This window comes from Rhinolophus ferrumequinum (genome assembly GCF_004115265.2).
Source record: "Rhinolophus ferrumequinum isolate MPI-CBG mRhiFer1 chromosome 15 unlocalized genomic scaffold, mRhiFer1_v1.p scaffold_54_arrow_ctg1_1, whole genome shotgun sequence".
In the NCBI taxonomy this organism is placed as follows: Eukaryota; Metazoa; Chordata; class Mammalia; order Chiroptera; family Rhinolophidae; genus Rhinolophus; species Rhinolophus ferrumequinum.
Genome location: NW_022680357.1, coordinates 16,901,183 through 17,045,361, shown reverse-complemented (window position 1 = coordinate 17,045,361; position 144,179 = coordinate 16,901,183). Strand labels below are relative to the sequence as shown.

The following is a 144,179-nucleotide window of genomic DNA, read 5'->3' as shown; positions in this document are numbered from 1 at the left end:
TTAAAACGTGGGTCGGGGGTGCCGCTGACTTGACTGTGGGAAAGCAACCCTGCGGGTTTGGACCTGACCCAGAAGAAGCCTCAGAAATCCTCGGATATCTGCTGTTTCAATTCCCTAGGCCAGACGTGTCCATTCGTCCCTCCAGACCCCCGCTCCGCTCCGCTCCACCTGCCTCTGCCGCAGAGGCTGAGCTGTGTGTGTTACACGCATCAGCTCCCATGCTCTCCCTTCCGGTTGGCTTTGGCCCATGGGAAGCACCAAGAGCAGGAGGGAAGGAGGAGGCCTGGACATTTCTTTGGGGTTCCCTGTCTGAGGTCAGCGCGGGCTGGCACAGCCCTCAGCACAAGGAACCTCTCCAAGAGGCTTGCTCTGTACAACTCTCCTCCTGTCCCTCTGGGGTGCAGGCGGTGACAGTTCCACCGCAGCCATCCCCACTTCTGGCACTATTCCTGAGGCTCCCGTTATCCTGCCCACACTTCTGTAACCCATTTTTCTTAATAAATCCTTCTCAAATTGTCCTGACTTGAATGCATTATCTGCTTTCTGCGTGGACCCTGACTGGGACCCTCGCCCTCCACTCTGGCTCCTCAGACACTCTCCGTGACGACGCTTCGGCCAAAATTGCAAGCTCAGTTCCTCAGGCCACCCCTGGTGCACAGATGTGTTTTCTTGGGCCTGCATCCTGTTGACCCTTGTGGGCTTTTATATTTGGAAGAATAGGTGGCCATGATAAAAGAAAAACAAAAACAACAACAACAAAAAACACAAAAAAAACCCCACAAGATATTTCACATAAAAACCAAAATGTTCCGCGCTGCTTGAAAAGTTAGAATTTCTGGCAGCAGTTGGCCTGGGCCCTTCACGGCCTTGATGGTCTAGAGCTCAGTGTTGGTTCCCGCTGAGCAGAGAACGTGGAGCAGGACACAGTTTCCCATTCCTCACCGTCCTCACCCCTCCCTATGCTCTCTTTGGTCGTGACACTGCACTTCAGCTGCCATTTATTGTACTTGTCTGGTTGTTCTTACAGTTCAGAGGAAAAGAAAATCTTTTCTGTTCCCACATTTAGGAAAAATTGGTAAAATGACAGCTAAACTGGGGGTGGGAGGTGGGAGGGGGCACGAGCAAATGTCTTTGTAGAAAAAAAAAGACTCCTTATTTTTGCACAGCGAACCCCCTGCCTACCTCACTCATTTTTGTTACCTTTCAAAATCCAGTAAGCATTTGAATCTTGGGGCCTTGAAACACAGCATTAGCTAAATCTGTTTTCAAAGCATCAAATGGGAGCTCAGAATAATAGAGAGTAAATGGATATCGGAACTCTACTAGGCAACAAGGGCTCAGTGGGATTTAGAATGAGTCCATCCAGGCCCACCTCTTCTCGTCCGCTCACCCGAGCGGTAGCCTCCCTGAAACACAGATTCCAAGAAAAAAGGCCAGGCCCGTTCCAGAAAAGGTCGAGCTTACATTGCGTAAGTAAGACTGCTAAGGAGTTGCTCTAGTCTGGCTTTACATACAGACCTTCATTTACGTCACCTCATTTTTACCTTTGGGAAATGGGAACTAACATTTACCTAGTGTGAAGACATTATCTCTTTTAAATAGCATGAGAATTCCAGGCTTTATGACTCCCATTTGAAATAGAAAGACACTGAAGTCCACAGGAGTTGTGTCACTTGGCCAAAATCATATGGCTCATAAGTGAGACTCAAGTCTTTGCTGTTACCTCTTCATTTCTTATTACCTCAGAACAAACGTTAAGAAAAGTGATAGGCAATCCATCCAGGTATTCCTCATTATTTCATTAATACAAGCTTTGCTTTCTCTAGTTAATGATGTGGGTGAATGATTTTTACCCCAGTACGTACACCTCAGTCTCATGAACAGCTGCAGAGTACCGGGATAAATCATGCATGACTTAAGTGTTCCCCTATTGGTGGACACTTAGGTTGTTGCCCGATGTTTCACTATTATGAAAAGTGCTACAATAAATACCTCTATATCTGTGTCCACATAGATACAGAGATAGATATAGATAGATAGATAGATAGATAGATAGATCTTTGCATACTTTTGTGACTAGCTGTATAAAGTAAATTGCTAGAACTGGAATCCCATCTCTAACTTTGGAACTGGAAACTTCTCTTCCCTCCACCCCTTCCTTTTTCCGAGCACGCCCACACCCACCTCCTTTCACCTCCAGTTTCAAAACAAGCTTCTGTGGGTGTGAATGGATAGAGACACATGAGGGCATGGTGGAGGGGGGCGGTTAAGGAGAGACTGGGGGTTTTCTTTACTAGCATCCGCACACGCGTACAAATGCCCTCGTACAAGTATAAGCTTATTGTTTTTCCAGTGCCGGGTATTTGCTTTTCCTAAATAGAGCTGCGTTCCACAACAAGTGCCCGGGTGACAACCCTGCAGGTTGCTGCCCACCTTCCGGGAGCTGCTGCCAAGCGATCACGGTGTGTAGGGCTGACCGGGGGAAGTCAGGACGTGGCCGAGGGCCGGCGGGAGGCACCTGTGGCCAGTCAGGGAGGCCAACTCACACGGGCATGGGGTCGGGGGTCACAGCCATGGCTTCACACTGCTCACCCCTTATTCTTTCGCCTCATACGTAATCGCTTTATTTGTTCTCAGTAAACACCCAGCAACGCCCAGGGCAATCGCTTTGGCCCCACGACATGCACCCCTCAGAAAGCTGTAAATACCAAGTTTAGGCAAACTACATGCACAACTGAGACCAGACTGACAGAAGCAGCTTCATTTTCTGGGGGCAGGAGCCGGGCCCCTGGCATTGCCTGGGGAAGCGCTGGCTCCGCCCACACTCCTTTGCTCCCCAGGGGAGCAGGGCCGATAGCAACACAAACAGGGCTCCTTACATCATAGGCTAAAGCACATCCATGAGGATTAGGCCTTTGTACCAGGTAAGCCACCCTCCCAGCACAGGATCCTACCTGACTGCCTTCCCCACTTCCTCTGCTTCACGTGTTTGATGCCTTTCCCATTTCCCCTCTGGGGGGAAAGGGGGCTTGGATCCCCAGGCTCTTTCTTATCTTTTATTTCTTCTGCCTCAGGCAAATATACATGCCTTTTCCTTGCTTCCTCAGTAAACTTACCTGCAGGTAGACGGGTCCCAGAAGCCTGCAGACTCCGCCCCCTTCCCCGCCCCCAGACTTGGGTGGCCATGTGGAATTAGCTTCATTCAGAAGAATGAGGGGTCCCCAAGTCCCGGGGTGTCCCTCGGGCAGCAAGCACTGGTCCATGATCCTAAACCTCCTTCCACACCCTCTAGCTTCCCAGTTGTTACCCCCCAATGGCCAGGAGGCTTCTCCCCCAAAGTAGAAGGTGCACAAGGTTTCACAGGTAGACTTTATCTGCCAAGTGTATCTGCAAAGGCCTATGTTTTAGAAAATGAATTCTCTGCCAAGATTCTTGACAGTAAAGAAAAAGCTTGCAAGAGATGGGCTGGCCAAAGCAATCAGCCCGGGTGAACGTCCACCTCTGAACTCTCAGGTTTACACACTACAATAGGAGACTGGCTCGCCCTAGTTGGGTCACTGCCGGCTGAGAATTCCTGCCCTTACACCATCTGTGTCCCTATAACCAGTCGAGCTGTCCCTGTAGCCCAGGACCGACCACGCTCCACCAGGAGACATCTGAAGGTGGACGGCTGTGTCTTCAAGAACCAATCCCCTAGGAGGCGGTCATACCGATCTATCAACTAACAGCCACTTCTCCCACTGATAGAATTGAATGTAGTGCGAACAAATCTCGGATGAGTGTTATCTGTGTGACTTAGGGACAGGTAGTCCCTATGTTGGTTAATACTTAACCCCTCATGGCTTTCTCCCCTACGCGCGATAAACCAGTAAGAATTCACCCTCCCTTTCCCAGCCCCTATGACCCAATGAGCTGCCAACAGCTCTCGCCAAACCGGTTTTTACTGAGGAAGGGACTAGTAATCTGTTTTCCCTTGATTTCATTACCTCATAGGAAGTAAAACTACCTTTTCCCGCCAGAATGACTGAAAACGTTCCAAACTGTTTACATCGGTTAACCAGGCGGAAGTTTAGCTGAGCCCACCACTGAAAGGGATGAAAAGAGTGATTCATTATTTTGCAGGACACTGGCTCAAAATGTTTGCTCTCTTTACACCTAGTACGTGTCAGACTCGGGTCTTCTAGCCCGATAGCTTACCTTAGAGACCGCGAGGGTGGAGGGTACCGTCTCTTCTACTGAGCACCGTCACACGTTCTGTCACCTAAAGGAAACACACACAGCTATGGTCCTCGTTTCCAGGAGGAGGAAGGGGGCTGCAGAACATGCGAGCCTCACGTCTGTCACTCATCAACAGGCTTTCCTGTGGAGGCGGGCACAGCGCCAGGGGCCGGGGCTGCGGTGTCCTCACACGGCCTTTCCTCTGCGCGCCCAATGGCCCCTTCTCATAAGGACACCACCACCCAGCCTGGATCAAGGCCCAGCCAAGGCCTCGTTTTTGCTTCGTTACCTCTTTGAAGGCCCAGCTCCAAAGACAGCCACTTTCTGAGATCCTGGGGGTTAGGACTTGACCATAGGAATTTGTGGGACACAACTTATTTCTGTGGCAATAAATACCTGATCTACGCCATCAAAAGCAAAGTCGGAGAACCGGACCCAGCAGGATATGAAAAGGTAGCCCTAAAGATCCACAGATTAGGAGCTAGTGGGCAGTCTCTTCAAAGAGCAGTTCTGACTATTTGTTTCTGTCTTGTTTTACCCCCTTGGGTAGAGAAAGTTCTTTGTGTCACTTTTCTCAATAGTTTGCTTCCAGAGGAAAAATCTGATTGGCCCATCTTGGGACCTGTACCCTCCTCCTGGACTTTGACTGACAGCCCCACCAAAACTTCCTGCCATGGGAGAGGGTGGTGTTCCCTAAAAGAATATGAAATGCAGAATTCTGGGTCAGCAGGAGCGACCTGCCCACTACATGCCCTGGCTCTTCCTCCTGGTGTTAGAACACCCACTTTGTCCATGAGCCAGGAGGGGAGGCACCCGCTGGCCAGTGCTGGATGACAGACTGAGCCCCCAAAAGATTCCTGAACAATCACACTCGCAGCACAAAGCTAGCAGGATGGAATTAAACAGGGATTGACCTGAAGGCCTGTACTCGAGTCCCGAGGAAACAGCAGCTGGTCGAGGAGACAATAAGAGTCTTCACGCTTAATGGGACCTCGTGTGGAAAATACCATCAGCTCCGAATGAGTCAGCAGTGGGAGGAGATGGCCCAGGTCGGAGGACTGAGGCCGCTATAGGAGTTAGGGGATCGCACCCCCGTCCCGAGGACTGCCTGTCGATCTATGCGCCTCTCGCTTAGAAGAGGGACAGCCTGAGACTGTAGACAGAGTCTGCTGCATACCAGGCACTGTTCTAGGCACTTTACCTGGATCATCTCAGTTACTCAGCACACGCATAGTGCTGCTGTTCCCATTTCACAGGTGAGGTAAGTGAGGCAAGGAGAGGTTAAGGAACTTGCCCAAGGTCACACGGCATTGAGGGAGCCAGTTTCGGACCCAGGCCATCTGATTCCAGAACCGATTCTCATGCCACTAGCAAGGCTGGCTCCCAGAAAGCAGGACAATGACACTCTGCTCTCATGGGGGACAGGACGAAAGAGCACCTACTATGTGCTATAAACATGCTAGAGCTTTAATATACGGTAACTTTTCCCTCCTAGAAGATGAGTGTTATCGTCACCATTTGAAACATGAGACTTGGGTGAACAGCTGGAGGACTTGGCACATTTTCACCCGAAAGAAACATGACAGGGTGCATGTGGGAGTGGGGCAACCGTCTGAGTGTTGTCAGGATGAAATAGTTCTGTTTAGCCTCAAGAGATTGGAGTTAGGGAAGTAGGGAGAAGTGACTTCGTCTCAGGCTTGTCAAGGTCCTTCTGACATAGCTCATTAATACTTAGAATCATACTAAATATAAGATTATAGCTATTATACCATTTACTAAGCATTTATTATATGCTGATAACATCACAGTCATTATATATGATTCCATTTTAACAATAAAATCGCAGTAACAGTTGTTAGTGAGCCCTTACCCTATGCCACACACTGTACCACAACTTCAAATAGTAGGTGCTATTAATAGTCCCCCTTTATAAATGATCAAATGAGGAACAGAGAGGTTCAGTAAACATACCAAGGTCACACAGCCAGGGAGAGGTACATGAGTCCAACAGCACGACTCCAAGCCAGAGTCCTACTAATCATGCTGCACTGTCCCTGGGAACAGCAGTGAGAAACCGCGGACTCACTGCTAGGAAACACTAGGAGTCCAGCACCCAGGGTGGCACTGTCCCGGCTGGAATGGACGGTCCTCGCACCTCGAGAATCTGGAGACCAGGCACACAGACATGAGCGCCTAAGAGCAGACAAGCCCCACACAGACACAGACAGGCTGTGCAGCGACACCGCCCTCTGCCGCGGCATCCAAGGCCAGGGTGCTGGGTTTACCCGGCCTCCTCCTAGCAGGGCCGCGGAGGTGGCAGTTTATCAGGCCTTCATTTGGAGCGTAAATTGTTGCTGGTGTATAAAAAGGCTCTGCAGAGCAGCTCCGCTGGGATGGCCCCAAGCTGCAGCACGGGGCACTGATTTCCCTGCGGAAAGAGCAGCCCAGGGACCAGCCGCTCACTGCGCGGGTGAGCTGCAGTCTTCGCGCATCTGGAAGGCAGAAGTAACAAGACCCTGTCCTGCCTTCTTCATCTCTACGTGCATGCATGCACACACACACACACACACACACACACATGCGCGCGCGCCACTAACTTATGTGGGTACCTCTATAATTCTGGTGCAGTGGCCCTGGAGGGCTAGCAAGGTCTGAAGGGTATTTCTAAAATCAGACAGCTTTGGGGCCTAATGCTGCCTGACCTTGCGCTTGGGTTGTCAGATTTAGCAAATAAAAACACAGCACACACGGTTCAGTTTGAATTTCAGATAAACAATGAATAACTTCTGGGGGGTATAAGCGTGGGACATGCGTCTCTGAAGTTCAAGTTTAACTGGGTGCCCTGCATTCTATCTGGTAACACTCCCTTGGGCAGGGGACTGGCCTTCTCTAGGCCTCAGTTTCCTCATCTGTACAATCTCACGATTCCTAACGAGACGCACGCAAGACAACACCTATAAAGTGCTTAGCACAATGGCGGGCATACTGTTGGTGCTCCCTAAATGTTCTCTGCTATGTTATGAGTATTAATACTCCATGTGAGGTGCTCCAATCGGCAGGATCACAGTCACTTGCTTACGTCACCCCCTCAAGTTTCACTAGAGGACGGGTCCATCCATATTTTTGTAACCCCAGTGCCTAGAAAGTTCCTGGAACAGAGTCGGTGCTAGCAACGTATGCTAAATAATTTAACCAATTATCAGTTTTACGGTTGCAAAACACAAAAACAAAAACACCACCACCAAAAATCAATACCCAGCGAGTGAAAACTTGATCCTGGGACTATTTATTCCAAAAGCAAGATTCCCAACTTTTAAGCACACGATCGCCTGTCCGTTGACAGATACATTAATAGTGTGGCAGGTAAGATATGAAGGACACCTGAGCCCACCTGCAGTGGCTCTAATTCTGATTCCTCCTCTGTCTCCATTGTTTTGTCCTCTGTAAAACGGAGATAACAGTACCTACTTCAAGAGGGTTCATGCATGTTCATACGTGTAAAACACTTATCACGGCACCAGGTACATAGAATTAGATGCTCAATGCGTGGTAGCTATTATGGATGCCAGCCCCTGCCCTGTGTCACCGGGGAGAGATCGACAGGAGGACAGCAGGGCACACAGGAAGAGGAGGGCCAGGGGGAAGATGGGCCGGCACAGGACGTCCTTGCCCACAAGCTTGCGACAGCCTCCAGGAGGCCTGGACGGGGAGCATGGCAGGCAGAGGGCTGGGCCCGACACGTGCGCGCATCTCACACACGGTTTACTGTCCGTCTCCTACCAGAATGCAACTCTGCGAGGCAGACATTTTTCAATGTTGTGTTTAGTGGAAGATCCTAGAAGAACGTCTTGCGCAGAGTATGTGCCTTGGTCAGTCGTGAGGAAGCAAAGCAGAGAGAGAGTGTGTATTTCACCTTTCCTTCTTTTCCTCCCTTCCTTTTCTCCTTCCCTTGAGGTGAGGGGAGGTGAGCGCGTGTACAGAGGTGAGAGGGAGGAGGAGAGAAAACAATGAAGAGAAATGTCCTCCCGATGCACTCGTCCCCCACCTCTGAAGCAAGCTCACTGGGCCGACAAATACTTCTTGTACATCCACTGTGAGAACAAGAAGAATCCTCCACTCTCACCCACCTCCCTCTGGGTAGGGCGAGTGCCTGAGGCTACTTAGGTGCTAAAAGGATGCAGTTGATCTGTGTGCTGTGATTTAGAAAGTTCTCCAAGATGTAGTCCCTGTGGGGTAGTGTGTAGAGCCTGCTTTCGCATGTGTGTGTGTACGTGTTTGTATCACATAGGACATTCCTACAAGAATGTAAAACAAATTGCTCATAGTGGTCGCCTCTTAGGGAGAGAACTGGGGGAGAGAGAGGTGTCTGGAGAGACGTAATTGTTCGTTGTATACCATTTTGTTTTATTGACTATTTTGCCGTATACATTAATTACAGTTTTTATTTTGTTTTGTATCTGAGTGCAACTTAATTAATTGCTCATAATAGCTTATCTAATTGTGTTTAGTTTGATTTCTTTTTTTTTAAATTTATTGGGGTGACGATTGTTAGTAAACTTACATAGATTTCAGGTGTACAATTCTGTATTACGTCATCTATAAATCCCATTGTGTGTTCACCACCCAGAGTCAGTTCTCCTTCCATCACCAGATATTTGATCCCCCTTACCCTCATCTCCCACCCCAGTTTCAATTTTTAAAGTAATGTTTAAAATAATTGGGGACCAACCAAGAATATTTAAAATGCTTTCTTTCTAATTATAAAATAATACATCCTGGAAAAAAAAAAGGAATGAAACAATAATGCTAAAAATAAAGAGAAAAGAAAGGCAGCTGTGATTCCATCACTCAGCTATAACCATTGGTAACATTTTGGTGAATATTCAAACTGTTTTTGCCCAAAGTACATATACTTTTTTTGGCCACCAAATGCTAGTGTTTTATATCCTTAAAAAGGAAAACGTTAATCATATATTGGGCACAGTTTCTCACATTATTAAAATAAACTTCTGTTTACAACAGCCACGGTAGAGATACAGTATAACATATTTAAGCATTAAATACGTTATTTAAGTTGTTCTGGATTTTTTTTAACCTTTATAAGTAATACTGCAATAAACATCTTGTGTGTACATCTCCGATTATTTCCTTAATGAAAATTCTTTGATATGAAACACTGGGTAAGATGTGTCTATTTTAATCTGTATTAACACAGAGAAAAGGTTATGCTACGGTCAGAAAAAAGCAAGACATAAAATAGTATGAGTCATTTTTGCACATATATGTGTGGGTGTGTCTGTGTGTGTATCACACACACGACACACATTTCGTTATACATACACGTATCTGTATGATATAATAGATTGAGATATAATACATCAAAACGTTAACAACGCTCTTCTCAGGTTCGTGGGTCCTGGGGTAATGTCTCTTTCCACCTTTTTGCTTGTCTTTTCTAAAATGTCTACTGGGGTGCCACCCAGACCCCTGCTCCAGGACTCAGGCCCTCCTGCCTCCAGCCTCTGGGAGTGGTGGCCATCGTCACCTCTCTGCTGACACTTGCTCTAGGAATGGCCTCACGCAGGGTGTTGCACGCACACTTCCTGGGACAACTGCCGCCAATGAGTGGCCCATGTCGGCATACAAGGGCCTGGTCCCCCCTTCACCCCAGCTCCAGGGTTCCCACGGGATCAGCTGAGCCTTTCTTGAGTGGCATCATAGCCCAGTTTCTCCCTCTGCCCCGGCCTGCTTTCCAGATACGCCGACCTACAGCAACTAACATGAACACTTACTCATTTGGCAATGAGGAAAACTCTTAATTAAAAACAAAAAGCATTCCTTATAAAATGCCCCTACGTTTTTGTTCCAGAAGATCTTCCACTACAAAAAAAAGTTTGTCTGCGTTCCATAGTGACCAATGAAATACACTATGACATCTGCTCCCACGTCAGCAGGGAAAGGCACTGGAGGCCGTTAATCCATTAGTCTCTGCCTTCCAATAAATCCCCTCCCAGGGGTGCCTGTCTCTCACCAGCTGGCATTTCCACAACCCGCTTGCCCCCTTACATGTGTTAAGTGACTTATTGCCCCAAACTTGGAGGTTTTAATCTCATCTATTAAGCCAGTAGGCCCAGTAATTCCCTGGATGCATTTTTATTGACTTTGTAAATCAGACTTGCCCACATCAGGCACAGTGACCGGGCGAGAGGTGTTTGTCTGTGAAATTGGCTGGACACAGACCATTGACCGTGATGATAACCGGTGATTTGTGGGGCCAGACAGAGAAGCCACGTTCACTAAGCAGATTAAAATATAACAAAACAAAAAGGTTCCATTACCAGGAATACTGGCAAAGGGCAGCAGGATGTTCGTGATAAAAGACAGAAAACAAATGAATTCCAGGGCTGGAACGAAGCCCCCACCGGCGCTTTGATCCCCCTCCCGTGAGCCAAAGAGGAGAGTGGGGGCCGCTAAGCACAGCTGAGGGAGCCGATTCCGCGCTGGTTAGTGGGTGTCAGAGGGAGCTGGGTGCTGGCTCTGCTGGGAACACCGCTCTGCCTCCCGTGGCAGGTACAGCTTACAAAACGTGCGGTGACCACGTTACACCGCGTCCAAGAACACTCTCCTGGTGGCCACCTGCCTGCCGAGGGGGATACCTCCTAAAAGCCTGTCCACTGCTCTGACGTCACCCTTGGTCCGTCCTCCTACCCACCACTCTCCAGACACACTGCCCTCCTGCTGTTACTCCAGGAACACCGGCACCTTCCGGTGTCAGGCGGTCCTCCTGCCCGGCGCACTCTCCACCAGACAGGTCCCCGTCTAGCTCAGAGGCTTCGTCAGGTCTCTGGACAGATGTCAGGTCCTCACAGACGACTTCCCTGGTCACCCCATCTGCCGTGTGCCCCGCTCCCCCCGCCCCATCCTTCTCAGGCGCTCCGTCCACGTATGTTTGTATTCTGGCTCCTCATCTGAACGGACGACGTCCTAGCCTTTATCACACGCTTCTTTCTTATCTGAAGCCCAGCTCCTCCGGACAACAGGAGCTTTGGTCCGTTTTGTTCACTGCCGTGTTCCCAGGGCTCAGGATGGAAGCGCTCAAGGACTTGCGGGACGAGTGAGTTATATATGCTACCGCCTGTTCCAGCTTCATCTAAACAGCCGGGTTTATTCATCGGTTCATTCAGCAAGTGTCTGTTGAGGACCTCCAATAAGCCCGGCCTTGGGGGCTGGGGGCTAGTCTGCCCTCTCTCTCTCTCACAGGGGATCCATTCCTTCCTGCCTCATCTGGAAGACATGTCTCTTCATTATTTTCTATCTCTAGTTCTTCCTCAACCCTTCCCCAGGGGGTGGGGGGAGAGAGAGAGAGAGAGAGAGAGCTACATATATATCCTATGGGTTCTGTTTCTCAGGAGAACCCTGACTAATACAACCCCTCTCTGTGCCTCAGTTTCCCGATCTGTAAAATGGGGGAAATGATAACCCTCTACTAGATATCAGTGATGAGTATCATTTTATTATTATAACACAAGGACTGCCGAGCATTACCAGGGGAAAAAATAAACCATGCCAGCGTGTACGGGGGACGCTTCAACGTCTCCAGCTCTGGTTGCCCCTCGGGGCAGCCCTTTTACAGGTCCTGGCCCTCTCCTTCCCCGGCCCACTCGGCAGCGGTGCACTTCAAGCCCACATTACCACCTCCTCTCGCCTCTGAACTTAGCCGGGTCCCCTTGGATTAGACCCTGGCTTCTCTTTCCGAGAGAAACTGATGGCTTTCAGGCATGAACTTGTTAATTAATTTTGTTTCATCCACTCATGCTTTTGATCTTGTGCCTGCTGCCTCCTTAGGGACATTCTCTCCACGTTAACTTCTCTCTCTCCTAGATTCACAGCCTCTCCCGTTCCTTCTACTTTAACTGAAAACCGGTCCTGGGGCCATCTGACTGGTCAAAGCTCCCCTGCGTCCTGCATTTTCCTGGTACTGTCTTCTCTCCTTACGGGCCAGACGCCTCAAAAAATGGTCTGCCCCTGGCGTTCCATACTTACTGCCACTCCCTCCAGAGCTCAGGAAAGGGAGTGAGCCGTGCAGATTGCTGGGGGAAGAATATTCCAGACAGAGGATCCCTGCACGGGCCCTGAGCTGGGAGTGTAGTGGGACTGGCTGAGGAACATCAAAGGAGGCGTGGAACTCAGTGGGAAAGGGTGAAATCAGGGGAGAGGGAAGCGGCGGTCCAAGGGCAGTAGAAGGCTTTTGAGCAGCGACTACACCTGCAAAGGCCTTTTTGCAGAGCAGCAAGAGCGGAAAATGGGGACCCATCAGAAGGCAACTTCAACGATCTGGGGAGAGAAGATGGGCCCAACCACACTGGAAGCTTCGGAGGCAGTGGGAGACGCCATCAAACTCTGGGGACGTTTTGCAGGCAGAGCCCAGAGAATTTGCTGGTGCTTTGGAGGAAGAGGGAGGGGCTAGAAGGGTGCCCCAAAGCTTTGTCCTTCCTCACCTGCTGTCACTCCTCCCACGGCCACCTGATTTCTTCCCCCCGTTGCCAGGGGCCTCACATTTAAAACTGTGGCCTAAATTTGTTCCCAACATTGCAAAGGTAAGTACCAATAGTAAGATAATTAGTTATAGCGGGAAGGTGGTTGAGAGAAGAAGGGACGCAGTGACAAATGAGTTGAATTCCTGTCCATCACCGCTGGCAGCCGACAGATGGTGTCCACAGTGGATAAACTGTAGTGTCTGCATGTTATTTAGAGCTATGGGTGTGACCGCTAGAAGAAACCGCTGCAGGAGTTAAAATCGGTGATCTCTGAGTGACACCACTACTCAGAGGTGGGCAGGGGTATGGCCAGAACACTGGTTTTCATTACAAGCTGGTTTTGTACTGTCGGGTTTCTTTCTTTGTCGCTTTGGCTTTCTGTTTCAAATAATGAGCATGTATTGCTTTCATGAAACAATTTTAAGAGGCTCTTCTTCCACATTAATAAATCTGTAGCACAAGGCTTGTATCCTCCTGCGTTCAACAGGAAAACGACACAGGGTTACTTTTCTCTATTTGTTTGGGTTTTTAAAACTTCCCTTTATTGGCTTTATTATGTTGATCTCGCTATAAATTTTTTAAAGAGCTTCAGCAAAACAGAAACGCGTTAGCTCCCAACTGGCACAGCCTGTAAACACCGTTTATAAGCTGGTTTCCCAAACATATTTTGGATGAAACAGCTTAGTACTACTTCAGATCCAATGAGCTGTTTGCGTCTGTTGGGTTTTCTCTGACATCGATCACCGCACGTCTGTGTGTACTGAATTTACAGCTGGCAGCTACAACAGAGAGCTAATTGGCATTGTTTCCAATTATTAAGCCTCTTGTTGAATATCCATGCGAAAAGCAGAGCAGTCTTGGCTAGCTGGCTCCATGTCGCCTAAAGTCCAAAGTGGGGGCTAAATGGCTTTGCCGTCGGGACCTAAAATCTTTTCCTCGTGTCCCTTCCTCCAACTCCCATTTGCCCCCATCACGCCCTCCTCCCACTCCTGCTCACTCCAGGGCCTTGCCCCTCTGGACGCCAAACACTTCCCAGCCCATGGGCCTTTGCCTATGCAGGTTCCTCTTCATTCAAGGACTAACGAAAACCTTACCTGGTCAGGGATCACTCTTTCTACTGCTAAGCCTAGTGCCACTGTCCCCAGCCCAGGCTGGCGCTCTGAGCTTTTCCTCTATCAGCCGTTAGACCCTTGGCAACCTCTGTAACTGTGCCCCACCCACTGGGTCTCTGAAGGCTGCCTGGAGGACGGCAAGCTCGGCTGTCCCTTTCTGAGCTGCCCCCGACAGTCGGTAAGCCCCTCCTCTCCCGTGGACCCCAATGTCCGCACGCAGCACCTCAGGCTTCGCAGGTGCTGTGCTAAGGAGAGGAGCCGCCGTGAGGGAAGGCCGGGCTCCTGGGAGCGTGGGCAGCGAAACCAGAACTGACAAGGTGTCGTGGCCACTTCACTAGAAGATGCACAACGTAGTGACAGAACATCTAAAGAAGAAGGACTAAACGGGAGCAGAGAGAGGTGAAAGGAAGCGACGTTTCAGCTGGGAGCTTGTGAGGCAACGGGAGGGCAGGAGCAGGAGGAAGTGTGTCCCCACCCAGGGGACAGCACAGGCAGGAGTCCAGGACGGCCGTGGAGAGACTGGGCGGGTGACAGGAGTGGAGCAGGGACAGCCGAGGACAGAGAGGAAGGCAAAGCCAGCTGTCCAAGGCCCGTTAGTCTGTTTGGGGAGTTTGGACTTCAAAGCCACCGGGAGCTGTGGAGGGACCTGGTCAAAACAATGCTTCCTCATCATGGTTGTTTTTTAAGGATTTTTTTCCCTATAATTACCACATAAAATAGGAAACAAAAGAAAGATAACAACGATGAAGATTTCAAAGTTGTGAAAATCTGACACAATGTTTACAGACACGTTTCCTAAACTATATGCTTTTTCAGACACCTTTGGGGGAATTTATGTTTACCAGTAATTTTAAGTACAAATGGACATGTAGCTATTATAATAGAAATTTTAATTAATTTTTAAAATTTAATTACTTGAATTATAGTTATTCTAACCAAAAATACGGAAAAGAAAAATATAAAACTCAGCCCTTAGCTCACCGGCTGGAGAGTCCCCCCCTTTCTCTGTACGCAGACACGTCAGTGACAACCAGCATGACATCATCGCACGCACACCACACTTTACTTTTTTCACTAAATATCATCATTTCCCGTATTAGTAAGCATGTTATTAAAAAAAACTTCCTATAGCGATGTTCATGTTGAGTTATATTTATTCTGTGGCTTTTTTTTTTATTCCTCAAGTAATAATTCTTAATGCAGAAACCCAAGAAAAAAAGATAAGTACAAAACACAAAAATTCAATTGTCACCAAGTAAACATTTCAGTGAATGCCCTTGCAATCTTTCATTTTCTATCCACCAATTTGTTTCTACCAAAAAACTTTTTTTTTTTAAGAAGGGGAAGAAAAGCCCATTTTTCTTAGAAATGCACATGTACAGATCATTTTGGAAGCTGCTTTTCATTTAGCAGTACGGTGTGAACATGTTTCCACGTTCGATAACTATTTCCATGGGGAGCTGGAAGCCCCGTGGGGCATCTGCCCACCACTGTCACTTTCATTGAGGGGTAGGCTCACCAAGCCTCTCTCGTTGCTCTGCCTTAGCTCAAGGGCTCTTACTGCTAAGAAGGGAACGCTGCCCGGTGCTTAGGCCTGAAATAGGTAAGAGGGAAAAGTGCTTTGGTTTTCAGTGGCATCCTCGGAACTCCAAAATGGCCCAATGGGAGGGCTCCGAAAAGCCTCCAGCAGGCGTCTCCCAGGAAGAAGGAGCTTGGCTACCCGCTGTGCGTCCATTTAGATTTGTGCATTTCTCAATTCTACACGTGCTATATTGTACGAAAATTCGTTTTCTCCATTTCCTTGGTTATCGCTAGGAAACGTTTTTGTCTTAACACCCTACTATACACCACAACTCAGATTACTGGGCGGTCGGATGGAAAAGTCGTCAGGTCCTGGCCTCAGCACTCGTGCAGCTTACAGACAGGGGCAGACAAATGCATGCTGGGTAATATGCATCTCATTAAGTACTGAAGACGGGGCAGGACACGAGAAGAGCATCAGCTCTACTGGGCGTGAGCGGAGCAGGGGAGTCGTGGAGAGCCTTCTGGAAGGAAGGACAGCTAAGGTCATTCTTGTGACCCGTTCAAGTCAGGTATCTGTCCCCGTCACTCTGTTGAGACTGCTACTGCCCCAAAGTACAGACAACTCTATAATGGCCTGTCTTCAACCTTCATGCTACACGATTTCTGTGCAGGAGTTGGCCCCGCCCACTCATTCATTCATTCATTCATTCATTCACCAAATATGCACGGAGCGTATTTATCCTGCGCCGGCGACGGGAGGCGCCGGTGGTCCGCCCTCCGTGACATGTCCCGCCTCTGATCTTTCCTCCCCCATCTCCGTCCTGAAGTCGCTGTCCCTTTGTCTCTCAGCCCAGGTCCCTCTCTCATTCGTTTATCGACCTCAGTGACTCCAACGACTTGGAGAAGTCGCTGAGGACTCACAAAGCCCTCCCTGTAAGTCTGACTTTTCTCCATCAGCAAGCGTCCAGTTTGACACAGAAAAGAACGACCACTGTGCTTCCACGGCGCGCCCAGCACGGCGCTCATCACTGTACCCGCAAGGATGAGCCAGGCAAACGCTTTCCGCTCAAGCGGAGCACAGTGGATGGAACATGAGACCCGAGTGTCTTCAGGCAGACAAAGCACACGGCCACACCTGTACATCAGTGTCATTCTGGGCGATGTGACAACCGGTCTCCAACCGGGCTTGTGTGGTAACACTGCCCGACCCCACGGGGCGCTAGTCACAGAGTCGGCACCAGGAATAAGACCCTCTGCCATTGAACTGCACACAACCCACCCCACCTTAGATGGCAGCTTCTGCTGGACTCCAGGCAGGGCTGAGAAAGCGACCGGCTGGAGCGGAGTGTCGCCTGCGGGCTCAGCCGGTGTTTTCCCTGCTGGTCATTCTCTGCGGGGTGGGTGGGGTGGACGCGCATTACGTGTCCCCACTTGGACCAGAGAGTCACTGAGGAACAGAGTCCTCCCAACAAATAAAGAGAAACAGAAGCCCACGATCATGGGGCCCCGTGCTTCACCTTCCCGTTTTTTGTGAGCGTCCTGAGTGGGTGTAAATCACCGAGAGAACAGAATGTCTCTCCTTCACAGTGTAGACTCGCGGCTGCAAAACGGGGGGGGGGGGGGGCTTTGTCTCGTGTGACGTGTGACGTGCAGAAGTATTCTGAATCAAGCCGCCAACTAAGTCCATGCAAAACTCCAGATGTTCAGCTTGTTTTGAAAAACACTGGAAAACGGGGCAGGCCCGAGCCCACCTCCCCACGCGGCACCAGTCACCTGGAGACCGGACCTTGCTTTCCCATCCTCTTCAGCCCCACCCCTGCCTGTCACCTCCCTCTGTCACCTGCCTGACCCCTGTGGTCAGCGGCACTCACTTCCACGTAAAGAATTCTTCTCACCCAGAAATGACCTACTAATTATTTCATTGATTTGCAGAGTCCACTAATGTATTGAAGTTTCCAGGGATAATGAGCCTCAGCTACAGAATGAGAAATAAAAACTTAAAGAGAACACATGCCAAGCGCTATGTTTCTCATTGCTCACAACCAACCAATTAGTCCTCTGGAGGGACCCTCCCCTCTCTCACTTCCCCTGCAAAAGCCACCCAGCTGTGAATACATTTTCCAAACTCATCTCTGATCTACCTTGAAATGAGCCCAGAGATCCCCCACCGCTGAATAATTAGTCGTATCCCCAAGGCAGGGCTCCCCTGCAGGGGGCCAGGCCACTTGAAATTACCCCTTTGTCCCTAAACAGATGCGGATGACAGAGGACATGCAATGCCTAACCGAGCTCAGGAACTACACACCTGAACAAGACACTGTTTTCTTCCCCAAAAGTATCAGATGTTTCAAAAACTACCCCGTAGAGGGACAGAGCAGGCACTGTTGTTTCTTGTTTTGATCAGCATAAGCCGGTGTACCTTTCAAGAAAGGCTATTTAGAGGGATGTTTCCAGAGAAGTATTTTTATGTCCCTAATTCTCCGCGTCGTAAGCTCAGCTTTCTAGCCATCTCCACGTACCCACAGCTCATAGCGGATGCAGACGGGGACAGGGGACATGTCAGGAGCATGGAGGACTTTCTGTCCATAGGAAAGGAGTGCTTTGAGGTCTGACATGGGACTCCCTTTCTGGGAGAGGTTGTGTGTTGGGGAAGTGACAGGGAGAATGTGCTAGAACCTCCCCCACCCCACGCCCCCTAAGTCAGAGGGGTGTGGGCTCCAGGCACCAGTAGGGTGAGAGGCTAGGCTCCTCTTCCCTTCCTGGGGGCCTGGGGAGGTCATCCTCCCACAGCCTGAAGAAGGGGCAGATCAACCCACCCAAATAAGTATCTGATTTCCTCCATCTGCCCCCACCCTATGTCAGTACCTGGTTGCACGCAGGAAAACCAAAACCAAAAACACCACCACTCCGTTGGAGAGTAGGCAGGCCCACCCTCAGTGGGGCAGTGGGACCATCTCTCCGGTCCTGGGGCTCCCCCTTAATTCCCTCTTCCTCCCACGCTGCTCATCCCCCAACACCAGCCTGGAGACTTTGCTTCTACGGGTCCTTCTCCCAGGGGCAATCTCATTGTGTCATCTCTCCTTCCAGCTCCACCCTCAGAGAAACCCTTCCCAGCCTCCCACTGCTCTCAGGGTGAAGCCTGGGCCCTTAGCTATGGCCCAGCCACGCCTTCTGACGTCATCTGGTCACCCCCCAGCCTCCCACCCCACCCGCTCCCACTCCCAATCCAACCACGGGGGTGGTGCTTATTCACATTCCTCAAATAGTTCACTTCCTCCCAACGCAGAGGTTTGCACCTGCCCCCATGCTCTTCCACTCACACCCACACCCACACCCACGCCGCTTGCTTCGTCCCTATTCATCCTTCAGATCACAGCTCAAATACCACTTCCTCCAGGAAGCATCCCTGACCACCCTTCCACTCCCGGTTATACACTCTGTGATTCCTCTTTGTTTGTGTGTATTACTGTCATTATCAGCCTGCTATCCGACTACTAACGTTCGGATGATACATCCCATGAGAGCAAAGACCATGTCTGGTTTGCTCCCCATGGCAGCCCCAGCACCCAGGACAGTGTAACTGGACGTACTTTCAAAGTACAATTCGGGGAAGACGAAGCTTAGAACGCAGCCGCCCTAGCTGAGACAGAGGTCAGGGGAAGGGTGGGTTGAAAAACCCAAACCCAGAACTTCTGAGCCGAACCCACTCTCCCCTGCTGACTGACTGAGCACAACCTTCCATTTGTAGACGCTGCCAAGTAAGGTCTTTCATATCGGTGGGAAACCTCCGCCTTCTCTCGCACCTGTGCCACGTGCATTGTACGTCTGGGTCCTAGGTGTGCCACAGAGACACCCTGGGTTTTGTTTCTAGTGTCTGTGACAAAGCTCCCTGCAGAGGCCCCCAGAGACACTGCTCCTTCCGTTACCCCCACGACACACACACACACACACACACACACACACGCACACGTGTGTGCTTCTGGGTCCCTAACCTTGGCCATTTATAGGCACCTTTTGGTTTTGTTCCCCTTTTCTCGTTCAGTGTGGACCTTGAGGTCCCTCTTATAAAATCTGGGCCAACGTGAGAGGCAGCAGGAGGCACACCCAAATAGGCTGCAGCTCCAAGGAAGGGAGCCTCTCTCTTCACAGTGGGAGACATTAACTTACAACCAACCAAAGATGAAGAAGAGGAGGAAGAGGGAAAGGAGGAAGGTGGGAGCGAGGGAGGAAGGAGAAAAACACTGTGAAAATATCTGATCTGTGATCTTAACAAGATCCAAGGCGGCTTTTAAATCTAGGAAATGGGGACGCCTGGTCACAATGAGAAACTAATGGTGAGTTAGGAAGAACCCATCTAAAGATGAAAAACAGTCATCAAATTAGAGGCCACTCGGGAGTGGCACATAGTTGATAAGACCAATGGGTAAGAATCTGCACACTGGAAGATAAACTTGAGAAGACTCACTCCCTTCTCCCTCGAACTCCAAGGGAGCGGTGAAATGATAAAAATCATGAGAGAAAACAGGAATAAATAGTACAAATCCCAAAGGAGCGCTGAATAACAGGAGAAAAACTTTGGATCTAAACAGAGATAATAGTTTTTAAATGGAGACTGGACTTTGGTTTAGGCAAATAAGATCCACATTGGGGCAAAAAAAAAGATTTAATTCCTATAAATATCCAGGGGAGGGGCGGCCGGTTGGCTCAGTGGTTAGAGCGCAATGCTCACAACACCAACGTCGCCGGTTCGATTCCCACAGGGGCCAGTGAGCTGCGCCCTCCACAAATAGATTGAAACAACTACTTGACTTGGAGCTGATGGGTCCTAGAAAAACACACTGTTCTCTCAATTAAAAAGAATTTTTTTAAATTAAAAATAAATATCCAGAGGAAATATTATGTTGGCTTCAGACTTGTAACTTAACTAAATGGCAGAAAACACTGGAACATCATTTACAAGGCACTCAAATAAAGAGTGTGACCAAAGGATTCTGTATCCAGCCAAGTTGTCATTTGGGGAGAAGTCACCGGAAGGATCTTCTCAAACATGCAAAGACCCATTCTGAATAAAAGACTTAAAAAGACCTGAGCCAGAAAAACAAAACAACCATCAGAGGTAAATGCACAAGAACAAGAAAACTGTGGCTAGGAGAACATGCGGTGTCTACCGAAGCCAGTCCCATGCAAATAATGACTCTAAAATATTGTTTTACTATGGATACAAGGTTGATTCCCCCCACCCCCTGCAAGTTTTTTTAAAAGTCACAAAGTTGGGGCAGGGAAAATTCTAAAATGAAATTTCCCATCTTCCCCCTCAAAAAGGAGGCCCTCAAAACTGCCGTTTTGTTTTCCATTTGGATAGCTTAGTGTAGATTTAAGGACTTCTTTAAAAAATCTTTAAGGTCGTTACCTTCAAGGGGCAGGTCTTCCAAGTTTTTCCAAAAGGTAACAGAAATTAACACAGTTCAGAGAGGGAAAAAGAAAAAGAAAGGAAACATTGTAAGCAAGATGACAAAACCCAAGCAGAGTCGCCAGCTGGAAAACGGCTGCTGTGACAATCACAGATCTGCAAGGGCACGAGGTTGGGGACCGTGGGAGTGGAAGCAGGGCCGTGACGGAGGACGATTTAAGAAACAGCACCTGATGATTTGATGGCCGGTTGGACATGAGGGCGGGGACTGAAAGAGAGGGAAGAAATGGAGGCTCCCAGGTGCACAGCCTGGATGACCAAAAGAATGGCAGTGCCACCAACTGACAAAAAAGACTCAGAAGAAGCCTCCGTCCCGCTTTACACGTTTTAACCTGATGTGACAGACGGCTCACTCAGTGGGTCTGTGAAGGTGGCTGTTTAGATATGGGGCCCAGGACACAGGACTTCCCTCGTGGTAGGAGAATAGAGCCCACCCAGGAGAGATTTTCCAACTCAAGATTTTATGAAGACCACAAAGAGATGCACCTAGAATTATACAGCCCCCGAGCCCCCACCCCAAGGAATGGGAACCATGTACTTTTCACTCCATATGGAGGACTCACTAGAAACAGCAAAGTTGGAATGATTTCACCTGCAGCTCTGCTTTCAGCATCTGAAAGTCAGGACTACGGACAGCACACGCAGTCCCTGGGCTTATTTTCAATCCTGGATCCACCACTTCACCAGTCGCTGTGCCTGGGTCTCCTCGTTGATACAATGGGGGGACACTGTATCATTGGGTTGCTATGAGCGTTAATTCACGGGAAAGGCTCAGAGTACCTGGCGCTCAACGTGACCCACTGCTGTTATTACTGGGGTCCAACCTAGAGGCTGGTTGTTGCATTAACCAAGTTCCCTGCACCCACAACTTGACGGTTTAACGTAGGTGCCCCTTTTGTTTCAAGTTCAGACCTTACAGCTTTTTGCAACAAATTCTCGTTCACTGGCTTTTCCAGTGACCAGTCCCGTCCAGGGGCTCTCCGGGGGCCCCAACCTAAGTCACCTCATTAGTATGAACTCAGGTCTGATAAAAGGGCACCGATTAATGACAAAAGACAGCTCTGTCGCTCAGAAAATTCCAAGTTTTAGGAACTCTGTGGCAGGAGCCAGGGACAAAGACCAAATATATTTGTTATTCCCCAGCTGTGCAAACTAAATACTTTTTACATACATATATTATTTATCCTAATGCATTTCCCTCTTCCAATAGTACCGATTTCCTTCTGATCAATATTACCCACAAGGGCAGTCAGGAGACTTAGGATACTGCAAGACACTGTTATCACCCCCCAGGCTTTCCTATTCCATCACCACCCAGCAGCCTTGTTCCAACCGGCTCCATCTTCCCAGGTTGAAAATAAGATCCTGGATTCCTCTCTGCTGGTTTTCTTTCTTTTTCCTTTTTTTCTTTTTTTAGCTAAAATTCATTGAGCATTAACACACTGCCAGGCACCTGCCCTGCTAATGATCTCATCTTCCTGAGAACCCAAAAGCTAGACACTATTATTAATCTCCATTTTCAAGCTGATGAAACTAAAGCACAGAGAGGTTCGGTAACTTGCCTAAGGTCACACAGCTGGTGATCAGTGGAGCCAGAACTTGAAGCCAGCTGGTCTGCTCTATCATCAATACCAGTATACTTACCCTCCTGTTCTCCCTGCATCACGTCTGTAAACGCACCTCTACTTTCCAAAAAGCCTTCCTCCACCTTGTTAAATGAGATACACACCCCATACCCAAGAATGCTTAAGGAACCCCAATACTATATACTGCCTGAGCTACATGGGCTTCCGCTGACATCCTGACTGGTTGCAGTTTATGTGGGTTTGTCTTATGCACGTTTGGAATAGTGGGGACCTTCTATTCAGGGTCCTTCTGATTCTGAACCCCATGTTCTGAATAATTTGCCTGATACTGGCGGTGAGGATGAATTCCAGACAGGCTTGGTGTGAAGTCTGGGTTGGATGCCGTGGTACATGCGCTCGGAACGCACATGGGGGTACCTGGCAGTGTCACCAGGGCTGGTAGGGTCACAGAAGCAGAGTTGGCAGGGACGATACAGGCAGTACGGAATGCGTCTCCTCCTTGCCATGTCCTCTTTGGGGAGCCTAGTTCTTTACCACTCACTGAGCCGGAGCCCATTCCTGTGGCCCAGCTGCCCCCTCCCGTGACAAGCGGCCACCAGAGTGGGGTGTTTGCCAAACAACAGTGTGGTCCCGCAGTCCCCTCACACAGGACAGGCGTCCCCAGGCATCAGAATGAAAGCAGCGCTGTTCTTCGTGTGTGTTCTTGGCCCTAAGTGGGCACTGCATGACAGGGGCCCCGAGTGGCATCTTTAACAGATGACTCAAGTGCTCCGTTTCAGTCTGTTCCGAACTCTGCAGTGACAGTCGAGTTTTCAAGCTTTGTCATCCTTCAGACCCGTTTAGTCAGCAGGCACAGTTGTCTGGCACCGAGACACAGCTATGGCTGCACAAGGTTTAGCAGACAATCCATAAATGGCATTTCTCTGCACTTTGCACCCGCCCACCTCCCACCCCCGTGGCTTCATATACACGACGAGAAAAAACCGGTATTGCCACCCAAAAATAAGTAAACAAAAAATACGCCTTGAATGCGATACAAAGACTCTGCAGAGACACCCAGTTATGTTTAGGGTTTGAATTCAAAGGAGTCAGGTGACGGTTCAGCTCTGGGCTCTGGCGTCCAATTGCCTGGGTCCGAGTCCCAACCGAGCCTCTACTAAGCGATGGAATCTCAGAAAGCTCCTGGGCTTCTGTGAGCCTCAGTTTCCTCATCTGTGACATTCATGATAGCAACAGTCCTTCCCTCCATACATTTTCCATTAAATGAGATGAGGAGTGGAACGTGCCTGGCACAGGGCAAAGGCACAGTCGACATTAGCTGTTGTTGGGAAAACGCAGAGAGATTCACGAGATGGAAAGCATCAGCAAAAATGTAAACTCGCAGAGGGAAGGAAATGGAGTCAGGGTAAGTTTCTGGGATCGCATACAGGCGCAGCTTCTGACAGCTGGCTTCCCCAAGCTTGCTGGGAAAACTCTGGGGTGATTCCTTGCATGTTTAAAAAAATAAAAATGAAAAGGGAGTGGGTTTCCTGCCTCCTTCAGAGCAAGGTGAGAAGATCAAACTGCTTGCTGTCGACTGCAGTGAGTTCTCTGGAGAAAGCCATTACCTAAACAAAAGTTATTTTTTAATCTTTTTACAGGCAGCGAAGGTAAATGACTTTTCTTTGAAATTAATTACAGAGTCAGAACTGGCCCTGTTTCCAAGTGCCTCTCTGGCCTTATAAAAATGGAAGTCGGATTTCCCAGCGGGGCAGGACAAAGAAATGTTTCCTTTAGCAGGGGACCGCGGGCCATTTCTCATTCAGCCTCCTTGGGCAAGAATCCCAGGCCCTCCGACCTCCATTTAGAAAGCCTCAATGGGGAAATAATAATAATGTGTTCCTGTTCCTCCAAGATTTTCGAGTGTCGTGCTGATATTAACTAATTAATTCTCCGAAGTCAGCAGAGAAAATTGCTTCCAAAGGCTTCCGAGCACTCGTGAAATGTAAATGAAATCTGACCCAGACCGCCGCTCCCCTGCTCAGAGCTTCCCACTGTTACCTGTGCACCTGGAATAAATGCAAATCTGCCTCCAAGACGGTTCATGATCTGGATGCTGCTTGCTCCCTTCTCATCAAGTGGGTTGGCTCCCAGCTCATTCCTCCTTGAGGCTTTTGCATTTGCTGTTCCCTCTGCCTGGAACGCCCTTCCCGTAACCTTGTGCCTGACTCGCCTGAGCCTTTAGGTCTTGTCTGAGACGTTATTATCAGACTCCTCACCGGCCTCTCTCTCTGTCAAGCACCCTTGTCCCATCTCTGTCTCTCCTTTTCCAGGTAACATCGATCACCAAGTTCAACTGCCTTCTGTGTGTTTACTCGTTTGTCACCTGCCCCGAGCCAGAATGTGAGGTCCTGGATGACGTCTGTTCGCTGCTGTGTTTCCAGCACCTTTTGCTGTGCGTGGCACATAATAGCTACTCAGGAATTTTTCTGATGAGCAAAGAAACGAAGGTGAGAGCGACTCGATTCATTTACCCACGCCGGTTATTCAGAGCGATAATCTGACCTTTCATTAACAGAATGCTCATCTGAGATGCTAACAACGCTTACGGACACGCTCGCAGTGCTGTGCCTGCCCCCACACCTTCTTCCCTTGCCTGGAGTAGACGCAGAATGTCCTCAGGAGGTCAAATCCATGCCCTCTAAGGACCAAATGTTGCCCTCAAAGACCACATGGTCTCCCGGTACTCAGCCTGCTTGCGAGGTTGATGTTACGGCTCCATTAGACAGCATGGAAAGTTGGGGACACGAGAGCACGGGCTGTAGGTTTTAGGAGCTGGAGCCCTGGAGAGTCTCCTCCTCTTGGAGGTCTCCTCCTTGATGATGAGGAACCAAGGTCAAGAGTAGAAGGGATTCACCGAAAGACAAGTCCACAGTGAGGCAGGATGCGAGCCAATGTTCCCCTTGTTTTATTGGACCAAGAGATTCCCGGGGAAAGGAGACCACCTACTACTGACCACCTACTATGTGCAATGCAGATGAGGTATTATTGTGCCCATGTTACAAGTGAATAAACCAAGGTTCAGAGAGTTTAATTAAGTTCATTTGTTCCAGGTCACCGAAACGTCAACGTAAGACCATATTTGAATCCAAGTCTATCAATCTTCAAATACTCTGTTATTTCGACGCTCATACCTCCTCCCTCTCTCAGTGATAGGTTGACATTATCTTAAAGGTTGTGTGGTTCTAAGTTTCTCACAAAGGCTAACATAGTTCCAACAATGATACTAAGCCAAAATCTGACTGCTTTATGCCAGACGCTGTGCTAGGTTACCTTGGTTAATTCTCACAACAGGTCTAGGAGGTTGGGGCAGGTGAACAAGGCTGCTGAGAGTCACACCGTAGCGCTTACAAGCTAGGTGAGCTCAGGCAGGCGACATCTTCCTGTGCCTCAGTTTCCTCATCAGTAAAATGGGGGTAACAATAGTTTCATCAGGATTAAATTAGCTATTATACATAAAGTGCTCAGAGCTATGCCTGGCACATAGTGAGCATCAATAAATGCTATTTATTGTTAGTCATCATTCTTGAACAGAGAACGAAACTGAAGCTCCGAAGGGGGACACAAGGTCCCCACGTGGGTGACCTGCAGGAAGCTCAAACTGAGAGCCCCGAAAGGGGGTCCTTCACTGTCACCCCCCCGCTCCCTGCCTGGATTCTTCACAGCTGCCCAAGCTGGGCACCCCCAACATCCTGGCCCCCTCATCCCTCGCACCCCCTGCCTTCAAGTGGTCGCCTGGACAGGCATGTCCTCTGACCCCGCCCCTCCTCCCCGTCTCCACTAGTTCAGAGTCTCACCACGGACCCTTCAGAAGGCTGTGGTGATTTCCATGGCCTCCCTAACACCAGCCTGCCCTTCCTCCACACGGCCGCGACTGCAGTCTCCCTAGAAAACAGAACTGGTCCTGTGGGCAGCCATGTCCTGTGTGCCCACAGATCCATCCTTGCCCTTTTCCGGCAAGCTGTGCTCCTCAGGCTTCCTGGTCAATGGGAGGCATTGGTGGGAAAGAGAGAAGTTAGAGCATTTCTCTTCCAGGCTCTCTGCCTCGGGCAGTGACTCTGGCTGCTCTGCATTTCTCCTGTGGCTTGAGCTCGGCTGGACAGCTCCCACCACAGCTCTACTTCCTACTGGACAGTCTTAGCTTCTGGATTCTGGTTAACGCCACCTTCTTCCCATGTCCCCCCAGCCCAAGAGTGGTACTGTCATCCTGCTGTTGATAACCTGTGAGCTGCTATGCCATGCCTCAGTTGGTTTCTCAGCTCTTCCCTGTGTTAAATTACTTCTGTTCAAAATACCTTGAAACGTTTATGTTTTTCTGGTCGGACTTTGACCACTTGGTACTTGCTATCAATCCCCCGAGTAAATGACTTTCCGGAATCTTTTCTCCATGACAACGTCCAGTTTGGAATGTCCTTCAGGCCGTCAAACGCAACCACTGAGACCAAGTCCCGTTTTCAGATGCATCTTCTTACACACACACTAGTTCCCACCACCCTGAAATTTTTCTGTTCCTCCAAACAAGCTCAGAACCCTCTCTCCTGGCATATTCTGTTCACGTTTCCAATCTTGTCCCTACAGCTCATTCTCCATACAGAGGTAAGAGTGTCCCTTTTAGGTATTTATTTTTATTGAGACGTAACTGACATGTAACATTATTAGTTTCAGGTGTACAACATGATGATTTGATATATGTATGTGGTATGAAATGATCACCACAATAAGTCTAGTTCACAGCCATCACCACAGTTACAAAGTTCTTTTTTCTTGTAAAGTGAACTTTCATGATCTATTCTCTTAGCAACTTTCAAATATACCATACAGTATTACTAACCGAGGTCACTGTGCTGTATATTTGATCTCCACGACTTGTTTGTCTTGTAACTCAAAGGTGGTACCTTTTGACCACCTTCCCCCATTTCGTCCACACTCTCACTCCCCACCTCTGGCCACCACCAACCTGTTCTCTGTATCTATGAGTCTGTTTCTGTTTTGTTTATTCATTTATTCTGTTTTTAGATTCCACATGTAAGTGAAATCATATGGTATGTGTCTCTCTCTGTCTGACTTATTTCACTTAGCATAATGCCCTCTAGGTCCATCCATAATATAAGTTATATAATTTACGGGGTAGTTGTCACAAATGGCAGGATTTCCTTCTTTTTATGGCTTAATAGTATTCGTGTGTGTGTGTGTGTGACATTTTCTTTCATTCATCCAGTCATCCGTCAACGGACACTTACGTTGCTTCTATGTCTTGGCTATTGTAACTAATGCTGCAATGAACATGGGGGCGCTTATATCTTTTCGAGATAGGGCTTTTGTTGTTTTGGATAAATACCCAGAAACTGAATTGCTGGGTCATATGGCAGTTCTGCTTTTGTTTTTCTGAGGACACCCCAAACTGTTTTCCATAGAGCGGCCCTTTGAAAATCAGATCCTGTTTGGCCTCTTCTTAAATCCCTCCAATCCCTCCAAATAAGGTCCAGACTCCTTGCCATGGCTGAAAGGACGCCGGATGCTGACCCCTCACCTACCACTGTCCTTCTCACTCAGTCTGCTCCCGACACACTGGCCTCCCTGCCGTTCCTTGAGCAAACCAAACTCGACTCCGCCTTAAGGCCACTGCCGCCCGCCCCACGCCCGCCCCACCCTCTCGGCGTGGGGGGCTCCTCCCCAAGGTCTTCCCAGGATCCTTTCTCCTTGCCATTCAGGTCTCAGCCCAAACGTCCTCTCCTCGGGGCTGCCTGCCCCCTCCAGCGTCACTGATCTGTTCATGAAGCCGCCCAGACCCAGTTCAGTATGACTCAATGGCTCCTTCCTCCAAGTTTCCACAGGACACGATGCTTTTGTCACCACTGCCACCATCACCGCTAAGAGGTAGTGATCACTGCACTTACTATGCATGAGACACTTTCCAAGAGCTTTACACGTCTGATTTCATTTAATTCTACAACTCTATGACCAGTACTGTTATTGACTCCATCTCACAGAAGGGGAAACTGAGGCACAGAGAGGCAGGTGAAGTGGCCCTGGCCACTCGGCTGGTGACAGGCTAACCCACAGGACTGAGAACACCCCAAGGGGGGGAGCATGACCTCATTCCCTCCACCCGCGTGTTTCACGAGCACCAGTGGGTCCTCTGCTAAGCACGTGGGATACAGCGGGCTCTCAGCAATGGTGTGTGTTGTTGTCGCTACTGTTTGAAACGAGCAAATGAGTGAATGGAAGAACAAAGAAGGGGTTCAGAGTTCTGGCTGCCAGCAGCGGCTCTGACTCCCCGTTTTCTAAGTCCAACATATTTAAAAAGAGAAAAAGACAGTTACCTTTAGACTTGGTAAGGAACAATCCCACCGGGAAGAAACTGGATTTTGAAACAAAAGAGACGGGTGTCTGTGAACTGGGACGCGGTTTTACTTTCATTATTGCTGTTTGGACAAGGGTTAGTGAAACCATAGGAAAAGGCCAAGGTGGATCTATAGCTACGGTTTCGTGTTTTGTTTTGGTTTGTTTTTTTCACTTTTTACTGAACCAACCTGAGCTCAAGAGATTGATGCTCCTTCCAAGCAGAAGTCTAGGGTTTGGGGGAATCTTTTATTGATAGTTACCTGGTATTTGAAGTAGGTTATGTAATTTATGGGGTAGTTGTTTAAGGCCATAACTCCAGGGGCCCTGGAGAGCAGCCAAGTGTGTGCAGTTTGGGGTCCCAGAAACGGGGGGGGGGCCTAAGTGGGACACCGTGACCTCCTGTAGAGGGGAAGCCTGATCCCTGGGTTGGAGAGGCAGGACAGAAGCGCAGGTAGCCATCGGACTCTCCTCCCCGCCCCGACACACCCCCAGGAGGAACAGGAAACCTCTACACCAGCTACAGGTCAGCTCCCTGTGGCCTCCCATCTGGCCCGTCCCCATCCTCTTCCGAGCGAAGCTACTGTAAGCAGTGCATGCGAGTATGGAAAGGAGAAGGACGGCACGTGCAAAGACGCCGCCGATACAAACATAAGAACGGCTAACACGTGTGATGGGCACCAGGGACCTCATGCCGCCTAAGCGCTAGCATCTCCACAAGTGCCCCGTAGGCAACCGCTCGTTACCGCCCGTTTCAGATAGATGAGGAGCCTGGGTGGCATGGCGCTGAGCCTCTTGCCCAAGAACACAGAACCGGTAAATGTAAGATGTGACTCCAGACTCGTGCTTTTCACCAGGAGTCACCCGACAAAAGAAGAAAACGTACATGAAAAGGAGGACACATCGAGGCGTTGCCAGCGCCATCTGGCAGGAGTTCCAGAAGGGAGCAGAGAGAGAAATGAATGGAGGCAACAATCAAACCTGGAAGAATAAAACGTCCCAGACGTGGAGTCAGGCCTTTGTCTTCAGATCGAAAGGGTCCCCTGAATGACAAGCAGCGGACACGGGAAAGGTGAGTTTTCAGAATGTCTGACTACCCAGGGGAAAGGCCAAAGGGCTGGGGGGATGGTGGATAGAAGAATGCCCCCCCCTTACAAAGATGTCCCCATGTGAAGCCCCGGAACCTATGGGTACGTTATGCTTCGTGGCAAAGGGGCATGAAGGCCGCTAATGAGCTCACCCTGGACCACCCCGGTAGACCCAATGTCATCACAGGCATTGTTTGAAGAGGCAGAAGGAGATCTGACCGGAACAACGGAGGCTGGAGTGATGCACTGTCAGGAGACGCACGCTGCCGGCGTTGGGAATGAAGGATGAGGGTCAGGAGCCAAGAAGCCTGGCTGCCTCTAGAAGTTGTGACAAATAAGTGAATTTATGCGTAAAAGTGCTCCGAACAGCAGCTGGTCCCTAACAGGCCCGCGTGTGCACAGGTTTGGTATTAACCGGAATCACCTTAGGATTTTCTTACCAACAAAATAGAAAAATGAACGTGGTGCACATGTTCACTTAGAAATACTGATACACAATTTAAAATGAAGTCTTAGAAAATAAAATCTATCAGTTCATCAAAGAATCACGCGCCTGCATTAGGAACTTAAGGATGGCTTCATATCAAATATCTATCACTGTAATCCATTAGATTAAAGGGGAATTAGCCAAGTAAAGCGGAAATTTCATCGGTCGTGTGGTTATGAGGAAAATCTACAAAAATCAAGAGTATTTTGTTTTTAGGTTTTTCACTATGCTAATAATGCCTAAGTGTGTATTCCTTTTCATAACACTTAAATAAACTAGAAAGTAGGTTTGGGCAAGAGAAGATCCTGGAATACTAGTCCAATAAATCTGGTATTCATGAACTGTGCAGTGGGGAAAGAAAGTTCAAGCTGGAAAGTACCTCAAAAGCGTCTGTTTGTGAGGGTCAGCAGTGGAGAGACTGAAGACAGAGGGACTTGTAGAAAATCACTGCAATAGTCCGGTCCACAGGTCCTGAGAAACCGAGCTAGGACAGGCGTCTTTCCAGAGAAGGATTATTGGTAACATTCTGGAGAAATCAACAGAATTTGCTAACGACAGTCCAGGCTGGGGGGATGGTTCCCCTGCGAGGACAGGCCATGAAAGGGGTACGGCAGGAAAGACGAGACTCAGTTTCTTGAAGCTGATTCTGAAATACCCCCCAGACCACTCTGTGCGGGGAATACGCATCAGGAGCTTCAAACGAAACGTAGGGATTAAAACGGGAACAGGGAAATCATTCATGGAGAGGTGATGGTGGGTGCTACACGGGAAAGTGACATCGCCCAGGCAGAATGTGTCCATACAAGGATGGCCAAGCTGGAACTTTGGAAACTGCAAGCATTTAAGGGAAGGACCGAGGAGAAGTCAGTGAGAAGCTCAGTAGTCGTAGGGGAGTCCGCTGCGTGCACAGCCACGTGGCCAGGGAAGGGTTCCAAAAAGGGTGAGAGAGCCAGCGGGCCGGATGCCACAGGACGGCCAAGTGGCAGGAGCATCCAGTAACATGGTCCCCAGGTCCTTGGGGACACGAGCCCAGGGAAGCACTGGGGTGAGAGGGTGTATCTTGCTGTCTCACCAGTTAAGCAGGAATAAGAAGCAGGTAGGTGTACTGAAGAATCTACTTTTCCTAAAAGTGTGTAAGGGCTTAAACCTGGGCTCAGACGAACATGGATTCAAATTCCAGCTCTCTGAGCATCCTTTTCCTTATATGGAAAATCGGGTAATACCAGCTCGGACTCCACAGGTGTGACTGTGAAACTTCAGGTCATTCATTTCAGGGGCTAACCTAGCGCCTACCCCACAGGAGGTGGCCGATAATTTGGGGTATTACTGTTATATCAATAAAATAGATGATGCGACCATCTGCTGAGAGAGGGCAGGAAGCCGGAGGAAAAAAGCAGAGACAGCTGCTATATATACTTAAATAGACAACCTCTCATAGCTTTAAAGGAGAGAGAGAGAGAGGACCAGGAGGCATTAAGGGGTCAGGAGAAGCAGATGGAGATGAACTTGTAATGACCCAGCCAAGCCCGCGTTCAACCACTGAACGGTGGGTTGTGGGGGGAGGGGGAACGAGTGCAACGCTGGGAGCATTCTGGTGGGAGGACTGGTGAGGGTGCAAACAATCAGGGGTGGAAAAGGGACAGGATCTGAGCAACGTCCCAGACCTCCAGGGTGGGGCACAGCTGTGGGAGTGAGCATCAGAAGAGGTCCAAGTTCTTTCCTGAAAAGTCTGGAAGGAGGGACTTGAGTCAGAGGGAGGGAGTCGGAGACCTGGGCGGCTCACCAGCCGTTTTCCTTCTATGTTGTCTATTCTATTTCCCCTGCGTTCACTTCCTGACCTATGTACCTGGATGCTCAAAACTTAGAAGACTGACTATACTGAGTGTTGGTGAGGATGTCGAGAAAACAGAACTCTCATTACTGCTGCTGGGAACGTAAAATTGTACGATCTCATCGGAAAACAGTTTGTCAGTCTCTTTGAAAGTTAAAAATGTACCTACACTATGAACGAACCATTCCGTGCCTAGGGATTTACCTAAGAACACGTGAAAGTATATATCTATGCAAAAGTATGCAGATGGATGTTCACGGCAGCTTTATTTGTAACAGCCGCAAACTGTGAACAACCCAAATACATCCATCAGCAGGTGAATGAAACTGTGTTGTGCCCAAATAGTGGATACTACTTAGCAGCAAGAAAGAATGAAATATTGACACATGCTACAACAGGAATAAATCTCAAAAGAATTATGCCGAGGGAAAGAAACCAGACCAAAAATAAGTACGTGCTGTAGCATTTCATTTTTGTAAAACTGTAGGAAATGCAAACTAATGTACATGGACAGAAGGCAGATCAGTGGTTGTCTGGGAAGGTTTGGAAGGAAGACCTACAAAGGGGCACAGAAAACTGTCGAGGGTGAGCAACATGTTCCCTGTCTCAACTGCGGGGATGGTTTCACTGGTGTACACACAGGTCAAAACTTATCAAGCTGAACATTTAAATATGTGCAGTTTATTGTATGTCGATTGAAATTAATACATTTAAAAATACCTTTAAAAGGCTATTAAGTATAATAAAAATTTTTAATTGGATGGATGATGGATGGATGATGGATGGATGGATGATGGATGATGATGGATGGATGATGGATGGATGATGGATGGATGGATGATGGATGGATGATGGATGGATGATGGATGGATGGATGATGGATGATGGATGGATGATGGATGGATGATGGATGGATGGATGATGGATGGATGGATGGATGGATGGATGATGGATGGATGATGGATAGAGGAAGAGAAGGAAGGTAGAAGAAGTCATCTTTCCTTCACCTGTGACCTAAGAAACAGGACTTTTCCCCCACTGGATTTTTTCAATAAGCTTTCCCTGTCACCTTGGGGCTCATTTGTCTCCGTGTTCCTACTGCATTTACTGTCTACCCCAACTCCTGCTACCCTAAGAAACAAGCCCTTGGTCAGCGTTGCACTGTCAGTCGATCGGCCTCCCTCTGGGAGAGCACGACCTTTCTTAGTTTAGAGGTTTTCATTTTCTTATCTTACTACATTACCAGCACTTAAGTACAGCCTTAGCACACCAAAAAAAGGCACTCAATAAAAACTTTTTGGTTAACTGATTTACTAATTGATTAACTGGAAAAGCTATACATTCTATAAGGTGTTAATTGCTTTCAAAATCCAACGGGACTTCGGCAACTGGGTTTTTACTAAACCGCTTTCCTTCAAAAATATATATATGGGATCTCAGACTTCCAGAGTTTTCCATAATTGCCACATAATGCTTTTATAATCAGAAAACCATCTCTAAAAATAAGTAAATAAGTACTTAAATTTTAAAAACAACAGCACTGTCAGATTCATTGGCAACTCTGGCCAAACTAGACTGGGTCTTTTCACTGTCTGTGCCATGCCAGACAGAGGTCTCTCTGTAAGCTTTCAAGTGGTTCTGGAAGATTCTAGTAGAAACCACAGAGTGAACTGGAACAATGGATTTATGGAACAGGGCAATCGGGAAAGGAAGCCAACACCAATCAAAGTTGTCTGCATAGGCAAAAGCCCTGAGCCCGTATATTTCTCAGAAAGTGCCATTTACATTTATAGTCTGGAAAGCTTTGGGGAACAAGGAACACTGAGGTTGGAATCCTGGCTCTGAGAGGTACTTGGGAACAAAGAGTTCCCTCCTGGCGTAGACAGCAAGAGAGCTGAGTGTTGGGTTTCTGAGTCCTTCCTGACCTCAGAGGGGACATTCGGCCTCTCGGTGCCTCCATTTCCTGCTTTGTTTAGTGGGATTTCTTTTGTCCTACTTGACCAGCGGAGCATACGATAACAACAGCCGCCATTTCCTTCGTTAGTACGTATGATGAGGGAGGCACTGGCCTAAGAGGCATTTCATTTTCACAAACGGCACTATTTTGTAATGCACATTCTAAGGAAGGTGTGACTGAGTACGCAGAGATTCAGTCACTTGCCCAAGGTTCACACTGCCCAGGACGGGTTGGAGCAAGGATTTGAACTTGGGTCTACCTGGCTCTAGAGCCCTAAATCTTTACCTCTTAACTGCTGTGGGCTCAGATTAAATGAGATAAAGTATAAACAGAACACATTGGAACAACCATCTATTGAGCCTCTGTTATGAACCAAGCACCTTACACGAGTCACAAATATCAACGGCTCTCAAATTGAAAGGTGAAAGTCATAGCATGTTTCTTTACTTGTTTGTATCAAATATAATCCAGGTTCAGCCCCATTCCACCCACCAAGAGGGTTATCGAGAAGTTGGGTTAGCAGTCACTGGTTTGGCCCTCCCCTCCGTCGTTTTTCAAGACCCCCTTATTCTTTCTGGGGTCCTGGAAAGCCCAAGTCACGTCAGTGGCTGGCCTCCTGCTCAGCACCCAGTGGTTCCATCTGCTCTGCTTCCTGGGGGAGGGGCCCACTGGCCACGGCCCCCACTGCGGAGCCTGGCTTCTGGGCACCCTCCCCACGAGTCCCCAGGCCCCAGCCCAGAGTGCCTGCTTCAGAGACCACCCGCCAGGCACTGCTTTTGAGCAAAGCTCTCTGAGAACGCACATCCTTTCTTCCTTCCCAGACTCCTGAGATCCAACAGCCGAGGGAAACGTCTGTTCGCTCTTGCCCCCAGAGGGAGTACAAACTCAACCTCTAAGGACACAAGGGTGGACTTATCCTCCCAGGGAAGAGAAGAAAAAGAACACCCCATCCTTTTCTGATGTACCTCCAACCGAGACAACAGGACACAAGTTATTCTTCAACCGGTCATTCTGCCATATTAAACTCCTAAGGACGTGCTCTTTCTTCTCCACGTGTATCACCTCATTTCATCCTCACACTGCTCCTGGAGGTTTGAGCAGGGGCCCCCTGCTTGGCTGCGCTCTATCCAAGAGGGCTCGCCCTCAGTGTGGGGAGGTCATCAGCCAAGGGCAGATTACTGGAGAAGATACTTGCAAGAGAGAAGGAAGGAAGGAGACTCTTCCCCAGCCAGCCAGCCAGGTCAGCCTACACCCCCGAGGTTATCAGGGTGTGTAGAGGTCTCATTTCCAGGTAGAAGCGATGGTCGCTGTTAATATTTATTAAGCACCTACTATATCCAGATAATATGCTACCTGCTACACCCTTGAAGGACACGATTCTGTTTCTTCTCACAACAACCAAAAAAACAGAAGTGTCATTACTGCAGTTTTGCTGATGAGAAAACGAAGGCTTATAGAAATTATGGCTTATCCTGGAGGTCTCAGGGCCAGTAAGTGGGATGGGAACCCCGGCGAACGGACTCCAGAGATTCTATCAGCTCTTTCATACCAGCACCTCTGCCACCCAAACCCGTGAGGCAGCTGTTGCTACCCTCCTTTTACAGCTGAGCCAGTAAAGGGTAGGAGAGGCGAAAGAACGCATTCAGATTAGTAGGGAACAGAAGCAGAACCCCACGCGTCCCCAAGACTTGGCCTTCTAGAATCCTTGTGCACGCAGAAGGAAAGTACTTCAGAAAGCTGAGGAGAACGTGCAAACCTCAGCCTGATTTTTCTCCCAAATTTGAGTGTGTCCTCATCCTTAGGGAAGCCGACAGGTCTTCCCTTCGGCTGTTGGATCATGGGGGCCTAATTCCCTGGGAGGGAAGAAAAGCTTGTGATTCCTCAGGGGGCTCCACTCAGACAAGTGGACATTTGATCTGGGCTAGAAGCCATTTATAAAGACCAATGAAAAAAATAATCGCAAACTTTTATACGGTGCTTACTAGGTGCCGGGCCCTGTTCTACCAATTGATAAACACAGTAACTACTAAATCTTCTGCTAGGTCAGTGCCGGTGCTGAGCTCTTAGAGGTTTTCCAACCAGCTCTCGGGGGGGGGGGGGGGGGGGGGGGGGGGGAAGCGCTGATCGGTGGCATTTGCCAGCGCCCCTGGTGGGAATACTGGCAGCACAGCCCATTTCAAGCTCCCGTGTGACGTCCTGGATGCAGAGTTGGGAAGATAAGCACAGAAGCACACCAGCATATCACTGTCGCCATGCAGACGCAACGACACACAAGCCTCCAGAGCATAAATAATAGCAAAATGGCATAAAATTGTTAGGAATTGAGGAGTTTCGAGGACTTGGGACTTTTGGTTTTAATATAAACAACTACAAGTTTATAAAATTCAATTTTTAATAATGGCTGTTTTGAACAACCAGCTGACAAATTTCCTAACGATTCCACCGCTGGTTTTCAGGAGCTTGCTAGGGCTTCAGCACAGCACTGCCATTTTAAGGAGGAGGAAACGGAGGCACAGAAAGGCTCGGTAATTCCGAGAAGGTCACACAGCTTAGAAAGGGCAAAGCCAGAACTGAAACCCAGGCAGTTCCGCTCCAGGACCTGGGCCCTCAACCACGTCACCTACTGTTTCTCTGGCAAAACTGTGTCCTTCTGTCCAGACTGTCCCCATATGTTGTCTCTTGTGCTGTTCTCTATACATCCGCTGCATTTGACGGGCGACTCACCAAAGGGCTTGGGTTTTAGTGCAGCCCCTTTGCAGGATCTTGGGGGACAGCTGAGGCCTCCACCTGCCTCTTTTCCGGGGGGGCGGGGGAGGGCCGGGGCCCTGTGACTGGCAGCGGACGACCACACCTGGCCAGGCCCCAGCTGGCCCGACTGCGCCCGCATTCCACCGCACATCCGTTGTGGAAGGGAGGGTCCCTTAAATGTAGCGCAGATTGTAGCTGGAACAGAAGCAAACGGCCGGCTTTTACTAGCACATAAACTGAGCGGAACTTCTGAGATAGATCCGCATTAGCCTAAACGGCATCCATAATTCATATCTGCAGCAGCCACGCTTCCCGCTGCGGGGGCTGCAGTCCATCCATTATTGATGGGCCCCTCGGAAGGCCGCGACACAGCCCTTCTCATGCTCCAGCCATCTGCCAGTGTGGTCAATTCCTCAGGCAGCCGCCACACGTGGACCATCAGAATCGACTCCCAATTAGTTTCCTAGCAGGACCCGGGGAGGAATCAAAGCGAGGGTTTCTACAACATTCCCCCATTCCCACCCCTGGGAGGCTGATCAATACACACAGAACTGGCGAGACGCGGGCAGCGCTGCTCAGAAATGCGGCTGCCGTCGGAAATCACAGGGCGCGCAAGCCCCCCGGCCCCGCAGAGCGGCTGGGGCTTCTCGCTGTCTGTGGAAAAGTCACTGCATTGTCAGAGCATGGGCGTCTGGGAGCTTTTTCCATCACCCAGACTAATCCAGTGCCAATTATATCCTAGGCTCTTTGCACCGGGCCTTATAACAACTCTGTGAGGTGGGTATTTATTATTCTCTCCCATTTTATAGATGGGGAAAGTGAGGCTAGGTAACTTGCCCAGGTCACCCCGCTAGTAAGTGGCAGAGCCAGGGTTTGAGCCCAGAAAATCCGATTCCAAAATCCAGGGGTTAACCGCTACTCTATACTGCCACCTGGAGGAAGGGAAGGGAGCAGCCGTTTCCAGTGAAGCACAACGCCCTAACGAAACTTGGACGGTTACCTACAGCACCACCGCAACAGGCTGACAAAAACGCCAACAGCCTGGTTGAGTAAGGAGGGAAATGCTGGGCTTTGAATGCTGCTGCTATTTCAAGTTGTGATTTGTTGTTCTGTTGAATGCCTGACTGATTTTCAAACGGCTGAATGAATTAATGGCTATTAATACACAGAGGTTTAGAAAGACTAAACCTTCTCAAGTGAGGATTTGGGGGACGTGGAAAAGGGTACCCAGAATTTAAAAGGTTGAGAGGCACTGGACAGAGACAAAACCATCAGCGTTTAGAGCTGAAAGGAAATAGTCATCGAACACTCATGCCTGTTAAACCCCTTCCGCGGACAAGGCTCTGTGCCTGGCTCCAGGGACACAAGAGTCAGTGAGACGAAGAGTCTAACACAGACTAGTCAGGTAGAGAGACAGGTAAGTAACTAACCGTGTGGCACAACAACACTGGATATAAACAGCCGTGTCGTCTTCCCACCCCAGGGGGCGCGGAGGCTCTGGGCAGAGCGAATGGCAGCAGCGCCGGCTGGGGAGACGCCACAGGCAAGCCCTGCGCCCTCTGCGGGGCTCCCACCTGCTCGGCCAGCCTCTGAAGTGTCCCTGTTCCACATCTTCAAGGCCCGTTTCTAAAACCGCATGTCCCCCTTCTAGAAAACTGTGGTCAACAGTAGGAGGAGCTTAAAGCTCCCGCCCTTCCACCTGCCAGCTTCTCTGCCTCTCTATCTCTCAACACGTGCGTCTCCTCTTCATCCCTCCCCCAGGGGGCAACACTGCAAAGACGGCCCAGGTGGTGTGAGGTCCACGAGGGGCCCAGGGCCATGGGGCCGGCGATGACTAGAAAGCAAGACGGCAGGCAGAACTGAGAGAGGCACACGGAAACGGAGGCTGGGGAGCCACGGGGAAGGTTTTCAGAACGAAGGAAGGGCAACTGCAAGGTCCAAACGGTGAGGCACGTCGGCATACGGAACCAGGGAAGGAAACCCCAAAGACAGGCAGGCAGGAGTGAGTCAAGCAGGCAAGTGGCTGTTTACAATAGTGCAGTGCCCCCACCCCCATGACCTCCAGGAGAAAGTCCAAAATGTGGAAGGGTGTGATGAGGGTGGGGACTGAGAGAACGTTGCACATGTCCTGAGAGCCCTAAAGAATGTCCTGCCTTTCTACCGCAGACAGCGTACGAAGAGCAGCGACAACAGATGGGTGAGAGGTGCTGCGCGTGACGCTGCCATGTTGACGGTATCTGGCCAGCCTGCCGAGAGGCCAGCACCCCATTACTCCCCAATAAATCAGGAGGTCATTTTTCACTGAACTGAAGCTCAATATTCCCATCGTTTTCTCCCCTAACCAGCCCTGAGATTGCTCTGTGCTCTTTATTACCTTTCAATGACTTAAGCCCCTGAACTGAATAACTTCATCAAGGTGTCAACCTAAACAGATTTTCCCCATAATGGTCCGACTCTCACAGGTTCTTAATGAAAAATATTGATTCCCAAGGATTAGTTGCAGATTTATGTGTCGGGATGCTGATCTCTCTGTCACCTGGCACCTTATCGGTGGATGAAAGGACCTCGTTTCCCTTCATGGTTTTAAAAAAGCAATCACTGGCAGCTTAGGTCCAGAAAAACAAATAAAATCCTGCTGGGACCCCACACAATACGTAACAGATGGGGGTGGGGGCGCAGACACCTGTCTGTCTTTCCTCATTAGCATCTTGGCTGGTTGGGTTCTGGGGAGACCAAACACGGAGAAGCTGGGAGCAAGTGTGACAAGCAGCCCTCCTGGTCTGACTGATTTCTGGAACAGTCTGGAGAAAACCCGCGCTGTGTGCGCCCTGTCTGGGGCTGGAGACACCGGCTGGAAGGAATTCAGCAGCTGCCGTCTCAGAGTGGCATTCAATCAACCCAGCTCGGCGGGCTCTGCCAGCTCGCTCTGTTAAACGTGGGCTGAATCTCCAGGGACGGGGTTGAGAGGCTGGCACCCTGCAGAGCGCATCTCGCCCATCACCCAGAGGTGGCTGCAAAGGAGCAGGGGCATCCTTTCGCTACTTGATAAATACCTGTTGAGGGTCGTCCGTGAGCCAGCCACTGGCGTCAGCACGGACAACAAAGTCAGGGGTGGGTTTCCACTCTCGTGGAAAAGGCAGACAAAAATAACATGGAAAAGCCATACATACATGTAGAATGGCAGCTGTGACACGACAAGATGCTGGGGGTGGGGACACAGGGCTGCAGGAGCCCGGGGTGAGGGGCTCCTCATCCTTTACCTAGTGAGAGGTCAAGAGAGATTGGACCAGAAAACGATGGTAAAGGTGACCCCTGAAGGATGAGCCAGAGTTCGCTGGCAAAGCGGGAGGGTGACGAACATTCGGGCAGAGGACGCAGTCTGTGCCAAAGCCCTGTTCTGGAGGGAGCAGGGCCCTGCGTGTGCGGCCAGAGCACAGAGGGAGGTGAGCCGCAGGGCCCCAGAAGGCTCCCCCGGCGAGGCAGCGGGGCCAGACTGTGGCTTGGGGCCACCATTCTAAAGAAAACAGGAAACCACGGACGGGTTTCCAGCAGGAGGCTGGCCTGATCTCATCTTCACTGTGCAGAGATGGCTTGGGCTCTGTGAAGAAAAGATGGAAACCACCATAGAGTGAAAGCAGGAAGAAGAAGAAGGCTTGGGGCGGGGGCTACCGTGGTCCCGGCGAGCGAGGAAGCTGCTGGGGATGGAGATGTTGGGGCAGAATCAAGGACTATCTGGGAGGAAACACTGAACGTGGGTGGGGGTAGGATGAGGGAAAGCGGGGACAGGGTGGCTCTGCCTTTCCAAGCCTGGACGTCTTGGACCTTCCCAGAGAAATGAAGTTGAGCATTGAGGACTCTGGGGGGCCCGGGGCCCCACAAAAGACCTAGGGTCAGTGGGAGAACTCCAGAGCTGGAGCTGGGCTGATAAAATAGACCCAATTTCCCCAGGTCTCCTCGGGGCCCCAACGCCTTCCAGAAAGGAAACCCAGGGTAAGGGTTTCGTACACATATTCATCTGTATTTGAAGCAGAATTAAAAAACAGAAACAGCAGAAGAGCACACGGGAACTGAGGGTGCTTCTCTACAGGCCTGGGGCTGGGTACGAGATTCCCACATGTATACATTTTTACATCATTTTGGTTTTTGAACCATAGGACTATATTACTCAAGCATTATCTACTCAAAAAATTCGTAAACATATTTCTTCAAAAGACACACTCTGTCTATACAGACAGAATACTCATGTATCTTGTTATCAACCATCAGATTCTGTTAACTAAAAGACCTACATTCATCCCGCAAATCACAACCAAAAATTAGACACTGGGCAGGTTTTAAGCACAGCTGCATTGCACACGGAGCTGCAGATCGGCTGGTGACAACGTAACAAAAGCATCCTTTTCTGGTCTGATTCTCAGGTCTGCTCTCCCAGTGACTACACGTCGGCTTCCAGCATCTCCTCTTGTGTTTTCAACAACTCCCTATCTTCAGGGAACAGCATCCACTTTTACTCTGGGGAACCTCCCTTCCAGCTCTGTGGATAGTCTGGTGGGACTGTCAATCAAGAGGTTCCGCCCTCCTAGGTTTTGGTCATGTGACCTAGTCTAGACCAATCAGATTATCTCTCCCTGGAAGGACTCTGGATAGGATACCACCATTAAAGCCAAATCTAACTCCACCCATCATCTGTCACTTTGTATCATCATTGCTCAAGATTCAAATCCTTCATAGAAAGCATCAGAATACCCGAACTGTGGGCCTGTGCCCACCCTTTGTCTAGGAGACAGTGGGGTCTCCAGTTACCACCCCACTAAGTGAGAGACAGGTTGAAAGAAAAGAAAACTAAGAGCGTCTAGAAATAAACCCACATGTAAATGGTCAAATGATTTTCAACAAGGGGCCAAGGCAGTTCAATGAGGAGACTCTTTTAACAAATGATGCTAGAAAAATTGGATAGCCTTGTGTTAGAAAATGGATTTAGACCCTTACCTCACACCACACACAAAAATTAACTCAAAATGGATCTAAATACAAGAGGTGAAAGTTCTAGAAGAAAACATAAGAGAAAACTTTTGTGACCATGGGCGAGGCAAACGTTTCTTAGATGTGACATTAAAAGTACAATTTACAAGAGAAAAAGTTGACAAGTTGGACTCCATTCAAAATTTCAAACTTTTGCCCTTTAAAAGACACCACTAAGAACAAGCCACAGACTAGAACAAAATATTTGCAAAATAGTATCTCATAAAAACTTGTCTCCTGAAAACAAATACATACAACTCAATAGTAAGTCACACGACCCAATTTTTTTAAATGGGCATAAGATGTGAATAAACACTTCACCAAAGATATATCCATGGGTAGTAAGTGTATGAAAAGCTGCTCTAAAAATGTTAAATAACAACTGTACACCTCAAACTAATGTAATATTGTACGTTAGCTATATTTCAATAAAAAAAACTTTTAAAAATACAAAAAAGAAAAAGTGCTCAACACCATTAGCCATCCCAGAAATGCAAAACCACACATAAAAACGGTTCCATAAAAAGTGACAAAGCCAGCGGTAGCAAGGAGACAGAGTACAAGTGAGTGAAAAATGGTACAGTCACTTCGGAAAACAATTTGGCAGTTCCTTAAAAAATTACTTACCATACAGCCCAGGAATTCCACTCCTATATATCTACTCAAGAGAAATGAAAATGTGTCCACACAAAGATATCTATGCAACTGTTCACAGCCATTTGTAACAGCCCAAAATGGAACAGCTATCCACCAACTGGTGAAAGGGTAAAATGTATTTCCATGCCAGCAATAAAAGGGGACAACTACTGATACAGGCAGTGACAGAGGTAATTCTCGGAAACCTCACACTACGTGAAAGAAGCCAGTCACATAGACTCCCTATTGTATGATTCCATTGACACGAAATATCTACAAAAGGCAAAGCGTAGGGATGGAAAACACAGAGGTGGTTGGCTTCAGCTGGCGTTGGGAGCAGGGACCAATCACGAAGGGAGGAGGAAACTTGGGGAGCGGTGGAAGTGCTCTAAAAGTGGGTTGTGGAGTTAAGTGCACAATTGTACACATTTGCTAAAAACTCATCAAAGTGAACATTTAAATTGGGTGGATTTTAACGCATGTAAATTGTACCTCAATAAAAGCTTTTTAAAAATAAACGATACACAATGAAGAAGAAAGAAAAAAAATCAGTGTTGTCAGGTAGGACGAAAGGATGCCGGGCTGGGAGAGAAGACAAACACATCATCCCATTTTGTGCGTTAGGAAAACGGGCAGCAGTGATTTGCCTGATGGCACACAGCTGGTAAGTGGCAGGACCCAGATGCAGACCTCAGCTCTGTGACCCCGAACCCATGCTCTTGACCGTCCAGCTCCCCTGTCACACAAGCTGTCACCAGTCAGCGCTGAGTCAGTGTACAGGGCACCTGGGAGGGACTCCGTTCACATGTCCACGTGACAGAGCGACGGCTCATCCGAATGACATGTAAGCGAGTGGCACTCTGAGGCCGGATGTCCTCGGACAGTCAGTCCACTTAAGGCGGGGCTGTCCCTCTTCCCTGAGCACACTGTGCTGGGTGGACGTGGTGCTTTCTGTGTAGTGTTCATCTGGCAGAGAATTATTCCTCTGCTCCACAAGTCCCCACAGATGGCTTTATTTTCCATTGCTATTAAATTGGTTTTGAACAAGACATAATTCTTCAAGTGCTGGTGAGCTCTCTGGGTTTGCTCAGGCAAGATTCCATAAAAATGTAAATAATCGGAACACTTCTGGGATTATTTATCACAACTGACTTGCGGCTGTAAATTTCTGTATTAATTTCAGCTATAAGCTTCAGTGGGGGAAAGATGAACAGGCAAAAATAGACTCTCCCACCGAACAGCTTCCCCTATGTTCCCTTTTCCCCTTGGCTTCCAGGGAACATACTATAGAACGGCCCACAGATCTGGGTCTGAAAGACACTGGACAGGATCGAAAAGAAATCAGGTGGCAAGCAGTACAGACTTGTCCCTGAGCAAGCCATCGGCTGCTGTCTGACCTCTCTCCCCCTTGCTCCTGGAACTCCAGCCACACCACCCTTCCGCTCCGCCTGCTCACTCCTGCCTCAGGACCCTTGCACCTGCTCCCTTGGCTTACAGCGTTCTTCCCTCCCTCGTTTGCCTGGTTGCCTTCCTCATATTTCAGCTCTTGGCTTAGCACTTGTTCAGAAAAGCCTTGCATGCCCACCAGACCACGTCCACTCTGGTGGTGGCGTGTCCTTCTCATCCACAGCGCTGAAGACAATTGTAACTCATGGTCGTAGGTTTTGTCAAACTTAATGTCTGTCTCCTCTACTCAACGGTAAGCACCATGAGGGCTGAGATTGTGTCTTTGTCCCCTCCCAGAATCTGGCACAGGGTCAAAGACGGAGGCTGAATGAACTCCTGGGTGCACTTTCGTGGGAGCTCTGCCCACATGCACGTGGACCCTTCACGTGGCCTGCACACAAGCACAGGTGCAGAGCCTCAGGTCAGGCTCCACTCAGCCAGCACCTGCATCTCACTACCCTGGGACTGCTCTCCCTTTGCCTGGGTGTGGCGAGAGCCCGGAGGGCCTAGGGATTTACGTGCCCTGGGGGGGGGGGGCCTTTAACCACAGTGGCTCGTGACAGGTACAGGCGTATAAACTCGCCAGGTCTCTTATCTTGATGGAACAACTTTGAGGGGTGACCCGATGGCCCCTGGAGCTGCCCTGTGGGACCGAGCCACACTGACCCTCCACGGGACCCCCGGTCCCCACCCATTCCCTGCCAGTGATCCCTGAGAACTCCCCCTAACACCTCACTTTCCACAGTCTGCACCTCAGGGTCTCTCACTGCACTGCAATTCACGTCCTCAGTGTGACTACATGCGACCTCTCCGACCAGACCGACCCTTTGCAGGTTCCGACGAGGACAGGTCCTGCGCGTCCCTCTCCCACTGGTGAGGGAGAGTCACGCCTGTAAAGCGGGAAGAGAACTAACCCCTGCACTTTTGAACCTTCGAGCCCTGCCCGAGGGCCCTACTGGAAAGGGGTCAGGGGGCCGTGCCCCTGGCCTCCCGACGCCGCTGGACATGGGAGTCCGGTGACAAGACTGCCCGGGGGGTAAGCCCGTCGACCTGCGCTTCTCCAGGACTGCAGCTCAGGCCAGGCCAGGCCAGGGTCCGGCTCACGGGTGGGGAGAAGGCACCCCTCTGGCTAGAGGATATTAGCGGGATGCAGTGCAGGCCGTTGAGGTCTGTGCAGGGAGGGTGCCATCAGCGTTAGGGGTGGACGGCACAATGAACAGATGGTTAACGGTAGGGACCTACTTACTGAGGGATGTGCCGTAAAGACAAATATCAGGGTGTCATGAGAGAAAATCAGGGGGTACCCGCAGACACGGGGCTGGCAGAAAGGCCTGTCTGAGCAGAGCCACCGAAGTCAAAACCAGAAAGGGACAGGAATCAGCCCATCAGGAAGGGCTCTGCGCCCCCCACTCCAAGGAAGGCCACACCCCGCCCCCCAGAACCTTCCGGGGCAGAAGGCGCTTGGCGGATGTGATGATATTCAGGATCCTGAGGTGAGGACATCACCTAGGCCCACTCTACACACAGGGCCCTTGTAAGGGACAAAAGGGGGCAGGAGAACCAGAGGACAGGTGACGACGGAAGCAGAGGCCAGTGATGCAGCCACGAGCACGGAATAGAGGCGGCCTCTCCTTCTGGAAGAGGCCGAGAGGACCGTCCCCTTGAGCGCCGTGAGACCCGTTTTGGACTCGTGACCTCCAGAACTGTTAGATGAGAAATGTGTGCTGTCTTCTGCCACCAAGTTCACTGTATTGTTTCACCGCAGCAAGAAGAGACACATTCAAGTGTCGTCACAGCGGGAACAGCACGTGCCAACTCCTGAGGCCGGACGGCCTCGCGTGTAGGTACCTGAGAAACACGAAGGTGATGTGTGCCTGGCACGGTGGGCAAGGCCCTATGACAATGGAAGACGTGGGCAGGGGCCAGGTCAGGTGGGACCTCAAGGGCCCCAGAAGAAGTTTGGATTTTAGTCTAAGGTTGATGGGAAGCCATTAAAATGTTTATACAGTCTAATTGCGTTTTTCTAAGCTCACAGGGGCTGCTGCACAGAGCAATGGGGGCAGGGGCTGCACTGAGGACCGGGGAGAGCCAAAGCGTGGAAACCAGTCAGGAAGCCAGTGCAGTGAGCCAGGAGTGAGACGCGGGGTCCCATCAAGGCAGGCAGGGAGGGTGCAGACTGGAGATCGCTGTACAATGCACGTCAGACACTGATGTATCGGTTCTCAAAAAATCCAATCAAATCACTTGGATAACTAACGCCAGAGGCCCTTTGGTCAAACAAGAGCCAGCTTTTCAGAGGCCACATGTTGGCTCCTGACAGTGACAAAACAGTGTCACCCCAGGAGGAGTGCCCAGAGCGGGGACTTGGGGCTGCTCTGGGAGAGCAGAGAGGGGCAGAAGGAAAATGGATGTCCCTTCCTAAATGTCCAGCAACAAATGATTGATTGTCCGGCGAGAAAGAAACGCAGCCAAAGTCCAGCAGGACGGTCTGGTTACACGGTGGAGGCTTGAGAAGTCCGAGTGTGATTTATGGGGACAGTGACTTATTCTCCTAAAGCTACGACCCATCACAGCTCCATGAAAACCTCTAACTTCAAGTTCAACCTCCAACTTGAAGTTACAAAAATGAGCATGGATCCTTCAGGAATTCAGAGTTGCTGTGAAGAACAGCCAAAGGGTTGCCGACAGATGTTACCGAGTTCTGGAAATGTCACAGCCTCGTGCTTACAGACAGAATAAGGAGAAACAGTGTTCTGATTTCATTAAGCCAGGAAGGGGGGATGGTGTTTGTCCTGGGGTGACCTTCCTGAGTACCTGCTGTTCCTCCCAAGACACAATAACCATAATGACACTAACAACAAAGCCGCCGCAAAGCTCCTATTCCTGAGCGCTTAGTATGTCCAACAATCCTGTAGACCTACTATTACCCCCACGTTAGACATGAGGAAACTGAATCTCTAAAACAGTCTGTGAACGCAATACAAGGAAGATTTGGAGGTGGGGTCTAACCGCAACACGAAGTTCTAAGCCAGGGATCTGCCAACCATGGACCACGGGCGAAACCCCACCTGCCACTTGTTTGTGTCAATAAAGTTTTATTGGAACACAGCGACACCCACTTGTGTCCCTACCGCCTATGGCTGCTTTTGCACTCCAGGGGCAGAGCTGAGGGGTTGCATCAGGGACCCTATGGCCTACAGAACCTGAAATATTTACTATCTGGCCCTTTACAAAAAAAGTTTGCCAGTTCCTGTTCTAGACCACACGTTACACTGGGAGCATTTCCTCGCAACCCATCTTCCTCCTCTTCATGCCACCTCCACACCACCCACCCCATTCACAAGTGGGGGGTGAGGGCTGGACTGCAGCAAGTAGGACCCCGGGTGCTTTGTGCCTCCAACATCAGTTCTACACCCGAGAGAAGGAGCCAGAGACTCGGGGAACATCAGGCATGATTTCTTGACAAGTATGAATGTTATTTATGAGACAATGTACTTTTCCAGCCCACCGTGAAGTCCTGACCTGTGTGACTTCCCTGAAACTCGCACCCCACGCATGAGTTCTATGATATGAAGCCTTTCCTTGGGGAGGCCTCACAGAAACTACACAGCCAGAGGGAGCGGAAAGGAGGAGGGATGGCTGGGTGACCGTGGCCAGCTCGCAGCCCTGCCCCAAAGCCGACGGTAGACGCAAAGGGCAGGTGGGGGAGACTGGGGGCCTGGAGTCCCTCTCACTGCCCACAGCCTACTGTGGCCTCACCCGCCTGCTCTGCCCCAGGCCCTCACTCGAGCATCCACTCTTCGAGTTTTCAAAAGTCACCTTCACGTCGTTTGTTTCCCACTCACCGTCGCTGCCGACTGCTAAAGTGACGCGTGGTTACATCCCGGTTCCATTTGCCTGGTTCTGAGCTCTCCAGCCATGCCACCGCATTTCAGTTGTTCAAGTTTTGTAAGAAGTTCCTGTAGCTGGTGTTTTAGGTCCCCTGTTGTGACTCCTTTCTCATTTTGTCCTAATTGAGCCACGGAATTATTTTATTAAGTTACTAAAAATTGTAACTTGCATGTGTTAAGTCTGGCAGCTAATTTTGGAAGAATTTAAATCTCTAAACTCTTCAGGTTCCCATTGAGGGGATTGATGCATTTCTTTATTTATTTAAGCCATCTGTGTTGCTCTGTAATTTTTATCATTTTCTTTATGCATGTCTCCTGTTACAACAGCCTGGTTATTTTATTTTTGTTGCTGTTGCAAAGAAGCCATTTAATATTTTAATAACAATAAACCTCTTATTGTTTATTTATCTTTAGATGTTTCTCTGATTTCAGCCACATTCCTGAACTGTCCTACGGAGGTTGTTACAGCTCTCATCACTTATCACTTATAAGTGATACACTGGTCTCCTTTTCTCCTAGTTGTATCTCGTTTCTCTGTTATGCCATATGGTCACTGGTCAAAAATTTCACCACACACATACATTGGTAAAGGTGAGTGTGTTAATTTGCTAGGGCTGTCGTCGCAGAGTACTACAGACCAGTGGCTTAAACAACAGAAATTTCTTTTCTCACAGCTCTGGAGGCTGGCAGTCCACGAGCAAGGTGTCAGCGGGGTTGGTTTCTTCTGAGGACCACAAAGGAAGTGTCTGTTTCCAGGCCTTTGACCTTGGCTTACGCAGACCAGACGGCCGTCTTCTCCCTGCCTCTCCGGTGGTTTTCCCTCTGCACGTCTGGGTCCTAATTTCCTCTTCTTATAAGGGCCTTCAGTCACTTTGGATTAGAGCCCATCCTGGGGACCTCATTGTGACTTAATCACCTCCGAGAAGGTCTTATCTGCAAATACAGTCACCTTCTGAGGGCCAAGGAGTTAGGACTTCAACATATGAACTGTTTTGAGGCGGGGACGATTCAGATAAGCATCCTTGTCTGGAATGGGAATGCAGCTCAGGCTTCATCAGCAAGTCTGATGTGCACCTTCTTTAAAAGAGGTACGTTTATCACGCTTCTATTTCTCAATTTTCAAAGAGTGTTTTATCAGGCGTGAATTTCAAGCTCTACTAAATGCCTTTTTGGTTACCTACCAACATATCAGATGGGTATTTTTTTGACCTACTTCTGTGATGTAATATGTTGATAGATAGTTCTGGACTGTTATTAAATAGTTCTAGACCAGCACTCAGAATATAGAAAGAAATCCTACAAATCAGTAGGAAAAGGACTTTTTAAATCTAGTATAAATTAGACAGAGGATAGAGACTGACGGTTCCGAGAACAGGATACTCCCCTGGTCACTGGATACACCGCTGGAAACACAGGGAAAACCACCTCGCTAGTAATCAGGGAGATGCAAATTAAAACAGGAAAGCAACCTCATCCCACAGGAGTCAGTGAGGGTACGGATGACAGAACTGCTTGTGGGAGGGTAAACAGCAACGACCCCACTCATGCCGGGGGGAATTTACACGTTTGTTGTAACGTTGTTTATAACAGCCTCCAAAGGACAGCAAACAACTGCAATGTCCAGGTGTACAAAACAAAAGGTACATAAAATATGCCTTCGCACAATGAATAAGCTAGATCTAATTGTACCAACACGGAGAAATCTCAAGACCGTGATGCTGAGAAAACAAAAGCAAATTCCAGAGGGGCACATATAGAATAAAACCAGTTATGAAATTTTAAGAACAAAGCAATATGTAGCTAAATATTTATGGACACTTACGAAAGTTGTAGAGACACAAAACATAAGATTAGAAGCATAAATACTAACTTTGAAAGAGTCCTTATCTCTGGTTTTTACAAGGGGTGGGGTTTGGAAGGAGGGTGGGAGACAGGGAAGAAGAGAACGGGTTCAAAACGGGTCCAGAAAGGGTGCCCCAGCTAATCTATAAAATTTTATTTTATTTCTTTTTTAATAAAATGATCTGAAAACCAAAACTCTTTGTATTCCTGGGCTAAATCCTACTTGGTCATGGTGAATGTTTCTATTAATGTATTATTGAATTGTTTGCTACAATTTTATTTATAGTTTTTCATCTAGTGCCTCGGTTTTCTGTTTTTGGTGTTTTTTTCCCCTACTATATTCTTCAAGATTGGATTTCAGGGTTGTACTGTCCTCATAAAATGGATTAGAGAGTTTTCCATACTTTTCTGTAATGTGGAACGGTCATCAAGGGTAGGAGTAATTGGGTACTGGAAAATCTGGGGGAGAAAAAACAACACAATAGAAAAATCTCTGTTTTTGAGGGTATTTTAGAGCTTCCATTTAGTAGTACTTTAACTTGTTAATTGTATATGATGGTTTTCCTCTTCAGACATTTTCATGGGTCAATGTTTATCGCATTTCACAAAAGAATCTGCATCATTCAAACTGGTTTCATTCTTTTACAGAGTTGTGCAGAGAATGGCTTGTTTCTTAATCTCTCACGTGTCTTTTAGAGTTCCTCGTCATTTCTCATTTTTTTTGTCTTGTGTTTCCCCTCTTCAGTCAATATACCAGAGGTTTATCTATATTATTGGTGTTCTCCCCAAAGCCAATGCTTGGCTGTATTTACCATATCTTAAGCTTTTGTTTTCGAATCCACAGGTTTCTGCTTTGTTCTTAAAGGGTTTATTTTTCTTGACTTCCTTCAAAACTTTTGCTAATTTCTGTTCTTCTTGATTTTAAGGCTAACTTCATTTTTTATTTTCAACAATAAAAAGCAATTTAAGGGCTGTGGCTCTACCCTATAAATTTTTATATGTATTATTCACATTCTCATTATCTCTAAACGGTCTTTGATTGTATATTTTATTTCTCCTTGGACTCAATAATTAGGAGATTGCTCCTTTTTCCTCATTTCCATATAGTAATAGCTGTTAGTATTAATGTGAGAAACACAGACGACGAGAGTGAGGCCACGATGTGCCCAGCAGAGCTCAGCACGCCACACACACATGTGACACGGAGGTCCTGACCGATTGTGACACACACGTAAAGGCCCGGTGACCCTAAAGAACAACGTCAACTCCCTAGGTAGGTCTCAAAAGGTGAAAGAACAACAAGAATGAAATGAAAAGTGAAATAAGCAATCAAACGCGCCTGCCCTTTAGCACACAGTTTGAATATTAGGCTCCCGAATAGAAGCTATCAGTAACATTAATCAACGCTAGGAGCCTTCACACAACAAATGGAACCTCATGACTCACTGGTTTCACTGGCAACCGGCGCCCCACTTCCCTCCTCTCCCCATCTGCAAGACAACCTACATATGTCACATTTGCTAAAATGTAAGATGCACGTGCCCTCCACCCCCCAGGCACCCAGCGTGCCCATACTTCAGGTGGAAGGTCCAGCATGACCAGTCAATGGGTGGTGCCAACCCTCGTGGCAGAGCATGGCACCACAAACATCACAGCTCTTCCCAACTGTCCTTCAACGAGACCGCTGACAACACATGCAGGTGCCTGAATGCTTACCCTAAGATTTAGGATCTCGCCCTGTATCTGTCCGTGGTTGTAGCTGGTTTCAGGGTCACGGGTCCACTTTGTTCTCTTTCATACGTGCTTTAGTGAATCTTCCTTTCAAACAACAATAGCAAGAAATGCTCATCTGACCTCTCCCCTTCAGAGCAACTAACGTCGACTATTTGGTATGCGCTGCTCCATGTTTCCCCTGGGCTCAAGCAAACACTCATACATAAAAAAGTCACGTAAATAGATTTCCTTCTTTAAAACAAAAATGGGATCGTGCTATAGAAATTTGTTTTTCTTTTGTTTTGTTTTTACTTACAAGACATTATAGGTATATCTCCATATACACTGTTTCTTTAATAGCTGCATAAAACTCCAAAATGTGAAGTAACTGAATTTCTTCAATAATTCCCTATTTTGGGATATGTGGATTGTTTCCAGATTTTTGCAAGTATCAAATATGTCATAACAAACATTTTTATATTGATCTGGTATTATTTCTATCTTCCCAAAGTGAAATGGCTGGATCAAAGAGTATGTATTATTTTTAATTTCAGTAGCTATTTCCAGATTTTTTTTTTTAAGTTAAAACAATTTTTACTCATTCCAGCAAAGTATTAGGGTCCTTATTTACCGCCCCCACCCCCCCACACACACACACAATCACAAACCATGGATTATGAATCCTTTCAATTTTGGCCAAACGGATAAATTTCTCCCATGATCTTAATGTCATTTTTATTTACATTTTTCCTTCCCCCATAAGAATGAGCATAATTTACTTTGCTCATTGCCCATTTGCATTTTCTCTTCTGAAAACTGCTTACTCCTATCCTTTGCCTATTTCTTTATTAGTTTTTTTTTTTAATCTTCTCAATTTGTAGAAATTCTTTGTAGATTTGAAAAATTAACCCTGGAGCCCTCCCCAGTACTTTTCCTGGAACTTCCAGAAAAGAGGCACGGTCTTTCTGCTGAGATCGTTGGTCTAAGAGCAATGGATGTCTAGCGGCACTGATGGCACCTTCACCACCATGTTCAAAAAGTGATGAGAAGAAAATCACTACAGAGGAAGGAAGTCAGAGCGGGCAAGAGAATGAGCTAAAGATATCGTTGGAATACCCAGGTACAGCCACACTTGAGCTGAAAGGATCTAGCTATTGAATTTCCCAGTTGGGAGAGCTAATAAATTTCCCGTGGGGTTTGGGCTGGGTTTCTGTCCCTTGCACTCCTGACGACTCTGGGACCACATCCTGATTCTGGAATGAGACCTTGCCATCCAAAAGGACTGGACAGTCTAAATCCTGGGTCCAGGTTATACTTGCACTGATCTCATGGTTATTCCTAAATGGCCTTCAGGTCTCCTACTACATGGCAACTACGAAAGGTTTTCTGGCACGACAGCACACCAAGCCCGTGGGAAGAGTTCACGGTGCGTGCCCGTTCCACTGGCCACCGAGAGAATTTGAGTCTCTACAAATCAATCGGTTCCCCCCCCCACCCCCCCGCCCCATACAGGTACAGTGGCTGGCCGCACGCAAATGAGACCCAAAGGAGAAAATGTGCAGCCGCCCATGTTAAGCAGATCACGGGTTACTCTTATACCTCGAAAAAGGAGTTCTGGAATCCACAGGTGTGTCAGAAGGCCCATACAGGTAGGTTTCCAAATGGTCATTGAAAACACAGTGCCTCCCTCCATGAGCTGTTATCGTGGGTTGGTCTTTGTACTTTCTTAAACCATCTCTAATACTACAGGAGTATCGGGCAGTGCCGTAAGGGAAAGGAAGCAGTAAATACGGCAGCACTGTAAGGCTCTGTCTGTTCTGGAAGCTCTTTAACAGAGAGGAGCCGAAGGTGCCTGAGGTGAGGCTTCCGACTAGGTGGGAGGGCAAGATATTGACATGCTAAGAGTTTACATCCACTTTGAACCTTCTGTCACAATATCACAAATGGGGTCGCTCAGGCGTAATATACAGGCTTCCCCAACCAGAATACTAGCCAGCAGGAACATTTATGAAGTACGTGCTGGGTGCCAGACATTGCAGGAAACACTGGTCGTGAATTATTTCAGCTTTTTCCATCCGTGGCAACCGAGTGAGTTGGGTACCAAAGCTCAGAAGACATCGAGGCTGAGAGAGGTTCTATCAGGCAGGACACACCATGTCACGCTGAAGTAACGAATCCCTCAACCTCTCAACGGCTAACACAACCAAAGCTTACTTCTTCTTATGCTACATGACCCACTGGGAGAGGTGGCAAAATGGATTATCTTTTAGGCTGTATGCCATCTGAAGGATTCCTGGAGGTAGAGCCAAATGTCTGCCGGTGACAAGACGCTGCAATCCATATGGCCACGTGTCCACATATTTGCTAACAGTGTTAAACCAGAAAATGCAAGCTTCTTGAAACTCCTCCCAGATACCTACTTTTATTCAAAATGTGGGCTACCTCTCCTTTCCCTAACTACCCAGTTTTCTGTCTATATCACCTTTCTACAGGAATTCTCATCCTTCCACGTTAACAGAATTTTCGGCCTCCTGGGCACGAAGCTCTTAAACGTGTACATCTGGTTCAGAGGGATTGTGGGGGTTTTCTTTTTTCCAAAGGAAGTGTAAAACCCTTCATTTTGTATTCAGGAATAAATGAGAAGTGGTGTTATTTATAATTGGTTCCCTCTAATTCAGAATAAATGTAGATTAATCCTAATTGATAACACATAAAATTTAATTAAACCTTAATAAAGAAGCGGGGAAAGAGTTCTCGAAAGATGCCATCAGTGGTACTGCTGGATGCCGCGCGCTGCCGTCCTTGAGATAAAATGCAATTTGTAGAAGTATTTTCAGGCCTTTGTGCAAATCCAGATACAGGTCATTATCTCAGACACGCCATTCATTAGAATTGTGCGGAAATGTGAGAGGTGGTGTTCTCCATCCAGCTCCCCAAGAAGGAGGTGGGGCCACACGAGCTTTCAAAAGCCTCTTCCTCCGTCCTTCCTCTGCCCAGCGGGTGGGTCAGACGGCTGCCCGGTTCCCTCACCAGGGAGGCACCCTGAGTCACTGGCAAGAGCTCCTGTCACAGCCCGCGTTTCATCAGATAAACCCCAACCCACTGCACCTCTCATTGCAGAAATCCAATTAACAATGCGACATAAACATCAGCGTTCTGATCAATGTTCCCGACACTGTAACATTCTTATTTCATGTCGTTGTGAATATTTTTATGTGTTCAGGAGTAATTGAGGACTGATCTTCTGTGGTCAATCACCCCAGTGTCTAATTACTGAAAACATGAATAGAGAATCCAGGAAGGCAGGGGAGAGGGCTGGCCCACAGGAACTCGGGCCCTAGAGATGGGCACATGCACTGCAGCTGCCAGCCAAGTTTACAGAGGCCTCCAGGAGCCAGGAAGGCAGCCTAACTGGGGAAAGTGGCTTGGGTTGGTACCACGGCCAACTCGAGAGGGTCTGCCTGGTCTCAAGGGGGCATAGTTTCCACTAGGGAACGTAGGTCTGTGTGGTGAGATCATTCTACTCTTCAATTGAATTTTAAAATTTGGATTGTGATCTGTAAAATAAAACGGGATTTTTTAAGTTGGCGGCCAATATTTTTAAATATTGACTATTTCGCAGGCCTTGGGATTTCTCATTCATAAGATGTCTCTGGATCTTCAAAGTTCTTCCTTCCTTTTGGGTCACTTTTTCCTTTAAGAAACTTAATGAACGACCACTATGTGCCAGGTTCTGTTCTAGGCACTGGCGATGGAACCGTGAGCTCCCTCTCCTTCTGAAGTTCGTATTCTAGCAGGAGACTGACAGTAGGCACTAAATATACTAAATAAGTACATGGTGGGTTGGGTGGGGTAAGCGCTCGGAAAAGACAGAAAAGGCAGAGCAGGGTAAAGGGGCTGCCTATTGATACCTAAACAGGTGGGCAAGGAAGGGCTCGTGGAAGAGGCCGCATTCGAGCAGAGACTTTAATGAGGGAAGAGAATGAGCCATGAGAATATCTAGGAGGAGAACCTTCCAGGAAGAAGGAACAACCAATGCAAAGAGCTTCAAACAGGAATATGCCTGTGTTCGAGAAACAGCCAATAAGCTAGTGTGGTGGGAATGGAATGAGGGAGGCAGAGAGTGGTAGCAGGTGAGGAGAGTGGAACGGGGGAGAGCCTGGGGGCCTTGAGGGACACTGGAATGACTTGTGTGTACTTGGGGGAAGCAGAGCCATTGGCAGCTTTCGAGCAGAGAAAAAGCATGGACTGACTTGTGTTTTTACCAGGAACCCTCTGGCTGCTGTGTTGAGACTACAGGGGACAACACAGAAGCAGGGGGACCCGCTAGGAGGCTGCAGTAGTACCCGGGAGTGAGACGATCAGCGATCACACAAAAGTGGGAGCAATGGCTGTGGTGAGAAGTAGCGAGATTCTAGCTACATTTTGAACGTAGAGCCAACAGGAACACTGGTTGCGGGGAGTGAGAATCACAGAAGATTCAAGGACCGTCGCAAGCTTTTTAACTTGACCGACTAGAAGTGTCCACATGTACCCCTTCTCCGATCCCAAATGTTCTCTGGTAACGTCAAACAGCCAGGCTATCCCATTTGTCACAGCAGGTCCCCCAGTAATGACGGTGTGAACGAGTACTGTCTTTTTATTGAGCACTTACTACATGGCCAGGCATTTTCTCTGCATCATCGCACTGAACCCTACACCACCTCTGTGAGCGACACACTAGTATTTACTGCTATTTTCCCCAGGAGGACACTGAGGTTCAGAAAAGTTAAATAAACTGTCAGGTTCACAATGCCAGCAAGTGACAGAGTCAAGACGGAAGTCCAGGGCTCTACGGCTGCAACAACATGACCAAAAGCCCCAGAATATCCTGCCTCTTCCAATCTATAGGTTTAGGATGACCTCCCGTGCGTCAGGCACGGGCTGGGCCGTTTACGTATGTGATTTTTCTTCATCTTTACATTCACCTTATTTCAAGCAAAGTTAACAGAAATACCTACCCAAGCCCTAGTCCCCTTATTCAGAAATGTCTGTTCTCCAGGAAAATATGATATGGTCGGTGGCATCTATCCACCTGCCCCAACGCTGGCTTGGGTAGAACAAGAAACTGAATCAAGTGGGGGTATAAAGAAGCGCCGGACCCCGTCTCTCCATGTAGGGGAAGGGACTCTCCCTGGGAAGATCAGCCGCCCAGGGCCAGCTGGATGGCATTATGTGCCACACGTGCATTTCCTAGGCAGGCAGCCCACCCAGCGTGGAGGGCTAACACCATGCCACACTATGTAGTAGGCGCTAAGGACAGAAATATGGACAAGCAGCAGCTTGTACAAAATCCACGGGCAATTAAGACTTTTGGAGGCATACGCGTTTCTGTACACGATTTGCAAGGCTTATTTAAATGCATCCTAACTGCTGCTGAGCCGGGTCTATTCCCACTTCTTTTCCTTAAATGTTAAAGACTAACGGCAGCCCTTCCCCCCTGCTGTGGCTTGAGATCTGCTCCCCCCTCAAGGGTGCCCGACATGGCAGGCCCTGGCTGGCAGCCACATCTGACACACACCACCAGGAGCATCGAGGAGCCGTTAGAACATCTGCTGACCCTTCCCCTGCCACATGCAGCTGTTGTGGACTTGTCACCCATGCCTCTCAGGTCACTTCAGCCTGTGGGCCATTGGGAACTTGGGTCCTAGCACTGAGCACCACCTATAACGTGTGGTTCTAGATGGGACCAAGAAAAAGGCAGGTCCTTCCGTCCCGGAAAAAAATACCCAGAAGGGAAACAAACTTTGAATACATTCAAAGGCTACTGGGTTCTTCAGGAGCCTATCTGCTCCCCTCACTTACAGCTGGGAACCCAAACAACACAGCCTTGAATGGAGTCTTCAGCATCTGACTCCTGACGTGAGATGCCACAAGACTGGCCAGCAAGAAGCGAGGACAGGAGACCAATGAGGGTCCTTGTGGCATCTGACGGGGTGCAGAGGAAAGGACCCTCGGCCAGGGGAAGCACGACGGAGAGAGGTGCAAGAGCACTGAGAAACTCATGGTGCACGTGCGGCGCTCCCTGAGGAGGTCAAGACCACAGCAAGCCCTGCAGGCTGCGGAATGAGGGAGATTGCCCAACAGCCAGGAGAGATCCTGAGAGGAAGAGTGGCTGCAGGAGACGAGTTCTGACACGGCTTTCAGCAACACCAAAGACCAGCATGCACTTAGCAAGCTGCATGTGTGCAAGGCTGCAGCTTGGGAGGGCATAAGACACCTCAATAATGGTATTGATTTAAGTCCACAACTTCTAATTAGGACATAAAAGGAAGAGCATACGCAATTCTCTGTGGGTCCCCACAGCATACGGTTCACAGTACACTCTTTTTTGAGAGGGGAGAAAAGGGCAGCTTGTGTACAGAATGCATGGTATGATCCAGTTTGTGTCTGCACAGAATACTTTGTCAAGTACGGAAAGACACGACCTAAAGGGTTAGCAGGAGCCATCTCTGAGAGATGGAATCATCGTGCAATCCCACTGTGACGGGAGTGTTTTCATTTTTTCACAGTGATTCTGTGCTGGGTTGACGAGTGGCCAGTAGGCCTAGGTGTAGCTGTGTGAATTGTTAAAAGAATGAAGTATTTCTGTTTGGGTTGGAAAAAGCCATGCACCCAAAACCCCCTCCCCGCCGGAACTTTCCTCAAGCTACCCATGATGCAGCAGACGAAGGGTTAGCGCCAAGTACAGCTGGAAGCTCCCAGGTCCCCTCTAAGGCCAGTGTCCATTCTGATTGGTCGGTTCAGCAAATTGTTGATTGTTTGAAATATCTATTGTTTGCCGGGGAAAAAAAAATATGCTCCTTTATTTTTTGAAAAGCCTGGCGTTGATTCCGATCAGAATTACATCATGACCACCCTGCTTGTAGAATTCTAGAACAGTGGTTTGCCGTTCTTGCGGTCACTACTCACATGGCAAGTGGAAGACTTTCGTCAAAGATTTGGACAGACTTACCCCAATTCTAAAACTTAAATATTTGAAACAAATGGTGCAAAACCAGAGACCTTGTTTAGTCTTACTTGCATTTCACCCAGACGTAGGACTATTACCCAGTACTCTCTGCCTGACTCCATGTCACACACCCAAACATGGTCACTCCTTCCCCAAAACCTGGGTCAGCTCCCTGCTGACCACCCATTTCATACTTGGCCGCTGCTCCTTAAATATTTCTGTTTATGATGCTCCGTCGACATGACTGCTTTGTAAGCACTCTGAAGACGTATCATTTGGCAGATGTTTTTGTCCCCCGTCTACCTAGCTTACTGCCTGGTTTGTGGTGACTTTCAAGGATATTTATTGCTATTGGGACTGAAATGTGTTATTTGCAAGGGACACTCTTCCTTGGTTCCTGCCAGAACTGTCTGCGCAGGGTTAGTGCAGCGGAGGATACAAAGCCCGTGTATCAGTCGCTTACATACGATATTTCCAAATATTTCCCCATCCCACAGGGCAGCAATCATTTGTCTACCTGCCTGTCCCAATGGGTATTGCTCTTATATCCTCACTCCTCCGTGGCACCTTTTTCTACTCATACCATGATCACGTAATAGACATCCTTCTCTTTTGACTTAGAATGGTTGTCAAAGGATAAACATGCTTTAACTAGCTTATATGTCCCACGCTGGACATTAGGAGGACTCCTTGCTCATATGAGCATTTCTGAGGCAGGAGGTCAAAGTGCCTTACCCCAGGTGAAGGTCTCCAGCACCCTGCTGGTCAGTCAGTGAAGGGTTAGTGAGGGTACCCTACACACGTGTCATCAGCAAACCCCAAATCCCACTGGTTTAGCACACGGAGAGCTTATTTCTCACTCAGATCAAAGCAACTGTCATCTATGCAGTGATTCAGGGCCCCAGGCTCTTTCCATCTGACGACTCCATGTCTCCCCAGGGCCTTGGAATTATCTGTACTCAGTTGACAGAGAAAGAAAGAAACGGAAAAGGCACCTACTTCTTAAAAAAATAAAAAACCACCACGCTGACCCAAAAGTGACACACATCACTTCTGCTCATGTCCCATTGCAAAGGACTGACCAGGTGACCACGTGCTGATGCAAACGGGAAGCTGTGTCGTGTTGTCCTGGCTGGGACACTGCTTTCCCAGGGCAACTCCACGCCACAGAAAGGCGGGGACGAGGATATGGTGGGCAGCTGGCCCTCTGCCACAGCGAAAGACTCTCAAAGGCTTAGAAGACCATCTGATGAGATGCTTAAGGAAAACCATCTCACAATGGAGGCAAAGGAAGCATTTCCAGGGTTCTTCTCCCCACGTCTCTTAATAATAGTCCTGTCACTTGTCACAGGATAGAAGCTTTCATGGTAACAGGGGAAGGTTTTGAACATGCAATGTGAGAAGGACACAACCCCTATCAACCTTCAAGGTAGGCTTCTGGCATTCGATGTCCTGCTTCCATAAAGCTTGTGGGCATCAGGAAGTCGACGAAACGTCCGGCAATTCCTCGAGCCAAACTGGTCTCTACTCTCGGAGTTACCACTGCAGGCCAGAGCAAGCTGGCACTGGAACCATCTGAGTTTGCTATCCTCCAGGCAAGAATCAAGCCTGTGAGGGAAACTAGAAGCAACTCACAGGACATGTGTCTAATAAAGCTATTTCTTTCCAAAATATAAGCAACCGCTACTGGTCTATAATGAACATGTTTATTTTTAAAGTAAGTTCTTTCATAGGAAAGAAATGTAATTCATTCTTTTCCCCAAAATAATAAAGGAAATTGCTACTGGGAACAGTTTGGCATTTGAAACCTAGTGGGAGATTTTTCCAGCAGATGGTTTAGTGGCAAAAAGCTTTTAAGAATTTCTGATTGCTAGCAAAAAACGAGAGAGAGAGAGAGAGAGAGAGAGACTGATTTGATGTGATAAAGAAAAGATGTATCCAAAGAAAGCAATCCTTATTTCCCTATTCAAGGTCTGATGACTCAAACGATCCATAGTCTAGATCGTAGGTTCTAAAATCTGCTGTGTATCAGAATAGCATGAAAAGCGTGTTTAAAATACCCATGGAATCAGAATAACTATGGGTGGTGACCAGACATGCGTATTTTTTAAAGCTCCACAGATGATTCTGTTGAAACCCAGTGGCCCAGTTGTTTCTTTAATTCGGGTGGTAGTTAGGGCGCTAGCAGTATTACTAGCTGAGCAAATACTCTGCACGCTCTGCCACTTGGGTCTCATTTGCTATGTGCTCAGGTCCACCGGGAGCAGGCTTTTCACCAAGTGCCTCAGCTTCCCACACAAAGCACGTGGAGGATGTTAACCCCGCGGGCAAAGACGCCAGGGCCTCTGATGGTTTTCTCGGGAAAACAAAGGGAGGCGGGGTTCACGGCCAATCCACCCACACTAACCGCAGACTCAGAGCCACGTCACAGCCAATGGCTCTGCCGGATGCCGTGGGCCACGCACCCTGGGAGCAGCGCCTCACCGCCCGACAAGGCCACCTGCTAGGTAGCTGGGAACCCAGCACAAGTCCCTCTGACTCTTTGTTTATTTGTAACACGCTCACTGATGAGACTGGCCCCACGGAGCTAGGAGTTGCAAATGGGAAAAACATGAGGAAAGCATCTCGAAAAGAACCTGCCATAGAAAAGGAACTTGATCCACGGTACCTTTCTTACTATCTTCCTTTTAACCTCCTTCTCCTTGGAAAAACGACAACCAGTTACCAACGGCCAAGGGAAGACATTCAGGTTTTCCCAATACTCCATAAATTGTCTCCAGAAAGGTCATCCAAGACAGAGTTTGGGGACAGCTGTCCCTCGGTGAGGTGGCTGCCACCGAGCAGACTGCCACCTCTGATCCCAGCTGTCACCCCAACCAGAAAGCGTCGCCCAGGACCTGAGGCCAGCGGTAGGATGGCAGATACGGATGCACAGCTGGAACTTGGGCCGTGGGCACGAGCTCTGTGAGTCCCACACTGTCAAACACTAAATTATATGGGCTTCAAATTAATCACATAGAGAGTCATAAAACACCAGGCTCTAAATATTGTTTACTTGGCATCAAGCAGATGTTTGTTTCCAAAGCTACAATCTCCTCTAATTGGCTGACGCTGTGCCGCATAGACTCCAGCGCAAGCTTATGTTCCAGAATGAGTGACAAATGCCTGGAAGAACCCTCGGTGAATCGGCCTCCTCCCCCCTCGGCATGCAAATTCCATCGAAATTCCATCCGCGCGCAGAGCAGCTCATCTGCACGATGGGCAGAGGAGTGGATACACACACCCACGGAGTCATTGTCCAAATTCAATTAGGTCGGTTCCTCTCTGTTTTGAGTGATCGTTTATTTGTTAGTTTATGCAAGCAGCCGACATTTACTGAGCAGCTATTCTATCACAGGCACTGTCTTGGGCTTTAGGAACACAAAGAGGGATAAAGATACGGTCTCTCAGTTCAAGAAGTCCTTAAGGAAGGAAGGCAGACGAGACTGGTAAGGAAATAAAACGAGCAGAGTGAGAAGTGCGGAAGCAAAGGCGTGGGCGACACGGAGAGGGCACACCCGCCTCTACCTACAGGGGAGGGGATCGCCCCCCAGACTTTTACGGCGAAACTGCGAGGGAGTCAGCTGGGCAGACAAAGGCCAGAAAGGGCGGTTGCAGGAAAGGGGAAAGGGGACAGTAAGGACACGTGACAAAGCATGTCAGGTCCTGGGAGCCGCGAGCAGTCGGAGCACAAGGTGCAAGCAAACGTCTGCTCTGCATTAGCTCCTTAGAAATGCACCCAGGCAGGCACGCAAACTGCACAGCCCTCTGAAGGGCAACATGGCTGTATCTATTGAAATTTAAAATGTGCCTGTCGTGTTTGTAGTAGCTAAAGACAGGGGGAAAGTCATTCTCCATAAGGGACTAGTCAAATAAACTACGGTACACAGACATCAATACTACACGATGCACTGCGCAAAAACGCATGGGTGTACCCTCTATATACGCGTATGAGGAGACTGACAGCTATGGGAAGAGTTCCAGAACAGGCTGTCAAGTGCGAAAACAAAGTAAGATCAACAGCAATAGATATATGATGCTACCTTTTGTGTAAGAAAGCAGAGGAAATAGGAACGCATCTTCTTCTTTGCTTTGTTTTCACAAAGAAACCCTGAAGGGAGATACAAGAAACAAATACCTGTGGGAGTGGGGAGGGCAAAATAGATTAGGGGTAGGGAGACTCTGCAAAGCTTTCCTTGTACGTTGTTTCTGATTTCTGAATCATGTAAATGCATGAGCTAGTCAATAAGTAGGACGGCACTGTAAAATGTGACACCCCCAAAATGATACAGTGCTACAGAAGCTGAGAGAATTCCCATCGAACTGGTAACAGTGCCAACGCTGGACATGGTGAAGAGCAGTGGCCAGCAAGCCTGCTCTGCAAAGGGCCAAACAGTTCAGAGAGAGCCAGATCCGGCCTGCAGGCCGGTGTCCAGCTCCTGGTCTAGACAGCCAAGGTGGGAGGTGTTGGTTAAAGACGCCTGAACGCTTCATTTCGTATGAGGAGAATGAACGTATCCCTTACTTATATAACTAAAATTAACTAAAGACAATGTGGGTGCATTCGTCTGCTGGGGCTCCCTAACCAAATGCTATAGACTGGGTGGCTTAAACAACTACATTGATTTTCTCCTGGTTCCGGAGCTTAAAAGTCCAAGACCAAGCTGTCAGCTGCATTGGTTTCTGGTGAGGGCTCTTTTCCTGGCTTGCTGATAGCTGCCCTCCTGCTACGTCCTCACGTGGCCCTTCCTCCTTGCACAGGGACACAGAGGGAGAGACAGAGCCCTCTGGTGTCTCTTCCTCTCCTTAGAAGGACACCTTTCCCATCAGGTAAGGGCTCCATGCTTACGACCTCATTTGACTTTAACTGCTTCCCTAAAGACTCTATTTCTACCTACAGTCAAATTAGGGGTTCGGCTTCAATGGATGAATTTTTAGGGGGACACAATTCAGTCTATCCCAGTGGGTCAAAACTGCACTCATTCACAATTCACACAGGCTCCCTTCCCAGAACCCAGGGGAAACCAGTCAAGATCCTGACGGCTCTTGCCATCGGGAGGCCCAGCCAGAGGTTAGGCCTTCCTCCCCCAGCACAGTCTCCTTGCTGGCAGGCATGTTCCCCTTCCCAAGGGAGCGCTGTGTCCTTCTCAGGTAGGAGGTCTTCACCCCACCACTCACCCCTCTCTCTGGAGTCCTCCTCCCCCTTCAGAGGTGCTGGAAAGGCGTGTGTCGAGAGAATACCATGACAACAGACCCCGGCCAGCTTTGGGGCTCACATCCATGTCCATCTATCTCTATACCTATCCCTATAACCATACCTGTACCAACTATATTTACATCTACAGCTGTACCTATATCTACATCCATCTCTATCTCCATACCTATATTTATATATATATATAATTTTTTTTCTATTGAGAGATTGATTATAAGGAATTGGCGTATGCAACTACAGAATTATGGAGCCCGAGAAGTCCAGACCTGGGAGAGCCGACGGCAAAGCGCCAGCCTGAGTCTCAATGCAGGAGAGACCGATGTCCCAGCCTGAAGACAGTCAGGCAGAGAGAGAAAATCCTTTCTTCCTCGGCCTTTTATTCTCCTCAGGCCTTCGGTGGATCGGCTGGGGCCCACCCACACTGGGGACAGTGACGTGCTCACTCAGGCTACTGAGTCAGATGTCACCTCACCCGGAAACATCCGCCGACACCCCAGAACACCGTTTAACCAAATCCTTGGCCCCTTCGCGGCCCAGTCACATTGACACATAAAATTAACCATCACAACAAGTGACTGGAAACAACCCAAGTGTCTAGCAGTAAAAACTGTGAAATAAATTACGGGGCAGCCAGACAACGGAACACTGTGCAGTGGTAAATTTTAAAATGAAAAAAAAAAAAACCAGCTCTCTAAATACTGTCACGAAAAGATCAAAAGTGAAAAACAGCAAAGTGCATTTGAGGGGGAAATGAGGAAAAGAGCATGTTTCCTGGGAACCTCTGGAAGGAGTCAGAGGCCAGCAGCAATGACCTCCTATGAGGACAGGAACAAGGCAGACACAAGACCAAGACGGGTGGGGAGGGGCGAGATTTCTGCGGCCTCGGTTTATACAGTCTGGATTTTAACTATGAAAATGTAGTACAGATTGAAAAAGATTTTAAAAAGCTGGGAAGGGAAAGAACAAGTGTTGGGCACCGGGAAAGGTAGCATTTGGAAGTCACGGGTACACAGGCAGCCGGTGGGGAAAGCCAGGAAGATGAGTTAGTCCAGGCAGGTGTGGAGAGAGAGGAAATAATGTGGAAGACGGACCCTGGGGAACACAACATCTCAGGGGTGGGGAAGGGGAAGAAGAGTCGGGAACAGGAGACGCAGGTGGCCTCCGAAGGTGTATTGGTCCCACAGCAAGAAATGCCAAGTGTGGACGTAAGCATCGGCTGTCATATTGTTTCCGGGATGACAAATTAAAACCGACGGTCTGTATTGTGTTCGCGTTTTCTGTAGGAAATATATCACATAGTTACATTTCTCCCCTGGAATTTCTTTCCCTCCTGTCAGTGCGACGTGACTGGAGATGTAAATAAACTGCGGAGGTAACACCGGGATCTCGGCTGAGTGTGATTCTGCCACCAGCCCGGGACGGGCGTGATGATGGATGGTGCGTGGACCACTGCATAATGTTTTGTGTTCTAATACTCGGTTATCATGTCCCTCACCTTCCCTAGCACTGACACTCAACGCGTTAAAATCTCTTTGTTCCTTCCACAAAGGCTTCTATCTCCATTGCATCTCCAGCTCCTTTAATATTGCTCATTACTAAAATGAACACAGAAAACCAATTACCAGGAGGCAGCAGGAGGTGGGCATGTGCCCACCCAGTCTCACGAACAGCCTGAGTCCTGACTGAGATAAACCAGAATCCCCACCCCCGGCCAAGCCCTTCCCTCTCCCCGGGCCCCTGGGAGCCACCCCAATGCAGCCACGGGGCTTTAGTTAATTCGGTGCGTGTCTGTTGTCGCCAGGTGCTGGGGGAGGGTTGGCGTGTCTGAAGTGTCAGGCCAGGCAGTTCTGCAGGGAAAGCAGTTGTTGCAGCAATCAAGGCTCCCAGAACACCTGAGTGCGAATCCTGATGCCACTCGTGAAGCTGTGTGGTCTTGGACAGATTCTTAACCTCTCAGGACCCTGGGGCCTCCTTCGTGGAATGAAAATGACAACAGTGTCTCCCTGTGGTGGGTTGGAACTGTGTCCTCCCCCAGACATATGGTGAGGACCTCACCCCCAGGACCTGCGAATGGGACCTTATTTGGAAATGGGGTCTCTGCGGGTGTAACTAAGATGAGGTGATACTGGATTTGGGTGGCCCCCGAATGCAATGACTGGGGTCCTTCTGAGGAGACTTGGAGACACAGAGACAGACACACAAAGAAGAACGCCATGCGATGACAGAGGCAGAAGCTGGGGTGACGCAGCTACAGGCGTCCCCCCTTATCCGCAGGACATCTGTTCCAAGACCCCCCTGGATGCCTGAAACGGCGGATGGGACCGAACCCGGTGGGCACCAGGTTTTTCCTACACATACATTCCTGCCATGGAGTTTAATTGATAAATGAGGCGCAGTAAGAGCTTACCAACAATAACTAATGAAAAACAGAAAACGGGGACAGCACCGTGAAATACAAGTGACGTGACTGTGGTGTCACACACAAAACCTCACCGCACGGTACTCACCGTCCCTGCGACGCGGGGAGACGGCACGAGGCCCGCGGGGCGAGGCGAGGCCGCGGGGGCTGTGACTTAGCGCCGGGCTGCTGCGCCCCCCGGGACAAGGGTGACACGCACCCACGCGGGGACGCCACCGCCACGACCCACCTGACACCCCAGCAAGCGGCGACTCAGTGGCGCAGGGGCGGGAGCGTGGGCGCAGCGTGGAGACGCAGGAGGGAGGGACCACGCACGTCCACGCGCGGACCCAGCGGGCGGGACTCGGGAGATTTCCTCCCGCCACTCCGCCTGGCGCCCCATTATAAACTTATGAACTGTTTGTTTCTGGAACTTTCCATGTAATGTTTTCCCGCAGGGCGGACCCCACGTAATGGAAATCAGGGAAAGCGGAATTGTGGATAAGGGGGGACGGCTGTACACGCCACGGAATGACCAGCAAGCCCCAGAAGTGGGAGGCGGCAGGAAGGAAGGCCCCCCCCCCCCCCCGTAGAAACTTCGCGGGGGAGGCCCCCGCCCCCGCAGCTGACACTGGGATCTCAGACCTCCAGCCTCCACAGCTGGGACAGAATACACTTCTGTTGTTTTAAGCCCCCCACTTTGTGGCAATCCCTTACGGCAACCCTAGGAAATGAACATCCCCCCCCAGGGTAGTTGCGAGGGTTAATCATACGTGCACGGGGCTTAGGCGAGTGTCTAATCCAGTGAATCATACGGAACTGCAGTGTAATTGTTATTACTAAATATTATCATTATTTGGTTGCTTTGTCCCGTAAGCAGGCAAACGTCCCTCGTCACCTTGAGTAACAGCTGACAGATTGGGTGCGTACCCCCCTCACAGAACCCTGGCCCTTCTGGCTGGTAACTGGAGCCTCGTCCACCTGGTGCAGAGGAGGAGACCAGGCCGGTCTACACGGCTTGCGTCACCTTGGCAGGGGAACTGTCACGGGCATTTGCACAGGTCAACAACTTTCCAAAGACTAGGCTGGTTTCTGTTCCACTGAACCCTCCTGAGGGAAGAACCAGTTCCTTCGTCAAGGTAGCTGGGACACAGGTAAGCGTGTGGGTCGAATCGCACTCCCTCCACCTACCAGCCCTGTGACCTTCAGCAATTCTTTAACTTCCCTGAACCTCAGTTTCCTCATCTGCAGAATGGGCAGAGGCTAACCAACAAAAGGTGTATGATGGTGAGTAGGTGAAGAAGCTGGAGAGGCGGGGACAAGGCAGCTTCTTCGGAACCAACACAGCCGCTTCCCCTATACACACACACACACAGCATCTGGTGGCACTTCTGAGGTCCCTCCCACCGTCTACTGTAATGATCCATTCTTTTGTCCGTCTCCCTGAGCAGACTCCGCTCCTTCAAGGTGGGGGATGTGTGTTCCCCACACTCTGAATACACCGAGTCGTGGTGAAAAAGAACACACTGAACAAAATGATAGCTTAAAGCGAGCATCTCCATCTTTGAAGCATTTACATTCCAGCCTATGATTTCTGCTGTAGCCACTCACTCCCTGAACTGTTTGAATAATAACTTCCTTTGAATCAGGGGCCAGCAAACGGCCTACAGGCTCAATCTGGCCACAGCCAGGCAGGTGTGAACTGTTTATGGCTGCCTTCACGCTACACCAGCAGGACGGAGGAGTTGCAAGGGACACCATTTGGCCCCCAAAGACAAAAGTGTGTACTACTTGGCCCTTGACAGAAAAGTTGGTCGACCCTGCTTTCCAACTCGCGTTTTAATTTAAACGCGTTTTTATATAGGAAACTTCACATAACGAACCTCATTGGAAACCAGTATTTGCCATAGATGGATGGCAACAATCAAATCAATGCGTAATTACTAAAATAAGCCACATTCCTGCAAACAGTACTCACCACGTCTCGGGAAGCCAGGTTAATGGAGACCGCAGAAGGACAGAGCGGAGGTGGCGGATGGTGGAAACTTTTCTACAGGAACAAATGCAGAGAGAGACAAGCAGAGGGTTAGTGCTGGACCTTGAAGGATGGTCATGTATTCGTGCAAAAGGAGGAAGACTATGCCAGTAAGTGAGTCAAAGAAGAAACACTCAGGCAGCAGAAGAACCAGGATTTGTAAGAGCAGGGAAATAGGAACACAGGGAAAGCGGCCATTAGGAAACTAGTGAAGGCTTCTCACAAACGAGCCAATAAAGGCGTTTAAAAAAAAAAAAAAAAAGGACGCTAAAACCCCCCCCTCAAAAAATTTCAACAACTGAAAGAGGCATAATTTATAAACTAGCTTAGAAAAGAACACCTCAGCACATTTATAATGAAAACAGTTGCTGCTAATGAGAGCAATATTTAAATAGAAATCTGGTTACCTTTGGGAAATTCATGCCTAACTTCAAGGACGGACTGATTGACGCAGGACCAGGGATCGGACTGGGTAACCTCCCGGGCGTTTTGCTTTTAACAGTAGCTAGTTGGCATGCAAAGGCATGCTGGGAACTCGACAGCCCCCCCGACCCCCACCCCCCAATGATTGGGGGTGATTGGAACCAGGTGGAACCAGGTCCGAGCACCCAAGCTGTCCACAGCTATGGCTCTTTTGCTTTATGAGCACCATGGACTTCTTTGCAAATCTGAAGGAAGCCCTGCCCCTCCCTCCCAGAAAGACGCCCAGACATGCACACCCCAAAACTTCCGCATTTACATTTTTTTCTACATTGGAAATGTACTTCCTGCACATGAGAGAAGTTAAAAGCAATCCCCAAAAACAAGAGAGAGAGAAAGAAAAAGGTCTTGGTCTCATTTTCCTATAACTTAAGATTCGAGGTCTATTTGAGTTGGTAGAGGGAATAGAACTAAAATTGCACATAAAACCAACATTTTCAAATCTTCTCATAATCACATTTTAATGAGATTGCTGCAATTGCTTGGCTGGCATAAAAAAGTTGGAATTGTGGCGTGGTCTTTGATTTCAAAAACAGATCAATTTCAGATTTTCATTTAAAGGGCACCACGGGTCAAAACCCTGAACCCCAAAAATGCACAGGAAAAGAAATATAATTACCATTTCTATTATTCACTTCACCAACTTAGAGTGGGGTTGTGTCAGTAAAAACAAAACGCTCCAGAACTTTTTTTTAAATTGAATTCATGCCGCTTGTTTTCTTCTGTCCTTAAGTGAATGAGGCTGGGTCAGTGAGGGAAGAACGTGTAGTTGTGATTAACTTTGAAGAGAGTCTAAGGAACCCTAGGTGAGCTCCTAGGTGTCTTTTTTATTTTGACGCACTGAGAAATGAATGAGGCTCTCTGGCTCTCAACGCCAGTTGGCAGAAGCACTTCAGCCCCGTGAAGTTAGGAGAACTGTCTACTCTCAAGGTAGTTGTTTGGCTGGAGGAGCTGATGAGTTTTGTGCATCATCTGTAATGGCCACTGAAGAGCCCCAAGAAACATGACCACATTTGCTTCATTCACTTGGCCAGTGCAGTCCCCCGAATAAGTCCAGTGGTGGAAGAATTCGCTACCAAACTGTTCTGCAAGGGCCTTGCCTTCCCTCCGCGGTGAACACTCTGTCCCGGGTGCAATCAACAGCTTGGGGATTTGTTTTTGGGAAAGGGAGCACACGTGTGTTTCAATAAGAAAAACACAACATGCTGCATCCATTTGGCAACTCCTTAAAAAGCCGTCTTTCATGGCACAAGACGAGACTGCTTTCAAGATCTGGGATCAAAGACTTGGTGTTAAATTAGTGATAACCTTGATGTCAGAACTGTCCGCTCCTGTGCCAATGGCAGATCCGTTATGTCACGGGACACCAAGAACCCCCAGTGAGAAGCACTAGTGAAAAGTTTGAGGTTTGGTATCTCCGGACTGAGAGAGAAGGTTGCACACATCTGGCATTCGATCAACATGTGCTGAACGAATGGCCCCGGGGTGTGGTCCCCTGAGACCTGCTTACAAACCAGGCAGAGAAAAGGAACAAGACAAACCCAACTCAGAAACCAGGAAGGAGGAAGTCCCCTGATGACCTTCAGCCCTGCACGTGGCAAACTTTTGTGATTAAGAAAACAATGGTTTAAAAAAAAAAAAGTTTTGGTGGTGAGACATTCAGGAAAATAACTCCAGAAAGATGAAAATCACTGCAGAAACCAAGGAACCATTTTTTTCTACATCATCTTGATCATGCTAAGTGAAACTGTTAGCTATCTTAGAGAAATCGTGGTTCTGAATTGCTTTTGCCGCTAACTCTGAACCTCTGTTCCTAAAGGATTGTTTCCTGAAGGAAAAACATTCAACCAGAAAATTTTAGCACCTCAGAATCTCGCTGAAGATTAAGAAATCCCTGTGAAGGACTAAATGTCTACACTGAAAAGTTTTTGCTGTCACATCCAGGTACACGTGAAATAGTTCTTCATACCCCCTTCCTTTCTGTCTGGAGCTCACCTATGTCAACTTTTCTCTTGGACGTGAAACAACGTTCAAGCCCGTGACACTGAGTGTCAGTCATGGAAGGACAGGTCCCCAAGTTTGCCTTGGCTGAAGTGTTTCCAGAGACACCTGTCTCACACCAAGTCTTCTACTCATGTCACATAACCCAAAAGTCCCATTTCAGGTGCCCAGTTTCCACTGAGGTGACGTCATTAGGCCTGGCCACTCTCGAACTGTCTGAGAGTCTCTTACTTAAAGGATCAGCCCCCTGCCCAGACCGCATGGGCTGGCTTTCTCCTCATCTGGGGTCACTCGGAACAAAAATAACTACGTCAACTCCTTGTCACTAAAGCAAGAGGAGATGGCATTCCAGTTCTCAGGACAGGACATCATTACAGGTTTCCCTCGTCACCTACAGGGACGACACGTAACTGGCCCTTTCTCGGCTGACCTTGTCACACAGCCTTCCCCAGTGTGGCATCTGACTTCGAGTGCCACCTGAAAAGGGACTCAGAGTCCGGCGATTTAATGGTGACGGGACATACTTTAGTGATTATGGTTAGTTTTGTGCAGCTTTGCTTCTGCGTAAGGAATTGCAGAAGTTCAAGATGGCGGCCAAGCATCTCAGTGGTTGGTTGATCTGAGCACGGAAAGCTCATCCTGCAAGTCTGACACATGGTCAGCTATTGGCTGGACTTCAGATGCCAGGTGTACCTGCTCCCTTTGGAACGCTGGTAACATCACACATGGACCTGGAAATGTAAAGATGCAGGAACTCAGACTCCGTGACCTTTCTGATCTTCCCTTTATCCTGATTCTTCTTTGGAACCACGATAATTTTCCTGTTAAAAGAACATACCACCTTCGCTATTTTGGCCGTGTACCAACTGTTCTAGTATTTGCTTAACAATGTGCTGTGAAGTCAGTTCATTCTTAATTTGTTTTTTTAATCTGAAGCAATAATATCTAAGAGCTAATGAGTGTGGTATATATATAATGAGTGTGGTCAGTTATATATTTCTTTTCATAATACACATTATACTAAACAGGTACCCACTCAAATATTTTTTAAATGTCCAACTTGGTACCATTTAAAATAATCTTATCCACCGTATGTAACAGTCAAGAATCAGGCAGGACAACAGAAACTGCACACATTTATTTTATCAGAACTTTAAAAACAGTATGGGAGAACTAAAAACGTGAAAAGGGAACACTTGAGTTAACACAGACATAGTAATTGTATGAAGCGGTTACTACCCTGAAGGAACAGAGGAAGCAATATGAGGTATTAGAATCTAGAACCCTGGAATGGGTGGAGCTGACCACTGAGCAGGAGATTGAGCCTGGACAATTGTGGGGGGTGGCTGGAAACAGGGAACTAGTATAACTCACTGCCCACCAAGGTAGGGAACCATTGCTGGAGTGACACTAACCGAAAGAGCAAGCAAATAAGAAGGAAGATGTCCCTTCTCTTTCCTCCTCCTTTCCAGTCCCCCGACTGACAGACAGGCCATTCCACTGGCAAAGGAGAAAGGTGGTTCACAGACCCCCAGGCCCCTGCATCACAGAGTAAACAGGTCGGGTTCATTCAGAGACAATAACGTGACAACCAGCATTATCACACTTGGCAAAATCCTGCCCCCAGAATGCTCAGAAGAGAAATGCCAGTTTGGGCAAACATGTTTGTGTGTTGTGAGAGAGAAAGAGAGAGAGAAGTTGGAACAGGCTTTCCAGACCCCCTCAAGGCCCAACAAACGAATTATAATTGAGACAAGTCTGGGATTCTTCGCAGCTCAGCTTGTGGTGAGGATATTAGTTTCACAATTGCAAACAAGCTAAGCTGTCTGTACAGAAACCCCCTCCACAGGACCTTGCCGGGAAACCTGGAGGTGCTGAAAATATAAAGCTTTGGATTCTTGTTTCCGGCCACAGGGGTTGAGCTGGTAGATAGGCGCTGTGTCCAACCCTGCGAAAAGGATACCAACCCTGCATCCACAGGGCTCACAACCAAGACGGCAGGTAAACTCTTGGAAGTTTCCAGCGCAGCTCAGCTCAAGTCACCTTGGCCATGTGCCCTGATATCGCGACTTCCTGCTTTAAAAACTCCCATGCCTTCCATGGGTGATTACCCAAATTCCTTAGGTAGCTGCAAAAATGCCCTCACTTGTTCGCCCCTCCCTGTATCCCACCCTCTACACTGTGACTTTGCAGCTCCTGCCATCACGAGGTGGAGACCATTTTCCCACCCCTGGATTGGGTTGGTGGTGCAATGAGCTCTGGCCAGTAGATGTGGCAGAAATGATGGAGGGCCATCATTTCCTTACGTTTCAAGAGGCCTTGCACGCTTCCGCTTCCTCATCGAGCCCTGCCACCACGTGAACAGCCTGCCTCAGCTAGCCTAGTGGAGGACAAGAGCCCACCTGGAGAAGAGCCCAGGTGCCCCAACCAACGGCCAACCTACCCCCAGAAGCAGAGGCTGACCCATAGCTGACGGCAGAGGCAGCAACAAGTTCAGCCTAGGTCACAAAAACCGCCCAGCTGAGTCCAGCCTAACTCGCCACCTGCTGAGTCATGAGCTAATAAATGGCTGTCATTTTAAGCCACTCCATTTTGGAGTATGCGGCTAACAGACACGCATGTCCTACAAGGCAGGAGGAGAACTATTCCAGCCAAATACTTCATTTCTGTCTCCCTCCTTCACTATTGTAATCCCTCTGCCTAGACCACCCTTTCCCCTCCCTCATCCACCAGCCAAGTCTAACATGTCTATTTTTTAGGTCTTAGCTTACATATTACTTCCTTGGAGACCTCCCTGAGTCTCTAACATAAATTAGATCTATGTCTCCTACTCCCACAGAATGCTTTTTCCTTCGAGGACTGCGTCATAATTGGTAATTATATCTCTTATTATAATTATTATACGCTGTGGGGTTCCCTGTTCAATGCCCCCTTCCGCCAGTCTCCTGGATGCCCCATGAGGTCCTCTTGGTACCTGGCACCTAGTAGGCAATGCCTGGAACATCCCATGGGGCTCCGTTAATTGTCTGTTGAATGGCTGAATGACTTCCAAGTTAGATAACTGGGTATCTTTGATACTAGATTCTTAAAGAAAAGAGGCTTATTTGAAGGATCAAAGACAAAAGTGGTGCCACCTCCTGTTCCTCATTCCTGGCACCAGTTCAGGACTCTGGAAATGGACGGGACTTGATAAAAAAAAAAAGCAGAATTATTGTCTTTGCTGGGCTCTGAATCCTGTGGCACAGATGGCTAACTGTCCTCTATCTATCCCCGCTTTCTTCCTTTATACTCCCCCAGGGTTTGCACAGAGCACATGGCTCCTGGAATCTCACTTCTCAGCAAGCAGGTTTGGCCACGGGACTAAATTCTCACCAAGGAAATGTGAGTACAAGAGATACGTCAGCATCTTCACCACTTCCCTTACAAGGAAATGGCGGGTCCTCAACTTCCTGTCACCCTCCTCTGAGCTGGAACAAGGGTGGTGCTGGTGAGTCAGCTTTAATCCCGTGAATAACGGCCCAACCCCAGGGGATGGCAAAGCAATAAGACAGAGGAACCCAAGACTCTGGATGAGTTCATGGAACCAAGCTGCCCAGCCCACCCTGCACCACCCTGGACTGGAACACGGAAAAGAAATAAGTGTGAATCTTTATTTTCAGGCATTGTATGTTCCAGCAGCTCAGCCTGCCGTCGAACCCATACACCTCACCCAGTTTCCTGTTCCTGGGGGAGCCAGGGAAGGAAACTGAGTCTCAGAACCCCATCCAAACGGAATGGATATAGAACAGCAGCCCTCCCAGTGTTGGTCTGTCACCAGCTCTCAGAATCCTCCAATGTTCCTTCTCCACATGCCCCCACCTTGCTGCTGCCATCAGAACGTACAAATTCCCACTAATCCTTTTCTCTCTCCCATTACATTAGAAATGAGAGCCCCAGGTCCTCCAAGACGCACTTAGGAAAGTAGGACACATAATCACTTCTGGCGTAACCCTTTATCTTGTGGAGGCTGATGGATTTTAACTAATGGTAAGAATTAAAACAGTCTAATCACCAACTCATGACAATGCACGCAAAAATTATTTTCACTCATTATACCTTTTAAATTAAAACTTAATGTCATAACCTAATTCAGTATTCACAAAACTCCTTACGCAGGTGGACACCGGCTCTTGTGAACTTGTACCCCCAAAAATCTGGGGGTTTTGCATAAAGTAGCCCTCCTCCACGTGCCGGAGATCACGTTAAAGTATTATATTTTACCTTTAAAATTCCAGTGTGAGTTGTTTCATATGAAATAATGTTTTCTTTTGCTTGCCATCATTTTTTAGCAATTGAAAACATGTTCAACCTCACTCATACTAAAAATAAAAGCAAATTAAAACTATGATGACATCATATTTCTCTCCTATACAATTAGGAACATTTTTCAATGTGATCATACATTCTGTTGAGGAAGGTAGGAAGAACGTTCTCGCCTCCCTGCCTGACGGGAGTGCAAACTGGTACAGCCCTAGGAAGACAGGGTGGTTAGAAGGTGCAGCTCAAGAGTTGAAATGCAAAATTGAAACTGACCCACAATGTGACCTCTGGGAATTTATTCTCCAGATATTCTCGCACATGCGCACACAGACGTGGGCAAGCAAGCACTAACTGTGAGAGCCAGAGACTGGAAGCAACCTCAGTATATCGATCATTATCGTAGGAGACGAGACCTGAGATGCAGGCGGCGGGTACGTGTTGGGTGGGCTCTCTGAGAAGCAGATGCCGACACAGAGTGCAAAAGGTATATTGGGGAGTAGCAGCTATAACAGAAAAGGAGACGAAGTGGGATTGGGCGGGGGGGATGCCAGTAGAGGCCAATTTAGACCAGCCCGGAGGGAGGCGAAGGGTGCCTGTCAGAGAAAAAGTCAGTCATGGGCAGGGGGCTGCCCGAGAAGAGCATGACCCCAACTAGACAGTGGAGGGGGACCCTGATATATCGACAGATTCATGCTGTCAGCCGCCCCATTCTTCACAGCTGGGCAGCAAACCCTTTATAGAGGAGGATCTGAGCCGCTCATCCCCAGGTCTGGTACAAGCGCGATCCACAGAATAAAGGAGAAAGAGAGAACTCGGTATTTCCTAGGACGGAACAATCTCCAGGATATACTGTTATGTAAAAAAAAAAAAAAAAGGACGTACAAAAGACAACATGGTGTTTGGGAACTAGGTAGAGAGACGATGTTTGCACAACACGAATGCACAAAATGCTGCTGAATTGTACACTTTAAAGTAGTTAATTTTGGCACGTGAAGTTCGCCTCAATTTTTTTTTTAAGGAACACAGCAGGCTCCCATGATGTTAATAAAGAATGAAATGCATTTGTGTGCACGCACGCGCAGATGGGTGTGGAAAATCTCTGGAAGGAACCACAAAACCCCAGGGCTGGGGTAGCCACGAGAAGAGACTTAATTTTCACCGAACGCCCTTGGTACCATTTACATTTTTACCATGGGCATATCACTACATCCCCTCTACAAAGAACGTTTTTAAAGTTGTTTCATTGTTCTGATGAGTGAATACATCACTTGCCCTCAGGAAAAACAAATGAAAATCTCCCCGCAAGATTATTATGAGCCAGACAACTGTTACATTGATCTTTCAATTCCTGAAAACTCAGCCTCGGTCGAGGGTGCTGGGCATCCCACATCAGGCCGGTTCTGCCTCCTCCCCCAGGGCCGGAGTCCTTAGGAGCGGACAGTAAACTTCTGGAACCACATGGAAAATATTGGTACTTGCCAGAAGAAAAGAAGAATCGTATCTTCCTGGAAATTCCTTACCAGCTGTCATACCCTGCAACCTTGAGCAAATCAGCTTGCCTTCCTTCACGGACCTTATTATTGTAATGATGATAAAATGGCCAAAGTACTAATGTTTCCCCTTTTATCAAAGTGAAACGGACTGGCTGTCCCCGGGTCTCTCCACCCACTGCTCAAGACGCCTTCTGAACCCATCCAATGGGACTATTCAATAATGGCACCTTTTTCAACTTGGCTGCCTCTTTTTGACCCAAAATAATTTCCACCATTTCTACAGCTCCAGCCTCCACCAGGTTTTCTACTCTTACATGTACCTTTCATGGTGATTCTAAACTGACCTCGAACGAAGAGACAAACCATTTTTTATCTGTTTGTATTTTTCAGTGTACAGCTCCAAGCCAACCCCTTCTGAGTTGCCAAAAACACGAGCGCGTGGTCTCCAAAGTCACACAAGTGGTTTGTCAATATCTCTGCCAGCATGTGTTTCAGGCAATCCATGCTCAGACTTTTCTCGATGGAGAGACATATGGTTTGGGCCCATTTTAGCAACTCCCTAAGAAAACCCATTATAAAAATAAGCGTCTAAGAATAGCTTATGCTTTTCAGATTGACACCACCACTCACAACTCAACTGCTAGTTGTGGCTGGCAGTGCACTCGGCATCTTTGTGGTCAAGTTCACTGCGGCAAACTCAGACGCAAGGCCACGCCACCGCTCAGGGACCTCGGGTGGTGTGGACATCCGTTCATTCCATGTTACACGTCACTGCCTCCAAGTTTTTGCTTCAAACTCTTATATCTTCTAGGTGAAGGTACAACTTGACACGTACTGCTTTTTAAGAAAGTAAATGAAAAATGATACTAAAATCTCAAACGCCAGGAATCGTCAGCAATCCTATCATTTGTTCATTCATTCATTCAACAAATACTTATTGGGTTCCCGTTCACATGCCAGACACTGTGTGGGGCCCGGGAAATACCGTGGTGAGGAATAAAATCAAGCCTAACCACATGGAGCTTCCGATCTAACAGGCAGATACAGATGTTAAAGGAATCATTGAGCAAACACCTAATTATGTGCAGGGAAAGTGTGCTGAAGGCAAATTTGCTGCCGTCAGTGAGCATGGGAGGCCTCCTTTAATTTGGGGAGTTAGAGAAGTGACGTGTAAGGCGAGGCCTTGCCTTAGTTGTTCAGGCTGCTGTCGCAGAACACTGGAGACTGAGCAGCTTACAAATAATAGAAACGTATCTCTCACAGTTCTGGGAGGCTGGAAGCCCAAGGTCAGGGTGCCAGCAAGGCTGGATTCTGAGGAGGATCCTTTTCTAGCTGACAGACTGTCCATTTCTCGCTGTGTCCTTCATGGCAAAGCAGGGAGAGAAACCAGGCTGTCTCCTGACCCTGAAAAGGGCACTAATCCCCTCGTGAGGGCCCCACCCTCGTGACATCATCTAATTCTAAGCTCCTCCCCAGGCTCCACCTCCTAATACCATCACATGGCAGGGGAGGGGCTTGACATACGAATTTGGGGGGAAAACAGACTCAGTGCACAACAGACATGAGAGAGAAATAATTTCGCTGGTGCACAGTAGACGGAAAGGTGTTCTCCGTGGAAGGAACACCACATGTGAAGACCACGGAGAAGGGAAGGGAGCGCACAGGGAAATGAAGACAGGTCAGCATGAGCACGACTGAGGGTGGTGAGGAACATGTGGCCGTGCCGGGCTTTGTCGGCCACGATAAGGGTTTGGGGTTTTACGGTAAAAGCAAGGAATCCTGTGAAGGTTGTAGTGAAGAGAAGCGCTTTAGTAGATACGCCTTTTTTTGAGGTTCCTCTGGTGTCTGTTGAGAGAACAGACGAGGCAGAAGAAAAAAGAGGGAGTGAGGGGATCAGCTGCTGCCATACACAGGTGACACATGATGGTAGAGTGATGGCAGAGGAGATGGAAAGAAGGCCGTGAGTGAATGAGAGGTATGTTTTGAAGGTGAACTAGAAAATACTGGAAAGAGAGTGTTCAGAGCAGAGGAATGAGAGGGGGAGTGTCAGGAACGTCCATGGACGTTCACATCCCCAGGCTCTGACCACCTCCCACATCTCATCTGCCTCAGTTTCCTCCTCTGTGAATAACGAATACTCCTTCCCTTTCCAGGTTGCTGTGCTCACTGAAGGAAACAATGCATGCAAAGCATCATGGGCAATGCTCAAAAATGGCCCTCTGACAATTACTCTCTCTTGGTCGCATACCCTTCAGGTGGGCTAGCTTTTGTCCTCTGTTGGCCAGTCCCTTCACTTCCACCCAAACTTCCTCTCTCTTCCTTTTGGGCAACACTGAGGTTACCCCTCCTTGGACCATAAGTCCCCCAGTCATCAACTTTCATATCCAGAGCAGTTTCTTCTACAAAGCTGAGCCAAGAGCTGGCTTCTCTTCTACCATTGGCAGGTCCTTTAAATATAGTCTACGGAACAACAGGCCCTCATCTTTTATTATTGTTTGATGGCAATGGGGTCCACCAGACATGGTTTCCCTGGTGCTCATCATGGTTGCCGGTGCATCTGGTGACACAAATGAAGAATAAAATAGGCTCCCACAAGGTATGCCGAATCTGCTCAGTGCCCACCCTCCTGGTTCTAAAGGAAAAGTCGCCATGACGAGGACTCACCCGGACCCCCTCACCACAAGGGCGTGTCATCACAGAAATGTCTAAAGTCTAAATTGTTGGCTTGTTCTCAGAGAGAATCGCAACTTCTGGGGCCAGCGACTCCAAGGGTGGTAGTAGCTGCTTCTGGAAAATGCCCCCGTTAAACCAATTAAGGAATTCGTAAATAAATAAAGCATAAAAATCAGTTGCAATAGTGTTACACCTCCCACATCCATTTCCTGTAGTTTTGACACTGTGATGGGTTATGTAACCATCCTCGGGGGAAGCTGGGTGATGGGCATACGGAAAATCTGTCACTCTTGCCTATCTTAACACTCTTTCAAAATTCGGGGTCATAACTTGAAAGATCAGATGCAACTTCAAAAATTAATTATGACAATCCAGGTGGAAACACTCTGTGATTGCACATCGACATGCTTTGAGGAGGAACAAAATGCTTCACAATTTATCGAAGCTGCAAGAGCAAAATGCAAGTCATATGAAGAGCCAGGCAGACAGCACGTCATAAAAATACCTCCGTTGACAGTCTGAGTTGCAAGCCAATTATCCCAGAGGGCTGAGTGGCAGCTGGTCCCCAGCTTTTGTGGCAAGATTATCTCCTCTCCTGGGCCCTGCACGCCTTCCTCAGCCTAAATCCTAAAAAGGTCTCTGTGCCAAAAGGCTAACCACGCCTTTATTCTCCCGTAACCCTTGGCACAAATGTCCTCCGATAGACCTGGTAAGCCCATGTGCAGAACTGAGCATAACACAGCAGCTAACATTGACCGGAAACTTCTAAGCCCTTTGCATCCATCATTCTCATTTAATTCTCATCACATGACCAAGAGTTAGATAAAAGAATCCACGGTTAAGCCAGCAATCCCGAACCCGTGACTCCACCACGTGGTTTCCTGTTCCCATGGCAATTGGGAACAAGTGGGGGCCAGTCTCCCCACCCCACCTTCATCTCTAACCCTTCTGGAAACTTCTGCCCGTCCTTCTCTGAGGTCAAAGAATTTATAAGTGAAAAAAAACACCCCATCTTTCTGAGGTGTGGAGGGAGGGGAACAGTCACTCCTCCCTTCAACTGAGAGTGTGAAAAATAAACTTAACCAAACCCGAGATAAATTTTTAAATGCCTCTGGAAAGATCTGTAAATCAAACAGCATGGGTTCATGTCTCTGCTCTTCAAAAGGATCATGTATGCACCCAAAGTTCAAGCAAAGAAATCCATTAAACAAACAAACCCGAAATCATAAAACCCAGACTTAGCAGTTTATTCCTGCACTCTAATGAAGGGCCAATTTGGAATACCCTTTTCGTCCTCAAAGAGCCTGAAGGTTCTTATCTTTGCTATCTGTCTGTACTGTTAGCAGAAATATTACATCTTTGAAAAGAAGGAAAACATTATTCCCGGAGCTAAAACAGAAAAGGCTCTGAACTATTTAGGGCTAAATTAACTCAGAGTTACCAATAAGCCACAAAGAATACAAGAGACTATTTCAAACCAGGCAGAGCCCTCTTACGCATGTTCAAGTGTTAATTTCCAAATCGGCCTTAGAATATACACAAATACATTCAAATTCAGCTTAAGTGTCACACCAGCCCTCAACCAATCAGTTAAACAACTGAATTCTTTCTCTAAGGAAGGAACCAGGTTGTCAGATAGGCAAAGCTCAAGGGAAGCTTCCACACCTGATTCAGGTAGATGTTACCTGTCCCACGTGACCTCTTTCACCAGGAAGTCAGTCCTCAAAATTGATACACTTTTACCTGAACAGCGTGTAAATTTTCAAGTGCTTCTCTTGGCTGAGTGGCTGAGTTCTGTAATGAACAGGTAGCCTCAGGTCCTCCAAGCACAGGTGAGCTGTGTGTGCAGGGCACGAAGGTACCTGGCCAAGGTGATGAGTGGGGACAGAAAGCCAGTCCTCGCTCTGATCACAAATTAAGCCATCTGGCCTAGTCTGGAGGGCTTCATCCTAGAGGAAGGGGTGTCTTTTGGCCATTAGTCCCCCCTGTGCAGAGGAGGCACTTCTTACCTGGCACCTGGCACCTCTTGTAATTCACCTGCAGGGACCAGAGGTGCCAGGCATGGCCCTGGACATCCCCCACCTGCAGCTGCCTCCTGACGGTGACCTGCAAACCCTGTGAGGCAGTACCAGGCTTTGGTCTGTGCCCTCGTCAGGCCCAGCCCTTCCCTGCTGCTCTGTCTCAGGTTTCACCTTGTTTTCAGGTTTCACCTTGTTTTCAACTTTCACGTGCCAGTTCCATAGACCGCAAGTCCAAGACCTGTTCTGATTCTTACTTTGCTTAGAAATGAAAGTTTCCAAGAATACGTGACCCTTGAGGTATACAGATGGCTGCATAAGGCGCGTCAACACAATTTCAGAGCTGAAGAAAATGTGGCGTTACAGATACACACACAACGTAGTCTGGTGCCCGGGTGGACGCCCAGACTCGGGACCAGTAAATTTAAAAGTAAGTTTCTATCTCACAGTATCACGTGAAAATGGCTGGACAGTTTCACCGAGGTCAGAGGGTACGTTTGCGGTGGGTTCGATTTAAAATACAGGGCACGTGGCCCGTGGGGAATTCACCATGGGGGCTGCTGGAGAATCTCAAGAGACAGACTGCTAGTTACTGGAGCTTTCTGAGACACACACCATACACATCAAGATGCCATCATCAGAGAAAACCAGCAGTCTCTTCCAAAGAAGCCCCATCCATTGTATTGACCGGACGGCCACTCTTTTTCTTTTTTCTCTTCTGTAAAATGCTTTTTCCAGCTTTACGACGGCACGGATGACAAATTAAAATTGTCTGCATTTAAGGTACACAACGTGATGTTTTGATATGTGTATACGTTGTGAAATGGTGACCACAATCAAGCTAATTAACATATCCAGCTCCTCGTATCGTCTTGGGTGTGTGTGTGTGTGTGTGGTGAAAACACAATCTACTCTTTCAGCAAATCTCACATCTATAAAACAGTATTATTAATTATAGTCCCCATGCTATCCATTACATCACCAGGGCTCTGTCATCGAGCATAACTGAAGCTCTGTACCTTCTGAATGTCACCTCCCCTGTCCCCACTCAGCCCCTGGTAGACACTGTTCTACTCTCTGGTTCGACAGGTTCAACTGTTTTCGAGTCCACGTACAAGTGACATCAGACAGGATCTGTCCTTCTGTGTCTGGCTTATTTCACTCAGCTAATGGGCTCCACGTTCACCCATGGTTACAAATGACAGGACTTCCTTCTTTTAAAAAATTGTATAAAATTCTGTTGTGTGTGATTAATACCACATCTTCTCTATCCCTTCATCCGTTCATGGACACTTAGCTTGTTCCCGTGTCTTGGCCACTGTGACTAATGCTGCAGTGAACACGGGGGTGCAGAGAGCGCTGAGATGGTGGTTTCATTTCCTTCAGATAAATACCCAGAAGTGGGATCACTGGGTCACATGGGAGTTCTAGTTTTAATTTTTTTGAGGAAACTCCGTCCTGTTTTCCATAGTGGCTGCATCCATTTCAGTTCCCACCAACAGTGCACTTTCTCCACATGCATACCAGTGTTTGTCACCTCTTATTGTTTGGTAACAGCCATCCTGACAGGTGTGAGGTGGCACCTCATTGCAGGTTTGCTGTGCATTTCCCCGATGATTAGTGGTGTTGAGCACCTTTGCATGTACCTGTTGGCCGCCTACGTGTCTTCTGAGAAACGTCTATTCGGGTCCTTGAAACAGCCACCCCTTCACGGCACGTACTCACTTGGGATTTTGCTGCTTCTCACATGGGCAACTCTGTATATTCTGGGAGAAGGCCAGCGAAGGTTCACTTATTAAATGATGTTTAATGATTCCTCAGGCAGTTGCCTGAGAGGTTGAGTGAAAAATAGGGGGGGGAACTGTACAAATAAGGCAAGGTTTGCCTTTATTTGTATGTTACCCTCATGGGTCTACAATTTAAAAAGAATACTTTCATCTAGTTGGCAATTTGGGTGGCATTTTCCTGCACTATTTGCGGGATGCTGGCATCTCCTTACTGGCTACTATTTTCCTATGCCACATACAATGACTTCTTGAACACGTGGTAGCCATGCCTTCATTCAACAAACGTTATTGAGCACCTGCTATGGGCCAGACACCGTTCTGGGTACCGAGGACAGAGCAGTAAACAAAACAGACAGAAATCCTTGCCCCTCGAGCTTACACTCTGGGGTGCGGATCGGGGGACAGGCAATAAACCGAAATACAAGTAAACTGTGTAAGAGGTCAGATGTGCTACAGAGAAAAACGAAGCAGGGAAGAAAGAACTGAAAATGTCAGAAACGTGTTTTCAGATCAGGTGGTCAGAAAGGTGACCAAGAGATGGCACTGCAGCCAAAGGCTAAGTGAGGTGACTGAGCCGTGAGGGAAAGAGGTGTAAGCGACTTGCAGGCGGAGAGAGGAGGAGGTACAAAGGCCTGAGACAGCAAGTCTGGGGTCTCGGAGGGCCCGGGAGGCAGGAGGGAAACAGACACGGGGGGGCCAGGGGACAGTGGTGGACCGTGCAGGTGATTTTAAGCACTTTAGTTTTGACTCTCACGTGGCAAACCACGGGCAGGTTTTGAGCCCAGGGACGTCCCTTTTTCCATATGTCCCTGAGGCAACAGACTTCTTTGGCCCTGTCACCATCTCTGCCTTTGGAAAGGCTGTGATGTGTCACTGGATGTGAGAACTGTTTACTCTTCACTGTGCAGTTGCCAAACTCAATTTATTCTTACTCAAGCCTGGATAGGCCCTGGCTAATCCAGCGTCTCTCCAGAATCCGAGTTTGTCACACACGGCTTCTTTTTCTAATAGCTGTAATCGAGGCATAATTCACATACCAGACAATTTACCCGTTTAAAGTGCACAAGTCAATGGTTTTTTTTAGGCTACCCACAGTCATGCAACCATCACCACAATCAATTTTGCAGCCTCGTCACCACCCCAAAAGAACCCCTGTACCCCTCAGCAGTTACTCCTCATTCCTCCTCCCCCCCCAGATCCTGGCAACCATGAGTTTCTGTCTCTATGGATTCCAGACATTTAAAATAAGTGAAATCATACAGCTGATGGGCTTTTGTGACTGGCTTTTCACTTAACAGAATGTTTTCAGGGTTTATACGTGTTGTCACGTGCACCTGCGCTTTCTTCCATCATATGGATGGATCATGTGTTGTCTGTCCGTTGATCAGATGATGGACATTTGGGATGTTTCCACCTTTGGACCATTATGAATAATGCTCGGACTTATGTTTTTTTTTTAAGGATCATTCTGGTCATTGTGTTGAAAATAGACCCTCGAGGGGCAAGCCTAGGGCAGGGAGAACAGCCAGGAAGCTGTTGCCAGGACCCAGGGGAGAGTTCTTGGTGGTTCACACATCCGCGTAGGCACAGAAGGCAGAGACGGCCGCCTCTGGTTCTGCTGGACACCTGGACGAGTCTGTCAACGTGACTGGGAGGAGCCGCCAGAGAGAACTAGAATCTCTGCGAAACGGACAGGGTTTCAGAGACCAGACGGGGTTCCTCGGGCCGATCCCCGGGGAAAGGACAGCGCCTCCCTCCACATGCCATCAGCATAGGGCTAGCCTGGCTCTTCAAAGGCCAGTGCGGTCTTCACCTGCTGGCGAGTTCCAGCTCTCCCCAAGGCCCAGCGAGGCCCCTGTCCCCTTCTGAAACGACCAGTAATGGGGCGGGGGAGCAGAGGGCTGTGAGATGACCCCACGGTGCTGGCTGAGAGTGCCGGAGTGCTGGACGTCGTGGACGGACGTGTGGGGAGGACGCTCGCTCCGCGACTTTGCACACATCACACCTGGACACCACACCTGGCACTTCCGCTGTGCTGACCCTGTTACTACACACAGGTGTTATGAGGAGCAATACAGATGTTTTCAAAGGCCGTCAGGAGGCAAGGATGGGAAAAGAACTTTGAAGGACAAAATATACCTAATATTTAAGCTGCCTCCCATGACAGCAGAGCCAGGTAAACGTACGTACACATGTGTGCACGTGTGTGCACACACACACATGTAAATACACCAAGACCCTCCCTCCTTGACAGAAAAGCCCACCCCCAGCAGCTGTGGTGAAACCTGGGGACCAGGACGAGAGAGAATCATTTAATGCTAAGTCCATCTGGATGGTAGAGTGACATCGCAGGAAGACTTCCAGCCCCCGTCACGCGAGGCTCCATGTCTGGAATGGGCCTGAAGGTGCGGGCTCTGCAAACGGGTCTACCTGCGGTCACACTCAAAATAACCAGCATGGCACAGGTCTTGACCAATCAGTACCATGGCCAGCGGCCTGTCGCCTGCATGTAAGTGACCGTGCTGTCTGCAGCCACGTGGGGGAACGGAGAAGAGGGAGGCTGGGAACCTGACAGCAGCTTGGCATTGAAAGGTGAAGGACAGCTGTACCTGCCAGTGTGACCTGCTGCTTTCCTGCACACAAAGGACCACACATTTCAACTGGGGACCCCGGGGGTCCCGCAGGCATAAGCTAGATTTGTCTTCCTGCCTGAGGCAATCGCCAATTATGTGTGCTGTGAGGCGAGCTGGCCTCCCACCAGAAGAGGAGGTGAAGAGATTATAGAATCTCTCTCTGGTCTAACTTGCAAGAGAAGCTCAAGGACACCCACCATCCAGGCAGGTCCACAGTGCGAGGGAAAAAGTCAGGATTCAAATCCTACTATGTGAGAGGCCTCTGACACGGGTTCCTTCGCCCCCTCGGGCTCAGTCCCATCTGGAAAAATGGGAGTCAGGCATCGTAACAGCATGCACCTGGCAGGGTGGTGATGACCGTGACAGGAGAAGGACACAGCTGCCGCTGGCAGCAGTTGGCCCTTCGACACAGGAACTGAGGCCATCATCCGAGATGGGAAGAACGATTCAGGAGTCCAACCAAAAAACAGATGATGGGATGGGAACACAAGACACAAAACCGCACGCCGTTGGCAGCGTGCGGTCGGATGCAAAGGAGAGCCGTTGCTGTCGGTGTTGTTTGTCCGGGACAACCCGAGGCCGGCAGAAAGGGAACACTGAGAGCGATCCAAAGCCTCTGTGATCAGAATATGCAGACACTCATCCGTCTAGCACGTCCCTCTCCACGCGCCAGGACGGGCCCAGCTACATGGGGGCTGGTGGGGCTGGTAACAAACAAGATACAGGACCGGAGCTTCACAAGCGCCACCTCGCCGCCAAGGAGAGAAAACCAACTCAGAGCCCAAAGAACACCTGAGGGCCATACCTTCCACACACCAGTCTTTGCATGTCCCATCACCCCCACACATGACCTCTGAAAGTACGCCAGTCTCTCCAACACCTCCCCAGGCTGCCCTTTTCCATCCACCCACCTCATAGGGAACCCTGCAGAGTCTGGGAAACTCACGCAGGCTTTCTTCTGATCTCCAGATGAGATGTCTACCGTGGAAGTGTGCCCAGGAAGAGAAGGCAGGATGTGCCGGTGGCAGAGTCCCCAGGATGCCTAACTTGCCACCTAAAGGATGCCATGAGAAACATCTTTGCTGGCTGTCAGTGAGACGGTGTAAGGCCTGGGAGGTGGCCAAGCCCCAACGCTGTCCCCACCCTCCCTGAGCCCAAGGCCAAGAGTATCCGGCTGACTTCCAGAAGTCAGTCCCTCCAGCCTCCGACAGGACTGGCCACAGGGCTGAGAGTGCTGTGCCGTGCCAGAATCACATGGGGGACTGCTTACGCAATGTATTTTCTTTTATTTCGACCCATCCCCAAAGCCAAGAGCAAGTTAAATCAGGAAGAACCACCACCTCCACCAAAAAAAAAAAAAAAAACAGGCATCTTTGGAAAGCTTAACTGATAACTCCACAGCCACCCATTCGGCTGACGCCCAGGGAAATGAAAGGCATCTGGAAAATGTATTTAAAAATTGATTTAACGTTGCGCCATGTTAAATGTTTTAATTTCCAAGCAATGAAATGCCCACCAAAACATCCATTAGTCCCAGCGATCAGGCAGGAATATTGGCTTCTGTTGAGGGATGCATTTATTTCCGCTCTGCTAAATGTCTAAGAAGGAGAAACCCGATGTAGCCTCCAGCTCCGAAGAAGGAAAATTCAGGCTGAGTGGGAACCGTCAGGCCCTGGTGAAAGTGCCTTTGCCTGCACCCAGCTCTCTGGCCTCTGTCGCTGGAGAAAGGGCAGTGACTTGGAGGCAAGGTCCGTGTGCCGCCGACAGAAAACACCCCTCCCTTCCCTCCATACAGCTTCTGTCTCCAAGCTGGAAACCAAGAGAGGCTGCAGGGGGCCTCGGGCATCTCCCTGCTCGGGACACAAGCCAGCTTAAGAATGTGCGACATCGTTTTTAATAATCACTCTTCCTCTCGGCGCCTTTTCAGTTTCAAGGCCCCCGTCTCCCAGCCCTAGTGGAGGCTCTGGGTTGGGGCCTGTGGCCAGCTGCTCGGGCCCCAAGGGCAATGCACGCACGCCGCTCACCACGCGAGCTTGGGTACTAGGACCAGCAGAGGGCAGCCAAGCCAAAGACCCCGGGGGATGGAGGCTCCTAAAAGGAAACACAGAAAGAGTGCACGGGGTCTTGGCAGCCTGCACAGGTGAACGCCGCAAACCACAGTCCCTGGGTCTCCCTCTGGAACCACTTACTTGAACTTTGCTTTGCTGTCTCTTAAACGGGAATGATGACCCCAAAAAGGCAGTTGGGGTGGTGAGAATTAAATGAGACTATCTCAGCCGTCCTGGGCTGCCTTCATCAAAGGAGACATCTGGGGAGCTGGTTAGAAAATCCCGGGGTTCTCCCCGGTACCGTCCCCCGCAGACTCTGATTAAGCCCAGGAATCGGGATTTGTAAGCCTCATTCCCAGGTGATTCAGGAAATGAAGCAAGTTTAGGAAACAAGAGGTCTGGCCCACAAGAAGGGTTCAACCCCTGTCTGCCACTCGGGCCAGGGCGTGAAGAGAGAAGTGCATCCAGGATTGTGCCTGGCTGAGAACCTGCATGGACACGCTTTCACAGGGCCCTCCCCAGCTCCTGACACTGCTGGTTCAACACTGGGGCTTGGCAATATCCATCGAAATGACACACACACATGCCATCTGACTCAGCTATCCCACACCACGAGCTTACTCTGCAGACAGCTTGAACAGATGCAAAGTATACAGGGTCACTGGCTGCTGCGTTGTTTGTCACAGTAAAAAAATAAAAATAGACACAAGTGAACTGTCTACCTATAGACATCCATCTAGTTAAATAAAGTTACGGCATAGCCAGAAAACCAACACCTCATAGCTCCTAGGTACAGACAGGGAACTGTCCCCAAGGTATATTGTCAGGTGGAAAATGCGAGATGCAGGACAAAGCATGGAACGAGCTTTTGTCAGAGACAATCTAGAGATACGCATAGAGTTATCTCTGGACAGATATACAAGAGGCTGATAACAAGGGCTGGCTCTAGGGAAGGGAACGAGGTGACTAGGGGACAAAGAACAGAGGGAGACATCACAGATTTTGAACCTTGGGCATCATGTACTGTGTGTATTATGACACACCACGAAAAACACTGTAACACTGAACAATAATTTCTAACTGGATGAACATTATATTTCAATGGAAAGTTTTTAAAAATAATAATAGCACATCAAAGGGCATGGCTTTTGTCTGCACGTGCCACCTCGGACCACACGTGGCAGCAGAAATGGGGGAATTCCCAACTCACCATCCCAAGGGAAGTCAGGAAAAGGGAGAGTGCAGGTTTTAGTGCCAAGTTTTCTCAGCTCTCCGGGTATCTGCTCAAGGTGCTCCCTCTGCCTGAGACGCCCTCCATCTGGCCGAGTCCATCTCTTCCCCACCTCAGGCCGCAGCTCAGACATCACTGTCTTCAGGAAGTTTCCATGGCCATTCCCACCTCCCAAAGCCTCGGTCAGCTGCCCCTCCTGTGTGTCCCCGTCACAGCACCTGTCACACTGCTTCAAGGTTGCCTGGGTACCTCTATCTCCCCACCCCCCCCTCGCTCAATGAGGATGGAGGACACATCTGGCTTGTTCACAGCTGTCTCCCCACATCTTACCCGAAGATGGAGCTCACTGAACACGGCTCACAGAGAAGTGGGAGAGTGAGGGGGAAGGAGGAGTAAGAAAGGGAAGGAGGGAAGCGGGAGGGAAGCGGGAGGGAAGCCACACACCCCACGCCCCTCTCTTAGCTAAGCCTTAGTGACTGTCACCTCCCTCGCTTCTTTCCTGCCTTGGTCCTACAAGATATGAAACCATTTTGTTCATTTACCAGGGAGCCAGGCCTGCCGTGCTTACGTCTGGACTCCCAGCCCCTACTGCAGGCCTGGCACACAGTAGGTGCCCACTATATATTAGTTGGATTCATTAATTAATACTGGCAGACTGAGAAGGAGGGACCATCGAAATGAATATAGTCCTGAGAGACTCTGATTCAGTGGATTCTGGGTGGGGTCGGCAAAACTGCTCCCCGGAAACCGCAGCGCCCCGGTAACTTGCAAGTGCACCCGACTCATCTGAGAGTCATTTGCATACGTTTGGTAACGAATTCGGATTTTTCTCCCAGGGCAGCATCTCCAATCACTGTCAGAGACCCCACCCTGAATCTTAGGAATGTTCCCGCCCCGGGCCCAGCAGGGCGAACCAAGGGACAGGGATGAGGGCTCGGGCTAGGGGGCTGCCCTGCTCACCTGCCGGAGCACGGGAGGCGGGGGTCCGGGTGGGGCTGGCGCTCGGCGGCGTGTCCAGCCAGGAGCGAGTCTTGGCGCCATCTAGCGCCCGCTGGAGGCTCTGCAGCTGCAACACGCTGAGCTGCCGGCGCTGCGCCGTGGTCACCGCCGCGGCGTTCCCGGGGCCCAAGGCGGCGATCTGCTCCGGGGACAGCTCCTGCAGTGGAGAAAGGGGGCAGCGCCCTCAGGGGCGCCCCTCCGCGGGCTCCCCGAACCTCGGCCCATCCGCCCAGGGCCCGCAAAACTCTGCCATCCCCACGTACCGTATGTGCTGCCCTTTAGGATTTTGCCTTAAAATCAGATCCCTCTTTCACTACCAAGATCCATTTATTTTTTTAAATGGAAATTTCAAAAAATGGAAGACCAGAATGACTTGCCATCACTAATCATTAAAAATAAGCCAAAAGACATAAAAAAAACCCCTGCATTACAGAATTCTAGCTAGATTTTTGTAGGCCAACAGCATCTGAACCCCAGACCTTTAAAAACAAAAAAGAGGGGATTTAAAAAGTGTTCGAGGTGGTCCAGACATTTTAGCTCCCGGCGGAGACTTCCTCCTCGAAGTAATCGGTATCAAAGGAGAAGTGAAAAGGGAGTCATGGTCTCCTCACTGTGACTTACTGTTATTTAACGCTGTCCAAGGTACCTGCCACGGCTGCTCCCAGTCCCCGACCTGAGAACACGGGGGTGGGGGAGAAAGTACCCCCCTAAAGGTCTTGGCACCCCTGCATCTGTGTCCCAGCTCTGCCGAATACTCGCTGTGTGACCCTGGGCAACTTGGAGAGCCTGTCCGGGCTGCTGGACTAGATGCGGAATGGCACAGAGAACTCCTCTCCTGCACGCCATGGGGGTGGGTCCTGCCAGGGCTCAGAGGAGGAAGCCCGCGGGTCTATTAGAGATGTGCGCCCTGGACACCGGGGGTGGGAAGTTCTGCGCTGCAGCCTGTCTTTGACGGCCCGGAATGAGACGTTTTCTGACGTCACTTCCGGCTCAGAAGAACTTGGTGACTATTCCCAGTGGGTTTGGGATGACCGGATGGCAGGGTTCTGTTTCTGTGGAGGGGCCTCTATGTCACCCTCCTTGTTTTGTAAAGGCCCCAAAGATTCTGAGGAAGGGAGTCATGCTCCCTCGTTCCTTCCTCTTCTTGCTCCCCCTCTTCTTTCCTGTCTAGGGAGATGCGTTCCTGGAATCATGTTATTCCCTGCTTAGAACCCGTCCCTGCCCCCACCTCCAGGACACAGCTCTAGGTCCAGAGGGTGGTAACGAGACCTGCAAGTTCTGGGTCCTGCCCACCTCTCCAGCCACCTCGCCCAGCACTCTTCACGCCAGCAGAATGGCCACCGATGTGTGCAGCCGCCAGGAGACAGCACCTCTGCCATGCTCTTCCTTCTGCCTGGAACACTGTTCCTCCCTCTGCACCTGTCCTGCCAACCTGTCCTGTGAGACTCAGCGTCATCTCCTTCCTCAAGCATAGGCGCTCTTCTGGCTCACAGCTCACATCCCCCATTAACAATCTGCATTATAAAAATTAGCTCTTTTTCCAATGTTGCTGACTCACCACCCACAGGCCAGACTGAATCTCTAGGCGTGCTGCACTGTTTTAAAAAAATTCAAAGTGGTTGCCAACATTTAATAATCCGGAGACTTCACAGGGAAAATGAAGACTTCTGAATTCTTAAAAACAAAAAGAGGAAAATCCAGCCATCCTGGGCCCACCTTGTTACACTGCACTGACGTGCCCGAAACGAGCAGTAGCCCCCGTCTAGACAGGGCTCCCCGGTTCACGTTCATGCTGGGCCAGCCCACTGTACTCCGTCACCTTCCAAGCCCCTGAAGACACTGTTAGACCCCACCCCCAGGGCATGCCCAGGTGCCCCTCGCCTGCAGCCTACCACGACGTAGGTGGTCTATCAGAATTTCTGGAATGAACACCTAATTAAGGAAGCAGCCACAAACTGCACTCCAAATAAGACCAGGAGAAGGTGCCTAGCAACATGCCAGCATCCAGCACCATGCAGAGACCCCCAGACGGGCAGCTCTGGGGCCTCGAGGTCTATTTCTTTATCCCCCAAACAGCTATTGCGCAGCGCTGTGCTGGGAACTGTCCAGGGTGCTGACGTGGTTCAAGGTGAGCTGTCTTGAAATGAACCAGTGCTGTGGCATCGTGTGTGTGTGTGTGTGTGTGTTATCCAGCTGTGTGTGTGTGTGTGTGTGTTATCCAGCTGTGTGTGTGTGTGTGTGTGTGTGTGTGTGTGTGTGTGTTATCCAGCTGTGGTGGACAGAAGGTGTTCCCAACTTAACCCAGCAGGCAAGACCACTAGGGTCAGTCCCATCACAGAAGACTGTCCCCAGCAAACACTCCCCTAATCTTGCACACGGACAGAAAGCAAGGACCTCTCATTGAATACCCTGCCTCCCTAACTCCAGTTCATCCAGCTGCACCCTCTCAATTTTTTCCATAGTAGTACGTCACCTGTGCTTTTGTGACTTTCTGACTACTTTTCTTTAAATAAACTCGAATATTTTTACTGAAATTCATTTTTAAAGCAAATCTTATCCAGGTCCATAATCCCTCATCTGCAATCCTGAAGTCCAAAAAGAACTTCGAAAATGGAAAGTTTTTTCTAAAGTTTAAGACAAACTTATTTGCCAGCAAAACCTGACCTGAATTGATGTGAGGCCATTTACAAGCTCTATTTCAATTAGTGGGACTTGTCACTAATTTCTTAGAAATATTAATGTGTTTGCTTATAAGGTGCTTCCTCAGACACAGCAGAGCGTGTTAAATTCCATACTGGAGTCACAGAGGTGATCTTTCTAAAATCTAGAAAATTCTGAATTCTGCAATATCTCTATTCTCCAGGGTTTGGGATACGTGAATATTAAACCTGTCATACCATCATAAATGGGAAATCAGTACTACATGCTTTGAAGAGAAGTCACTCGTGAAAATAAATACAATTAAAACATCAACTAAAATGTTAAGAAAAAAACTTTTTAAAAAACCCTAAAATTCTCTTGTGGTACGTCCACTGTTGGCCTCCAGCTCTTCTCTGGCCCTGTCAGCAGAAGCCCAGTTGCAAAACCTAGAATCCAAGCCTGCCATCTGCTTCCCTGTGGGATTTAAAACGGGGCCAAGGTCCCATTCTCCTAAAGGAAGTGAGGACCTACTTTGAATATCTCATCAGGAAGACATCTGATTGCTGATGGCTGAAAATATGGCATCAAATCCTTGTCAAGCATTCGAAGCTCTTCCTTAGTTAATCCAGCTGGGGGAAAAAAAGAATCACAAGGGTTTAGTTCAAGCCAGTGGAGCTCTGCTTGTTTTATTAATGGTGTTGCATAATGTACGGGTCTGTGTGTTCCGGGCACGCACCGTTCCTTCCAAAAGGCCCTGAAAGTTGCACTGGGAATCAAGCTCCTTCATCAGCTCAGGAAAAAAAAAAAAAGTGGGTCACATTAGCCCTGATTGGTCTCCTACAATGAAATGTACTCCCGGAAGGTGCATTTTCAGATTGTGTATCAACCTATTTTGGAGCCAATTCAATCACATTCTAAACCACTTTGGTGTGCACAAAACCACCTAGAAATCTTGTTCAAAAAGCAGATTTGCAGACCCCACTTTCTGTAAGTGCATGTGCTGAAATCTGGGTCCTAATGTCTCTCTACAGAAGCTCACTACACATGGCTAAGGATTCTATTCATTCATTTATTTTTTTGTCCCCAGATTTAAGGTTGGAAAGGGAGAGAAAGGTGGGATCCAGGTGCCTCTTACCTGCAATGGTTCCAAGCTCTTGCAAGACAGAGCTGGACCACTGGGTGGGATCCCCAAACACAATTTCTGCTTTTCTCTTAAACTCGGCCAGGACATGGGTGTCGCACAGCAAGGTTCCAATTCTGGCCACTGCCACCCTAGTTAAGAGGGAAGGATACGGTGTGAGCCTGGGAGATTCTCCAGCCAAAAAAAAAAAAAAAAGGTGTGTGGAAGGTAGGTGGGCTTGGCATCAAGAAAGGATCCAGCGAACCCCGCTCCCCGTTTCAGCCCAGAAAGGGGTTCAAGCGTCAGGAAGCAGAGAGCATCTTGCTGAGGACATGATGTCAACCCATCAACCCATCCTTTGCCATCGTGCACACCAGTGCTTTGGTTACCTGAATTCTGAGATCTTTATAAGTGAGATTTCGGTGACGCTCATGGCACAGAGGGTCGCCCCAAGTCCTACTAAGTGGAAGCTCTTCAGATCCTGGATGCGATAGGCTGAATCCTCCAGGAATCCTTGCAGAATGGATTTAGCCTATGAAAGGAGGAAGCACAGGGGATGAACTCTCCAGGGATGACCAAGACCCGGAGGCCTGGGGCAGCCCTGAGCTACTGCAGCGGCCTCCTTCTGACTGAACCCCCAACTCCCTCCTCTGGACACACTCCCCGTTCCAAACCATCATAACCACTGCATCCAGACCAGCCTCCGACGGAGCTGCTTCTGCTGAGTCTGCGCCCTCATCTGTGGAGGGGTCTTGAGGCAGTGAGGTTCCTGTCGCCCTCACCAACACTAAAGGAACCGTGTCCTGGGTCTGCGTCTGCTGGCTTGTTTCCTTCGGTCACTCATGGCCGTCAGATAGCTTGGGCATTTAAGTTCGACTGCACCAGGATCGATCCAACCTTCTCCAGCATCTGTTTCCACAACTTTCTGACAAAACCTTGTACATTTCTGGCTTTGTGCCTTTGCTCAAATCAGTCCTTCCATCTGAAATGCCCTTCCGGCATTTCCAAACATCCTTTTATTTGGGGGGAAGAGGGGAGTTCAAGTCCAACATTACCGTCTTCATGAAGTCTCTTCCCTCACTAACTCAGTGAGAATGAGTTTTTCTCTCTCTAAGGTCCTACGGGAATAGCTTCGCCCTTCTCTCGTCATTACCAAGAGCAGTACATCAATCGCTTCGGTGCTAAAAACCATACAGGACCTCTTGAATGAGCGTTGATTTAAGGGGGCTGACATATAGGGTCCCTGAAGTTCCAGTGCAGTGCTCATTCATTGTCCGTGACTTTCCTGGAGCACATCCTGAATTCCAGGGGTGATATCATGGCCCAGGCCTGACCAGTCAGGTCATCTCTTAGTCTGGCTGCAGTGACTGTTCTGGATCACGCATGTGATCCACTCAAAACCTACCAGGACATTCCTCCAGGATTTTGGTTGGAACCTTTAGGAGAGATGAGCCTTCTCTGCTCTGGACTGGACCTCAGAAAGATAAACATCTGTATCTGCTAGAACTCACCACGTGGAAAGAGCCTGCTTCTGAACGAAGCCAACATAAAGGAAAGCAGGGTCGAACAATGGTGAGAGACAGACCCGACAATAGTATGGAAGCCCCTGGATCCAGCCATACCTGAACTCCACCCTTGACCTTTTCCAGTATGAGAGTCCATCAATTCCTTTCCTTGCTCAAGCGACTCTGAATTGAGATCGCTGCCCCTAGTGAGTAAATGAACCCTGATATGTTTGATGTACCTCTGTTGGACCTGAGGAGAGAACCAAGTCAGTCCACTGGAGATGAACTGTAGAGTAAAGCCTGAATCCCTCTGCACTCACGGGGCAGGTGTGAAAGATGACAAGAGGACAAGAACTCACAAGGTAAAGATGGGGAGAGACATCCAAGGACAAATATCTCCTGGAGGGGAGCGAGGGTCCCAGGGATCAGTGAACTTCCCGGCTCCCTCTAACACCAGTCCGTCCCCTTCGCACAATAAGGGTCATCACAGTGTTGAGGGAAAGTGCTGGCAGACTGAAATGTTGCAGCGGATTCCACTTGTCATGTGGCTGTTGCCTCCCCATCCCTCGGGTCTGTCTGAATGCTGCCTCTTCAGAGAAGACTGCCTGGATGCCCCCATCTCCTGCCCCCACGATTTCCATGAGCACGTCGTCCGTGTTCTGCTTATCACTTACCACGAATTTTAAAAATGTTTCACCTTGATCATTAACTCTTTTGCCTGGATCCCCAGAGACACACACCAGACCCGCCCTCGGTCACTCTTCTACCCCCAGCACCTGGCACACTGCCTGGCACACAGCAGAGCATCAGTAAGTACTTTAGGAGTGAACCCACGAACAGCTGAGCAAGGGATCTCCAGCAGCTGCAGGCGATATGTACCCCTTTGCGATGCCATCCGACTGCGGCCTTCACGGGAGGGACTGGCTTCAGGGAGATCCCCCAGGTGTCTGCAAATCAGACTGGTCAGTGCCTGCAGGAAGTTGCCCTCCATGATTACAAAGCTCACAGGTTTCATAGGGGAATTTCAGCCACACCACACGCAGACTTCAGTGTCTTAAACATCGACGACGACGATGAATTGGAATATGCATCCAAGTAATAGCTAATATTTATTGAATGTTTGCAGAGTGCCAGCACTTTATGTATGTCATCTCATCTGATCCTCACAACTACCCTATGAAGCATTAATATCATCCCTATGTCACAGATGATGAAACTGAGGCACAGAGAGGTTAAGGAACTATGCCAAGGTCACACAGCTGGTTAAAAAAAAAAAAATGGTTCTAGGATTAAAACCCAGGCAGTCTGAGTCCAGAGCCTGTAGTCCTCTTAGCCAGTGAAGATGTTTGGGGTGTGGAGAAAAGATGGAGATTCAAGTCAGCTTTTGACCTTTTTTTATTAAGTCTTCACAATCAGGTTTCCCTGGCTGGCTCGTGGCAATATGTGTTCCCCAACTATCAGGCATGCCCATTTTAAAATGAAAGTGCAAAAATACAATTCAAATCAAATTACTCTGAAGATGGAGTATTAAATTGTCCTTGCCACTGGAACCTGGAAAATGCAAGCTCAGCCTGCCAGGTGATGAGCCAAAATATATTTGCTTGAATGACTGGACCGGTGTATCTGTCATGATGCCAAGACAATTAACACTAACACTTTTAAGCAATATTAACCACTGGAAAATGAGTAGCTGTGAGATTTCAATCTCTCTGTTCATCCCACTGGCTTCTAGGATAGGTTCTTTCTCCTTATATTGGTTTTGCGGCTGAACTATCTGTTAATATAGTTCCAGCAGGTCTGAATATTAATATAGAAACATGCATTTAAGGGTTTGGTTGGGAGCTAAAGTTGAGGAACTGAGTGCAAATGCTATATGCAAATGTTAGTTTTTCATATCCTCTTCAAACGTATTGACAAATCTCACTGCACCCATGGGAACTAAAACTGGTGCAAAAGGAAAGAGATACTCTTGCTCCTAAATTGGGCATATTTTTCTGTTTTCTCCCAGACTGCCCAAATAGAATGGTTTTAATATCCAAAGTGTCGTGTGGCGCTTCTCCATCCAGTCAAAACCAGTTTTAGAGTCACAGAGCCCCACAGGACAACAAAGTGTCAGAGCGGAAGGAACCTCCGAATCCTGGGTCCAATGGTCCCGTCTTGCAAATGAGGAAATTATTCAACTGTCACAAAGAGAAAATGTAGTGATGACGACAACGACGATGAAAACAACTGATTGTTACTGAACACGGTGCACCAGCCATTGTGTCAGTGTTTCACTCATATTAACTCATTAAATCCTCATGGCCAGGAACTCCACGGTGCCCAACTGTGCCCAACTGCAGGGGCACAGCTCCCCCTGTGTTCTATTTAAACGGTGCCTCTCATAGTTGCGTGACCTGGCAATCATGATTACAAACGCTTGGGAGAGTAGGGGACATGCATTGGCTCGCCTGCCCGGCACCCTTTCTCCCTTTGTTTGATGACACCATGGTTTTCCTTTGGTGAACCACCCCATATTTATGTCCTCTGGCTGCTGTTAACAAATTTCCACAAATGTAGTGGCTTCTCATAGCACAAACCTATCCTCATCCAGTTCTGGAGGTCGTAAGTCCAAAATGGGTCAGCAAACTGTGTTCCTTCGGGAGGCTCTAGAGAGAATTCATTTCCTTGCCTTTTTTTTTAGCTTCTAGAAGCTTCCTGCACTCTTCGAATCATAGTCCCATCCTCCATCTTCAAACCCAGCAGCACAGACCTGCCTGTGTGTCCCTCTGCTTGCAGCGTCACATCGCCTCCTGGTCTCCATTACGAGGACCCCTGTGATGGCATCAGGTCCACCCAGATAATCTAGGATCACCTGCCCATCTCGAGATCCTGAACTTAATCACACCCGCGAAGTCCCTTTTGCCACAGGAGGTCACATATCCAAAGGTGCTGGCTGGGAGTGTGGACGTGGATCTCTGGGGACCTTCACGCAGCTACCACCCACCCATCCCTCACCCCCAGCTCCTACGCACCCCACTCTCCGCTGCATGCCTGGCCAACCAACGTGTTCTATTCTCGCCCAGAGTGACTGCTCAGGAGTGGCAATGACGTGGCTGGAGTTGACATTGGGGCTCCTTCGAAAATTAATGAGAAAGGGGCATTTTCTGGTGGGGGTGCTAATTTGATAATACATAAGCCTGGTGCTGAAAACGACCACTCAGGGCTGCCTGAGAATGAGGACAACACACAGCAGCTAAGACTCCCCTTTCTAGCAACACCGTGGACTCATTTCCCTCCCAATTGTAACAAATTCTGGAGAGAACTTACTTCTTCGGCCCACGAAGGAGTACCTGACACAGAAATTGCCCTCTCACCGTAAACAATGAGAAAGCTGAACAAATTATATGAAATAGCAGTAGTCAGACCCTGGACAACAAGGAGTATGGAACGATAATCCTGAAAAAAGGAAAACAAACAAGGTGGGCCCTAAAACTGCCTTCTTTCACTGCCCAGAGGCCGTTTCCAGGCCATGAAGCAGGAACGCGAACCCAAACGAGCCCAGGGCTCCAGGTGAGTAGAGGATACAGTGATTCAAGTGCAGAGGGGTCAGGGCACCTATAATTTGTCCTAGAGAGGAAGAAACTGCACAGACAGAGAGAGCTCACTCCAGAAATCTGCAGAGCGGTCTTCTGGAGCCTGGCTGCGTGCTGATGTGCACGAGAACTAGTGAAACGCCACGTAAATATCAGAACGGCGCCTCAGAAAGCGGGAGGCAGAACAATTCCCAGAGTCCATATGGAGCTGGAAAGGGTCCCATCCCCAGCAGCCAGAGAAGAGAAGTCTTGAAATACACAGAGCATTATTAGGTAGTGTCCTCAGAAGAACCAGGATTCAGTAATGGGAACTAATTACCCACAGAGTAAAGGTCACTCTAGGCTCGCCCTAATGAAGCCCAAAAGGAAGCTTGAAGGGATCAAACTGATTTGAAAGTAGTTTAAACGTATGCCAGAACAAAGCCTTCTACTCTTCAAAGAGCATAAGTAAATCCAGCACTCAAAAATGTAAACTCCCCATTACCCATCAGCCAGTCAAAATTATGAGGTTTGCAAGTGAGAAAATGTGATCTATCACCAGAAGAAAAATTAGTCAATAGAAACAGACTCAGCAGTGACAGTGACGATGGAGTACTGAAAAAAGCCAGCACCACCGACCTACCTGTTCTGGGGACCATCCTGTCTGCTGGCTTAGGGCGGCCACAGTGTCGATGGAGCTGAGATCCAGCTGCTCCAGCTCACTCTTATTCAGAGCCAGCGCAATGCAGCCCAGGGAAACGATATGGTGCTCTCTCCAGTAAGGAGGCATGTCCCAAACCTTCAGGTGGAAAAGAAAGAAATCCAGATTACATTGACCATTACGGACAGGATTTAAACAGACATAGGGGGTACGTCTCTTTACTATGTAAAGTTCCTTTGTAAATCAATAAGAAAAAGATGACTACTTTTGTTTAAAAACAAAATAGGCAAACGACATAGACAGAAAATTCACAAAGAAGAAATAAACATGGAAAAAAGTTCCGTCTCGGTCATAATTAAAGAATTAAAGAAATGTACATGAACAACCATCAAAGAATAACATGCTGGCTGATGATACTGACAGGAAGTAAAAAGAATGACTATTTATGGTGCTGGAAAGACATGGGTGCTGTAAAGGATAGATAACCCTTATTGCTTGATGTTGAGATCATAAATCGGTATGGGCTTTTTAGAGGGGAATTTGGCTATATGGAACGAAAGTATATAATAAGACAAGTGCCCAAGGAAATATGTACAAATATGTACCTGAAGGCATTAAAAAACATAAACAATCTAAAAATCTACTAATTAGCTAAATAAATACCAGCATAAAATGAAATACTATATAGCTATGTTAAATACTGATAAAGATTGATATTCCTGATATGAAAAATATGCATTGTATACTGTTGGGTGTGGGCAAGTTATGGAATAGTGAACATGGCATTATTTTCCATAACATATATGTGAGAATACATGAAATACACGTACGAAATATATTTTACACACATATACAGAAGTCTGGGAAGCTTCGGGTGACTATATCAAAATGTCAGCAATGATTATCTCTGGGTAAAAGATTATGACCGATTTTCTTCTTTATTGTTTTCTGACTTTTCTACAATAACCTTGGATTACGTATATAAAAAATAGAGTTATAAGTATAATCTTACGGCATTTAAGGTCTCAATCCCCTGCAGGGTAACTATGTATTCCAAAACTATCCTACAGCTAAAAGAAGCCACTCAAAGGGACCTTTAGCAAGAGGCCAACTTCTTCCATTCTTCCTTCTACTCCTTTCTGCCATGTTTCCATGCAAATCTGTGACCAGTTCAGAGAAAAGCTGCTGGAGGCAGCCTCCAAGCGGGCGGAGAAAGAACATTCCAGGCACGCGCTTAGTCAGCGGCTCCAGAACACTCACAGAATTTGATGTACTGAGGTCCCACTAGATGCCAACACACATCCCATCCCGCTCTCCGCAAGACCCTACAAGGGAGGACCTCGAAATTACATGCCATGAAATTTCAACAAGAAAACTCAAGTGCAAACCCCTCGAAGGGCGCTCTGTACACACAAGTGTGCGCCTGATTGTCGTGCTGGCTTTTCCCCTCCGCTGAGTGCTTCCACCCTCAAGTGGGCTTTACCTGTACCGCCTTCTCCTTCAGGGCCATCAGCTGAGGCTGGCTGAAACCCCTGACGGCCCCCAGAAGCTCCACGTTCCTGATGAACGCATCTTCCTCCATGCACAGCAGCTCCTCAGGAGCCCAGCAGGCATTGGCTTCGGCCAACTTGAAGATGTCATCGGAAGAGGGAGCCGCGACTCCACGGCAACCTGCAGGAAGAATGAGACGACGGGAAATTTCAGGAAACGGTAGTCTGTGTCTTTACCAAAATGAATAATACTCTCCTCCAGTCGGATTTGCCCACACAAGGCCACACGCCATAGGAAGTGAGAGTAGAGACTCCAGGACCCACTCCTGCTGCTTTCTGGTAGCGAAAGCATAGAAATGCCAACTTTTTTCATAATCCCGTGCACACAGTAGGAGCTTTCCAATATTACGGCTGGACTGCACATTGCCTTGAGGGCCTCAGGAGTTGGGCATGGAGTATGGGTTGTGCTCCACATCCCTCTGCAAACATGTACTTCTTTGGCCTGTGTCTTTGCAAACATTCCATCCAGTCCGCTGGCCACGGAGGCCTCTGGATGTCAGGGTCTCAGCCGAAACACCGCTGCCATGACACGGGCTCAGGTACCCCAGAAATGCTCACCAGGGCTGGGGTCAGCACTGGGGCTCCTGTCACTGCTGTTCCGGACGGATTCAAAGACCGCCCAGAGGAATTCTTTGGGGGGCAAGGTCCCGGTCATCTTGGAAGCCGTTTGTTGAAGGATATCAGGAAACTGCGTGGGGTAGAGAAGATGAAAGAAGAGGAACAAATAAGAATTAAAGCACATCAAACACCGATTTCAATTGGAGTTTAAACTGCAACAGTACTTAGCAGCCTCAGGGTTTTCTTCCTTCATAGCCGCTTCTCATCTCAATTTAATCCCCCGCCTAACTAGCCTGGTCTCTACAAAGAATCCTATAAAATGATACTCAACCTCAATCATAATCCAGCAAATGTTCAATAATATACACGGACATCATTTACACACACTGGTCGCGTGTGTGTGTGTGTGCATATGACATTGATGGATCTAAGGCTTCGAACTGGCACGCGTGTGGAAAGCACACAGATAGCAGAGGGTAAGTAAGTGCCAGCTTGCAGGCTGTGCACATCTGCTGGAGGTACACGTGACAGGCCCGGGGTGCACTTAGCTGCTGCCTCACTCCCTTTTCCCAAACCTTGGGCATTCTGGATTGGAGCTGGAAACATCTGGGTCCTTGGGGCAGGGAGGAAGGTTCCAGGAAAACAAACTGGCGGCAAACCCAGTGGAATATAACTGAACACGCTTTCTCTCCCCTTCAAACTCCTTCAGCCTTCTAACGACGGGACGCACAAGTACCTTTGCAGCAACAGAGCTTAATTCATTTCCTGAGAAAAGTTCTAGAAAGGGTCCCAGGTCCTTTGTGGTCTCCGCGGTCCAGTTCTGGGGGAGCCTAAGAAAAGATAACAAGCAATAAATTGAAAACCCATGCTGCTCTCCTTGTCCCTCAGCATCCTTTTCTTTCAGAAACAATCTTCGTACCTGGAGAGGCTGTCAATCACATGATCCCACTTCCCTGATCGAGACAATGGGCATGTGATGCAGGCTGACCAATCAGAGTCAGCCCTAGGAATTTTGATGGAACTACTAGAGAAGCTGTCTCTCTTTCCTCTGGTATCTCTGGCATTAAAAAGAATATTGGATGCCATTCTTATCACCAGTGGTGAAAATAAAGCCAGACTTAAGAACACAGAGCTGAGGGATGCAAGGAACACGGTCCCGATGACATAATTTGAGCTCCTGTATCCAGCCAGGCCTGAAACCCGTCCTTGTAGTATTCCATTACATTCGATTTCTGAACTCAATAAATTCCCATCTTTTAGCTTTAATTGACTTGTTGAATTTGTCACTCACATCCCCTTCCTCGACAAAACAGTAATGATATAACTGCTCCTTGAAATTACTGTAACAGTCTCATAGCAAGACAAAATTTCCCCTTGAACTTGGCAGGATATGAATAGCACTGATACAGAATCCACCGTTGTGCTTATAGAGACCACAAACGTCTGCAGCAATGTGCCTCACGCCACATTTGGTGACACCTCTAAAGGAGGTCTGCCCAATTAGCAGTGATAACCCCTCTCGTAGGACCGGAGCAAACCACCCCTGGCCACAAAGCTCCCTCCTATCTCTTTGATTTAAATTATTAGTCCACCAGACTGTACGTTCCATCAGGACAGAAACCACACCTATCTTATTAACCACGTATCTTTGGTCCTAGTAGAACAATTGTCACATAGTCAGCACCATGTACTAGGCCCTGTTGTAAGTCCTTTGTGTGCATTAACTCAGTTCATCACCTAACAACCCTATGTGGACTATGAGTGTCCCATTCTACAGATGAGAAAATAAAGTGCAAGGACAAAAAGTATTAGGTTGGTGCAAACATAATTGCGGTTTTTGCATTGTTGAAATTTGCCGTTTGATATTGGAATACATTCTTAAATAAATGTGGTTATGTTGTACATCATTTTAATGCACATTTCTCGCTTTATGTTTTTATGCTAATGACTTATTACTTGCTGTTTATTTTATATTTATTTTAGACTATGGAAATGATGTCAGACAAAAAGCAAATTCGAGCCACTTTCTTATTCGAATTCAAAATGGGGCGTAAAGCAGTGGAGACAACTCGCAACATCGATTCATTTGGCCCAGGAACTGCTGACGACCGTACAGGGCAGTCAGTGGTGGTTCAAGAAGTTTTACAAAGGAAATGAGAGCCTGGAAGATGAACAGTGCAGTCGCCGGCCATCGGAAAGTGACAACGACCAATTAAGAGCAATCACCGAAGCTGATCCTCTTACAACTCCACGAGAAGTTGCTGAAGAACTCAACGTCAACCATTGTACGGTTGCTCAGCATTTGAAGCAAATTGGAAAGGTGAAAGAGCTCAGTAAGTGGGTGCCTCACGAGCTGACCAAAAATCGGCATTTTGAAGTAGTGTGGTCTTCTCTTATTCTACGCAACAACAAACCATTTCTCAATTGGATGGTGACATGTGACGAAAAGTGGATTTTATACGACAACCAGTGAGGACCAGCTCAGTGGTTGGACCGAGAAGAAGCTCCAAAGCACATCCCAAAGCCAAACTTGCACCAAAAACAGGTCATGGTCACTGTTTGGTGGTCTGCCGCCGGTCTGATCCACTACAACTTTCTGAATCCCAGTGAAACCATTACATCTGAGAAGTACGCTCAACAAGTCAATGATATGCACTGAAAACTGCAACGCCTGCAGCCGGCATTGGTCAACAGAAATGGCCCAAATCTTCTCCACGACAACGCCTGACCGCACGTCACACAATTAACGCTTCAAAAGTTGATTGAACTAATTGGGCTACGAAGTTTTGCCTCATCCGCCATATTCACCTGACCTCTCATCAACCGTCTACCACTTCTTCAAGCATCTCGACAACCCTTTGCAGGGAAAATGCTTCCACAACCTACCAGCAGGACGCAGAAAATGCTTTCCAAGAGTTCGTCAAATCCCAAAGCAAGGCTTTTTACGCTACAGAAATATACAGACTTACTTCTCGTTGACAAAAATGTGTTGATTGTAACGGTTCCTATTTTGATTAATAAAGATGTGTTTGAGCCTCGTTATAATGATTTAAAATTCATGGTCCGAAACCACAATTACTTGTGCACCAACCTAATAGCTTTACCAGGTCACACAGACAGTAGATGACAGAAACAAAATTTTAAGCCAAGGAGTCCTGGCTCCTACATCCATGCCCTTAAACTTGACATAACAGTACAGGGCCTGGGACACAGTAATTACTCAAAAAAAAAAAAAAAAATCCACAAAAACCCATTTGTTGTCTAACCGCTGACTGGTGGCTAGGCCCTACTCAACTATCTGACTTCAGAAAATACGACATGGGAAAGAAAGTCCTGGGAGCCCTCAGTCACTCACTCAGACCTGCACAATCGTCATCATCACGGTTATTATTATTTCATAACAACAACCACACGACCCCTCCCTGGCGTTTGTAAAGGACCATCTTTCCCAAAGGCTTTCCCTTTCCGTATGCCGAGACGTCTGGTGAAGCCTACACAGCAGCACGTGGTTCTCACTTTACAGGGAATCTGAGGCCAGAAGAAGGAAAGTCACATTTCCAGAATAAAAGGAAGCGTCTGACCTCATCCTAAGCGAGAGACTCTATCTGTTTTGAGGGCAGGAAAGGCAGGGCTGGGCGTCCCTTCGCCAGTGTGCCCCGCCCGGCGCCGAGCCCCGGCCTGTCCTCACCCGTGCTGCTCCAGGAGCCTGAGCCTCACCGCGGCCTTCTGCTCGGGGCTGAGGTCTGGGCAGTCCCTGAGGCTGTGCAGGGCGGTGGCCCAGGCCCTGGGGGACACCCCGCGGAGGATGATGGCCGCTGGCAAGTGGCAGAGCAGGTTCCCCACAATGTCCACCGTGTACTCGTCGGCAATGGTGTCGTTCTGAAACCGACAAAGGGAGCTGATGGGAAACCCCAGCCGGGCTCAAGACGGTGATCCCTTAAAAACACTTCCCGACCCCAAACCTCGTAAAACTTCTGGGACCTGAATCGCCTGTCCTGCCATGGACGAGCAGAGATGGCACAAGGCCTGACTTCACCTGTCGGGCGACCCCTCGGGGAGCGGTGTGGGCAGAGACCTGGCACATCGTGAAAACTTGGTAAGTGAGGGCTGTCATCATGGTCACTGTCACTGCCATGAGGGGACCCCCATCATAATACTAGTACATCAATAATCAAACAGCACCTCCAAGTCTGCACGGGCCTCGAAAGCCTTCAAAGCTCTTTCTCACAATGACAGAAAGAGCCACCATTTATTGAGCGCTTACTATGGCCAGGAACTGCTCTAAGTGTTTCCAGGTCTCCATCCATTCATCTCCAAAGTAACTGCAAGAGGAAAGGGGTCATACCATCCACATTTTAACAGTAAAGAAACCGCCAGCTAGTTACCAGGCCAGGATCCACACTCAGACAGGGTAGGGTCTCCACAAACATATGCTGACCCGTTGGGCCTCAGCATTAAACAATCCATTGCCTGCTTCCTGCCCTCGGTAACTTCAGAAAGGAAGCGCTCTTACACCCATATTACAGATAAGGAAACTGAGGCTCGGGGAGGAGAAGTGACTTGCTCATAGCCACATAACCACTCATCAGCAGAGGCATGTCTAGAAACCAGACTCTGCACTGGGCTCCTTCCCGGCCACCAGTGTGGTCTCTCCTCGTTCAGGCCCCGGAATGGCAGTCTCCAGACCCAGTGGCCAAGACTGTCCCACCTCCTGACTTCAGAGCCAGCGCTGAGACCACAGGTCAGACTTCTGGCCATCACAGCAGGCTTGAGATCCCAGCCAGATCCCAAGGGCTCCCCAAGGTGGCCACAGATACCCGGAGGGGCAGAGACACTGGTGTCATGGTGTCACCCAGAAGTTTCCTTACCAGGCACTGCTGCACTTTCCTGATGACCGAATTCTTTTTGTGAGAATCTAAAACCAAGGAGTCCAGCTGAGTCTTCCCCAGGCTGATCAGAAAGGGCACACACTGGGAGGCTGGGACAGAAGCCAGGTAGCGGGCCCTGGAGAGAGATGGGGAGACTGAGGGAAGAAGACAGTGGCTGCTCTGTGTTGCCCCCAAATCAGGGTCTGCAGCCCCAAGAGCTTATCACAAGGGTGTTCTTTAAATGCGTGTTTTCCCCCAGGGATGCGGTGGCTGCTTTGGGTGGGTAGGAAGCCTCCCACCCATCACGCTCCTCTCCTACAGGTGGGACACAAACTTCCCATCATGCTCCTCTCCTACAGGTGGGAAACACACTTCCCATCATGCTCTTCTACGGGTGGGAAACACACTTCCCATCATGCACCTCACCTATGGGCAGTAAACACACTTCCCATCATGCTCTTCTCCTACGGGTGGGAAACACACTTCCCATCATGCTCCTCTTCTATGCCCCCGCAGCACTGATCACAGAATAGGATGTCCACAGACATACGTGACTGATGGAGTGGTTGAGGAGAGATGAGGAGAAAGGGAAAATAAAAAGTAGAAGAAGAAAGGGACAAAGAGGAGAGAGAAAAAAATAGAAAGTAAGAAAGAAAGGCGAGAAGGAGAGAATAAGAGAAATGACTCCCAATCCACATCTCCAGTCCAGGACACCCCCCCTCCCCCGGCCCCCCCAAGCACTTAACTGCATTCTCAGCAGGGGCAATATCACCCCCAAGGGGCAGAAACGGGTTCCGGGAGCAGGAGGGAGCGAAAATAATCTCAGTTATTACAGTGATTTGTGATTCACCAGAGCTCCATCCTATCCAACAAAATCGTATTCCTTATAATTTCTCTCATTAGGGAGAAATGAAATTTTTCCCCTTAGGGAGACAATAATGAAATAAAGGTTGAGAAAGCCTGCTCTAGACTCATGTGGCCTGACTCATGGTCATCACTTGACTGTTCCAGAACCAAATGTAAAGGTTCTCCCCCCCCATGTCATCTCAGACTCCCTTTTCCTTTTACCCCCAATGTCACTGCTGTCTCCTTAATACGACTCAAATCTGTTCTCGCCTCTCCACTCCCAGTACTGCTGCTTATTTCTCATCCATCCATCCATCCATCCATCCATTCATTCAGCAAATGTTCACAGAACACACTGCTTCCCAGGTAACCAGCTATAACCATGAGCCAGACATGAGGGCAGGTCCCCGCTCTCAGGATGCTTTATTCTGATGGGGGGAAGAAACCCAGAAACCAGGGGAGAAAACAAGCCATTTCAGCTACTGGTAAATGTCAGGAAGAAAGTAAAATGGTTATAATGGAGGGCCAGCCCGGTGGCTCAGGCGGTTAGAGCTCCGTGCTCCTAACTCCGAAGGCTGCCGGTTCGATTCCCACAGGGGCCAGTGGGCTCTCAACCACAAGGTTGCCAGTTCAACTCCTCAAGTCCCACAAGGGATGGTGGGCAGCGCCCCCTGCAACTAAGATTGAACACGGCACCTTGAGCTGAGCTGCCGCTGAGCTCCCGGATGGCCCAGTTGGTTGGAGCGCGTCCTCTCAACCACAAGGTTGCCGGTTCGATTCCTCGACTCCCACAAGGGATGGTGGGCTGTGCCTCCTGCAACTAGAAACAGCAACTGGACCTGGAGCTGAGCTGCGCCCTCTACAACTAAGACTGAAAGGACAACAACTTGACTTGGAAAAAAGGCCTGGAAGTACACACTGTTCCCCAGTATAGTGCTGTTCCCCTTCCCCAATAAAATCTTTTAAAAAAAATGGTTCTAATGGAGAAGGATGGTGAGGACAGCCAGGAGAGCCTCGTCTAAGGCAGTGCTATTTGAGCTGAGACATGGGTGAGGGGAAGGAGACAGCCATGCCAAGGTCTAGGTCACAGAAATAAGCTTCCACTGTCACCCTCCTTCCAGCCGGGTCCTTACATTCTCCTTGACACGGACAGTTGTGGTGATCTCTGAAACGTGAATCTGAGGGCTGTGCCCAGAACACACATGAAACACCTCAGCGTGTCACCCAGGCCCTCCCTGATCTGACCGTTCCTTCTCTCTCCCAACTACTCTGCCAATGCAGACCATGAGTTCCCAGAGGACTTCACTTTCCTTACCCACAGAGGGGCTGACCACCCCTTGTGCCCCTGCCTGGACCATCCATCGTTCTTCGTGCCCCTGACTGGACTAACGCATTCTTCAAGCTTTAGTTCAGTCTCCTCTGACTCTCCAGTCTGAAGGAGAAATTCCATCCTCCGTGCCCAGTGCCCACGAGCTCTTCCCGTGGAACCACACTTCCCATCATGCTCCTTTTCTATGCCCCCTTGGCTTTCTTAGAGAGTCACCTCCTTCACTCTAAGTCCTTGTGCTTTAGGGTGGACCCCATTTCACTCTCAGCTCCAGGGGTGCAAGTTACCCATCGTCCCAAACCCAGTGATTGAGTCTAGGAGAGCAAATGGGCCCAGTGAGAATCAAACCCAAGTCTTAATTGAGAAAGATGGGAAGAGAAAGTCTTCTCCCTGCATTTGAAACTAGGAAGATGTAACCTTGGATCTGCCAGGGGCCCCCACAAAGAAGCCCCCACAAAGAATCTGCCTACAGAGGAAAGCTGGGCCGAGAGACAGACACATGTGACATCATTTTGAGCCCCCGGATCCAGCCATGCCTGAAATCGCTCCCTGCACTTTCCGGTTACCTGAACTCCAAAGTGCCTTTTATTGCCTAAGCCAGTTTCAGTTAAGATCCTGTCACTTGCAACCAAATATCAGCTTGATATGGTGATTGGCTGAATGCTGGTCTATTGCTCCTCTCACCCCCACGAGATTGTAAACTTTAATAAGGGGAAACTTTAGTTATCTCTGAGAAAGGTACACAGTAAGCACGCGATAAATATTTTTTGAATGAATGAAGACAGTAAGAGAAGGGAGAGGGAAATGAAGAGAAAAAGAGAGAAACAGTGTCCAGACCATCTGTAAAACGCAGGGCTGCCCCCACGCCCACGCCCACGCCCAGGCCGAGCGCCCACACATACCAGCAGAAATCCCCACCGCTGATGTCAGCCCTGATGGACCTGGAGCTCGGGCTCAGCTGCGAGGCCAGCCCAGGTGGGACCTGATGCATGGCCATTCATTCAGGCTTACGTGGCTTTGGCTTTGGTTTTTAAATAACAAGTAAACGCATCTTATGTGGGGCTAAGAAGTTACATGCTGGTTCTCCACGACCTCGCTGTCAAATGCACTCTCCACTCTGCCTCTGGTTCCCCACAAAAACCCAGGGGGACAGAATCTGCGGTGACTCCCACCAATCTTATTGCTGTGCCAGAAAGGGGGCTGCCGGCGTTCGCTTACGGGAGTGCAGCCAACAGGAAGGGCGGCATGGAGGACCTGGCAACTTCCCAGTATTTCCACGCCAAACAATTAACCTGAAAGATAAAAGCAGGTGCAGGCATGTCGGTGAATGACAAGAGCAAACACAGACTGTGCTTTCTGGTACCAGGTACTGCTCTAAGTGCTTCACACATGTTTACTTATTTAACGGAACACCCGTGGAGTTTGTACCACTGCCGGGCTCAGGCTACGATGAGGAAACTGAGGCATCAGCGAGATGAACTGAAAAATGTATGTCTGAGCACGCTCAGTGGTCTCGTTTATACCTGCAAGAATCTGAACTGTAGCCTTAAAGTCCCTCAGTAGGGGGTTGGTCAAGTAAATGACGATATATCCACACAGTGGAATGCTATGCGATTAATTTGCTTTTATACGGGAGATTTATCTATATTGACATGGAACGATGTCCGTGACCTACTTCATACATATATATAGACATATTATATGTACATATTATATACACATGTACACGTATTATATACACATATTATATACAAAGTTCAACAGAACGGTGGGTGTAGTATGAGCTCATTTGTGTTTTTCAGGTGACGTGCAAATGTGCTTTATATATACCCCCAAACTGTGGGTACCTCTGGAGCAGGGATTCTCAGGCTCGGCACTAGTGACAATGGCGTCGGATAACCTTGTGCTGGGGGTGTCCTCTGTACTGTGGGGTGCTGAGCGTCCCCAATAGATGCCAGGAGCATCTTCCCCAGCTGTGACAACCAAAAGTGTCTCCAGATATGCCTAATCGGTCCCGTTGTAAACCGTCACTCTAGGGGACTTTTTTCACTTTCCACTTTTTTATTAACATAATAATTATGTGTTTCCAGTAAAACTGTCAACGATGAAGGCAAACTTTCTAACAAACTGGTATTTGAAGTTTCTGACAATGGGGAGCATCTAGGTAAGAGCTTTGCGGGGACAACTCTTCCGGCTTGAACGTCTTCCTCAAAGCTGGTTTGACCTCCGTCCATTGGACCAGGTATCCACTTCCCTCCTGACCTGGGGGAGGCTTTTCATATAGTTCAGTGGTTCTCACCCGGGAACTAGTTAGAAATATAAATATAGGGCATCACCCCAGACCTACTCCAAGGGGAAGTCTACAGTGGGACTCTGCAATCTGTGTTTTTTAAGAGTTTTATTGAGGTGTGATTGACATGCATGTACACACGTATTCTGTGTGTACAATCTGTGAGTTCAGACCCATGCAAATACCATGAAACCGTCACCTCCATCAAGGGAACAGACATGTCCAACACCTCCCAAAGTTTCCTCGCCTCCTTTGTTTTTATGGTCACAGCATTTAACGTGAGATCTACACGCTTCACAAATTCTGAAGCGCACAAAACTGTACTGTCATGTGTACAGAGGAGCTCTAGAACTTTCTCATCTCGCAAAACTGAAACTTTACAGCCAATGAACAACTCACTCAAGCCTTCCAGGCAATGCTGATGCAACCTCATATTTGAAACCACCGATGGAATGGACAACCCAAGGGAATCACAGGGCTTCGTGACAACTTTGTATAGTCTTCTAACGACCTCAAAGGATTATATACCGAGCTGGATGCTTCCTAGCTTTCAGGGAGAGAATTCACTGGAAACATTTCATTCAGATGGGAAACGCTCGGCGGCCAGAGGTGTGAAGACGCCTTGTGCTCTCACCCCCTGAGGACCCTGCATACCCCACAGTTCACACCCCATGTCCAAACGCTATTCCCTGTATTTCACTTGCTGAGAGACTCTGAAAAGTCTGTTCCTGCCGCTGGTGTCCCCAGAGGGTTCAAGAATCTCTATAAACATTTGGAAAGTAAAGTTTTAAGTGGAGTGGGGGGAAAAACAACAGTCCCAGAGCAGCGTTCGCTTCCTGGTTACCCCGAAGGACGGATGGGGACACTAGACAAGGGAACAGCCTCCAGGCCCCAGAGGACGTCGTTATGAACGTGGAAAACAGTGGACCTGCCAACCGTATTTTAAGGTTCAAATCGGGGTACAAAATAACCAATCTGCGGAAACTCTGGCTGTGGAGACACGGGGATTGGGAGTTTTTAACAAAGAAACAGGAGAAAGCCTGGCTCAATTTTTGGCCCCACGTCATCACTTGCATGGGAAGAATCCCAGCATGAATATCTGTAGACGCCATGGTCGGGGCAGGTCCGGTGACTGGGGCGAGACAGAGAGAAACAGAAGCAGGAAAGTGCTGCGATGGTACCTGATCCGGTGAAAGCAGCCGGAAGTTGTTCTCGAAATACTGGAAATAGGCGAGAAAGGAGTCGGCACTCATGGCATCGATGTGGGAGCACATCACACCTTTGACCAGCTGCCCTGCACTAGAAAACACAACGGGGGGCCCGGGAGAAGGGGGTAGGGCAGACAGGACAGAAGGAGCGAGACAAGGCAGAGCTGGCCTGACACAGGCTACAGACCGGCCTGTCCCACCGTCCCTCCCAGGAAATTACTCTCCAAAGGGCTCATCAGCCCCCGCACCCCTCCCTCCCACGGAGTTACAGTCTCCTACCTCAGGAGCTCCTGGGGCCTTCTGGTGGTCCTTGACAGGACTTCATACAGGAACAAGGCCTGAGGGGAGAGAATGGTCACCAGTGTGACAGCGCAGTCACTGGATGAGCACGTGCCCAGCACCCTGAGTGGGAAGGCATGCCATGATCCCATTTCACAGACGGGAAGACAGAGGCGTGCCAGGCCATGTGACTTACCCAGGACCATATCACTGCTAAGTGGCAGGGCTGGGATTTGAAATGGTGGCAGAGTGATCGCAGAGCCATGTCCTCACAGCCCAGGTCACCCCTGTGCTCTAGGGGGGAGTGACGGGCAAAGCCATTGCGTAGCAAGGCCAGAGGTAGCCTTCCTGTGCTTTAGGAAGCCGCTGCTCAGTGAGCACCCTCTGTAGCCCCTATTTCCATGCCCACCTGTCACTTCCTGGACACATGGCATCCCAGGAAGCAAAAGCAAAATGGGCCAGTGGAGCCAAGCATGTGGGAAGAGGGTTGGAACTTTCAGCCCCACCCCCAACCCACAGGGAGGGGAGAGGGGCTGGAGGGTGAATCAACCGCCAGTGGCTGACGATGTCATCAGCTGTGTCTGTGTAACGGAGCCTCCCTGAACCCAAGAGGACGGGCACTGAGAGCTTCCGGGCTGGTGAATGGGGGGGGAGGGGGGATTTGGGGAGAGTGGCGCCTGCAGAGGGCACGGAAGCCCCAAGCCCCTTCCCCACCCCTCGCCCTGTGCTGCTCTTCCATCTGGCTACTCCTGAGTTACATCCTTTCAAAATAAACCAGCGATCGAGTGAGTAAAATGTCTCTCTGGGTTCTGCGAGCCACTCTAGCAAATTAACCAAACCCAAGGACGGGGTCATTGGAACCTCCAATCTCTAGCCAGTCAATCAGGACAGGTGACAACCTGGACTTGTGACTGGCATCTGAAGTGGGGACAGTCCTGTGGGGCTGAGTTCTCAACCTGGGGGACCTGACACGACCTCCAGGCAGACAGGGTCAGGATTGAGTGGAACCGTAGGGCCCCCAGGAGGTGTCGGAGAATTGCTTGGGGGTGCAGGAACCCCCACGCACACCTCAGAATTGGTGTCAGAACCCTCAGTGGTCACACCTGGCTCCTCCGAAGCTCCTTGTCCTTTAGAACTGTGGAGTTGAATCCGGGTTCCCTCCGTAAATCGAAGAGAGACACTTCCTTAAAGAAAGCCCCTTGTATTTCCACAATGCCTGAGGCGGTATCTCCTGCTTCGATCAACTGCCAGAAGTGAGAAGAGATACGAAAGCCTTGTAGCAGGCACACAGACCTTTGGATAGGGGCCAGGCACTGGGTCGAGTGCTTCCCAGGCAATAAAACCCATCAGATCTGCTCAGCAACCTAGTGATGTGGGACTAACATTATCCCCATTTTACAGGTAAGAATACTGAGGTCTAACGAGCAATTCCTTGATATGTGAGATTCAAGCCCAAATCTATCTTATTCCAAAACCCATGCTCTTTATTTTAACTGTATCCTACTGCTGATGGCTAGGTGTTGGTATTTGGGGCCAAACCCCTTGGGTTTGGTTTCTTAACAGATTTTGCCATTAGACAAAGCAGGTCGGCAGAATAAGATGCCCCAAAGACCCAATGCCGCGTGAGAAAGAAGAACGTGGCATGACTTTAAACTACGGAAGGGGCCTTCAGCAGTGCTCTGGGAACTCCAGCATTCATTTTTAGACTTGAAAAACTTTAAAAATATTATATCAAGAAATCTAATTTAAGAAGAGTCTCCCAGATGCAATGGCTTAGGGGGATCCCCAGGGTCTGGGAAGAGACACAGCCTGACCCAAGGGGCTCTTTCTGGAAAGGACAGAAGGTGGGCATCAGGAGAAGGTATTCCCCGGGCTCAGGACAGCCTGTCACGAAGGCTGAGCCAGCCCCAGCCCCAGGTCGCTGGCCCAAGTCACAGCCCACTCACACCACCCCAAAACCACACCTTCTGTGAGCCACGTGGCCGAGGACCCAACGCCTTCCTCTCACCTTGCTGAGAACACCTTGTTGCTGGGCAGGTGACAAATCAGACACGTGCAGGGAGACGGCGCTTCTCAGGACCTGCGTGAGGTCCCTGCGATCCATGTTGTGGAAAGCCTGGGTGCCCACCCCGGCCAGCAGCACCCCCATCTGGCTGACGTTGTAGAAAGACAGCACCTGGCGAGGACCAGCCGTGAGGGGGGCGGGCTCTGCCTGCTCTTTCACCTCGTGGGCATTTACGAGGCCCCACTGTGTGCCGGGTGTTGCGATGGGTGCCAGGCACCACCCTGAGCAGGACGCATGCTGCCCTCCCAGGCCTTCCTTCTGTCAGGAGAGGGAGTCCCGTATCCAAACATGACATGACTGGTCCCTGCTCTGCTGGGGGAAGTACTTTGCCCTCTGAGGCTGCAGCACACACATCCCAAAACGGTGACCCACGCACCACAGCTGACCAAGCAACGGGCTCTTTTTGTGTTTCATTTGAAAGAGCTGACACCATTTAAAAATTGGGAGAACTCCCATAAAAATCCAGATTGGAGTCTGTTTTTTTTTTTTTTTTTAAATCTCTGAGTACCAGGCAATCCTGAGCCACACTGGCAGCAATGGGCAAGGACTGACCAGCAGCCGCCCTTCAGGTAGGTCCCGGGCGCCCCAGTTCACCCAGCCCCACCCCGTCACAGTGCCTGAGGCAGCCCACATTTCTCACTGTCACCTGGCAGGCATCCGACATACGATACCGAAGGATGTCAGCCACATCCCACCCTCATCTAGCTCCACGCAGAAATTATGAGTTGAAATAAAGACACGTCTCAGGATACAAGTGTGACATTCGGTGACAACAGACTCTCGTCGGCTGGCCTATCAGAAACTACGCTTGATGTCCCCGCCTCCTTTGGAGTGAAGACATTAGGTGGTTTTTCACATAATAAGAGCATCCCTTGGTTCTAGAAAAAGACAGGTGAGTGGTTTCCTCCAGTTATGCTCTGTTGCACGGACCATCTCTTACTGTCCCCCAAGAGGACAAGAGCTTTTGAACTCTTGGCTGCTTAGTAAAAGCTGCCTCACCCGTCTGTAGGGAAAGGTGGGAACTAGGAGAGAGATGAGCCGTTCTGTCCAGACTGGGAGGGAACAAGACGGTCTCCCTCAGCTCCCTAAAATCAAAGTCAGAGAAATGTCCAGGTCCACCTACATGGCCCCCGTCAAGCCTTCAAACTAAAGTCACCACAAGGCTATAAGGGACAAGATGAATGTGCTGGCCTTGGCCTGAGTCAGAGAGTGAGGGTGGGTGCGCAGTGGTCGTGGCGCCACGATGGAGGCAGTGAGCATGGGGACTAAGTAAGCAGGCTCTGAAGCCACGTGCCCTGGGTGCCACCCCAGCTGTGTCCCTTTGATGTAGCTTTGGCCAATTCCCTCATATGCTCTTTGCCTCGTGAACAACCTGGAAAGTGAAGGCTATCACACTGCTGACCCCAGCAGGCTGTTGGGGAGATTAAATGATTAACTCACTTAGGACCTGGCACCCAGTGAGAGCTTTATAAATGCTGGTCATTGTTGTCCAATTGGAATCCAGTCCAATGTTCGCGAGCCAATTTTCTTTCTGGGCAGTGAATATGTGGATGAACTAAAAGAGTGAGACCCAAAATGTTTAGGGCTCAGAGCTCTGGATAAAAGGCCCACCTCCCATCCCAGGAGCAGCTAGAGCACGAACTAGAGCGGCTCCTTGTGTTGCCGAGATACATACAAGAAACAGGGCTGGGACTGAAATCAGGACCTGGCTTCAAGATTGCAATGAAGGAGCACTACCTCGGATCCCAGGATGAGGGGTGTGCTAGCAGCAGCAACAAGAAGCAAGGAAGGCCTGCGGTGGACCCCCACTTTGCTCAACGACAGCTATCAGTCACTGAGCTCACGCTCTAGGTCACATATTGTTCTAACCTCTCCCCATGTACTGACTACATCATCCATCCTTGCAACAATCCTAGGGGTGTCACACAAATCTCCCATCTTATAAACAGGGAAACTGAGGCAACGAGAAGTTAAGCCACTTGTCCCCAGTCACAAATGTCCAGCTAGTAAGTGGCAGAACCAGGGTTTGAACCCATGGCACTATTTTCTTACTGACTGGCTGCCCCTACTGTGTGCATCTCACTGGCCCTTGGGTCTCCGGGTCTTAGGAAAACAGTTTGAAGTTCCAACTGACCTTCTCATGGGCCAAGTATTTGGCCGACAAGATGATGACCTGGCTCTTGGCCCAGCCTGAGACCTGGTTGAGGGTAGCGATGGCGCCATGCACAGCCTCAGGGGACAGGGATTCCAGCTGACTGTGGGTCAAGCCCACGATTGCATCCGACAAAGAGCCCAGCGTCTCATTGAGGGTCTGGTTCTCCGTGGCGATGTCTAGGAGGTCAGCTTTGAGCTAGAAGAGGAGCACGCTGTAATGAGGGTCCACAGCAAGCAAGAGGGTGTAAGGACTCCACAGCCCCCTCCCTCCCACTCTGCCCTATCAAAGGGATAGGGACTCCAGCCAATGGGAGAGGGGCTCCAGCCAATGGGAGAGGGGCTCCAGTGGGAGAGGGACTCCAGCCAATGGGAGAGGGGCTCCAGCCAATGGGAGAGGGGCTCCAGCCAATGGGAGAGGGGCTCCAGCCAAAGGAGAGGGGCTCCAGCCACTCCCAGACAGTTACCCCACGGAGGATACCACTTCTCTGGCCTTGACCTTAATATGCCGCAAATTAATTTTGTGCTTCATTTAAATACTAGTTGTTATTAACTCAACTTTAAAGCATGGCAGAAGGGAATTTTGTTCCCTTCACCCATAATTCCACCACATTCTCCTGACATCTGTTTTCCTACGGTGACCTTGATCTCTACATCTGTAGAGATGGCTGTTTCTCTTTCGTGAAATATCCAGGAGTTTTTCATGACAATATATAATCTATGTAAAAGTAATTCTCAGCGGTAACAAAAAGTGAAAGTCCCCTGAAAATCCTACCTAATAAAAATAACTATGATTAGTATTACATTATTAATATAATTGGGTATATATGTTTCTAAAACTTCTTATGTCTTTACAAACATGTACTTCAGAAATAAACTACAGTGCACAGTTTTCACAGATGTAATATGAATAGAAGTGCGATTTTCTATATTTTTCACTTAAACTTATGTCGTACACAAGTTTTCATGTTTCTGTGATCACCCTAACAATTATTTTATTCTAACATGCCTGTCTAGTTCTAGTCAACTGTCCCAATTGCTTCCAATAGAGAAGGTGATAGATTCACCTCTCGTAATATGACCTCTGTACAAAAACAAAACAAAAAAACGGTTCACGCTGTAACACCGAATTTGTACGAACAATATATTCGTTTCACAAGTGTGCACATGACTGTTCCAGGTAGTACTGAAACGGCCACTGGGGGGCAGCAGAGTGAAGGGAGAGACACGGGGGCTGCCAGGTCCTGGTTCCCCCAACTCCTGGGGTCCCCAGCAGTTCCTGGCCCCTAGATCTCAGCTCCCACGTCTGTACCAGGAGGGGGTGGACGAGAGCAGAGCTTCTCAAAGCGTGGTCCTAGACCAGAAGCAGCAGCACCATCTGGGAACTCGTGAGAAATGCAGGGTCCCGGGCCCCACCCAAGTCTACTGACTCAGAGCCTGCATTTGAGACCCGGGGAGATCCTTACAAACATTTACATTTGATGGGATTTTGATCTATCCAGGCTTATCTCTCCATTGTTTTGTGCTGTTCCATCCCGTGTTGAGCTCATCCCAGTAGCTGAGGTACCATCTGCTATGGCTGGGCCTCCATCCTGATGAACCGGACGACTTTCCTCTCTGAGGCCCAGCGAGGCTGTTCTCCCCATTTCCCTAGCTAGTGAAACTGAGGCCGAGGCCCCAGGGCCGAACATCCCGCCCGCACCTTCTGAACACCAGCCTGGAAGCCCCTCAAACGGCAGCACTTGATCATCTGGTGAAGAAGGACCTGGGCCACGGCGGTGTCCAGCGACTCCAGGTCGTCATAGAAACACACCAGCAGCCCCAGCCTGTGTGAGAAGACAAGGGAAGGCTGGAGGGTACAGAGCTGGGGCCACAACCACAGCCCCGCCCCCGTTGGGACTGAGAGGGTCGCGATCACAGCAGCTACCATGTAGCTGAGCCCTTTACCTGGCTTATCTCATCACAACCACCCTGCGAGGCGGGCACTCTCATTAGCCCCATTTCATAGAAGGGCAAACTGAGACTCGGTGCGATCAAGCGACTCGCCCAAGACAGAGTGGTGGAGCTGGGACTTAAATCCAGTTCCACCAACCTCCCTCCCGGAGGTGGGAAGGACACAAAGAAAGCCTGGTGCTGAGTCAGCCACAGAAAACTCCCCATTTTCCACACGGAGAGAAGGTGGTTGTCCATCCTGTGGGATTCTCTGGGGCAGAGACTTCTATCCAGGGTGCTCTAAGACCTACACCCCCAGATGATGATGACTTCAAAAGAAAAGAAAAAGATAGGAGGCAGAACAGTGTCAGGGCAGAGGTGGGATTCGAACCGTGGTCTAGCTGGGAGCACTACACCTACTGGTTAAGAGCGTAGCTTCAGGCCGACTAGAGTTTGACGCCCAGCTCTGCGAGATATTGGACCTCCAGCAAGTTTACTTAACTTCTCTGCAAGGCTGCCGCACACAGTTGTGCAGTGTACAATCTGGACTACTGTACGGGGTGGCCCTTCCTCTCTGAGCCTTTAATAAAGGGGAGGTTTGCTTTGTTCTTCAGAGCACGTTGTAAGAAATATGGTGATGACAGCAAAGAGGAGTACTAAGAGCGTCAGACGAGAAGAGGCTTCTGGAAGCATTACTACTTCCTGGCGGGTACTAAGCACGCATTCACACCAATGGATGCTCTCAGTGTCAGTGTGAAATCTACTCCACTTAGCACGGGTGCACCACCTGGTTAACCGTGTCAGACCCAGCTCCACCCTGAGTCTCAGAAAGACACCGACCTGCTCGAACACAGCCACAGGAGAGCAACCAGGCCAGGGGGAGGATCTGAAAATGTGTCTGATGAGAAATGATGACTCAGGGGAAGTGAAGACTGAATATTAATAACGATGGTAACAGCTACAATTTCTCGAACACTTACTAAGTGTCAGGGGTGCTGAATCCTCAACAAGGATCTTAATGGACTACTTAATGGCAGATTATTATCTCCCATTTTACAGATGGGGAAGTGGAGGCACAGAGAGGTACAGTAACATGGCCAAGGTCACACAACTTGTGACAGAGCTAGGATTAAACCCAGGAAGTCTGGCTCCAGGTCCCAAGTTCTTAACCACGAAGCTACTTTTCTGTGTAACCGCAGGAATATGGGACCCATGCTAATGAGTGAAAATTATAGCGATGGGTGAAGGTGTTAACAGTTTTATATAAGAACATTCTCTGCAAGTGACTTTGAAAGAATTGAAGTACTATGGTGACGTCAGAGGAAGTACTGACTGGAAGGCACTAACTGGGAGATGGAAGAAGATGGCACTCGGTGCTCCCCACCCGTCCCCATTGCACACCCCCTCCCGACATTCAAATCCTATCTGGAGTCGCCAAGTGCACGCCTCCTGGTCCTCCGCTGCTGGAAACGGTCCCTCGAGTATCACATCACAACCACCGAATTCTAGCCTCATCTCATCAGGGGGTCTAGATAACCCACCTGAGAATCTAGACAACCAGGGGTTTGGAAATGTGGGGACCCACGAGCTATTTCTAATACTCGATCCAGCCTAGAGGAAATTACACATTTACCTGTTAACGGACAGAGTACGAGGTGCTTACACGTTCCATCTCCACGCTCAGAGCTGGAGTCTTAGCTTGCTAAGGCTGCATAGGTGCCTGGCACACGGGGAACGCTGAAAATGCATCTGCTCCCTTCCCCCTTCAGAACCTCTCCTAGGGGTGTCTGGGAGGAAACACTGCCCCTCTCATGCACGGAGACACCGGACTATTCAGAGAGGAACCAGCCACCGTCCTTCTCTCCCTATGCTGCTCAGAGGAAGCTGCAGCTTAGCTCAGAGGGAGGAAACGGCTCCGAGGGCCGGGCCCTGCCCCTCACCTGTGGATGGTAGAGGTGTTCCTCACGTCAAAGCTGGAGGAGCCGATTCTCTCCAGAAAGGCCTGAGCCAGATCAGGCGTGATGTCATAAACTGTGTCCAGCTGCTTGGTGGCATTGTCATAGCTGATAAACAGCCCGATCTGGCAGACACGGACGGAAAGATCAGTGAGGAGGGCTGAAGTGGCCCCCGTGCAGCCCCACCCTGGTGACGGCACTGCACCCCATTTCAGACATTCAGATATGCCCAGTTCCCACTGTGATGGATTTCTGAGTGGTCTGTCACAGCTGCTGTGGTTTCCTCTTCACCCCGACTGTTATTTACAAAGGTGTTGTTTTTTTAATATCCAAGACGTTGCACTTTTTTAAAGTTGACATTGGCACATTTATGTCTAGATTTGTTCTACTGAAGTCAGAGAATGTGGTCCACTAATTTTCTGTTCTGGGGAATCGGAGATTTTTTTTTTTAAATAGATGAGTGAGTTTATAAATGGCCCTTGGGTGATAAAAATGAGTGTTCTGTTTGTAAGACAAAAAGTGAACAAGAATGGAAAGAATCTGAATAGTAGAGTTAACAAAGTTGAACATGCAGAGGGCGCCAAAATAATGTATACACGTTTTAAGAAAGGAAAGAACTATTAAAATTGTTATACTCAATATATACCGATAACAAAAGATGAATACAAGTCACGTTGGACTTCTGCAATTACGAGAGGTGCTCAAAGTGGTTCCCATCAGTGTCCAGACACTTCTGATGATGGCGAACGACTGCTTGAGCAACGCTGACCAAAGTGTCCACTTGTGTACATTTTTTGGCACCCCCGTTATATATGTATATATCTATATTCACATTCTGTTTTGTTCACTTTTGCCTACGTGTCCAAGGCTGTCACATGGAAGTCTCCTGCATTTCCATGCACTGTTATTCTGGTTCTGATCTCATCGGGGACTCCTAACGTGGCCTCTCCCACAGACTGCACTCTCTGTTCATTAAAATTCCCTCTTGGTGTTGGTACTCTGTGGTTTCACCTCGCTTCTCTACATTTTTAGATGATGAAGAAAAGTTGCAATGGACTCTTGACCTTAGAAATTCCCCCAATGGGCCCAGCTTCCTCAGAATTGCACCTCTAGCTACGTCCTGAAATTCACTCAACACTGAGAGCGCAGCATGGAGGTGGACTCCATTTCCCAACTGACGGTTATAAAAATGAAAGCTGACTAAAACAGTCCCAGCCCCTGAGGTAGAAAGAGGAACCTAGTATTCCCCTGGTTTCATCATAACCAGACATTGTTGGGTCAGTGGGCCGTTGAACAAGCTCTGTCATTTGATGCCAACAGGTCTCTCACTGACCAGGAGACGCACGATCAAAACTGGAGGCGAGCCCCAAACTCTTCACAAATGCCTCTGTGTTGGCAGCATTCTAGAGTCAGGATGCCCGAGGGAGTTTAGTGCCACGGGGTCAGCGTCAGGAGGAGGAGAGAAGCAGGCTGACCAGTGAGTTAAGTAACCTTAGAACAGTACATTTCTCCACTATAAACTCTGGAGTTAAAAATGCGACTATTGCTGGTGCTGAAGCACCTATCAATCAACAGAGGTAGCTAGAGAGAGACCATGTTATCCATCCATGTTGCTTTGGATTTGGGGTCATCCTTCCAAGGTCTGGAAACTCTCTACAGCTGTCGTCCTTGGCCTGTCCTGAGTACAAAACACCCTGAAAGAATTTCTGGTTCACAGCCAACATTCTCTTTCTATCACATCTGTTCAGATTAGAACTATCTTAGCTGGCCACAACTCTTTTTCTTTAAAGGGTCAAGCTATACTGGGCTGAAGCAGGTGTCCAATTGCCAGGGCACCTCGGCTGACGGGCTACACGTCAGGGACTTATTAGAACAGACCTTCCTCCAGATGTACTAGCAAGGGGGACATCACACGTACTCCTCCAACTTACTTCTACGGGACTAATTTTCATAATTTCTTCAAATGATAGGTGAACCATATATCTGCCCAAAATCCACAAGTTTTCTGCGCTGACCCATGAAACAGAGTCATCTGCAAGAAAGCAGACAGATAAATAAGTAAATCAACAAAAGCCTTGGCACTGGAATGTGATCATCAAAAGCATCTCTGATGACAGGACCTCCTCCTTGCATTCATTCATCCTCTCGACAACCACTCACAGACTGCCTCCTACCCCTGAGCTACCACGCCACCCGTAGGGAATCACAGGTGCCCACCACCTGATGCCGTGTCACTCAACAGTGCGGCCCCTGGCCCAGCAGGGTCACCCTGACCTGGGAACTTGTTAGAAATGCAAATTACTGTTTAAGACTTGAGGTCACAAAATACAGTTTTGTTTCTCGCTCACCTCGTTAATAAATTACCTGGCACCTTGAAATACACTTGACTCTCTTTCCTTAGTACCAGTGATTATCACCATCCTTATTGATTATCACGATGTCCCTACACTTGGGCCAGACCATACTCCTCACCCCTCCACTGTGCACCCCAAGTGTCCCCAAAATCGTCGCCTGCTTGGGCCTTTCTCGCAACCCGTCCGCCCCCAAATCCTACCTTCAAAACTGAGCTCAAACGTTCCTGCTCCCTTAAAGCCTTCTCTTGTCTCTTCGGCCAGCAGGAATTTCCCCCACCACTGAACCCAGAGGTCTCTCTCTCTCTCTCTTTCTCTCTCTCTCTCTCTTTCTGACATTCTAGTCAAACATTTGAAATTCCCTATCTGCGGGATGTCAGTGGGACTTGGAGACAATGAATGCCGTCCGGGATCCACTGAGTTTCACTGAGCTAGAAGTGGCCAGTGCCGCCCCCAGTGCTTCGGTACCAGGCTTTTACACATGACACCACTGTGTTGGTGACATGTGTGGGGCCACACTGACAGGGCACCGTGAATCAGTTGCCAACAGCTGGCGTGCAGGACGCCGTGAGCAATGGCTGATACCCCGAAGAGATGGTGAAGGCAGGACGGGTCACAAAAAACAACAGAGTGACCCCTCCACCACCACCGAGGAATCAGAGCTCTGGGGTGAGCACACGTCAACACCCTATGGTTCCCTAGATGCAGACTCAGGACGTTTGACTTGGGGATTAGAAGGGTGGCCCCAGAAGGCTAGAGAATTTGGGAGGAGAGAATTCACCAAGAACCATGTTGAGTTGTTGACTTTTAATTAATTACTACACATGAACTCTGTGTCTTCAGACCCGTGATCCCCAAGCTTGAGATATTTTGAACCCCTAACGTATTTCCAGGGACCTCAAGGAACTTCCTAAGAACTAAGAAGGTGAAAGTCCAAGGAGGATTCATTTTTATTCACTGTAGTTTAATCACGAAATGATTCCTCCAGGAACTTGAGAAGGAAAATCTTTCTCTAATGAAATGCTGGCAATAGGACGTAGGGAAGTACAGAGGTTAAATGGCTTTCTCGGGGTTACAGCGTGTGACACTCGGATTCCTGGGGGCCACGGTCGTGCATCAGGCAGAGGGAATTCTGTGCGCACTGAAGACAGTGAGTAGTATGTTGTTTCACGCTCCCTGTATGCAATTCCCAGAGCTTAATTCCAGGAAGAGGGCTGATTGGCTCCTTCTACGCCAACCCCACTGGCTTCCTTTATGTGTCCCCAGCACCCCGAGCTCATCCCCTCTGAAACTTTGTGCTTAGGGTCCCTCTGCTGGAACGCCCTTCCTCCAGAGCCTGGCAGGACTGACTCCATTTCCCATTTTGGTCTCAGTTCAAATGTCAGGTCTCCTCTGACTCCTGTATCCGGCTCTTGGCACGCTACAGCCCAGGGGCCAAACCCAGCTGACCCGCTGATTTTGTACCACCTGCAAGCTTGGATTTTACACGTTTAAAGAGTGTGTGTGTGGTGAGTGGTGGGGGGGAGGAGAAAACCAAAAGACGAAAAGTATTGCGTGACACGTGAAAACTATATGAAATTCAAATTTCAGTGTGCGTAAATAAGGTTTTACCGGGACTCAGGCACGCATGTCTATCCATCTATTGTCTACATGTGCTATCTCACGATAATGTCCGTTGAATAGTTGAGATATGGATCACAAGCCCACAAACCCTAAAATATTTACTCTGGCCCCTTAGAGAAGATGTCTGCTAAGCCCTGTTCTAAAGAAATAACCCCTTTCATGGCAATTTATCCGTGCTGTTTTCTTCACAGCAGAATCTGAGTTCTCTCTATATATATTTTTTATTTACTTGGTTAAAAATGTTCTCCACTTACCCTCCCACAATGAAACAACAGCTCCCTGAGAGCAAAGACTATCTTATTTCCCTCTGTATCCCCCGTAGCTGACACATAGTAGGCTTTTTTTGAAGTGCTTCAGAAGTTGATTCTGTTTACATTACTGACATTAAACATTCAACAAGTTAACGCTATCTGAAAATAGCGTTGGGTGCATTACTAATCGACATAGCCATTGTTTTCCTGGACGTCCCTTATTTTTCAATTATGGTCAAATACACGTGACATAAATTTACCATTTGAACCACTTTTAAGTGCACAGTTCAGTGGTGTTCAACCCATTCACACTGTTGTGCAGCCGTCACCACCATCCGTCCGCAGGACTCTATTCATCTTGCAAAACTGAACCTCTGTTCCCATTAAATACGACTCCCCGTCCTCCGTTCCCCCAGCCCTGGAAGCCACCATTCTACTTCCTGTCTCTAAGGAAGCTGACGGTTCTAGGATGTAGTAGGTTTTTCATAAACATCTGTCAAGGAAATGAACCCTGACCCATTTCTGTTTTGATTGCCAGGAAGCTTAGCACTAAATTTCTGTGCTTTATTGCCGAGATTTTCTTTAAAAAAAAAAAACACACACACACAAAAAAACCTATCTTCTCCCACTTTAATACAGATGTTTTCATACAGATTTTGAACGTATAACCTTGTTCTGAAAGCTGTCACTACATCTAAGATGTCGTCGTTATTGACGTCCCACTAAGACACCAGGACTGGCTGAGGACTGTACGATACGGACCGGTCCTTATCCCAGCCTCCCACATGAGTGCTGAGGAAACGGCTGACGTCTTTCAGTCCATAAGGCACATCGCACCGTTTCTGGAAGTCGGAGGACGGGGCAGGGAAAAACCACAGGTCCCAATGCAACGAAATCCCTGTCTTCAGAGCGAAAGCACCTCTTTTTTAAGGATGGACCCCCCCCCAAAACAAATGACCCCACCTCAAAGCGCGGGCTCACCAGTGACATTGGAAGACCTCTGCAGAACCCCCGTCATCCAGGAGTAGAGAGCCCTCTGGGAATGGGCCGAGGTCTGGTCGTACAGATCCTTAAACACTGCCGAGCTGAAAGACACAAACACGGGACAAGCCGGCGAGGGCTGCCTGAGGAACGCACCCCAAGACGTCTGCTGTCCAAAGCCCTCCCCCCCTTGCTCTGCGGAGCTCTTTTCCCAGTCCTGCTCGGCCCCTCACAGCTAAATGCCTTCCCAAGAGTGGTCTCCGCTTCCTCACCGCTTGGTCACTGGTGTTTTGGTAGCAGCTTTACAGAGATACGAGTCACACGCCATGCAACTTGCCCATGTAAAGTGTACAATTCTATGGTGTTCAGCACAGTCACAGGCCAACACCACAATCAATTTGAGAACATTGTAGGCACCTCAAAAAGAGCAGGTGATAGATACTGTTCTGGAAAAAATCCTTTAAGGGAAAGCTTGCCCATTTGCAAAAACGCTGGCTCTAGCATTCCCTAGTAGTCTGACTTAGGGCGAGTTATTTAACCTCTCCGTGCCTCAGTCTGCTCATCTGAAAAGTGGGGATGGAATTGATGACATCATCCTCACAAGGAGACGAGGGATGGCAGGGCAGAGCAGGAAGAGGGTTGCAAGAGGTAACAAAACTGGGTTGCATTCAGCTTAAGGCAAGGCCCATGGGGTCACCTCTCCTCTGTGAGGTGTCTCCTCTGTGGGCCTCAGTTTCTTCATCTAGGAAAGAAGAAACACCCACTGGGAGTCTTCAGTGGAAGAGGGGGCACGTTCTGGACCCCCCACTCGAGAACTGAGAATCTGGAGTTAGAGAATACGATCTTTGCCCTGTTCTGTTGTCTTCCTATCTGTAAGGCTCGTAACCTTCCCCATCCCTCCACCAGGCTCTTATTTGGGCCCTATAGGAAGTTTTTGCAGGGGCCGCCTGTGGGTTTTGACTGCCCAGCCTCCATGCCCTCTTTTCATAACAGCACCTCAATTTTTCTTAGAGAAACGTTTCTCCCATGCTTGGTCCATGTTGTTTGGGTGGGACTGTGACCCCTATCTAAGCCATTCCACATATAAGATCCCATTCGCCATGGTGATTGGCTCAAGGATGGGCACATGACCCAGCCTGGACCAATGAGAATCAGTCTGGGACTTTACTTGGCCCTGCTGGAAAGAGAGACTGCCTCGGCTGGCCTGGCCTCAGAGGAGGTAGGCCGGGAGCTGCCTGGTCCTCCTCATGGGAGAGAGCCGGCCTGAGCACGAGGCCAACCCAGAGGACGGCAGAGCTGAGAGACAAAAGGCCAAAAATATTCCTGATGGAATAACTGGAGCTTCTGGATCCAACTGTGCCTGAAGTCAGCCCTATACCTAAAACTACTCGAATACATAATTCAAAAAAGTTGGAGTGGGGGTTCCGACACTTGCAATCACACAAGCCGTGGCCAGTCAACTCCCTCTTCTCTCCACGCCCACTCCCACTCCCACACAACCTAGGTGAATGGGGGAGGGCAAGATGCTGACTTCAGAGGGCAGTGTAATGGCACACACAGCAAAGGGGTTTCGTGTGAAATACGTCTTGAAGAAAAACTAGACACCCTGGAGACGGAATGAGGTCAGCACATTGTCTGTTTCCCCTACAGTCCTTTGGCTGCAAAAAAAAAAAAAGAATCTCCCAACTTGTTCTCATCATTGGTCTTTTCCTTCCAAATCATTTTCAGATTTAGAAAGGGCCTTTTAGGGCCATAAAGTAAATACCATAATTCGTAAAAGCGGGGAGCTGGGAGCTGGCAGTAGTAACAGTGCCTGGGGTCTATTGAGTTCTGGACACAACCCTTTAATGTGGTGCCCCCCACACAGTGTAATTTCATACAGGGCTTGGTGCTAACGTACTGTACCCGGCACAGCACCCCAAAAAGAAAAACGTGCTCTCTTTCCGATGCTCTGTCCCTCCAGCTGCCCTTCGGGGAAAAAGTCTCAGTTAGTGCTCCTGAGTCTCCAGCACTCGGCTCGTTTTTCACCAAGAGAACAGACCCCAGGCTCAGAGCCTAGGAAAAGCAACACACATCTCGCTAGAGTTTCGTGACACTGTTGGTTGTTTTACTTTAATTATAGTGTTTATTTTTATGACTCCTTGTACTGAAGACAAAGAATCCCCGGTCCCCATCCACAGTAATGATATCAAATTTGCTTTTTAAATAAATATCAAGGAAAAAGAATGAGTCACGAGAAAGAAAGACAGGACGTAAGTAACGGCCCAGATGGTGATAGCACAAAAGGTTGTGAGGATGGTACCAGAATGCCTCATATTTGCGAGACGCTGTTTTAATCAGATCAGACCATCTCTGAACCCCGCCGATTTTCAGCTTCCGTTCCAGACCTCACGTCCCCACCTTCCCCACCTGCCTTCTCCCCGCTGCCGTGTGTCACCTCCCTGAGTTCTCGCGAGAGGACTAGGGGTGGAGAGCGGGATTGGGAGGGTCAGGAGGGATCACTCACAGGTTCTTGAAGGCGTCCTCGCCCAGGTCCCGAGGCAGCCGCTCTGTGATGTCCGGCTGCAGGAAGCTGCCTGCGGATCCCCTCAGCACCCTGCCCAGGATGTCCACACACTCCAGCGGGTTCAGCACCTGGAAACACCTCTCCAGCGTGATGAGAAGCAGGCTGCGGTTCACGCCCGGGCTCTGCAAGGCTTGTTTCCGAATCGCTCCCAAATCGACGACAATGTCGTCCAGCTCCTAAAGCAATGACAGACGTGAGGGTGGTCTTGAGAGCAGCCTCTCGATCCTTAGCCGCAGTGGGAAAATTCAGGAGCCCTGTTTAACACCAGGCTGCTAGGTCAAACCCTCTAGAACTTTCCATCTCCTGCAGCACAGAGTCAAGGCCCTCACTGGCTTCACAACCACCAGGCCACGTCCTGCTCGCTGGATACACCATGACAGTCTCCCCTCAGGCTCCTGCTCCAGCTGGAGCTATCTCCCCACCTCCTTTCGCCAGCAAACTCCAATCCTTCAAGGCCAGGCTCCGTCGTCACCTAACTGGTGGTGTCCTTCCTCTCTGACATCCAGCCAGGTCAATGCCCCCTCCACCGTCTACTCCCAAAGCCCGTGACGCATTAGAGATGCCCATAGGCCTGTCTTCCTCTGAGCCTGAGGCCCTAAGTCCCGCCTGCATTCAAGCGTCACTGGGGAGAGACCCCAGCTCCCACATACAGTCTGATTTGATTGGTCTGGGGTGGAGTCCTGGCATCTGATTGTGACGTGCAGCTGGGGTTGAGCCAGGAGAGTCCATGAAGTGCAAGCCACGTACCTAGTACGATGGCTGATACCCAGGAGACATTGAGAAATAGCCCGTTTGAATGAATGAATGAATGAATAAATGAATGAATCCTTTGAACCACAGAACCCAGTAATGATGACAGGGTTTAGTCACAGTCTGACTGTTCCCTCTGTCCTTCACCCTCCAAAAATAACAGCCACCATTTCCTGAGCACTGACTACTCACCAGGCCCTGTGGGACGCAGGGGCTAAGCCCAGGGCTCCAAGGGTGAGACCTTCTCAGGTACAACTCCCTGGCCCTGCACTTCTCATCTGTGTGTCATTGGGCAAATCGCTTACCTTCTCTTACGTCTCCGTTTCCTCCTCTTTCATGGAGCCAAAATTAGCGACTACCCCTTAGATTTAGGGAAGACCTGAGTGAGATCACGAATGTACGGTGCCTAACAAACATGCCCCAAATGTTCTATATTGTTATTAAATCAGTATCGCAGGTGATGAAAACACAAGGGGGAACGCAACCTGCCCCCACGTACACGGAGCTGGGACCTGAGACGAGGGGACCTGAGTCCAAGCCCACACTTACAACCATGACCGAGCGTTTCCTACCGTCAGTCACTGACCGTCGGGGGCTAAACAGTGTAGTGGCGAGACTGCACCTTAGGGGTCTGTGGATAGAATTTAGGGAGCCTGTGAACAGTGGGGGGAAATTGCATCCTCGTTTCCTCTGCCATAGAACTGACAACCAGCATTTCCTTCCTGGCTGAGCGTGGGCAACCAGCAAAGCCTCAAATCTTTACTATCTGACCCTTTACAAAAAGCGTTTGCCGACCATTCCCTGAGAATAAAACCTGACGCGCAGTAAACCCTCAAGAAACATTCATCAATATCATGTTCACCATCCTCGTTTGTGCCGTGTCTTTGTCCTGATTTTACTATTACTTCATGTTTTTCTTTAAAACTTTTTAAAAACGTCCCTTTATTTAAAGAGGAAACATGACATCTCTACCAACCTCACAGATTTGATGTCTCCACTCTATTGTGATAACAGATGTTAAGGTAAATCTATGAGTATCAAAATGTTTAAATGGTTTAACTCCTTTTGGGAAACGCTGCTCCACACAAACCTGTCTCTGCAAAAAGAAAACTCTACACTTCACCTTTCCAGACCCCACAGATTTTCTGGGTCTGAGGCCTTGCTTTGCCCTTACATCACCAACCGCATTTTGTAAAAATGATCTGTTTCTGGTTTTTGTCTCCCTTCCGGACTGTAAACCATAGCAACCATTCGTGGGTGTTTATCGAACCAAACTCCTGGAAGCTCCTCATTTTTAGTACCCGTAAGAGGAGGAATCACAAGCCTCTGCCTTTGAACTTTGGAGACAGTGAGAAAAATCTAGGTCCCAAAGCCCCCGGGGGCTTGGAGACAGATAAATGAAGGCCAGTGCCTGAACCGGTTCAGTTTGCTTCAACGCAACCAGCACCGACTGGCCCTGGACTACGCCTGCTCCCCGGGAGCCAAGAGGCCTCACCAAGCGTTCCTTCTTGTCTTCTAAGAGGCATTTCATGGCCGTGCAGAACTGCTGAGCATCTGCTTCCCTCAGGTCCTCCAGCAGCTTCTGGGGCTGGTACAGACGCTGCTCCAGGTGGTTTTCCATGGCTGCCTGGACGGGGGACATTGGGAGAGTCAGTGAGGACAGCACAGGCAGGCCGTCAGCACCATGGCCAGCAGCCCAGCCAGGACGCCTACTTCCAGCACAGACCACACGCTGGCAGCCTGTGCCCCTCTGGATGCGCTGGCACGGAAGTTTTTCGTTAGCTGCCAACATTTAAAAGTCAGGGGATTCCTCACAGAAATCCAGATTTCCAACTTCTCTTGGAAAGCACCAGGATATGGCAATGCTGGGCACATGTCGTCCCTTCCTGGTGATCTACCAGCAGGCCGAGCGAGGGGCCGGCATGCCCCATCCCTGTAGGTGATTGAGGCTTCAAGACCAGAGCAGCTGGCCTCTGCCCAGAAAGTTTACTACCCCTGGTGGACACTGTGCAAACCTTGTCTCAAGCTATCAGTGCAGGACAACAATTCAGGCAGCAGAAACAAAATCCCCATGGCCCCCTTCAGGACTAGGAACAGAGGCCAGCACCCTCTCCTGAAAAAGATGTCCTCTTCTACCTGGGGAATTATTTTCTGCATCTCCCTTAAATAGAGCTGCTCTAGAAAGGCACCAGAGCACGACGGCACGAGCGAAAGGTGGAACCAGACAACCCACGTGCAAATCCCCACCTTGCCACTTACTAGCCGTGTGGCCTTGGGCAAGTTACTCGACCAGGGCTGCTGGATAAAACACAGGATGCCCAGTTAAATTTGACTTGCAGGTGAATAATGAGTCATTTTTAGCATAAGTATATCCCAAATATTGCATGGAATATACTTATACTGAAAAAAATTATACATTGCTCATTTGCAAGTCAAATTTCACTCGGCGTCCTGTATTTCTTCATTTGCTACATGGGCAACACTACCTCTGGGCCTCAGTTTCCCCAGCTGAAAATAGAGCCAATGGTAGGATTCACTCGGAGGGTTAAATGAGTGTAGAAAGTGTTTTCACCAGTCCCTAGCACACCCTAAGTGGTCGGTAAGTGTCAGACATTATTCTCTGTCCTGAATGACGTGAACAGTTATTTACTCAATGTCTCTTCCTCTCAAATGAAAGGCTCACATGGGTGGTAATATGAGTGCCTTCTTCTCCTCTGAGTCTCCAGGGTCTAGAACTGTGCCTGGCAGAAAGTCGATGCCAGAAAAATAGATACTGAGTGACTACATGAATGTACAGACAGGAAGACAGGTAGTATATCCACTAAACAGGTGAAAATATGTACATCTCATGAGAAACCAAACTGAGAGAGAGCAAAGGATCAGGCATAATATCTCTTAAATTGCCACAGATTGATGAACAACAGAAAGAAAGCAGGTGCCATGAAGCCACCAGCTGCTGCCAGCTGGCGGGTAGCCTGGTAAATGGCGACCAACCAACTCTCTGAAGGTAGTTTGCACGTGACTGTTGGTTGATATTTTTGTTGTCGCTAAAAAGGATGTAAACATTGAAACAGCAAAGATGTACGTCAGAACTTCATTCATCCATGACACGAATTCTTTTGCTCAATCAGATAATAGGTCTTGGATATTGGAAGAGTATTTCCTCAATGTTCTGTGCCATTCACAGTGTACTGGTAAAGACAGGACCCACCACATGGACTGGCCGCTGGCCGTGCTAACGAGGCACGTGCCATCAGTTCTCCCCACTCCCCACCATGCCCTATTACCCCCCCCAGGCAAACACCCACAGCCATCTACCAACACGCCTGTGCTACTGCTTTCCTTATGGCAGAGTTAAAATCAAACAAAAACAGGCCTTGGACCCATGCTTGAGAGATTGATCATTATACCCAAAAGTCCACTCTCCCGTTCCTTTTAGCAACAGAATCCCACGAGTCCTAGCGGGGTTCATGGCCTCTGTAAGAAGTGACTAGGGCCTAGGAACCGACGGAATGTAAGCAGAAGGAAGTGTGCAACTTGCAGGTCACATCCTTAGAGGAGAAGATGTCAGCCCTCACTTCCTCTTTCCCACCCCTCCCCTCCCTTGGCTTGGAGAATGGAGGAGCCGTTCCAGCCATGTGGGCAGCACTCCCTAGAGGGTGACAAAGCAATGAGAGAGAAGGAACCTGGCCTCTGCATGGCCTTTTGAAATAGAGCTGCCTCCCACTCTGGACCATGATGTGACACAGAAAGAAACTCAGCAGTTTGCGCTGCTGTAAATTGGAGTCTCTCTGTCACAATTGCTCAGCCTGTACCCTAATACACCATGTCTCCATCCAAGGCGGAAAAATGAAAGACAGACAAAGAGCTTGTATCGTGTTTCAAGAAACACGGGACAGAACAGGCTTCTCTGGGGAGGTGAAGACTAGATCGAAGCCGAGCCCGCTTCTCCAACTTACCTGGCCCCTGAGTTTGCACTCCCTGAGCACGGAGAGAGGAACATATATGGATGGGTCTCAGGTACACACCTGGAGGCTGGGGATGGTGAAGGCAACGTTCTGTGAGTTCAGGTAGGCCAGGACTCTGTGGGACAGGTCTGCCGTCCACACGTGGGAGCTTCAGCCAAAGACAGAAGGGACAAAGTCACGACGACTGTTCCCTTACCATAAGGAGCTCCCCTACTAGCTGAGTGACCAGGGGACCGGAGTTCGCAGAGGATGCTGGAATCCTCTGGGGCTGGGGGAGGGGAGGGTGCTAGAAGCTTTGTGCGTGGAGGGAAGAGACTTGTTAACATGGCTAGGGGGAGGGGGGCAGTTTCCTGGATCTCATTCTCCCGAAGACAATTACCAATTTCTGAGCTGTGTGCAATATTCTAATTCCCATAGCAATGCACTTAAATCAACTAAATCCAAACAGACAGACTCAGAAAGATGTGCTTCACTAAATTAGGTTTAAAACACAGATGCGGTGTGGGTACCACGGGAGACCTAGAACGGCCCTGTGAACAGTGTGGGCTCCAAAGCTGGGTCTACAGCCTGGCTCTCCCACTTAACTGCGTGGCCTCAGGCAATTTACTGACTGGTCCTGTGCCTCAGTTTCCCTCTCTACGCCACACAGCTAACAATTGGGAGGATTCCATTGGTTTACCCATGTAAAGTGCTTCAAACAGTGCCCAATGCACAGAAAATGCACAGTTTCATGTATAAGAGCCCTAAAATCGGAAACAACTCAAACATCCAACACCAGGTGAAAGGTCCAACACAGATGGCACAGCCATTCAGTGGGCTACCAGTCACCCATAAAAAAGGAGGGAGCTGGAGTCTGGCTTCCAGCTATGATGGAGTAACTGAAGAGTGCTAAAGCCTCCTGCTGAGAGCAATTACAAGGCCTTTGCTGATCCCATTTTTGTTATTTTGTTATAAGCAGATGAAAGAGAAAATGAATGAATAAACTAATAAAAGTGTTTAGTCTGAAAGAAGATATACAAGTTATCTCAGGGGGAGGAATGCTTATGGGGGGCTTCCACTTTAGCATAAGGCGGTACCCTGAGGCGGTATCATGAGAATTATCTGCTAATGTGTGTCTTTCCACAACACTCCCCAGTGCCGTGCCCTTCATCCCCAGGATCTAACACTGGCCTGTGTGCGGTACGTAACATGCCCGTGAAGGCCCTGAAGCCAGGCTGTGAATATGCACTCGACTCTACCACTTCCCAGCTGCGTGACCTTGATCCACCCTCCCTGGGCCTCAGTGTTACCATTCTGTCCAATGGGATAACAACAGGACCTACCCAATTCGATGTGTTTCTGTGCACAAAGCACTTAGAACGGTACCTGCTATGTAGCAACCACTCGATAAATGTTAGCCCCTGCTGGAGCAGAGAGGAGTCAAGTTTGTGGAACACATGTATCTACTCTAAACAACCCTTGTGGGTGACATTTTTGGTCACGAGTCTGTGTTACTTTGCACAATTAAGAGACCTTCATTAAGCGTTTGTATTAAAAATCTAGCCCACCCCCACCCCTCCCCTGTATGGTGGGTTACCTTTGAAACTGTATGAGATCCAGTAACGCTACAATGGGAATAAAATGAAAAGACAACTTAAAAAGGAATCACTCCACAGACATCACAGGCGCATTGGGTGTGTGACTCTGAGCGGCAGCAAGTGGGGACAAAGTGGGGACATTACCATTCAGATAGCTTCCCTCTATTATTTCTTCCTAAAAGGCAAAGAGATAACATCAAGTGTAACATCCAAACGCTGGCAGTTCCAGTCGAGGGGGTTTTGATGAAAAGAAAATGAAATACTCACCGCCATTTTTTGCAGCAACGGATGCAAATCTGTAAGAAAGCCATTGAATGTATAACTAGAGCTGAATTGCGTGACCTTCAAAACTACAAATGTGGGTTAGGAAAAAAGCTGCCCCCAAAAGTCAGTCGTGAAGGAAATTTTAGTGGATTTTAATGATATCTGTGCCTGTAGGTGCCCAGTGTGAGAAAACCTTGGTTTCAAAGCTCTTTTAGAATAATCCTAAAAACCTTACACACATGTGCTCACACGTGTGCATGTGTACACACACACACACACACACACACACACACACACACTCCAAAATACTTTACAGCATCACATACATAAATTGATCCCTCCCCACTCCACTTCCCTAAGATGTCTGGAAACCATGACAAACGATTCCTCCAATGGGACTTACCCTGCCTGGAATTTGGAACTCTGTGACTTGCGACGCCATGACTCAGAAAAAGGGACAGGAAAAGAGCGTACGTCCTAGGTTCCTGACACATCCTCCTGCAGTTAATTCAAGCACGGAAGTGATTCAGGTTTGATTCTTAAACATATGTAAGAGCATCCAGAAAAACAGAGGGAAAGGCAAGTAGACCCAGAATCCCTTGAGGTTTTCAAAAAAATACTTCAAAAATTCCACCTACTTTGCTCCATCTGAACCCCTATCCGAGATACAATCATCTCTCTCCTGTTCAAAGCCTTACCCTCTCCACCATTCCCCTCAATCAAGCAGAGAGGAGTGCTTAAAAGCATGGACTCTGTTATGACCGAGGACTTATAGTCAGAACATAAAAAGAACTCTTAAAATTCAGTAAGAAGATAAGCCAATGGGGGAATGGAGAAAAGATACAAACTTAAACGTCATTAAAAAAATACAAATGTCCAATAAACACATAAAAGATTATCAACACCATTAGTTATCAGAACATGCAAATTTCACCCACAATGAGACACTACTACATACCCACCGGAATGGCTACAAGTTAAAAAGATTGATAATACCAAGTGTTGGCGAAAATGTGGGGCAACACAAACTCTTATACACTGCTGCTACAGCCACTTTGGAAAACTGTTGGGCAGGGTCTTATACACTCAAATATACAATAGTCTATTGCCTAGGAATTCCACCCCAGGTACTTACCCAAGAGAAATTAAAGCATGTGTCCATACAAAGTCATGTACAGTTTCATTCACAGAAGCCCCAAATTGGAAACAACTCAAACATCCAACACCAGGGGAAAAATCCAACACAGATGGCACACCCACTCAATGGAATACCAGTCACCAATAAAAAAGGAGTGAGTTGGACTTTTGCATCCAGGTGTGATGGAGGCATCGGCTATAGACAAATCTCGTTCTTAAACAAGTAAAAAACCAACCAAAATCTATGAAACAAAGGTTTTCAGACATCGGACAACAGGTAGCACAAGACCGAGATTCCACAGAGAAGGGAAACTGCGATGATGAAAAATACATACATTGGTCTCTGGTTCCGTCTCTGACACAGAGCTCCTAAACGCTTCGTAATTCCCAAGGTGCTAAGAGCACTCAGAACACCTCTTGTTCTGAGAAGGCGACTCTGGGTGGGCTCTGGGCGGGCGGGGTGGTCACCAGTTAGTAAGTGATCCTGCCCATGGGGGGAGTCTCCCTAAAATCCCAATTGTAGGGGTCCAGGGCGCTTCCAGGTGGGCAACACATCCACACTAAGAGGGTGACACACCCCAACTCCATGGGGACAGAAGCTCTTGCACTCGGGACCCTCCCAGACCTCACCCTGTGTGTCTCTTCCTCTGTATCCTTTAATAAAAGGATAAACGTTAAGTGAGCGTTGCCCTGAGTTCTGTGAGCCACTCTAGAAAATTAACTGCAACTGAGGAGAAGGCCGTGGGAATGGACAGTTTGCAGCCAAATCTCCCTCCACTGGTGGACGGTTCACCTCAGCGGGGCCCATCCATGCCATGGGATACCACTCAGCAATGAAAGGAACAAACGACGGCTACGCAGTCACGTGCGTGGGGCTCAGGGAACTGTGCCAAGTGAACAAAAGCCAATCGTGACGGTTACGTGCTGTACGATTCCATGTATATAAAGTAATCGAGCACAGATTAGTGTTTGCCACGGGGAGAGGGGACTGTGGCTATTCAGGGTGCACAAAGGAGCCTCCTGGTCCCGGAACAGTGGCGGGAGTGGTTACATGAATCTACACATGTGACAACACCGTGAAAACTACACACGCGTAAGTGCATGTAAAACTCATGAAATCTGCATAAGCTCTATGGGTTGCACCAATGTCAGTCTCCTGGTTTTGCTAATGTAGTGAAGTTATGCAAAACGTGATCGTTGGGGGAAACTGGGTCAAGAGTACACGAGGACCTGACACTCCTTTTTTCCTTTTGCAACTTTCTGTGAATCTATGATTATTTCAAAATAACACATTCTTTTAAAGCCCCCAGAGGAAAAAGTTACATTACGTGCACAGGGAAAGGAAGGAATTGATTTATGCAAGAACATGGATGAACCTCAAAATCATCATGACAAACAACATCAGCCAATCCCAAAAGAGTCCAGATTGCATGATTCCATTTATATGACATTCTAGGATAGGCAAAATAATCCACAGTGGCAAAAAACAAATCAGGACTTCCTGGGACTCTACTGGGATCCAGTGGGAGGAGTTTATTGCAAAAAAGGTCACAGGGGAACTTTGCGGGGTGACATTTCTCTGTCTTGATTGTGGTGGCTGTTATACAGATACGTATATGTATTTATCTAATCTCATCGAACTGTACCCTTAACATGGGTGCATTTTATTCTACTGGAAATTACACGGCACAAAAGTTGATTTCAAAAGAGAAAGGGCAAGCATGGACTAAGTGGCCATGTCGCCTGGTGTGACTCTCCTCTCTACCATGTACAAGCTGTGTGATGTTGCACAAGGTCCTTAACCTCTCTGTGCTTCTGTTCCCTCACGTGTAAGACAGGGTTAGGAATAGTACCCCCATAGCAGTATTGTCTGAAGATAAAATGCGTTAATGCCAGTAAATCACCTAAAACCATCCATGGCACAAAGGAAGCTCTCCGCATGGGTTTACTAAAGAAACCAATAAGCCAGACTAATATTTTCAAAACTCAAAGCACAGAGTGTCTGGGGAAAGAATGTTCCAGAAAAAGGGAACGGCAAGTGCAAAGGCCTTGAGGTTCGGCACGCAACTGGCATGGTTAATAAATCGCATGCGCAGTGGGGGGTGAGGGTTAGACCCCTGTAGGCAACTTGGCTTTGACTTGGAGGAAGATGGGAGCCCCGGAAGGGGCATTAATTAGCACAAGCCCCAGAGACAGGCTCTGACTATTTTAGTGCCCACAAATAAAGTTTTATTGGAACAACGCCATGCCAAGTCACCTACGTGTTGGGCGACTGTGTGCTCCCCAATGCCACAAATATTTACTCTCTGTTCCTTTACTGGGCTTAGAGCTACACACTGACATAGTTACAGAAGAAATGTGGTGTGGGACGTGGCTGCAAAACAACACGGGAGGCAGGAAACAGGTGGAGGGGAGGGCCCAGGACACACGGACACAAGGACGGCCAGACGTGGACCACGGAAGTTGGGTGATGGGCACACGAGGTGCACGACAGTCTCGGGTCTACTTTGGCACACGTTTGAAATTTTCTACGTAAACAATGTTTAATAAAGGAAAAGCAAAACAAAAGGGACTGCGCGTTTTGAATAAAAGAGGGCGGGAGGTGGGGAGGAACTGGAAAGGGGGCTGAGCGAGGGGGTCCGAGGACCGGGAGGAAAACCGTGAGGCTGGTGCCCTTGAGGTCAAGTCAGGTGAAGTTTGGGAACAGCATGGTTCCCTCGACACTCAGTCCCCTAAATACTGGTACCCACTCTTCACAAGACCATGGAGGGAACCCCATCGTGCACCCGTAGGTTTTTCCAGATTATTTCAGAGGTACACCCCCCTCCCCCCACCCCGCATTCTTCCATCCAGATTTCTCTGGCATTCTCTAGTTTGTTATGCAAATAGATTCTTCATCCCCCCAAGGGGGCCTCCTCCACCAGCTTGGGAAACAGTTACGCTCATTTTACTGCCCAGGGCAAAAACCAACTGAAACTTCTGAAACCTCCAGACACTGAAGCACGCATTCTAACAGGTGTTGGGGGACCCGGTCCCAGAGCACTTTGTAGAGGCGTCCAAGCCGTCCCCACCCACCTCCCCCACGGCAGGTTCAACTCTCATAATAACTCTTACTGGGCTTGGGTCTTTGGGGCTCTGGGGAGCCTTTGGCCCTTAGAGCTCCCTTCCCTTTGGGCAGCTGCCCTGGGCACTGGCCTCATTCACAACTCTCCAGTTTCCCAGACAATGAGCCTTCTTGTGCAAATGAGTCCGGTCTCCCTATTAACTCTACGGAGAGGTTTACAATTACTGAAACAGACGCCCGCTTTCTGTCTTCGTTCCAACGAAACCCCAGCCCATCGCCAGTACGGGAATTTGTTTTTAATTAAAAGCCCTTTGGGTCACTCTCTTTTCGGAGCCTGGCCAAAAGGACTGAAAAGACTGAGCAGGGCGCTGGTGATTAGGGGTCGATAGCTTCCTCCAGGGGACCCACCGCTTCCCCATCAAAAGGCTCCCCCAGTGGCAGGTGGGTGGAAGTCAGCCAGGCAAGGACTGCCTGGGTGGAACCTAAAATGAAAATGGCAACAATAACCCCCAAACCTGAAATGAACAGTTTCCTGAGAAACTGCGAGCTTTTGGACGCGCAGCGAGACCCACGGTTTTAAAACTGGGGAAGTCACAGGCAAAGCAGGACGCGTTTGATCACCCTGGAGATGGATGAGAGACATTTTGTCTTCTGTGAAACTCGCAAAGATGCTGGGAGGCTCCCCCAGTGCTGGGGCACCCCATCCCAGACACCAACCAACAATTCACAATTACATGGAGTTTCGCTGTGCAAAGCAGCTGCAGCTAAACTCTGTTCCATGGACACATCCACACATATGGGCCTGCAGATTCGACCTTGGAGATTTTACACACACACACACACACACACACACACACACACACATTACTATTAATGTAAAATGGGTTAATTTTTGTCAGGCCTGCAGAACACCAGGCTGATTGAACTGGCTTTGCATTTTATTTCAAACCCTAGTGTTGGAATGGCCGAGTTCCCAAGGGGTGTATGTAGCACTGCAAGGAAACGTGCTTTCTGGACGAGAGGCGTGAAGGCCGAGGCTCTTGTCCCAACCCCTGTACCCTGATGTTGAGACCCTTTCTTCTCTCCTAGTCTCAGGAGAGCACAAGGCTGGGGATTCCTTGACGATGCGGGAGAGACAGGAGGAAATGGCCTCACCCAGCACCTTCCGTGCGACACGCCGGGTCCTCCCTTCCAGCTGCTGTTTCATTAGCCCTGAGCGTTTACTTCTCCTCACAGAGCAGTTCAGTAGACACGCAGGGTCACCCAGCAAGCCCATGGCACAGAGGGGGCCCCCTGTAGGGCTGCCTGACTCCCTAGTAAGCATAATCCCAGCAACCGCTGAACGAGAGGGAGCTCAGTTATGCCCCTCTCTACACGCACTGTTACTTCATCCGTGTAGAATCTTTGAGGCAAATATGACCATGATCGCTGTTTCACAGATGAGGCAACAGGTTTTAAGAGGCCAAGTGACCTGCCCACAGTCACACAGCTCCGAAGTGGCAGGGCCAGGTCCCAAACCCAGAGCCGAATGATTCCAAGCACTGACCAGCTTTGACCTCCAGCCTCTCTGCCCAGCAGCCCTGAGCCTGCAGGCGGCCAGTGCTTTACTTGGGCCACCCATTATAGCTGTGTGCTGTTGGGCAAATGCCTTAACCTCTCTGGGCTTGTATTTCCCTATCTGTCCAATAGGGATGGCAGTAGTTTCTCCCCCACAGAGACTGGGGGAGCACTTTTAAAGTTCATGAATGTATCCAACTCATTTGCTTTACCTGCGTCTTCCCATTTCTTGCTCACACAGCTATGAGAGAAACTATGGAAAGAACCGAGCCGCGCGCGGGCACGTATAAAACCTAAACGCCTAGCAGCCATTATCATTATTGATGCCATTGTCTCGGCGGCTGATATTTTCATCACGAAGTTGTCCTCACTCGTATTAAGTGGGTTCGGATCCCTTTCCTGGAAGTTTCATCTCATTCACTCACACACACACACACACCCCACGGACGCCCCCGCCCATGAGCCCTGAAGCCGCCGTATCTGCCCTGTGCCCGCTCTCCTTTCTCCTTGTCCCCGCTGCCCCGGGCGCGCCCTGCACCCCTTCCCTGGGGAGGCCCCGCGGCGAGCGCCCAGCCCGCATCCCCTGCGCCCCGAGGCGCGCCCGCCCGTGACCCCTGCGCCTGGCCCCGCGGGGTCCCCCTCCAGGACCACGGCGCGCGCCTCACCTGGGGAGCCAGCTCTCCTGCTCTGCGGCCCGCGGGTGGGAGGGCGCGCGGGGCACGGCGCGCAGGGCGGGGCGGGGCCGCGGACACACCCAGGGCGCGCCCACCGCCCGGCGGGGCCCGTGCGCACGGAGGGCCGGGCAGGGCAGCGCACGCCTGCGCAAAGCGTCCCCCTCCTGCTGCGGTGCCCGTGGAAACCGAGGCACCCAGAGCTGTTGGGGTTCCCGGCCCCGCGTGGGGCTCCCTCTCCAAACCGGAAGCGGGCTGGACGCAGACAGTTACGCGCTGAGGCTCCCCCTTCCGAGGTGGCAGCGAGGAAGGAGGATGCACTCCAAAGACATACCCGCCCACTGCAATGTAGGGACTGGACTTGGGTCCGGATTCCAACTGACCATTCCAAGTTTATAGACAGTTTGAACAGTGTGGCCGCTGGGTATTTAATGGTTGGGATTTTTAACGTGTGACATGTGTGTCAGTGTGGGTGCATGCATGCGTGGAAAAGAGCGGAAGGGCAGATACCAAAATATGAACTAACAGCGGTGCCCTCAGGGTTATGGGGTAGGTAAAGTTTATTTGCATTTTCTTCTTTTCACTTGTATTTTCTACGTTTTCTATAATAAACATGATATTTATAATGCAAAACACAGTAGGGCTTTATGATCCGTCACAGCCACCTTATAATTAATAAAAGCAAGGGGGTAACATCAAGTGCAGGAAAACCCATCTTGTTCTGCTGAGTATAAAGGACGGCGATGTATTCTCAACCATCTCGACTCTACCCTTTGATAAGTGTTGAGGGTCCAAAGGCCTTTACAACCAATATTGTGTAGACTCCTGAACGGAATGTAAGAAAACAGCATTTGGGCATTCGATCTGTTTTTAATTATTACCCAGAACTGTTAAGAAGTGCAGGTGTATAAGACATTCCGATTTTACCAAAATCCTTACTTTTGATTCTACATATATTGAAAGTAATTTGAAAACGGCCTTATCACAAAAATAAGGGTATTTTAATCTATGTGAATACAGCATATTGGCTCTAATATCCAGGGGGAAATCTTAAGTTCTAATTATGTAATAATAATCTCCTAATTCTCCAAAAGTATAAAATTTCATAGCTAAAAAGTAGTATTTCAGCATCAGAGAACATGGATTCCAATTCAGTGATCTCAGTACAGATAGCTAATTACTAGTAAATGAAACCCAGTGCCATACAAGTTGAACTATGAAAACAAATCATGAGGGAAATGCAAATCAAAACCACAATGAGAAACCACCTCACACCAATAAGTATCAAGAAAAGCAGAAAGTAACTAGTGTTGGTGAGCACGTGGAGAAACTGGAAGCCTTGTGCACTGTTGGCGGGAAAGTAAAATGGTGCAGCTGCTGTGGAAAAACAGTATGGCGGGTCCTCAAAACAATTCAACATAGAAGTACCATATGATCCAGCGTTTCCAGTTCTGGGTCTATACCCCCCAAAAGAAGTGAAAGCAGTGACTCAGATACTTGCGCACCTCTGTTCAAAACAGCTTCATTGACAATAACTGAAAAATGGAGGCAGCCCAAGTGTCCATTGGTGGATGAATGGATAAGCAAAATGTGGTCTGTACCTATAATGGAGTCCTTTTCAGCCTTAAAAGGGAAAGAAATTCTGGCACCTGCTACATGCTACAGCATGGATGAAACCTTGAGAACATTTTACTGCGTGAAATAAGCCAGACACAAAAGGACGAATACAGTATGATTCCACTTATATGAGGAACTTAAAGTAGTCAGATTCATAGAAAGTAGAGGGGTGGTTGTCGGGTGAGGGGAAGAGGGAATGGGGAGTTAAGTGTTTTATGGGGACAGTTTCAGTTCTGCAAAATGGAAAGTGCTAAAGATGATGGCGGCGATGGCTGCACAGTAGGGATGTGCTAACTACCACGGAACTGTACACTTAAAAATGGTTAAGATGGTAATTTGGTTATGTGTGTTTTACAATAAAAAACTGAAGAAGATAAACGAATACTGGGGCTGTGTCAGTGAACACTAGTAATTTTAAAAGCAACCAACTAAAAGGGATGTGGTTTCCTGAATTGCCTTCCAGAACAGGAAAAGTTCATTAATGGAAAGAGGTCTATAGTCCGTAGTGTACCGAATACTGATGTACCAATTCTTATTTCTTAGTTTTGACAAGTAGGCCACGACTACTTAACAAGTTAACATGAGGGTAAGTAAGTAGGTAAAGGGTATATAGGAACTGTCTGTACTATCTTTGCAAGATTTCTCTAACATTATTCCAAAATAAGTTCATTTTAAAGTGAATTTTAAAAACCAGGTGACAACTAAAGAAAGAATTAATGCCTACATAGACGACAGACAACACAAGTATATTAGAACTGACAAAGCAAGTGGCAAACTACAAGTGCCTATAGAAAACTACAGTAGATGTGAAATTTGAGTTTTTACTGTACTGTTCACTGTTGCCTAGCTGTTGGCTCATCGTCCTCTAACTGCAAAAAGGCAGGCTGTTGAATTTTATACGGCAGTAATAGTTCCTTAATGATTCAGGGTGCATTTTTTCATTCAGATCACAAACGTTTCTTAGCGTGGATATAGTGTGAACTTCCATCTGCCAATTCATGATTTTTTTTTTTAATCTTTGGTAAGTTAGTTTTTAAGTTTGTAAGCGTCCTGTTTCAAGTCTATAATGAGACCAGTTTTGAACTCAGGGGATTCCTAGGCAGTACCACTCAGACCACACCCTCCCGACTCAGTGAATCGGGTGTTAATTTGGGGGTACGTAGCCACCTGCACTGACGGGGTAGCTCCCCTTAGCCACTGGAAGCCCACGTTCAATGCGCTGCAGTTAGAGAAAAAGGATCCTGAAACACTCTATCAGTAACCAAGCGGTGGGAAGCAATTGGTGAAAACATCTTGCTTCTTTAGGAATCTATTTAAATTCCATACTCAGAACGAAGTGAAAACAAAGCTTTACTCAAGAGAGATGGCTTGAAACAACGAAGTTTTGTTTCTCAGCCCAGCTTCTTTTCTGTTAAAGGCCAACTATGTAAAAACTGATATGACATGTAGAAGGGTACAAAATACA

General features: G+C 48.8%; 1 protein-coding gene across 5 annotated transcripts; it reads right to left on the bottom strand.

Annotated features, from left to right (window-relative positions):
- Window positions 1–71,235: 71,235 nt before the first annotated feature.
- OTOA (otoancorin) lies at window positions 71,236–141,163 on the bottom strand. 5 transcript variants are annotated; one of them, XM_033102047.1, is made up of 30 exons: window positions 141,092–141,163; window positions 135,072–135,166; window positions 134,672–134,700; window positions 134,549–134,579; window positions 134,404–134,431; window positions 132,888–132,975; window positions 130,355–130,486; window positions 128,050–128,285; window positions 125,544–125,647; window positions 122,269–122,369; window positions 120,323–120,462; window positions 118,153–118,276; window positions 116,434–116,649; window positions 114,243–114,410; window positions 113,338–113,478; window positions 112,235–112,293; window positions 111,929–112,046; window positions 109,676–109,749; window positions 106,285–106,420; window positions 105,105–105,295; window positions 102,153–102,246; window positions 101,417–101,546; window positions 100,792–100,979; window positions 99,291–99,446; window positions 93,978–94,120; window positions 93,604–93,740; window positions 93,000–93,097; window positions 89,790–89,985; window positions 86,497–86,604; window positions 84,268–86,166 (listed from the first exon to the last, which is right to left on the bottom strand). In XM_033102047.1, exons 2-30 carry the CDS (start codon window positions 135,160–135,162, stop codon window positions 85,781–85,783), a joined length of 3,843 nt encoding a protein of 1,280 aa, XP_032957938.1. In that variant the 5' UTR covers window positions 135,163–135,166; window positions 141,092–141,163; the 3' UTR covers window positions 84,268–85,780. The 5 variants fall into 5 exon arrangements, 4 of the variants coding, with proteins under 4 accessions (XP_032957939.1, XP_032957938.1, XP_032957940.1 ...); XR_004422573.1 differs by lacking the exons at window positions 84,268–86,166; window positions 86,497–86,604 and adding exons at window positions 86,873–87,641; window positions 87,740–87,840; XM_033102048.1 differs by lacking the exons at window positions 84,268–86,166; window positions 86,497–86,604 and adding an exon at window positions 71,236–71,378.
- Window positions 141,164–144,179: the final 3,016 nt, after the last annotated feature.

Excerpts from the sequence above, each read along its gene's own strand:
- OTOA (XM_033102047.1), bottom strand. The coding sequence starts at position 135,162 with ATGTGTCAGGAACCTAGGACGTACGCTCTTTTCCTGTCCCTTTTTCTG. Across the intron at positions 128,286-130,354 it reads AAGACAAGAAGGAACGCTTG|GAGCTGGACGACATTGTCGT; the intron begins GTGAGGCCTCTT and ends TCATTGCTTTAG. Across the intron at positions 116,650-118,152 it reads TCCAGGCTGGTGTTCAGAAG|CTCAAAGCTGACCTCCTAGA; the intron begins GTGCGGGCGGGA and ends CTCCTCTTCTAG.